Source organism: Podarcis filfolensis, assembly GCF_964270895.1.
Source record: "Podarcis filfolensis genome assembly, chromosome: 6".
NCBI lineage: Eukaryota > Metazoa > Chordata > Lepidosauria > Squamata > Lacertidae > Podarcis > Podarcis filfolensis.
This window is the reverse complement of record NC_139609.1, coordinates 62,335,872-62,459,266: the sequence shown is the minus strand read 5'-3', so window position 1 is coordinate 62,459,266 and position 123,395 is coordinate 62,335,872. Positions and strand designations below refer to the sequence as shown.

The window sequence follows — 123,395 nt, the reverse complement described above, 5'->3', positions numbered from 1 at the left end:
TTTACACCTGCCTTTAATTTGACTAAAACAGAACTGAAATGGCTGGTGTTTGCGACATTTCCATTACCTACAGAGCTTTGGTTTTTGTTGTTTTTTACATTGGATGCTGGCCCATCTATTTTCTCCTATCTAGTGCACAGGAGACAACCATGATCCTAATTGGGCCATTAGGAGAGGTGTTGAAATGTTGCTAATTGTCAAAGGCAATTAAGTGTAGCAACATGTCACAGGTAAATTAACGAGACTCCAGGTGTTATGAGCAAGTTGCATTCATTTTGGTAGAAAACAAACACTGTCTCATCTGCATATTGCCCATCATTTTCTTTCTGTCCATTTCACAGAAAATTGCACAGCAGGCCTAGAAATGCAGGCTTTCCTTTTTTAAAGCAACATGGCCTTAACGTATGTTATTTGGGGTTTTCCATTAAAGGACAAATGTCCCCGTATTACATTCATTTCAGAAGTTAGCTTCATGAGTGGTGTCATGGTTTGACATTCCTCAGATGGTCTGTCTGCATCAAGAACACCCGTGATCTTTCAGTTTAGTTTGATCAAAATCTGGTGATAGCCTAAGGACAGTCCTGAGAAATCTTGCATGTCCATGGGGAAATGTTTGGACTTTTTGAAATTCCTTAGATACTATGTTTTTAAAACTTCCCTTGGAACTCTATATTGGAGAGTGGTATAGAAATTCCTCAAATAATTTTGTAAGATAAGAATATTTTACCCAAGGAGGAATCTCCACAGCCAACTAACTAACATCCAGGTCTACCCAGCTTCTGGATAACACTGCAAGTAGAGACTCAGCATTGACATTTTCAGCTTTAAAGACATTCCCTTGTTATTCCCATACTACATGCTAGCCTTTCAACAAGTATCTCCTGCTTCAATCTTTAAACATCCACTGAAAACATTTCAATGCCACCAGGCTTACGTAGGCAATGAAGAAAATATATTTCCTTAATGGTTAGTAGATGGTCTTTGATTTTAAATTTTAACATAATTTTTAAAGTTTGTTTTTATATTTTATTATATATTATATAGGCATTGTTGTAAACCCCTTTGATATTTTTATGATATAGCAGTATATAAATACGTTTTTATAAATAAATAATCAGGTAGAAGGATGAGTATGCACTTGTGAGCAAGGTATGAACCTGTCAAGTTCAGACCCTATGCTTACAAATCAAGTAAGAAGATGCATATATTCACAAACTGCCTGAGATCTATGCCCTTTCAATATGTGCCTCTTTTGGAAAAAGAACATGGTGGATACAATTGAAAATGGTTATCAATGTTTCCCTGTGTGGGCTACCAAATACCCATCAAATCAGGGCATCAAATCAGTTTGGGGCGCTGTGCTCTCTCTCACATTTTGGGGGCTCTGTGATACCAAAAACCGTACATTTTGAGGCTCCACAATGTCACATGGGTCACGTGACTCATGAAGGAGTGGGGCCATGTCCCCGATTCTAAGGTAAAAATGTTGGAGGGTATGCTACCAGAGTGTCTGAGAGGAGAAGGAGAGACCAGATCTTTTTCTTTCCTTCCATCATGCAGTTTCTGCTACCCTGGTAGGCAAGTTTTATAAAGGGAAAGGGGGTGGAAATTGGAAGGGCAAATATGTGTAAGGGAGAGCAGGTTTGAGGACTGGGCAGACCAGATTTTCTTTGAAATAAGCATTAGGGTCAACTAAAGCTGTATGTGAGTCCAGCAAGCACTGCTGACATCTCTATAAATAATTAGTCTACAAAAGGAGATCCAATTTCACTGGGGCCTTACCTTGTTACTTAACATAATTATTACTCTAGTCTAGGGATCAACAACTGGAAGCTCTATGGTCCCGTAGGAAAACCTGGTATCAATCCGAGATGCCAGGCTACAGATAAAAGGGTGTTGTGAATGTTAGCTATAGGTCTTGTCAACAGCCCACTTTGAAACGGGGAATGGAAGCTGGCGATCTACAGCTTTATCAGCATCCCACAAAGTGGCTACCAGAAATCTAAGTTGTTGACCAGGCCTCTCCCCCATGTTTGTCATGAATAGAATCTTGATCTGTTAGGGTCCAGCCTAAGAATTAATTCAACAGAGCTTATAGTCAATAAACATTTGCTTTTGGAGTCGTACCGAGTAGCTGCTTATCATCAGAGGAGTAAATGAATATGTCACCATTTTGGCTGTGTTGCATAAACACTGAGAGAGATTTATATCAGCCAGGTTCTCTGGCAGCAATAAAAGAACTTACTCTTTGAAACTGCCTGGATTTAATGCAAAGTATAGTCTGCTATCCAGTAGGACACATACTTTAGAGAGCTGGTCTTTAGATCTTTGGGTTATTTCTTATAATGCCTTTTAAATAAATAGGTGCATGTTCCTCATCTATGCTGACATCAGAAGACACATGAAAAAGTAGACCATAAATCACTATATACATCTTTGCAAGCGTGGAGTGACATCTGCTTCTATGCACTCACTTCCATACTGCTCCAGGAATGCTGGCATTGGAAGTAATGCCTCCCCGAGTCAAGTAATACTGAAGTAGCCTTGAAACTAGCTGTGTAATAATGGCCTTCTCTTCCTTATTTGTGGGCAGAAAAAATGAGAAGGCCACTTAAGCTGTTCTGCTCAGGACCTGCTTGGGGGCTTCCCATAGACATTCAGGTTTCCACAGCATGCCTGACTAGATAGGCCTTTGACCTGATCCAACAGGCTCTTCTATTTTTTATATACAGTGGTACCTCGGTTTACAAACTTTACCCATTCTGGAAGTCTGTTCTTAAACCGAAACCATTCTTAAACCGAGGCACACTTTCCCTAATGAGGCCTTCCGATACCAGTGCCCTTCCACCGTTTGGATTCCGTTCTTAGACTGAGGTAAAGTTCGCAAACCGGGACACTGCTTCCGGTTTTGCGGAGTTTGTAAACCAAATTGTTCGTAAACAGGACTGTTCTTAAACCGAGATACCACTGTATTGTTTCATACCTTTATTTATTGACATTGTGATTACTGTAGCTGTTCTTAGTTGGGGTGTTTGTTTTTTAAAAAAAACACCAAACCCAACATGTTTATATGTATTGTTGTTTGCTTGATATGTTGTGAGCCACTTTGAGCAGAATTCTGTGGAAAAGTAGTATAGCAATAAACAAATGGTGATGTGTAATTCCATGCTTCCATTCCCAGACAATTCAGGATGAAAGTCTATCTATCTATCTATCTATATCTATCTATCTATCTATCTATCTATCTATCTATTTACAAAGTGGCCTAGGATTAGGAAATTACAGTGGCAGGTCACATGTTCTGCATGCCAGCATTTCCAACTTCAATCCTTTGTATCTGTTGCCAGTTAAATAGGATCTTGACTAGGGTGTTCTGAGGTACACTCTGCCTGAGACTCCATTCAGAGTAGAGAATAGTGGGTCTGGTATAGGGTATGGCAATTTCTTATGCCCATATTTCTAACTAATGTTTGAGCTAAGGAGGACGAGAGAAGCCGCACAAGAATTATGTATGTTTGTTCTTTCTTGGAGCACAACCCAAGGCAAAGGGCATCTGAGAGATGCATCAGAGTCTTTGAAGCAGTGCTCACCATTCAGAGACATTCCCAGATAGAATAATATAGCTCCAGTTCTATTTTGAGGCAGGCAGGCAGGCAAGCAGGCAGTCATTCATTTGTATGGGCCTTTCTCCCCCTGCTCTCTCTTTCACAAGGCTCTTAATGAGACAGGCAAACAGCTGCTCCAAGTCTCTGTGAGTGTGAAGAGACAGGAAGCTACATCATAAACACCACTGCAATTTCTGTGTTGTGTTTTGTTAATGGCACTTTTCATCTTGTTTCCCCCTCCAATCTCATCCTATTTTCTATCATTCGCTTTTCCTTTGATCATGGTGTTTTATATTGGAGGGCTAGAAGGCAACATTTCCCCTCTTCATCCTGTATAACTCGAAGCATAGCAGCCTTTGTCTGCAGTACTGGGTCACAAGCCCCCCTCTTGTGAAGTGTGTACCATTAAAGCTGCATTTCTGACCCAGCAGCTCGCTGCCATGGAGCAGCTATGTTCATTCTGGAGTGAATGAAGCTCACTTGCAGTGATAGGGTGGGCACATTTGTCACTATTCATGAAGGCTTTGTAAGGAAAGAACTGAAGCAATCTGCAGTTCTCTCTGTCTCTCTGGCATCCCATAGCAGGGATGAGGCCAAAAAGTGTTTGTCGTGGAAATATAAACATGTGTCCTGCATTGGACTGCAAAATTGATCCAGTCCTCAAGCTCTGAACCTGGCTAAGAAACAGTTGCTAGCGGAAGCAGAGTTGGCTCACTTATATTTGCTGCCTGAGGTGAAAGACAAGATGGCGTCCACATTCCACTTACAGAACCTGACTGGACTGCAGTATAATCTTCGGTCACAACCACACCATACATTTTAAACACTATTAGACCACTTTAAGTGCTTTAAATGCATGACCTGGATGCGACCTTAGTTCAGCACCAGTGATAGGACAGCATATTTCATTGTACCTGAAGGAAAGCTAGCTACGAAGGTGCAAGGCAGGCCATTTCACACACACATCTTTGTCTTCTAGCACCTTGCTATTGCTTTCTGCCCTCAGTACCTGTTGCCTGAGGCAGCTGCCTCATTTTGCCTTATAGTAGGGCTGGTCCTGTCACTAAGAGGCAGTTCCATATTGTTGCAAGTGGAAATGGTATGCATATGGAAGTGTATGATTTGCACAGAAGACATTCTGATGCACCCCACATGGATCAGATCAGTTCCACTCATACGTTTGCATAATTGCATCTTTGTGGTAACCCCTCCGCCCATAGCTGTCAACGTTTTCCCTTATTTAAGGGAAATTCCCTTAATCCGAATAGGATTCCTCGCAAGAAAAGGGAAAAGTTGACAGCTATGCCTCTGCCCATGCCAGTTAAACTCAAAATATTCTTCAAACATAGCATTCCAGAGAAAGTTTGTTGTACAGGCTGGCCAACAACAGTCATTTATCTAGCAACTACTTTGCTACATCTTGTATCAGCCTTGGTTGTTTCTTTCTCCTCTTCCAGTCTAAATTACTTAAGAATCATCCAGAGAAAAGCCTCATCACATGGAGCTATAATTAGCACCCTTTGTGTTTTCTCTGTTCTTGATGTGATAGATCCTGTCCCTGCAAAGAGAGTGGAGATTGTGCATATTTGGGGGATGGCAACGGTGAACTCTAATTGTATATTATTAAAATAATATGATTTCCCCCTTTTATATAAGCTGCAGGCAATGCACTGTGTTTCCTCGAAATTTGGCACAGCTGGCCTTGATGGGAGCTGCAAAGGGTCTCCTGCAGGTGCTGCCACATAATCTTTTGACACATAGTGTCAGTAATTAAGTGTATAATTAAGAGAATGTCTGCAATTAATTCAATCAGTCTGTCAATCAAACCCACATTTCTAAGGGGCCTTTCATCCTAGCTTGCTTGGGAGCACTGCATAAAGCGAAATGCCAAGCATAATGTAACATTTTATTTAAGTTTTTAAATCAAAGGAGCTCTAATCAGTTCATCGTGGGCAAATGAATGTGATCTGAGCATTTGTAGGAGTAACACAGAACAGATCTGAGAAGAGTTTTAGGAATTATAATTTAGAAGAAGGCGAACTGTATCACTGACATTAAAGCCTGATGTTGTTCCCTTGAGACTGTCTGGGGTTGACCTCTCTATACAATTGTTCACTTTCTTCCATTAATTATTCTATGACACACATCACTTGCCATAAGTACTGCATATCATTTGTATATCTGTTTCTAGTGAAAGGACTCAAAACTGCTCAGAAGATCAGCATCAACAAAGTGTCATTTGAAAGTACATGGCATTTGGGAATACATATGTGGATTAATTTAATGATAATTACTCATGGACCTTGAAATTCTATTCTTCATGTCTTCCCAGCTTACCTTACCATTGGTGTTGAAATAGAATGCCTTCTCTCCTTCATGAGTAGCAAATTTGAGGGCCAAAAGAGCTTTTGCATATGATTTAAATAAATTGGAAGTCTCAACATTGGAGAAAATTGTCTGTCAGATACAGAATGAAGGGAGCTGCCATATAACAAGTCAGACTATTGCTCCATTTAACGCAATGCTGTTTACAGTGACTGGATGCAGCACCCCAGAGTTTCAGGCAGGAGTCTCTTCCAGCTCTTCCTGGAGATGCCAGGGATTGAACTTTGAAACTTTTGCATGCAAGGCAGATGCTTTACAACAGAACTGGTAAAGGGGAGAGGGTGGCGCTGTGGTCTAAACCACTGAGCCTCTTGGGCTGGCTGATCAGAAGGTTGGCAGTTCAAATCCGTTCGATGGGGTGAGATATTGTTGCTCTGTCCCAGCTCTTGCCAACCTAGCAGTTTGAAAGCATGCCAATGCAAGTAGATAAATAGGTACCGCTGTGGTAGGAAGGTAAATTGCGTTTCCGTGTGCTCTGGCACCCATCATGGTGTCCTGTTGCACCAGAAGCAGTTTAGTCATGCTGGCCACATGACTCAAAATACTGTTTGTGGACAAACGCAGGCTCCCTCGGCCTGAAGTGAAATGAGCACCGCACCCCATAGTCGCATTTGACTGGACTTAGCCATTCAGTGGTCCTTTACCTTTACCTTTTTTACCACTGAGCTACAACCCCTCCCATCGAAACCTAGTTGTGTAAAGTTCAGCTATGGCTTTGTAGGTCATAATTAGCACTTTGAATTGGGCCCAGATAGAAATAGGGAGCCAATGCAGTTGTTTCAGCAATGGGGTGATATGCTTCTGATACCTTTTCTGGGCCATCAGAAAACCATTGGATCCATTATTCTCTTGGGGCAGAACATTCAAATTCTGGAGGTTGAAGAATCAGGTGAGCAGCCTGTGGCCCTGATCTCATTTCATTTGGTCCCTGATGCCTCCTAAAGTTGCCCCCATTCTTCGGTTCTTGCCTAGGATTAGGCATTCTAATCTGAGGTCACCATAGCAACTGTGGGTTTCATTTTCAAAGTAGTCATGGGATGAATATTTTATTAGTATATTGAGGGCAGATTTTCTTTCTTTCTTTCTTTAACTGATTTGGCGTTCAGTAGCAGAATGTTCAAACCCTGGGACTTGTCACTAGTGTAATCAAGGGCCCATTGGTTGAGAGATGATCAAGAAGGCAAGGTGACCCAGACATGGTTAGAAATGACCTGACCATTGTCCACCACATCTCCCACTGCACACTGCTCTTTCAATCTACTCTCTTTTGTGTGCTGCATTGTAATATTATATGTCAGCAATGTGTCAAGTCACTTATAATGAATGCTTGCCACACTGTTAGAAGTTTGTTGACAGGCATTGATGCTGTGATGGTGAAGCAGCACCAATTAGGGTTTCTCTGCTCATTTCAATGAAGAGAATATCAGCATATGCTAAAGCAGAGGTAGTCAACATGATGCCTTCCAGATATGGACTACAACTCCCATCAGCCCCAATCATCATTGGTTAGGAATGATGGAGCTATAGTCCACAACACCTAGAGACTACCCCTGCACAAAATGAAGTATGACTAGATCAGATCCATTCCTTGACATTAACTTGGCTTGCACAAGTGGTCTACACATGCACATACACAGGATCTAATGGCTGAAGAACAATGCTGCATTGTAATCTTTATCATAATCATCCTTATCAGCAATTATAACTGCGGAAGGAAGAGTAGTAGTTAGTAAGAGCTCAACTATAATGATTCTCTGTTCTGATAAATCAAAAGCACTTAAAATAGATGAAAGGGCAACATGAATAAAGTCACAATTTCTTGTGTAATCCCTAATCCTGACACTGTGTGACCTTCTGTGAAAGGATTCTGTCTTTTCAAAAGTCTGTCATGCTTCTGTTTGTATGGGTAATGCTCACTCTGTGAAGTTAGATCTAAGAATGCTAGCAGTTGTCAAGCTTTCAAAAAAAGACACGTGAGCTCCGCCAGTTACTAGTATCAAGTCCCCCTTATGCTGTAGTGACAAATTTTGTTTAGCACTGGAGACTTCTGAATAGCACTAAACAACAGCAGTTAGGACTGGTGTCAGATTTCAGTTTCTGTAATTCTAATGTTTGCTATTGCCTTAATGAAAACAAATGAAGTATCACTGGTTAAGCTGCAATTGCCAGTGTGTGCATTCCTTACCAAAGGAGGGACCTCACCACCACCTTGTCTCATTCCCTCCCTGTTCTGGATGGAAATACCAATATGCATAAATAGCTCAAAGGCAAACGACTGAATTCAAATGTCTGAAATTCCTCATCTTCCTTCTGAATCACAGTGAAACATACATGTTTTGCTCTCAATTTCATTGGGTCTAACCCTCCCTAGGCTGCCCATGTCACCTTCCTGAAAGTAGCTTATTAGTGTGAATTATTCTACAGAAACATATATGATCTCCCAGGAATAATCTGCATATTTTCTTAGGGGCCAAATTTGATAAGACCCTTCAGTCTTAATCTGAATCTGACCCCTTGCATCTGCTATTTGCCTTGGAAGAATGGACATGAGCAGATCTTCCAATGCAAATAGCAGGCACAGGGGCTGGATCTGGATTCCATCTCCCCCCTGCCCAGTGTCTTCTACTGACATTTTAAAGGCTATTCATGTAATTGTTACTTGTGTGGATGGTGTCTCATCTAGTCTGGCTCTAAATCAGAGATGGCTAACCTGCGGAAAACCTCCAGATGTTGTTGGACTACATCTTTGACCTTCAGGTAGGTAGCCGTGTTGGTCTGGCGCAGTATCTGAAGAAGTGTGCATGCACACAAAAGCTTATACCCAGAACAAACTTAGTTGGTCTCTACAGTGATGCTGGACAATTTTTAATTTTTTAAATTTATTACATCTTTGACCGTTGGCCATTTTGTCTGGGGCTGATGGGAGCTGAAGTTCAGTAACATCTGGTGGACCGGAGGTTAGTCACCTGTGACCTAAGCAATATCTACACAGAGGTTAAGAAAATAACTCCATCCAAGAAAGAGCTCTCCTATTTTCTGAATAGCAGATACCTTAAGACTCCATGGGGCAGTAGATAAAGTGACTGCAATCCTACTCCTTCCCTTTGAGCCCCAGAGAAGGTACTGTGGAGCCATCTTTGTGGAGGTGAGGGGAGGCAGGGCACATGTGTGTGTGTGTGTTTGTGACTGTGCATATATGCAACCAATAAGAAGTGAGAATTTGGATGGTCTGTTTAAGGGCATCTATGCTGGCCCACTTGAAGCATGCAAACAGATACAGTGGTACCTCAGGTTAAGTACTTAATTCGTTCCGGAGGTCCGTACTTAACCTGAAACTGTTCAGGTTAAACCTGAAGCACCACTTTAGCTAATGGGGCCTCCTGCTGCTGCCGCGCTGCCGGAGCACTATTTCTGTTCCCATCCTGAAGCAAAGTTCTTAACCTGAAGCACTATTTCTGGGTTAGCAGAGTCTGTAACCTGAAGTGTATGTAACCTGAAGCGTATGTAACCTGAGGTACCACTGTAAACAGAACAGCAAAGGGACTACTGGGTTTGTGATCTACTTAGGCCTGTGGGATGCCATGGTAGTAGCTGGGTGTAAGGAATAGGACTGTTTGGGCAAAGGTGAGCAGTAATGCAGCTCAGTCCCAGCCATACAGAGTAACAATACGGAAGTCAGGATCTCTTCGCTAAGAATGGAAGGACCTGTCAGCTTCGACTCATGCTGTTCCTTGTTTTTCCAACCTTAAAAACCAGTTCTTCATATTTCTGCAGCAATTTGTGTGTTTAAAAAGAACATGTTCACATGATAATTCCTCAGTATTGCAGTGTGCATTTCTCCTAATAAACGCAACTGTACATAATACCATGCACTTTTCTATGCTATTTTCAGTAGTATATTCGTTTTTAGGCACACTTTCCCCTAATGTATTTGTTTTGGAGAACTGTATAGCAAACTAAGATAGTTGCAAATTTTGAAGGATGGCTGTGTTTCAGTTCTCATATTGTTTCAGAAAGTGCAACTTTGATACATTCACCCTTGAATGTGAACAGAATTGAGTGTCCCTCCCACCCCCCTCCTGCTGGTGGACACGCGCATGCAGCAATAGCAGGCCTTTGGTTTTTTTACCATGTTTTACAATGTTAGTGGCTAAGAGTGCATCTTTTCTGATGATAATAACCTGGTTTGAGGAATTTCCTTTTAATTGTGGTTAATATTTATATTCCACCCAACTCTTTTTAGATACTGCTTGGGCACTTTCTGGGAAGAACGGAGCTCTGACATTAGGATTACTAGAGAGTAATTATATACAAATTATTATGCTATCCATAGTCATGTACGTGCTTATCTCTGGTTCTCAGATCTTGCTTCACTAAAAGGTGGATCAAAAGTCAAAGTGTTGCTTTGATTAAACCCATAATTAATCCTCGCTAGAAATCAGTTCGAAGGGCAACCTTGTAAGACCCTAAGTAGCCTGTTTGTGATGCCTTATAGCAAAAAAAAAAAAAAAAAAGTGTCATGGAGATAATGCATATGTGAAATGCTACCTTTGTTAAAATGATGAAAATCCACAGGGCATAAAGGGTACTGCTGATTTTAGAAAGGACTAAAACAGAAAGTGAGTGATTTTTTAAAAAGTATTATATATATATGAGATTTTTAAAAACCGGAAAACATGTAGGTATATTACTCTTCAACACAAATCAAAATATCAATTTATCATTTTGAACAGACAAATATTTTCTCTTCAAGTTTTATTTTTTAATGCTTGTAATAATTCAAGGCAAATTCTCTCTGTGTGTGTTTGGATTCTAATGGCAAAAAATATACCTTCAATGGAGTTGCATATGCATGAATATGAATATTCATATGAATATCCTTTGCCTGGCTGTGTGGCATGAAGGCCGCTCCTTGCAAGTCCCTTTCCACCTGGCCTAGGGAGCGGGACACACACAACAGTCCTACTGAAGAGGCTCCTCTTGAGGCTAGAGGAACACCCCTCTGCTGTGGGGCATGAAGGCCGGTTACTTGCAAGGCCCTTTACACCTGGCCTAGGGGGCGAGGCCCAGACTCACCCAGCCCTACTGAATAGGCTCCTCATGAGGCCGGAGGAACATTGCCCAGCTATTGCTTTATTGCTTTAATATGCTGTAAACCACTTTGAGATTTTTATTTTTATTAAAAATATTAAGCGGTATAGAAATTTAAAAATAAACAAATAAATGCTTAAAATTTCCGCACAGTGTAAGGCACAGTGAAGTGTGTTGTGGTGACTGACTTGAGTATGGTGGCTTAATTGTTTGTGGATTGTAATCTATGACAAGGGTGATAGATTACATTATTCTCAGGATACTTCTATTCTCAAACATTATGCCATCCACTCTTGAGTATCTAGAAGTAAAGTCTTCAAAGGTATAAAGCACTTGAGCTTAGATGATACCAAATCATCAGTGGCAGGGGAGGTTGCTGAGGGATGTATGGGCTTCAAGAAGATCTCTTCTGAAAGCAGATTGTCAGTGATTTTTACCTTTCCAGAATACAAATGGTAAATATGTGAAACACAGAGACAAATCAATTTCTTCTTCTTTTCAAGTGAAATTTCAAGCATTTTAAAACCACCCATTGATTACAATTAGGGCCAGATGTTGCTTTATGGACTCAAAGAGATCAATACATAAATATTGCTTCATGATGTGAGGTGACATTGCAGTTCATGTCAGATCATTCAGATGAGTACTGAGCTGTATATGCCCTAACCTGAAACACATTACTCAGAAGTTAGCCCCACTGATTTCACTGTAGTAAGTTTAATATGGTGGTCTATGTCAAACACATTGTGGAAATGTTATCTCTATGAACGCACACAAATAGGAACACACACATATACCTGCAACTGAGAATTGTGTCTCTGTAATCAGGACTCAGTATACCTGCTTTGCCACTGGAAGTTCAGGAGCAGCTTCCCTCTGCAAACCATTTAATGTGTGTGGAACTGTACTCCATTGAAATTCATCGTAGAATCAAATACACCACAGACTATAGTTCCTTTTCCCCACCTAGATGGGTGAGAACCAGCTTGACTTTAGAGTAGGCAAATTTGGCTTTCAGGGATCCGATGTACATACTGAGCATCTGTGTCCAAGTCCTGTGTATCTCTAGCCTAATTCTATTTAGCAGTTGAGAACTTTGACTATTTAATTTTGAGCTTTCGTATCATTGGGCAGGCAGGGTCGGGGTCCTGCAGAGGTACTGCCTTTGAGGGATGTTCAGGATTGGTAATTCTGCTTAGTTGTCACAAATATATGTGAGGCTGGACTGCTGCAATGTGACAATGGGTTCAATAAAACAGTGCCAACATCTTCACATTAAACTGAAAGTGGGCGTCTGCAATGACAGAATTCTTGCTGAGGTCTGGGTTTCTAAGGAATATCACAAAGCTGCAGCCTTTTGAGTTTTTTCAAAATTGCTCTAAAATTAAGACTAGGAAGGAAGTGGGAGAAAAGAATACAGGCCTATACATTTTTGGAACTGAGCACTAAATCTTTCAGGGCAAATAATGGATGCTGACAGTGCAAAGGCATTATTTGGTGCTGTTTGAAATTTGCCTGTCCTTGTTTTCCCACTCTGTGTCTCAGGGAGTTGAAAGCTATGAAAAGGCAATTACATTTGCTGAATGATTAGTGGGAGATGTGACATTTGTGTATGTCGAAAATGTTTAACTGCATTAACCTTTGCAAAATTTACACTGACACCTTAAAAATTATACATCTTGTGCGCCACTTGAAAAATCTGAAATGCCCTCCAATGTAAAGCTTATTTATATTTGCTTTTTTACAAAATAAATGGCCCTCATATTTGAAGAGAGTTTTGCCAGAAAGTTGAGAGTGCTGAAGCAAGGAAAGTCAAGTGTATGAAGGTGCTTGGTTGCCTCCCAATTGGAAAAGTGAAGTTGAAAAGCAAACAAAACCCTCACAGAATGCAAATTGCAAGAAGAAGACAAGTTCAAATACAAAATGCATAAGGTATTTAAGTCTCAAGGAAGCAGCTTGCAAACTTTTATAGACCTCTACTTTAAAAAATAATAATACACAGGATGTCAGTAGATTTTCAAAATGTTTTCCCCAAATATATTCAAAGCGCAAACAGGCAATTAAAATGCTCTATGCCACTCTTCTTTTCATTGCCACGTCCCCCAGCATGCTCAGTTTCTGCTGGGACTGCTCACCTAACCAGGTTTCTTTCTTCTCTAAAGAGTCTTCCTCACTGGCGTCAATGTGAATGCTCAGCTGATTCAACTCCATGCCTCTTGTGCTTCACTCCACTGAAATCTGATTTGTTATGAGACAGACTCCGGTGGAATGAAGGACAACAGAATCCATGGAACTTTCTTTGTGTACCTTGGTGACTGGGGCAAACAAACATGTCATGAGAAAAACAGTCAGTAGCAGACACAGGTTGAGTGAAAATTAACACTGGAAACAACATTAAAGGCAGTATTTGTACAGCTCTCCCCCCTCAACCTGATACCCTAGATGTTTTAGATGGAAACTCCCATCAGCTTGGCCAATGATCATGGATGATGCACATTTCTGCCCAAGGCTTCTGAAGGGCAGCAAGTTGGGGAAGATTTGTATCATCCATGATCTTATTGTTTACTTAATATACTTTATGCTTGGATACTCCCCCCCCCCCCATTTCAAACTATTCCTCCAGTACATCATCTTTTTGTTTAGCACACAGGGACATTGAAGAGGATTTGTTTTGCTCTGTATCCTCATCCTCTTTAGATTTATCCTTTTGTCATGAACTCTATCAACAGGCAAGAAATTCTGAAGCACTTAAAGGATTATCCGTATGCTATCTTTGCAGCAGAGATCATTACAATATCTCTGGGAAAGCTTGCGGTTATTATTCATTTGTTGGACTTGTCTAGTTTTGAGGATCAGATGCTTCACATCTGTGCATTTGTCCTCACATTTATAATAATTCAGAAATACCGACTTTTGAAATGGATGAACATCTGTAGGCAAATAGTTAGATAACACTTAGTATAAACAAGCCCCCAGCAAAACCTAATGGTTTATTTCTAATCTTGCCTAGAATCTTTTCTCTCTTAGGGTAAATTCAGGTGGCTGATGTTTTCACACTACTGTATCTCATTTTCAGTCACAATAGGTAGTGTCCACATGGACATCAGTTGCCTAAAGGGTCTAGCATGTAATGGATCCTGTTACTTCTATACTTTCAACAAGCTACCAAAATGTCACACAAGAATTCAGTGTACAATGTAATAGACATGTGACACAATGCAATAGAAAGGGCAGGCCACAGTCTTATGCAAACAGAGTGATATGGACAGAAGTACTGGGATAGTTATGGACTGAAAGCAACACCTACTTTATTGTTTTCACAATCTGCTATTGTGGTAGATAATTTGTTACACCTAGGACAGGGGTTGGTTTTGTTTTGTGGGTGTGCCTGAGGAACCCACTGGAGATAAAACTGCTGTTTTATTACACCCTGTGGAAATACAGAAGAAAATGTGGGTATGACCCCACATTTACAGGGAAAAGTAATCAAAGGAAGAAAATTCATGAACAAGGGAACATTCAAAGTTTTCGCAGACATAGAAGGGTAATTCATACAGTGAAGTTTAAAATGGCGCTATTCAAATGAATTTCAAAGAGAGCAAATCATCATTTTCATCCTTTGTGGGAAGACGAGCTTGCTTTATTTCACAGCTTGTTGACTTAATTGTGGAAACTTTTATTTAACATTCACTCTCGGATGTTGAATAGCAGCTTCCATTTAAAGGTGCATCTTTATTGATTTTCCAAATAATACAAATAAAAGAATAGAAAAGCACAAGAAAGGGTGGGACCAAAAAAGTGCATGAAAAAATGAGTTAAAATAAATGTCAGAAAAATCACCACGAGAAAAGAAATAATCATTTCCACTTTACATAGGAGGAAAGAAAACCTTATATCTAAGAATACCTTAACTAACATTTTATAATTCCCAATCATTGATTTAGCAGTCCAGTCCAGTCCTCTATATTTATTTGTTTAATTTCATAAAAATGATAGCCCATTTGATTGTAAAAAACAACAAACCTCAAAGTGGTTCTCTAAGAGGTGAGCCTCACTGAATTTAATGGGACTTGCTCCTAAGTAAGTGTACATAGGAGCATAGGACAGAGTTCATTTTTCCTAAATCTCAAGAAATTGCATCAATATCATCTTTCTTTCACATCCTATACACATTTACTTCCAAGTACATGTGTATAGGATTGGGTTCTTTTTAAATGTTTCCAAATAATGTTCCTTGTAGTGTCTAATAAATGGGTCCAAGATCTATGAAGCCAATTTAAGCCCTATACTGACAGAGTTCCTTCCTAAATTTTTAAATCATTAAGAAATAAATGTTTGGCATTTACTTAGAAATACATCCCTAGTGAGGCATAATTCTGAGTATAGGTGGATAGGATTGAGTTGCAAAAATGTTTAGAAAAGTAGCTTTGGTATAAACGGATTGTGTTGTGAATATTCCCCTGCAGAGATAATGAGATCTTGTGATAGCGAGCAAAGATTCTAAATCCTGAGTTACTAAACCACAGAAGTGCTGATACAGGTCTTCAAAATGCTTGAAGGCTTTTCTTTTAATGTACAGACCTGCTTTTGCAAGTCCTCTCCCTTGGGTATGTTAAGACTTGTTTAGAGGTTTTTGGGAACTTCATAAGAACAAAAGGAACCTGTCTGCTGAAATTCCTCCCTGCAAACCTGACTTCTTTGTAATGCATTTTCATTAGGCATGTTTCTACGGGTCTTGGGTGAGATCAGCCCCCAAACTCTCAGCTTCCTTCCCAAAGTGTTAACCCTTTCCAAGGCCAAGCCTGTAGGGTGCATGAAACTTGAATAGAATGGAAACCAAGCTGAGGACATTAGTAATGCTCCCAGCCAATAACTACCTAATAAGCAAACTGCAGGTTACCAAAGTGATAATGGCTGCAAGAATACGATAGGTGTTGTGGCGATGTGATGAAGCACATTCCACAGAAGGAGCTGACATCCAAAATTCCTTTTTGCAGGATCATTAAACAAGTGTACTAAACCATACCTGTTTGATAGAGCTTAATCAGAGCTGTTTTAGACAATCTTGCATTAGTTTCCAAGAGAGTTTTGAAAAGAGATGGTAAAGAACTATTACTATATACATTTGCATCCAAATTTCAAATCAAATTCTATCGGAAAGGTCTGAGTGAACTTAAAAACTGTCCTCTGAATGATCTTCAATGTTTCCTGGGCACATTAATGCAAGCTATATCCTAATTTATTAGGCAGAGCTACCATATGCTCAAAGAAAGGAAGACAGCTTTCTTCCCAAAAGCTGTCTTCTGTGCTCAGAGAGGACAATATTTCATGTGCTGAACTTTCAGTTGTTTCCATGTGTCTGAAATCAGTGCTACAGATACATATTCTCCTGATGAGAGGCCTCTCCAGTGTCATCCCCTAAAATGAGCCCCACAAGGTTGTCCATTTCCTTGTAGAAATGAATGTATGGAGGGGTGAAGCCGTGTTTGCTACCTGACCCCAATCTCTGCTATGTGTTCAAGGCACCATTTGCACAAGAGCATATGCTCCTATCAGAGATGTTTGACATTGGTGGACTCTCCTTCACTGGAGGATTTTAAGCCATCTGTCTTGGATGCTTTAGTTGAGATTCCTGCATTGCACTGGGTTGGACTAGAAGACCTGTGGGCTCCCTTCCAACTCTACAGTTCTATGATTCATATACCCAAACATGTGTAGGCATTCTACTTGTAAACTATACGCTCCATTTTTGCAGCTGATGCATCATGCATAGAAAATGAACATATGCTTAGGTGTATGTGTGTCTAGAAAACCAATGCATGTTTAGGTTCCTATGAACATGGGCATCTTGGGAATATCAGAGGTGGGCTAGCAGTCCACAACCTCAACCTACAACCTGCAATCTCAACCTCCCTCCATTCATTTATATAATGGAATGAATGTTTGAAAGGGTCCATGCATTATACATCAAGCCAAGTCATTGGAATGCCAAGCTTTTTCATTTGAAAATCTTTCTACCTTTTTATGTTTGCGGTGCTTGCTGCACAAATTGGACTGCCTTCCTTGGAGATTTCTAAGCAGAGGTTGGATGGCCACCTGCCATGTATTATTTAGTTGAGATTCCTGCACCCCAGGGGGTTGGACTAGATGACCCTCAGGGGTCCTTTCCAACTCTACAACTCGATGATTCTTTGATTCTAACCTGATTCATGTGGCTGGCTTTGAAGAGCCCAGAGTGGTTATTCAAACCATTCTTGAATGAACTGGCTGGTTTTAGGCAGCTTTCTGAAAGATCAATTCCCCAAAACTTTAAAGCTGTTTTGAGGAGGTCTTTCTCCTTTCCTTTTCATTATATGATGCTGTGGGAATAGCATATGAGCACTTGGGGGGAAGAGAGCGGGGGGTGGGGGTGAGAATCTCCCCATACTGATCAAGACATTCTGCCAGTTATTTTTTCTGCTTACCTTTCAACATCAATGAAAACAGCAATTTATCCCTGTTTAAATTCAAGGTACTTTATAATCCTAGACAAATAAATATGGATTTAAGACCTTGGGTCTTTTTAAGGAGAGAATATTAACAAGACTGGTGATCAGTTGATACTGCTGTAGTTCATATTGCTTTGACTTTCTCACAGCCATTATCTCTTCAGAGAATCTTGGGCATTTTAGGGGGGGGGGGGGAATTCCCTGCCTCCCGCCACCATCCCAGCTACAGATGGAATGTGTTGAAAATCTTTCTTAAGGGTGAAATCCTGGGTCATTCAGGCCAAGTCTCTTTACAGTAAAGGTTTTGTGAGTGTACCCAAAATGAAAATTAAGGAGAAAATGGACACATGCACAGATGCTTGACACAATACATTGCCTTCAATGAAATTTGGAATTTGGCTGTTGGGGTACATCTAGATGAGCACCATAAAGCAATGTGTATATACAAATAAATAAGCATGTTCTTCTCTGCTAATTAAAATGGGACTGCACAGATTCCTAAAGGTAAAATGCAACAGTTTTGACATTCTGCATTCCATATTCTTTTTCTTCCTGCACCTCATTTCCTGTTATACTTTCTGCAGCTTCAACATGTTTACTTGAAAATACATCTCTCCTTTTTACTTACTTTCAATTAAGTATATACAGGCTTTGAGACATAGTATATCCTTTCCAGTCCTGTCTCTGCAGTAACATAACTCCCTATTCTGTCCTTTCCTTAACTATCAGCAAATGTTTACATTAAAGGATAACAGCAGCAACAACAAACAAATATAACCATACTGTATAGTAACTCACCTGTATTTTGATCAGTTTTGAATAGTTCCAGGCCTGGGGCATCTCGGCTTTTACTTTAAGCCATTACAAAAACAAACAAACAAACAAACAAAAAAATCCGAATCAAGAGAAAGAAAAAGGAAGAGAAAATATAATATAAATTACCCTTTGCTTTAAAAAAAAAGTTGCTCTAAAAAAAGTAAAATAAAAATAGAATAGAATAGATTTCAATCAAGGTTATATTGTTCATACAGATAGGCAGGGAAAATAGAAGAGAAATCAGTTGAGCACTGAAAAAGAAAAGAAAAAGAAAGCAATAAACTCTTGTTAAAAGTATTTTAAAAACAATACAACAAGCAGCACAGATATAGGACTAAATGTCTGCCCATTCAAGGTGGTGTCCATCAGTGTGAGTCTTTATTTGTCTTATGCATCAGGAGGGTTCCAGTTACCTAAATAACTTAACCAATAGGGAATGGAATCTCTCTACCTGGTTCCACCCACCCAGAACCTCACCCTCCAGGGATAAGTGCACCTTTGCATATCTGTTAGCAAACCTCACTTTTCCTCTGCACTCCATACCTTTTTTAAGTAAAGCCAAACCCGCAGAAAAGTGGCTCTTGAAGGGGATCCTTTTGAGAGCCTGCAAATGCAAGCTGACTGTCTCCAGTGAAGCGGGGGGTCTTTTTTCAGTCTGAGATTTTGCTATTAGAGAGGAAATTGCGGTGTTAGTGAGGATTTCTCTCGCATTTATCTGCAACACGTTTACTCCTTCTTTTGTGACAGGATTTCTTGGACCCATGAACACAAAGGTGGTGCCTTTCAGATGCTGTAGGACTATTATTATTTTTATTTAACACATTTATATACCACCTTCTTTTCCAAGGAGCTCAAGGTGGTATACGTGGTCTCTCCCTCCCCCACCCCGCATTTTTATACTCACAACAATGCTGTGAGGTAGGTTAGACTGAGGCAGTGACTGGCACCCAGTCACCCAGTGAGCTTCTTGGCCATGTGGTGATTTGAAACCTGGTGTCTGAGGTCCTAGTCTGACACTCTTAACCACTGCACCACAATGGAGTACAATTCTGACCATTTTTGACCAACCATTGGTCATGGTGGCTGAGGCCTATGGAATTTGGAGTTCAAGAGCATCTCAAGGCCACATGTTGGCTCTGCTGGTTTACATTACTATCATATAAACCTACAAAGGAGTCTAAATATAACATTACATGAAGACAAAATGAGACAAGTGATTAACTTACAGAGCAGTGCTTGAATAACAGAGTGGCAGAGTGGGCTCAGCCACTCTACCTTTTATCATGGCTCCCTTAGCTGCTGTTTTTAAAAGGATAATGGGCAGGGGCATGATTTAGCTAAAACTGGAAGGAATCATTGGTTGGTCTTATGAATTAAGGGTCCCTCTACTTCCTCCGCCCCCAAAACCTATACTGTTGTAGAGAGACATTGGGAGCGGGGAACCCCTCAATTGTAATGAATCCCTAGCTTATGTCTATGTAATGGGTGGGCCTCATTGAAATCAATGGGGTTTAACACTGAAAAGACACGTATTGGATTGGACTGTAGACATTTTTGTCCTGCTAATCCCACATTCCAGAACTGAGTACAAAATTGTTTTCTTGGCCAAATTCTTAGAGTCCCATAGAAATGACTGCTACATTGAATTAGAGATTAACAGAAACAGAAGCGGAAATTTCTGCAATTCTCATGGTCATCTGAGGTCAGGAATGGAAATCATGCAAGTGAATGAGCAGTATTTGCTTTCATAGTTTGTTTTTTTTAGTCTGCAAACATTATGAAAATAATTGCATTTTTCCTGTATTAATTTTGACATTTCCATTCCATAGAAATGCATTGAAATTGATTATGTAATTAAAGGCATTATTACGCATGTAAGCTTTGGCCATAGTGCATAGCGGGACAAACAATGTAGGCTTTAGCTGAAGCTGAACTGTGGTGGAATGGAAACAGTGCTGATTGCAATGAAATGCCTTCTTACATCCTAAATTGCAATAAACCCAAAATATATGTTAATCTACCTATTGGCTTCGGTTGGACTTCTCAACCATCTAGCTCAAGATAAAGGTCAAATATTAGATGTTCAGTCTATACTTATTAGTATTACAACAGCCAACACAGATGAAATACAGGGGATGTAGATAGCAAAGCCATCCTGCTAAAAACTGAACCTCAAGCTCACTGAAGCTGTGAAGAATTAAATTACCCAGATGTCATTAAATTATTATTGCACAGTATACGATACTTGCTTATAGAAGGATGTCAATCAAGAAATGTTCTTACTGATCCATCTCTCCCAAGCACATTTCACAGTTCACCTTTGGGGAAAATATGCTTGTGTGGTCCTGAAGCTTTGTTGGTTTTGACCTCTACATTTGTCCAATAAATGAAATCAAGTTATTTACTTTGGCTGCTGGTTTGCAGGATCACACGCAATATAGGAAAGCTCAGGGCCACAACATCTCTTGGAATTGTCCACTGTAAATCCAGACAACAAACAGCTGGAGAGTAATTGTATGAAGGCTTTTCATCCCCCAAACCAGGCCTTGAATTTATTCATGACAGGTGAAAAACTGTCTTCTGAAGGAGCTGCCTATTCAGGAGTGAGGAAGTATCCGGTTCCATTCCATTGCCATTGTAATCTTACTTCTAGCAAAAGAATATATATGTTACTTGGGTGGCTGCCGCAGGTTTTCAGTGCCACACAATTATTAAAATATAACTGTGACACTTTGCTACTTCCCTACAGCAAGGAATGTATCATATTCATACAAGAAAAAGAATCCTATCCAAAAGGATCAAGCTCTGAAATCTACATTTAGCCACAGACTGCCCATTTTCATTGTACTATATGTTGATTTATATGCATGTTGCATTTTTGCTGTTGATTCTAGACAGAATAATGCTATTTATTAGGAATGTGCTCTGTGGGTTTGTGTCATCCTAAAGCAGTTTCTAGAAACATGCACAAAGTGGGGTGGATGTGGTTTGAAAATAGATTCACTGTGTTTCAAGCCACAGTGCACAGAATATGTGTTTAATTTAAGGCTGAACAAAACATCTGCATTTTGGATTGCTAAAAATACATTTCCAAGGATTGGTTCAAATTAGCTGATTTTTCTAAAAGGGTGAAATTTGCCAAAAGTATTGCAGAAACTCAACACTGTCCCCCAATGTTCTGCATTCTATAGATTATAACTTGTGACGTGTGTGCTAAATTAATTTGCCTGGGTCACATAAAAGCAAATTGCCTCAAAAACTTGTGAATTACATATCCCTGAAAAGTGCTGTGAATAATCTAATCCCACCACTGGAAGCTAAATGGCAAGTTGAAGCTTGCATCTTTTATACCACCTGCCTCTGTGCATGACGTGGACTTATTTCAACACAGCCCTCTGGGTTAGTAAAAGCATACTGGTGGTGGTGACACATCATAGGATCAGTTTATAGCTCACCAATGCTGATAGAAAGGCCAATTGTGGAAGAATCTACCAGGTTGCCTGAAAGGCCCCAAGAGACATGCAGTTTATTACTTGCTGAAAGTTGGAAAATTTGAAACATTGCTCTCCATTCTGCTGACTGCCAAGTCCGGTTGTTAGGGGTTGCAAACAGAGCTTGTGATTCATCGAATTCTAGCCATTTGCTTTAAGAGCAGCAATTAGAGGTTCCCTTTGATTAGCATCCTTTTTCAATAATCGTAGGCGAGGTGGGATTTTTTGGTTCTCATCTGCATAGAATCAACCACAAGCCAATTTTCTGAGGTTTGCGCCTCATAAAAAAACAGAGCAACTGAACAGCAATATAGATTTCATTCAGAAAGACAGTGCCGGCTGCTTTAATTGTTAAACTAAATGTACCAGGCAGTCCCCAAACACCTCCAGGGTAATAGAGCCTATAGAGCTAGTAGTTGTGGTGACTGTGTTAAGGGTCTCAGAAGGGATTCTCCGAAGGAAGGAAGATAAATAATTTTCAAGTGAAACAATTAAGGATGGGTTGTAATATAATTGTAGAACAATATCCTAGGGCCCTAAAGGTGCTTGGATTTTACTTCTTCATTAATTAAAGATAAGCCAGGATGGTCATGTTTAATTATTTAAAGATTCTTACCAACATTTCTGGTCCTCATACACAGAGGAAGATTTTAGCTTATTTTTACTATGAGTCCCCCCCCCCCCTCCCATACACACAGATAGAGATGCACTACCATGAAGAGAAGACTCCCTGGAAAAGACCCTGATGCTGGGAAAGATTGAGGGCACGAGGAGAAGGGGACGACAGAGGACGAGATGGTGGGACAGTGTTCTCGAAGCTACTAACATGATTTTAACCAAACTGCAGGAGGCAGTGGAAGACAGGAGTGCCTGGCGAGCTCTGGTCCATGGGGTCACAAAGAGTTGGACACAACTAAACGACTAAACAACAACAACAACCATGAAGCTACAACTGCATTTTAAGAGTAGATCTCCTTACATGCAGAGTGAAATGATAATAATGCAATGCAAAAGATCCACATTGCATGGAGGAAACACACATGCAGAGGCAGAAAGGGGGTTATAATCGTAGGCTCCAATAATTAGAGTCTAATTGATTTAGTTTGGTGGGAAGTTTGTACACAGCTCAATTTGAGACAAAGCTTTATTGGTAGCTTAGCCCTGGAACTTCTTTCTAGTGTCAATTTGCAACAAGAAGGGCCTGTTCAGATACATTTGTTGGCCTCCTTACCAAGATTTGACCTGAACCGAGACTGATATGTACTGATATGTCTGACAATATATGTTGGCATGTTTAACTTATCCCACCACTTCTGAAGGAGGAACTGCCTAACCAGAGGTGCCAACTTGAACAAAACATTGGGGGTGGGGGGGAGGTAAGCCCTGACCTGAATAATTGACCATATTATGTTGTACGTGCACACCATTTAAATGGCAACGCCCATCAACTGAGGGGACATTATTTATTATTTTATTTTAGGGGGGAGCAAAAACCCCTTGGCTCCTAGGAGTTGGCTCCTATGCGCCTAACTGAAATTCTAACTGAATGTTTCTCTGTGTTTCCACTGCTAAGAGAGGCCTGTATGAAATGACATGGGTGAGAGTGACTGCATCAGTACAGTGGAACATTTTGCCCCATGAAGCCTAGATGGCCTATTAGCTGGCTGCCTTTTGCTGCTTGTGGTGTGTCTCTGTGTGTGTATAATTCCAGCAGGTTTTTGCTGTGAAGGTTATGTTTCCTCTTTGACTTTTGTTTTATTTTTAAGGCATATTTTATACAATAAAATAAATAAATTCAAAAGATGCATGATTTCAGGTTTCTCAAATGGGATTTTAAGGACATGATTATAAAAACACTGCTGCATCCTTTCTTTACCCACCCATGCTGTCTATCTCCTAGAAAAGATAGTCGAATCACAGAAATCCTCAGGCATACCTAGAAATTCAGATGCCACATTGCTTAGATGCCATGCAGCAGCCACCTGAGTGATTGCAACTACTCTCGGAGCTATAATCATGTAATCATTTAGACTATTACTTTCAAGATTTTCCCCAAAGTTGGCAGTTTTTTTTCTTGTTGCCAACAAAATCGTGTTCCATCCTGTAATGAGCAACAAATGAAATAATCTAACATTCAATCTCACCATTTAAAAAATTAAACACAAGGATAGAACCCTACAGACCAAGGAACTGTAAACTTCCCAACCAAACAGCACACGACTCAACAGGATTATGTGGTGTTGACTTTACTATTTTAGAAACTTCTAAGCCTAATATCAAACCTTGCCGCTTGTATATATGGAAGGACGTGATTTACTTTCAGATCTTACCCCTCCCATCCACAGTTCCTGTGATTCACCCACTTAAAATTTTGCACAGTGGCCCAGATCCAGAAATCTTAATCTCCATGAGGAAATGGGTTCCTACAAGCTATTTGGTATGCCAGGTGTGCAAAAGGTATGGTCTTGTGTGGGGAGTGAGGAGCCTAGATTGCCAAGCAGTGAGACAAGGCATGTCAGTATCTAACACCTTACCCCATCACCATTCTCATTCTTTCAATTTTAAATCCTGTTTCTGCTTTTGGGCTTTGCATAGGCAGTGAGAATAGGACACTGGACTTTTAAGGCCATTCGCCTGATCCAGCAGACCTCTTAAATTCTTTTCTTTACTTTTTTGCATGTCCAGTATGCAGTAGATTCCAGTGGGGGTGGGGAAGCTGGAGTGCTCATTCCCAGCTACTGAATATGTCAGAGTCCCCCAGAATAGCTTTTATTGAATGAGGGAATAGCAATTACCCGAGTACCTTTTAAATTGGAGAAAGAAGTACAACAATCCAGACAGTAATCTGAGAGTTCCTTTCTCTGCCACAGATATTCCATGACAATCACAGAGCAGTTGATTGCTAATGCTAGAATATATACCACACAAAAATATTATGTGTTATTAGGGCAATACCTTTCTTAGGCCAGTCAAACTATCACCAAACAGTGTGCAAATGTTTCTGTTCTCTTGAGCAGGCTAGATGACAAACTAAACTGGTTCTCTGGATCTTTGGCCCATAATAGACCCTAAATTGATAACTAACAGAAGGTCTCTAAAAATCTGAGAAAGTGGAAAGGGTGGTATCACTGTTGTACTGGAAGCTGGGGCTCCAGAAACCTCAGTTCATTTCCAATCCTTGTTGAAGCAAGTTGCTCACTGTCAATGATCCTTGATGCTGCCACAGCTCACCTGCTTTGGGACCAGAACTGGATACACACCAATAACGTGACAGAAGGAGGCTCTTTTTGTGTAGCCATTCCATAACTATCTTGATATCCCCTCCAAGACGAGGCCAAAAACCAGGCTGTGTTTCTTCTGGCCTGTGCTCCTGGGCAAAATCAAAGTGTAAGATTATGGCATCCACAATGGCCACTGTACGCTTGTGTGAGAAAATGGGAGGTTCCAGCTTTCCTGGGGCAGTTGAGGGGTATGTCATGATCTATAACTGCACAGGCACCTGAACAACAAATATCTGCATCTCAGTTACAAATCTGCAAACTAAGTAACCTGCATTGTCATCTCTTATGAGAAAATCATTGTGAAAGAGCTGTGGAGTATGAAGTAATCTAGAAGGCCTGGGAAAGGACAGAATCGATTAGCGTTTGAATATCTTTAGGATAAAAAAGACGCTTGCTAGATGAATCATCCACCCTAACAACTGAAATAGCCTTGAGGGTGAACACAGAAGGACAGAATAATTCCTATGTTTCTTCCAAGGCCTAAAAATAAAGCTTTAGTCTGCAGGCCTTGCCCTGCCCATGTGGCACTGTGATGGATGTGGGACTCTGTAATGGTGACATAAGGTGATTATTCAGCTGTTAGGAAACGAAGTCTAACTGTATTCTGGCTATTGCTTCTTTGAAATCCTGCACATTTCATCATGGGAAACAACAGGTTCCTTGAGAACCTATTGTCTCCCATGATGAAATGTGCAGGATTTCATCAGCATAACACACCTTTCTCCACTACTTGGAAACTAGCACTTTCCAAGGCACACTTTTCAAACTACAATGGGAATTTGGCACCTTTTGCAAAAGTGTGTTCTGGATGACAATACCACTAGACTGTGGGAAAGGAAAGAAGCATCCCTTTGTAATAATAATAATAATAACAATAATTTATTACTTATACTCCGCCCATCTGGCCAGGCCTCCCCAGCCACTCCTGGCGGCTTCCAACAGAATATTAAAACACAATAAAACATTTCTACTGAGAATAAGCCAAATGATTTATTTACTGTATATCACATGTTTCATCCCTGAGTTGAGATAGTTAGGAATCTAAATTAGGTAAAATGTATAATACAAGAAACAAGGAATGTTGGAAATGTAAAGAAAAGGAGGGAAATTTCTATCACAAATGGCGGAATTGTAGTAAGGTAAAAGCTTATTGGGAAATGATATATAATGAGTGAAAGATAATGTACAAAAATACCTTTGTTAAAAAAACACAGAAGCATTTTTGTTGGGTATAGTAGATGAAGAGATTCCGAAGAGAGACCAAAAACTGTTTATGTATGCAACAACGGCAGCAAGAACTCTTTTAGCTCCCAAATGGAAGCAACAAGAAAAACCAGTGATAGATGAGTGGCAGATGAAAATGATGGATTATGCAGAACTGGTAAAACTCACCGGGAAAATCTGAAACCAGTGTGATCAAGCTGTTCAAAAAGACTGGAGTAAATTTGTACATTACCTACCTGAAGGACAATTGTATGCAATTAACAACACTAGCAGGGTTGCTGTAAGAAGACTTGTAATGTTAATGATTATTACCTTTTTATATTTATTAAAAAAATTGTGATAATTGGAAGGAGTAAAACACAAATTGGAAGATGCACAAATGCTATGATGTAAAAATGAATTATGAAAACCATGAGGTGGGAGGGAGGGAAGTCGATAAGCTCGTATGAGCAAATACGTAAAGAGTACAACAAGGATGTATTTAAATCTTATAAAATAGAAATTTAATAAAAAATATTATAAAAAAGGAATGACATAGTAAAAATGAGGACATCATGGTGTTAGAGGGCAAATGACTGAAGGAAAATGTAGCTGTTCTGTTGCCATCATTCCAAAACAGGGAAAATTGGGCAGATAATGATAGAATTGGGCAGATAATGATATAATCATAGAATTGTAGAGTTGGAAGGGATCCTGAGGGTCAGCTAAAGCACCCAAGACAGATGACCATCCAACCTCTGCTTAAAAACCTCCAAGGGAAGAGAGTCCACAATCTCCCGCAGGAGTTTGTTCCACTGTGGAACAGCTCTTGCCATCAGAAAGTTACTCCTGATGTTTAGTCAGAATCTCCTTTTTTGTAATTTGAAGCCATTGGTTTGGGTCCCAACTTGCTCCATCTTCCATGTGACAGCCCTTTAGATATCATATCTCCTCTCAGTCTCCTTCCCCCCCTCCCACTCCCTCAACTGTTCCTCATAAGCATGGCTAGGCAAACTAAGGCCTGGGGGCCAGATCTGGCCCAATCGCCTTCTCAATCTGGCCTGCGGATGGTCCAGGAATCAGTGTGTTTTTACATGAGTAGAATGTGCCCTTTTATTTAAAATGCATCTCTGGGTTATTTGTGGGGCATAGGATTTCGTTCATTTCCCCCCAAAAAATATAGTCCAGCCCCCCACAAGGTCTGAGGGACAGTGGACCAGCCCCCTGCTGAAAAAGTTTGCTGCCCCCTGCTCATAAGGCTTGTTTTCCAGACCCTTTCTTAGAGGTGGAGCTCACCATTAGCAGTGGCAGTAGCGCAGCTTTCTTTCAGAGCAAGATTTTGCTGCTGCTGCTGCTGTGTGTGTTGGCAGCCTGACCACCATTTTGCAATGCCGTGGAATTAGCGTCACTCTGGGATATTTAGGATGACTTACACACACGCACACATATTCAGAGAAAATTCTGCGAAGTGGCCTTCTTTTTCTAAGAAATCTTTCTCTGCAGACAGGTTTCAGGTTAGTTGTAGATTGCATGGCAAAACTTGTTTTGTGTGACTAGTTGGGGCAGCTCTGCGTATTTGTATGCACATCCAATGGAAATAAGTGTTGTGTGGAATGATACCATTCACATCTGAATGTCAATCCGATTTCACATTCTGCCCCAGGTCAACTATGTGCGGTTTGAGGAGAATGAGGGAGCATTGGCTTGTTTGCCTCAGCAATAGAGACATTTTCTTTCCCTTGGCACTTCCCCCCTTGAAAACTCTTTAGCACCCTTTAAAGAAGGGGTGTAAGAAGTTGCCATATGGGGTGGTGATGGAATATCATATCAGGCTAATGCTAATCACAGCAAACACACAGAGAGAGGGTGGGGAAAGAGCGCATTTATAGCTGACACATACAAAAGCACTGATAGTAACTGATTTTGAAAAAGTAACAGTAACTTGCAGCAGACCTCACTGGCCAGGTTTGTTTGGTTCTCCTTTCAATGCCTTTAATATCTTGCCAGCAGATTCAACATGTAAAACCCATCTCTATGCATCACACATAGTAATTGAATCATGGTAGAATACACCTCCTTATCACCCGAGGCACTCAAGAAATTGCAAAGTTTGCTCGTCTTGTAAACCACTAGAATTTGCCCCATAGCAAAATAACAAACTAATGCAGAGCAAGTTTTCCCTCAGATTAATCATGATAAACATTTTAAGCATTGAGAAGAGAAAGCTTAGTGAAATTAGCTATCTCTAAATTTATGGCATGTGAAGTTCCTAGCCACGTAGAAATCTGCTTAGATGTTATTTTTGGAATATTAACATGATTTTGGACTATTTAGGTGGAGTGGTGGGATAGCAATCTTTTAAATACATAAATGCATTTGCCTCATTGTGAGCGGATTTGACGAAAAACAATGAGAATTAAACAAACTGTTTGCTTTTTGGACAAACCATAATCTGAAAGTGCTTGGTTGGTTTCTGTAGAAATCATAATCTTAAAGAAATATGAGTGTAATACCAGTTGTGCAACATTGCATATATTTCAGCCATCCTTTGCCATCTTTACAATATATGCAAAAACTTGCACAACAAATGTTTATTATGTATGAAGGTAAAACAAAAGTATCTTGCACTGAGGCAGCAATGCTATTTATTATTATTTCTTTGCTACTTTGACTAAAAGAATACTAAAAAATTAAGCTGATTTCCACCACAGGTGCCTGATGTCCCTAGCTAGTGCAGGGAGGATGAAAAAAATGAACACAGGAGATTGGCATTGGGTTGAATTAGTCATTGGGCATGCATTGGGCATGCATCCAGCACCAGGCAGCCCACATGCTGCCTGACAGGAACCCAATGGGGTCGACCTTGTCCTGAGGAGTCACGCCCAACATGAACCGGGTGCCACGACCCAGCATAGGCTGCCATTGGGAGAGGTGTATTGGCCCATTGGTATATGTGGGCTCCCAGACAGAATCACCCCTCCTGGACCCCTTTAACAGTGAATCCCCATGACTAAGTATCCAGCCAAATGCCTTATCCACCAAAGTTGTGACAGTTGCTATGAGATAGGTCAGGTCAGACATGCCCAACCTTCAAGAGATTGAGATCTACTCTCCTCAAATCAAAGTTGTTGAAGCTTTTTGGGGGGGTTGGGGTTGGGGGGATTCCACGATCTACCATGGACACCCCATGATCTACCAGTGGATCACGATCTGCCTGTTGGACATCCCTGAGATAGGTGAAAACCTGCAAGCTGCCTAATTTGCTTGCAGGAGAAAATTCATCCGTAGTCCCAAATACAGTGAGTGAGTAAACTACTTCAAGGTTCATGGGCGCATTCCCCCACTGAGTGGGCTCCAAACACACTGGGTGGGTGGGTGGAAAATCCCTCAACAGTCAGTAAATATGGCATGGGTGCTCCTGCCCCTGCCCCAATTGGCCTTGCAGGTCAGGCCTGCAAAGAAAGGAGGGTCTAGCATGGCTAGAGGTGGGTAGCACCAGGTGAGCTTCCCTCCTCCAGTTGTGCCAGAAGTTGGCAGTCCCCCAGGATCAGTCACATCCATGCCACATGGCAAATGCTGCTCCTCTGGCGCCCCAGCTGAATGGATATTCTAGGACCCTAAGTGGCATTATATTCAAGCCCCCTGCCATCACATCACTTCCTGCTTGGAATATTTACTCTTTCTTCATTCTGCATAAAACCTGATACCAGCAGTTCACTCACTTGATTTCCTGTCCTTTCATCCACGCAAATCTTTCTGTATATTTGTGCCCTATAATATGTTCTGCTGCGGCTTTACACTTGGCTGTCTACCTGCAATTTGGAACACAACTGTGAATAAACCAAGCCCTTTCCTTTCTGAGGACATGAAGACACATGCTGACTTATCCAATGCCAGTTAAAGGCATGCCTTTGGGAATGCTCTGCTTTGAGCGTCATTCAGCTCTGGATTGCCCCGACTTGTTTGGTAAAGCTGCCTTGAACAACAGCACATATCTGAGCAAAGAGCAGCTATATTTATTCATGGCAAAGTAACACAGCTGCAAATGAAGAATGAACCCAAATTGGTAAGGAATTTCAAACTACAGTGGTACCTCGGGTTACATATGCTTCAGGTTACATATGCCTCAGGTTACAGACTCCACTAACCTAGAAATAGTACCTCGGGTTAAGAACTTTGCTTCAGGATGAGAACAGAAATCGTGGTCCGGTGGCCCGGCGGTAGCAGAAGGCCCCATTAGCTAAAGTGGTGCTTTAGGTTAAGAACAGTTTCAGGTTAAGGACAGACCTCCGGAACAAATTAAGTACTTAACCCAAGGTACCACTGTACTTGTGTTGCAGCCCTCTGCTCTCGAAGTGAAACACTAACAGTCCAATCCTATATACATTTACTTAATTCACATTTTGTTCAAAGAGATTACATATAGAACTATATGATACAAAACAAAACAGAGATTCCAAAATAAATGTTTCTCTTTAAATCCTCTTGTGAGTAGGAGAAGTGGATCTTTAGGAAAGATGGGCAGGGATGTTCTAACCAGCCAACAAATTAACTTACCGGTACTTTGCTCTCTATGGTGAACACTGGTGTCCCCTCTGGGGGTATCTCCAAAGCTCAGCTTGATAGGGAGAATGATTAACCTCTTGCCCTCCTTCTGAGTTTTGAAGGGAGGAGAATTCAGGTCAGACATGCTGGACTTCAGACACACTTCCAAAGCCAGGAGCTGGGTTTTGGGGCTGCTCTAATTTCTCTCAGGAAGAGGAAGGTAGTGCTCATCCTTGACCTCATGCTGGGCTTCAGAAGCCACCTGCAGTCCCACAATTTTAACCACCAAGGATAACTCAAATTTGTGGATTCTTGTGCTTACCTCTTCCCCTGCTTGCCAATTTCACCCAACAAACCTTTTCGTAAGTTATTTTAGCATAGATTCTCCCTGACCTGCCCCAGATATGGTCTAGCAGTGCTTTGCTTCTGAGTAGATCTGCACAGGACTGGGAATTCTAATTTAAGGTGGAAATCCAAACAGCGTGATCTTTATTCCAGATCAATTAAACCAGAGGACTTTTCTCTGACTCTGCCCTCTGATAGTTTACCCTGAGGGAATCCTCAGTGGCAGGGGAAGATAGCTGACCCCTGATCTTGATAGTGTTACTTCTTTTTTATATAAATATTTTTGAATTAATTTTTACATAGTACATTTCAATTTAAACATATCATTCACCTTCACATTTGAGATTTTCTGAATCCCTTGACTTCCCCCATTGTATTTTGAACTTTACAAGTACAGTGGTACCTCGGGTTAAGTACTTAATTCGTTCCGGAGGTCCGTACTTAACCTGAAACTGTTCTTAACCTGAAGCACCACTTTAGCTAATGGGGCCTCCTGCTGCTGCTGCCGCCGCGCCACTGGAGCACGATTTTGGTTCTCATCCTGAAGCAAAGTTCTTAACCTGAAGCACTATTTCTGGGTTAGCGGAGTCTGTAACCTGAAGCGTATGTAACCTGAAATGTATGTAACCTGAGGTACCACTGTATTATTCTAATCCTGCCAAAGTTTTAAGTTGTTTACAGTGTTACTTCTTATACAGCTGCAATCGTGAGGGAACAGAATAGACAGGAAAACAATGAAGCACTGGAGTAAGTTCTACTTAGGTGTTGAGAGTGAATTCTGAAACTGAATAATGGAGAATTGAAATATACCATGTCTGACAGGTTGGGCACAATTTAGCCAAGGAAAGGCAAAAGCCCGATGCTAAATCAAATAGAGTTTGCAGCTGTAGTACCTAAAGGAAAGAAGAAGCTTGATCTACAAAAATTGCAGGAGCAGCCAATTATCTAACAATGTTTATTCCAAACATCGCAACAGTAACTATGCCATTATGATGTTGCTCTTTCCTGGATAGCAGTCCATAAGGCAATTTTTGAAAAGTTAAAGCAGCTACGTTTAATTATTACAATGGGAAAGAGGCAGCTACCAATTTTGCAGGATTAGCTGTGTTGCCATTGTAGAGAGACTCGCTTGTTACCCTTGTTTGGAAGCAGTAATGCTTGTGGATACCAGTTGCTGGAAACCACAGGCAGGGAGAGTAAACTTGTGCTCAGGTTCTGCTTGACGTTTTCCCACAGGGACGTGGTTGGCCACTGTGAGAACAGGATGCTGAATAAGATAGGCATATAGAAACACACACAAAGGCCCATGTTACATTGACAATTCCCGCCCCCAAAACACTGCTCTTTTTTTCTTCTTTTTTGAAAAATGTTTAGATGTGCAGGGGTATGCATGGAACAACTAAGAGGAATAGACTTCAAGAAAACACCTCTTGGTAGTTTATTTACTAATTTTGCAGATCCAAAACTGAATAAATTTAAAATTGTTTCTGCTAATGATAGGAGCATTGCAAATCCTGAAATATACAATTTTGCAGAGATAGTCCAATTGTCTCCAGGATATCAGGCAGGGTTCTCTCCCAACCCTGGGGTTCAACTTGGGGTCTTCTGCATGCAAAGCAGTTGCTCTACCACTGAATTATGACCGCTTTCCATAAAATGAATTTGTGAGGCTGCATGTGACTCTGAGGCTGCAGGTTATCCACCTGTGCTCAAATGGTGATTTTGTAAATCTGTTTCTGCCAGCTGAATTGGCTAAATCCACTGCTGGCATTGAGGGTTGTACAGAATTCTGCTCATAGTAACTTACTGTGATTTCTTTTACTTTAGGCAATTGAAAATGCTTCCTCAGCAGTGCTTTGTTTGTGTCCTTTGGTTCTAAATATATTCTGATCTGGTCTTTGCTAGGCTTTTACACAACTATTGTATTGAATAATTGTTATGTTTTGACCATTGCATCAAGGAAGCAAGACTTCTTAGCTGTGGTTCCCTGTCTGTGGAAAATGTTCCCCACTGAGGTCTGCTTGGTGCCTTTGCTGACATCTTTTTACCACCAGGCAAAAATTTACCTTTCCACCACACTTTGAAGGATTGTGATTATTTTATTTTGCTTTTAGTGTTCTACTATATGCTTTCTACTGCTGTTAAGGTGGGGGAATTGCTTTGTGTAATATTTAAATTAATTGCATGTGGGGGGGTTGTGTGTGAATGTGCTTATAATATAATACAGTTTTACTTACACTTATAAATTTGTTGTAAGTTGCAAGGAGACCTTTCATGTGACAAGTGATTAGCAAGTTTAAAATAATAAATGATAATGCAAATCAGTTTATTCAGAACATTACTCCTCAGCATCACCACAACTTTCTGTGGTGCATAAACTACAGGCAGTACCTGCATATATATTGCAGACTTGTACAATCCAACAGGCCTATAGGAGAATACAAGCAACTGTATTCTGTAAATAAGCTGCAAAGTTTTTTTAAAAAATGTATAAGCAAGGATATACACCACTTGGCCACCTTTTAATTATTTCATGATAAGAAAGGCAAATGCCCCTCACTCCCTCAAAAGGGATTATGGAGGAGAATGAATCCCTTTTCCTCCCATTCTACCCTACCATCAAAACAAGACAGTCCCAGGAGCTATTTGTGTAGAAGGGTTCCTGTGCCTGTAAATTTTATCCACTTTGACCAAAAGGGGTAAAATTAAAGCCATCTTTCAAATGGGGGAACAAAAAGCTTTGTTATCAAGAGTGGCTCAGGAGCCAAATTACAGATCAAAGTGGAGAGTTTACAGAATAATTCTGAAACAGATAGGATTTTAAAAAATAAATGAATGTATAGATGCAAGGTGAATATTGGAGCCTGTGCACGCTCCTAATATATATATATATATATATATATATATATATATATATATATATATATATATATAGGCTGCAATCCTAAACACAGTAGAGAGCAAATCATGTTGCTCAAGAAGGCTTACTTGTACTTAAGACTATACTACAAGAGCATTTTTGACTGCTTTGTGGTGAGGAAACATCTGTTGTGAGGAAACATCTGAACTGTGTCAGAAAGGTTCTCTTAGTAAATAACAGCATTGTACTTTTAGTAGTGATTAACTAAACACAGGCAAATTATATTTGGGGTTAATCATATCAAGAGTGGTAGTAGCTGTAATGAGATAAAATATGAAATGAGATGCTAATTTGAAGGCCTTTAAAAAAATTTCAACATATGATTCATTGCACAATTCTCTATTCTATGAAATTCCACTTTACATTCTACCCGTCTGCAAAACCATCCCACTTCCATAGCCTTTGTTCTTATTTGCACATCCCCTTTGCTGATGCTCTATTAATGATACTGAATTGGGGTCTGTTTCCTTCCTGATAGATTTAATTTCCCTGAAAAGTAATTAATTTTATTTAGATGTAAGGGACTGAAATTAAATATCAATATAGACATTACTTCAATTAGTTCAATTCTCCTGTCTAGTAAGACTGCTAAGGATTGTCGCCTGAGGCTTCGAATCTATGTCCAATTACTTCAGAGTAAGACCCATTGAACTTAGTGGTTTCTTCTTCTGAGTAAACAAGCATAGGATAAGTCTGCCTGGGATGCAAATCGACTTAGATCCTTTCATGTCTAATTAAGAAAAGACAAATGGCTGTTTTCATCTCCCCTTCAAAATTCGGCCTCCCATTCTTCAGTCCCATCACCCTGCTCTGAATCTGCCCAGTTGAAAGATGTTCGTGTTTTGCAGCAACAGCCCATCCCTAAATCTCCAGAAAGAAAAGAAAGCCACCTTTTGAATTTAAATTCCCTTCTTTGTCTAAGTAGCGAACATGAATTGACATGCTTTGCAGAAGCTTTGCTGTAGAGGAGGCACCAAGCAGAGCCTGGGGTAGCTGACATCACTCACTGTCTCCAAGGTATATTTCATTTCACCATCTCACGCAAACTCTTCTGTGTCTGGACTTGCACAATCAGGCAGGGTCACAGGATTTGCAAAGCTTGCAATCCCTCCTACAATAGCTCTAAAGTGCTCCATAGCAGACTTCATCCAAAAGTTATTTATCTAAGATAAACGCACCTTTGTGATAGTAAGCTATGGGACTGTGAATTGTAGGCAAGACGCAGTGAGATTTACAAGATGCATGTCAGACGCATATCTAACCATTCTGACATTAACCGCCCCCCCCCAATAGCATATCATTAGAATATTCTGGTTGCTTCCTTCCAGCATCACTGTCTTTCTTTCTTCTCTCACAGTGGCCAACCAGATTCACTCAGTAGCAGGACAAAGCAGTGACATTCATATTCTTTGTTCCAAGCAGTTCAGGAGTAGAAGCATGGATGGCCCTATAAAAAACACAGTATAGGAGAACATGGGCAAATGTCTTAACTGAGTCGAGTTAGCAAGGGCAAACTCTCAACCATCAAGTATCCTTTCCTTATCTAGCTGTCTGTAAAGTAAGTGTCACATGAACCAGCATGCTGGAAGTCCAAACAGCAGTCTCTGACCATGTCTTGGGGACAGCTCAGTTGGTAGAGCATGAGACTCTTAATCTCAGAGTCATAGGTTTGAACCCCACGTTGGGCAAAAAGATTCCTGTATTGCAGGGGGTTGGACAATGACTTTCGCAGTCCCTTCCAACTCTACAAGTCTATGATTCGATGACTCCCTACTGAGGAATATCTCTTGCAGCAGTGTACACTCACTTTTTCTTATGAGAAAGGTGGGTTAATGTTGTTGGCTTAGGGAAACAGGGGCAGCCCAATACATTTTAGTGCCTGGGGTAAAGGACAAGATGCCGCCTCTCCCATGACATGTAACAAATCTGACCAGACAGGCAGTTGAATCTAGCTTTGATGGTGGCAATGGGACAGCTCCACTGCACTTAAAGGCACCAGGTTTAGCTGAGGGAGTGCAGTGCAGGCTATGTGATACAGACAGTTTTGTCACTCCCTTCCTCTTGACATTTGCTGGCTGAGGTGGCTGCCTTATTTTAACTTGTGGTAGGGCCGACTCTCTAGGAAAGCAATTACAGTTTACTTTGCTTCTCCAACACAAGTGTTATGTGTAACACAAGGAACTACAGGATTGTAGCCCGTGCTAGTCCTACTAAAAGTAGATCCATTGTAATGAATGACCCTAAGTTAGACACATTCATTAACTTTAATGGGTTTACTCTGAGTAGGAGTAACATTGGAAGGGAGACTGAATTCTTCTTCTTCTTCTTCGTTAAGAGAGGGAGGAGTGGGGGTTGGGCTGTCTCTCAACCCAAGTTTCTGACCCTCTTTGTTATTGCTTAAGAGGAGAATGGAGGGCTTAGCGTCTTTTAGTAACTGAGGACATTTCTCCCACAGTGCATGTGAACTCCCACTGTGAATATTGCAGGGTTTCCACACAGTTAATTCCCAGCAGTTTCCCTTTTCACTTACACAGCACGCTGTGAGCCAATATTTCCAATAAGCTTTTGATTCTGGGCCAGGTGTCATGCTTGCTCGCTTTCCTTTTCCTTTCTTTAAAAAATACTGTTAATAGCCTCCATCGTGGTCTGAAGGAAAACTGTCCCCAATGGCAAGCTTCCGTAGGTTCATAGAGAAGATTGCCTTCTGAGATGCTAATTTATGGCATGGAGACAATTTCAATTGGGATTGTGGCAAGGGAGGAAAGGGTTAGGACCCTTCTCAAATGGCAGATTCCAAGCAACCCACCGTACCAGCATTTAAAGTAAAACAACCATTATCTGGATCCATTTTGCCCCAGCTTCACGACACTGAAACTGCCCTGGACACCCCAGTTGATGACATTTGTGGGAGAACAACCATGCTCATTCTTCTTGACCCCTCAGCAGCTATCAATATTTTTGACTAGGGTGTTATTCCATCCCCACAGAGATGCATCTAGCATCTTCATTATATAGATTCCACTCCTTTACCCTGGCTTTGCATATTCAGGTATTTTGTGTGTGTGTGTGTGTGTGGTGTACTTCTTCTGTCTAATTTAATCAATATGACGTGGCTTTTGTTTTAAATAGTTTTACTTATTTGTTATTATTATTATTTATAAACTGATTTACCTCTTTTATTTGTTTTTACCGTTATTGCTGTGACCTGCCCTTTGAACATCTGATAAATGAATACCCTTGACTTCTAGTGACACATTTAGCATCATGAACTCTTTTGTCTATAACTTCACCATGTCTCTATATACAATAGAGGCCTGGATCAGGGAATGGATCTATCATAAACCTTTTTCTCAAAAGCTTTTCAAAAGCTTTCCAAATTGTGAAATATTTCTGCCCTGAGTATCCCTTTCCCTCCTTGACAGTCATCATCTCTAACAATGATGACCTTTCTACAAAGATACTAATAATACACAAGTGAGAAGATTTTGCAGAATGACTTTTCATGCTCATATGAAGGATAGCTCATTTTAAAAGTGCAAAAGCTTTTCAGTGTCAAAAGCTTCGTACGCCTACATTTCTTACACAGATTGCTCACCTGCTGTCATTGAAGACACTTCCCCATCCAATCCTGTATCACTTAAAAACTCAAGTGTACAAGTGCTTAAGTATGGAAGAGCAAAAGTAAGTTCTCCGGAATTCCAAATCACCCAAACCCCCTTCAAAACAACCCTGAGTTATACCAGCTGAGGTTCCAACCCCTTTGTATGAAAAAAGGAAGCAGGTGTTTGCAGATTCTGTAGTTTGCACTCCAGAAATGTATGCCTGGAGGGAGCAACACTTTTTGTCTAGAAGAGCAAAGGAAAAAGATTAAGCTTTGTATATTCATCTGAGTGCTTCATTGCTCTTGACTTGAGCCTCTTTTCTAGCCAAAGGCTGCTCTGACAAAAATTAAAAACCACTGCCCTCCCTCTTTTTAATAATAATAAAAACACTCTGCTCTACTGTTTTCAGAGAAAATATGTCTAGAAATATTTTGAGTAACATTCAGATTATTTTTTTGTTTGGATTTGTGCAGACACATTTGGAAAAAAGTTGGGATGGACCTCTGAATGAACACCTGTGAAAGTGAGAGAGCCTGAAAATAGTTGTGGTCATCCATCTCTGTGGCAATTCATCCTTACCACAATTCAGTAAAATACGCCAGAATTATTATCACCATGTTAACCGAGAAGAGCCCAGTGACTGATAAGCAGTGATTTGCCTAAGGTACTGGTCTTCAGCTGATGGGTTGGCATGCACTAGTGAGTTGAGGCTTGATCCAAGGTGGGTCTCAACAGGACCACTAACACCATGCAAATACATGGCAGAAGATTAAGAAAGATTTTATCCTAAAGTATCTCCTACTATGTTTCGTTAACTGTGTTGTGCTCTGATCCATGTATATGATGCACTTTCTCTATGCCAATAAAGTACAGTAGATTGATTAACCTGATTAAGAAATGGGTCCCCGAGTGCATGTTTGGGTTAAAAGTGAGTCCTGGATCCGAAAAAGTTTACTAAATCTGGCCTAAGGCTACCTAGTGAGCTTGTGGGTGAGCTGAGCCAGAACATGTAAAGTGGCCTTCCCTAATCTGGTGCCTTCCAATTGTTGCTACAGTGTGGTGTAGTGGTTAAGAGCGGTAGACTCCTAATCTGGTGAACTGGGTTTGCGTCCCCGCTCCTCCACATGCATCTTAACTTTGTATAACTTTGGATCAAGGAAGGCTGATGCAAAGAGTGGTATTCAGCTAATTTTGCGGGAAGCCCTAGAACAGATTTGGGAGTGCACTGACAAGAGTGTTCATGTAGCACTAATACAACCCGAACTGTTTAGAGTTTTGCCACTTGCCAAAGAAAGAGAAGATGACATTGATGACAAAAGAAGGTAAGGGGTGTATGTGAAAATAATGGACAGTATCATATTGGATGGGACAAATATTAATTGAATGCATCGTGTGTGATGTTACTATTGACAGAATCAGGTTGTTATCTCTGTTACTGATACCCAGTGTGAGTAGAGGAAAAGCAGCAAACTAATTAAAAGAAGCAATATAACTTCCCTTTTACCTCTTCATCATATTTCTGAGTAAGGTTTGTGGTTTTTTATGGGCATTTACAGTGTTGTTTTAGGGGGGAGTATTTAAAAGAACCCTAGAGAGACAGTTAGTCCTGGGGCTGAATAGTAACACCCTTTATGCTGCAGTTAATATATTGGATTGACTGTTAAAACCTCCTATGCTATTATAGGCTGGTTTATCTGGAGAAACTTGCTTAAGGCTATAGACAGGCAGGAAGAGCTAGAAAGAAAGTGAGAACATTTCTTCTTAAAAGAGGGAGAAAATGCAATGGAATGAGGTTAGTATTGGCTGATTTCTCTTATAGGCCCACAGACTTAAAATGGATAATAGTGAACAAAGCATTCAGTAAACCTTACTAAGTAAAGGATATAGCATCTCCATGCCTTTAATAATATGTTCAGAGAGGGGACATTGGCACTTTTACTTTTTTTGCCTTCCACAGTGGAGCAGTTACAGTTGTCTGGAATTCTCTCCTCAAAAGAAAAGAAAAGAAAAAGTCACATAAGTTTTCCCTTTAAAAAAGAAACAAGACTTTTACTGATATAGTTATTGCCCTATAAGAAATATTGTATCTATCTATATAAAGTTAAGGAGTAATCCAGTAGCAGGTGTGGGAGCTTGGTTCCTCCATTGCATCTGACCATCATACACTGGGAAAGTAGCACCTAAGGGCTAGAGCACATGCCGTCCCCATTGGAATGCAAGGCATCCTGTGTTCTTGAAGATTCAAAGTATCTATGCTTGAAAGCAACTGCTGTGTGTGGTTTCCATTTCAATGAGAACTGCATGCACATGGCTACATGGATTTATATTAAAATAGGAAACTATATGTATTCTGGTCCGTAGGGTTTGCTATCCACAAAATATAGAAATTTAGGAGACACAATTGCAAATAATCTTGTACGAATGGAAGACCATCTCTAGATTTGGGTCACTTTTCTCACACAGCACTCTTCTGCTAAGTCAGAAAAGGCCTGAGTTGAAGAGATTACCTGTTTGTAGAAAAGCACCCTTGGATTTAAGCTCAAAGCCTGAATAATCCAAATTGAACATTTCTTGTGACTATTAACCATTGTTATTCAGTATCCAAATCAAAACCAAGCTTAGGCAGCATGATAGAATGTGTACTGAAGTCACAAATCAAACCCCAGACATTTCTTTTTGTGTTCATCTTACTTTATATCTTGCATTTTTATGGTGGTGGGGGAGAGAGTTTGAGGCCTCGACAGCTCTTTTATTCTCCTCTACAGGACTTTGACAGGTAGTGAGGAGGGAGGAGGGAGTGTACTGTCTTCTTAAATTACTTACTAAACTAACTCCTGCACTTATTGGATTTAACGTGCATTCCAAAGTTAAGCTAGTCTGGCCTCAGGCAAGATAAAATCTGCCTCCGTGCTGGGGAGTCTTGGAATCCTTTGCTAGTTTACCTATTCAATAGAGCCAGAATGATGGATTTTTCATAATGAAGAGAGTTGTGACAAGAGGGGTAACCTGAGCTCCACACTCCAGCATACATTATCTTTTTTCCATGAACTCATTACTGCATGTACTTAGATGTCTGGCCCTTTCACTAGCACTTTTCAGGAGAAGCCTACAAATGAGTTGAAATGTACCAATCAGGAAATCAAGTCAATCCTGGGAAATTGCACACTGTCTCCTTGAATCCTCTCTCTCCTCTGCAACCCCTGCCTCACATGCTGACCTAAACTGATACGAACACTTGGGAGGCTTCAAGTTTTCAGTGGTGCCCCTCATTATCCATTTGTTAAAGGCCAGTAATACAACACTGCTGTCAAACTCAGGTGTGAGATACTGTTGCTAGGGTGACAACTGTAATATGCAACTTGGCTCCTGTGCCTTTCAGTACTGGCTACAAGAGAGCATTCTAATAGGCACTAGGATATATGAAGGGTGAGAGAAGTTAAGGGGTCAGAAGGTGTAGCAACCACTTGAAGAATTGGACTATTTCTTCAATCCATCTTCCTCTCTCTTCCACCTCCCACTTATTCTTCTTTTTCTTCCTTCCCTAACACTTGGCTGGCCACTTCATTCATTGTCAGTTTCCGCTTATTCCTTCTTTTCCCCTATGTCCTTTCTTTCTGACCCATATATCTATATAATGAAACAGAAGGGATTTAATTGTTCCACTTAAAAATAACACATCTTTGGTCTCATCCACACTTACCATTTGTCCCACTCTTTCCAGGCACAAGTTTACATTTTAATGCTCCATGTCTGAGCACTTCCCCGCTTTTGTTTTTGCTTCACAGCTTTCCCTGAGAAAACCCACTCTCTAAAGCTGAATTGGAGCAAATGCAAAGTTGTGTTTTCCACAGAAAGGGAAAGCTTTCCACAGAAAGGGAACAAAAAAAGAAAGAAAAGGGCATTCAGACACAGAGCTATTACCAGTAAGTGTGGACAGTACCTGGAAAGCACAGGGAGGAGATGGAAGTAAGTGTGGATAAGCCCTTTGTTTAGACTGAATAAAAGGTAAAGGACAAAACCTGGGTTGGTTCATTTTCCTCCCTAGCATGCAAGCTGAAGCATATAGATAATTACTCAGCTTAACTCTGCGGTTGGTCTTATCTTGTTAACCTATTTGAATAGCTCTTGTAAAAATATTCCAGCTGATTGTCTTGCGTTTTCTGTTTTGTAAATTGTAATCCCAAACAAAAATATGAATTACAAAATTCAAATTGGAACACCCACATGGGCATTAGGCTTTGAAATATCTTAACTGCACCACTTCTGCTAACATTCATCTGACCTTCCTAACAAGCAGCCGCTGGATCCCTCTATAGGAAATCTTTGACATCTTTGGGCTTTGTCTGATGAAAGCTGCTCCTTTGCTCTTCAAGGCTTTGGTTCAGGAATTGCTTGAACATTCTCAGACGAAGATTCAGTTTTTGACTCTACCTCTGGAATCCCAAAGGAGCATTGAAGGGAGAGACCTTGCTTCTAATTAAACACTAGATCCTTTTGAACATGCAGAATTCTATGGGGAGTTCTTTTCTCCTGTTTTTGTGTCAAGAAAAACATTAATGGACAGAATTTAGCTGGGGCTAAGAAGATCTTGAGGGGCTATACTCCCCACTGTCACAAACACACAACGTAGGCCAACTTTCATATCTCCAGTGTTCTTTGAAACATATGGAAGTATGAGGGCAGCGTATTATATTTTTATTCATTAAATTTGTATACCACCCTTCATCTGAAGATTACAGAGTGCTTTACAACATAAAAATATAACATGAAGAAACAAAATACATAACAATGCAAAAGTAAAACAAACCAGTAACTCCCCCTCCCACAGACACATTTAAAAGCCATAGAAGGTTAATCAGTCAAACACCTGGTTGAAGAGAAATGTTTTCACCTGGCATCTAAAGATATGTAACAAAGGTGTCATGCAAACCTCGTTGGGGAGAGCATTTCACCAATGGAGCCACAGCAGAAAGTCCCCATTCCTGTGTCACCACTCTATGGACCCCTCATGAGGGAGGTACCTGAAGAAGGGCCTAAGATAGGTTCATTAATATAGAGAAAGGCAGTCCTTGATGTATTGTGGTGTTTAAGGCTTTATAGGTCAAAACCAGCACTTTGAATTGGGCCTGGAAACTACACAGTAGCCAGTGCAGTATGTTCAAACCGCCTTGTTCCAGTGAGCAACCTGGCCTCTAAATTCTGCATGAGCTGGAGTTTCCAAACCGTCTTCAGATGCAGTCCTACGTATATCACGTTGCTTATTATTCCAGTCCATCGCTGAGCTAAATTCAATGTGTTACTGTTATAGCACAATTCAAATCCAAGATCCAGCTGGACATAAGAGTTTAGAGTTGGTAGATTTAGACTTCCCTGGCTGAGCTATGCTATCCCACACCCTGGCTGAGCCAGAGATACATCAGCAGAAGTCCCTCAGCAGAAGTATGGTCATAGTCATGGTCCTTGAAGATCTTGCTTGTCTTAATATGAAATGAAAACAACAACCGATGGGTGAGGATGGTTGTATTCCAGCTGCATGCATCATCAGATGTTTTCTTGTATGGTGATGTCGGTGCCTGCCTTTGCACAGGCTCTGCCTGTGGCAGGTAGGAGTGGGGGTGAATACCAGTGGAAAGAGGACCAAAAAAAAAGAGAGAGAGACTTTACCACCTGCTATCTAATGATCACTTCCCCTGATAATTCTGTCTTAAGGTGCATACCAGACATGAAGGGCTTGCCCAGACACAGCAAATAGCAGAGGGGAATTTAAAGAAAGCTCAGAGACATAGTAGAAGGAAAGAAAGGAAGCAAATAAATAAATAAATTCTAAGCCAGATCTTTCTTAGAGATCAGATTTTGGAGAAAAATAACCCTACTTGACAGTTTGCTCTGAAGGGTTAAATTAACACCATCTAAGGCAAATCAGATATTGCAAGGGAGATACTGCCAGGCTTTCTTTTCATGATAGGGCATTGTAACCGGACCGTATTGTGAAACTAATTGCACATTTGTAGTCTGGGAACAGGCATAGGTTTCAACAGACCTCCCCACTCCACTACCTTGTGACTGAGAACCAGGGGAGAATTAGACTTCAGATACCACTTAACAACACTTTGGTAAGCACAGTGGCTGGCTAGTGTTTAAGAATATGGTGGGCATTCCCTGAGTTTGGTGTAGTTTTTTCTGCTTGGTTCCAGGAAGAAGAATATAAAATGCCGGTATTAAAGTTGTCATCCTAGTTAGATTAAAAAAGAAGTATGAGTCAGTTGAACTTTCAGCCTTTTTCAGATCCTGCAAAAGGTTTCAGAGTGTGAGATACATGATAACAGCAACCATTTATCCGATTAAGTACTATTCCTGGGGCAGGTAGGTATTTTCCTCCTTAACAAGACCACTGTATGGAGAAGACCAGGCCGGCCAACCTTCCCTGCCCATCCAGAACACTGGCCCTGCCTCTGTCAGCCTTGGTCATTCACATGGTGAAGACATGTCCAAATATGGCCTACACACATGAAATACAATGTGTACAGGCAACAATCATGCAATTGCCCCCCTTTTTTCCTGGGGGGATTTACTATGGACATTTTGTCTATGTACATTGGACAGGATACATGTGCAGGCAGTATTCAGGCATCCCGTTTGCCCATTGACAGCTGAGGCCAATCGAGGTAGGGCTGGTGTTTGGGTTGGTAGGAGGAGCAGATGTGCTCAAACAGATTGGGAGGGGGGTCAAATATAATCTGATTCTGCCCACAACCCCATCTCATTAACCACTACCCACAACACATCTTCCCAGTATTTACTCTTGTTGCCTCTATATTACACCATGTCCCAGCTCCTGCCAACCTAGCAGTTCAAAAGAACACCAGTGAAAGTAGATAAATAGGTACTGCTACTGCGGGAAGGTTTCCATCACGATGTCCCATTGTGCCAGAAGCGGTTTAGTCATGCTGGCCACATGACCCAGAAAGCTGTCTGTGGACAAACGCCGGCTCCCTTGGCCTGAAAGCGAGATGAGTGCCACAACTCCATTGTCGCCTTGACTGGACTTAACCATCCAGGGGTCCTTTACCTTCTTTTTTTAAAAAAAAAACCTTTTTACACTATGGTACTATTACCTACACATCTTTCTACATGGGGCTATCTATTAAGCATGAGGTGATTGATTTAAAAATCCACAGGAAGATCCGAAGCATTCCAGCCTTGCAGAACTTAATGCAGTCAGTAATGATTTAAAGTTCCTAAAGGGAAAATATATTGGGAGCTTTTCCAAGGAAGATGTTGGGAAAGGCCAGATTTGTAGTCAGATATTCACTATCCCACTCTGTGATCCCCTTGATAAAATGAAATATTCGTAAACCTGAACTCAAGGAATTATAAATTTCAAATTGTTTCTTGAACCTCTTGCAACATGTTTAAATCCTTCTTTCTTGCTCTCTGTCACATGCACACATCCATGCGCAAAACACATAGCAGAACCTGTTGCCTACACTGTAGTTGTTTAAAACTCCTAGTTATTTCAGTTCACTGCAAGTTGCATATTTCCTCCTACTTAATATAATTATTATTCCCTGTTGAACTGGATGTGTAGTTGTATAAATAGCTGCAGCAAATGGTTATCTTTCTTCTTCTTCTTCTTCTTCTTCTTCTTCTTCTTCTTCTTCTTCTTCTTCTTCTATCAATATAAAAACAGGATTGCATTTTTGAGGTTGTGGTGCTGAATAATTATTTTATAAATTAATAAGTTCAGGGCTCCCTCCTCAACGTTTTCAAATAACTTCCATCCTCCATTTGCTCTCAAATTATTTGTTCAACGTTTCTGCGACTTTCACATTTGAGCTCACCATCCACTCTACGTTTTGAACTAACCATTTACACCAGTCTTCCCCAAACTGCTGCCTGCTAGGTGTTTGGGGTTACAACTCTCTTCAGCCCCAATCAGAACAACCATGGGAATCTGATGGGAGTTGTAGATTAAAGCTTCTAAGTTGGCAAAGCCTGATTTGGACATAGAGGCTTCAGAACATCTCCATTTAAGTTGAGTGTAATATTTTGCACCTATTAATATTACTGTTTCAGAGAACTTTTGAAATCCAAAAATCCAGAACTATGAATTGTTAATCAATCAGATATCTCCCTCCATCCTTCTGTCACTCTTTTCACCATAATCAAATCCACACTATAATTTAAAGCACGTTTACACCATGTTAACAGTTACAACTTCCCTCAGAACTATAGTTTACAGCTACAATTCCCAACAGCCTTTCCTAGGATACTCTGAAGGGAAGCCATGGCTGTTAAATAGTGTAGATCTGTGCAAACTGTGCAAATTACACATATGATCTAAATGTGTTACACAGATCTATTGATCTTAGATTGAGTTATTCAAGTTGTAAAAATCCAGGCCCTCTATGGCATTCGACTGACAGCGAGTCACCCTGTGATATGCAAGAGACTGAACCTGAATGATCTGAACAATCCATTTTGGATTTAAGGTCTATGAATCATCAGGGGTGAGAATGATTGTTCTGACTTTCTTTCATAATAGCACTGATGGCACAGTAAAATTTCCTTCACTAGGGTACAAAGTACACTTCTCTTTTTGACAGCTGCAATATAAAATGGCTAATTCAGTTGGATTTGTCCCAGTGAAATAGAAAGGCAGAACAAAGTATGATTGTAAGGACAAAAAAAAAAATGTTGCTGTGATAAAAATCAAATCAGCCAGTAAAAATGTTGTAAAGCTCCTAAATTTCAGTTTCTGCTTGTCATGCAATCTCCAAGCAAATGCGCTCCCTTCGAGGTTATAAAAATTAAGCGGCAGGCAGGCAAGCACTTTCTCATATGAAAGTCAGAATGTATTGCTAGAGGACTGAATGTTAGCTTGAATCTGAGCAGTTTTTCCTCGCAAAAGACAGCTAATTTCAATAAGCAATTTGCCAGAGATCTGTGCTTTAATCTTTGCCTCCCAAATCTTTCCAAGAAGAATATTGCTGAGAGTGTTAATACATTCAAAAATAACAACTTGTAAACTCATGCAGCGTGCCTATCTGAATGAGAGAACCAAACGAGAGAAATGAATTTTGAGGGAGGCTTAAACCTCTTTTCTCCTAGATTGTCTGCAGTTACTGCTCTGTTTAATTAATAAAAGTTTCTAATTTATTTGTAATCAAAGAACTATTTTGTTCCTAAGGATATAGTTAAAGTCTGACTGAATTTTGAGAAGTATGATGGGCTGTAATTAAACAAAAATGAGCAGTTTAACATAAATATGCATAGCAGTTAGTAGAAGTTGGCTTTTGTGGGATTATAGTCTGGGGGTTTTTGTCACACAGTTATTCACCACAGAATCAATTGTAGGCATTAGTAGAATTTAAATAAATGTAAGGCTCTCAGTAAAAGCTCTTACAAACTACAAATGGTCCCCCCTCCCACTTTGTCTGCATCAATTATTTTTCATATTACAAGATCTGGAACATATCATAAAGTACAGATGCCATCTCACTCTCGGAGCTGTCCAAGGCCAGCCCAATACATTTTGCTGCCTGAGGCAAATAACAAGATGGCATCTCCTCCCCATTCTATGTACAGAAGCCAACCAGACTGGAAGCTGAATCTAGTGACAGGATAGTGTTTTTCAAGGTGCAACAGGCTAGTTTAGGGGGAGCAGGACAGGTTGCATGGCATGCACAGCTATGTCCGCTAATTCCTTGCAATCTCTTTCTGTTCCCCAGCAGGTGGCTACCTTTCTCTGCTTAATAGTAGAGCCTGCCCTGGTCCTATCTCTAATAAAGGGTTCCATTACTAAGTTTTGTCCTGATAAACTTGATGTTTCATTTGGTATACTGCTAGTTTATAACAATAAAAATGCAACAGTTATAGCATGTCAAATGTAATCCATGCCATCTCTTACGCAATCAATTGATAAATGTGAACAGAAATCCCATCCAACATGCAGACACCTTTTGGAAATAATTTGGTCATACCCCTAGCATTTTCCCTGGATAACTAGTAGCTGTGGTGGCTGGTGCCCATGGAGACTGCTAGGGAAGAAGACAATAAGACAAATAGTAGTGGGAACCAAAGCCAATGGCAGGCAGAGATATCCCCTATTTGTTGTAAGTAAGGATGCAGGCAGGTAAGGGCTGGCTGAAGGCAGACCGAGATTGGTGTGACCCTGATAGACTGCTTGCCCTAATAAACCACAGACTAGCAGACCTTTATCTAGAGCTGTCACCCATTCATAACATGCACAAATTGCTAATATTTCACAGGCTGTATCCATAATACGTAGAAAACTTATTAGGAACCAAAGCTGTATTATTTTTAAAATGAAAACCAGGTTTAGGGGACAACAAAAGATCAATAGTACACTTGCCACAACTCAAAATGGGTACGTGTGAAAAAGCATAATGCAGTTGGTGTTGCCATGTGGGAAAATAAATACCAATTATGTTTATGAGGCTTCATCAGTTTTTTATCCACTGCTACATTTAATAATTAAAATGCTTAAAATGATGCAACAAGATTTGCCATGATTACACTGTGACCACGTTCCACATTGTACTTATTCAGTGGTGGACTTTGGGCTTTAAAGGTTTGGGGGCCCGCCTCTCCTTCCCTTGTTCATCGCTGTTGCTGTGCCCCCTGCAGTGCTCTCTCTGCTCAGTGCTCAGTGCAGGCGAACAGATTATGCTTCCCCAAAGCCACCTCTGACTTATTCTACTCACTTGGCACAGCTGGTGGCATGCGGATAGGCAGAATTTCCTCAGCGCAATTGATGTGCCAACAAGAAAGGACTATAAGTAGCTATTCTGAGGCCCTGAGCCAAGGCAGTTTGTTGCAAAATTTGAGACATAAGCATAGTTCCAGTGCCTCAGATTTATGAGATCTCACACTATTTTGTTTAGCTCACCTAGCAGTTGCCACCTGCATGCAGATCCTTTAACTGTATTTAATAAAACTTTGTTACTATTTCAAACCCCAAACCACATCTCCTTTTTACCAGGGTGTGGCAAAACTTTTTGGCACCCTACCTGGTTTGACCAGTAATGCAGTGTAAGCTGGGACTTCCAAATTCCTCTCCCTCTGATTTTCCCCTCTAATTTAACCATACCTTGGATTGGATGTTGGAGCAACATGGGGAGTTTGCTTTCAACTATTTTGGAATCTGTAAAGACCATGAAATATGCACAGTTGCCATGGTAAGTCATGCATAGTAGCCCACCTTCATCAAAACACTAAAAAGTTCTCAGTGGTTAAATTCAAAGCTCTATTACCATTGAATTCTTGTGTGAAAATTGTGTATGTGGGAAGCAAGAATTCTGAAATCTTATTGTCAAGGTTTCGTCACAATCTCATCAACCAACTCAGTCCTTCCTGCCAACAATTTAAAAGCCACTCTAGTGTCTCTATCCCCTTCTTTTAAGCTCAGGAAAAAAAGCCACAGCACTACTAAAATTAACACCGTACTACCACCCCCAGCCAATTGTTCCTGTATAGTGTATTTTCTTTGGGTGAGTTCCTCAGACTCATTAATGCTTCGGCTGGTTTTACGTGTCGTTTTTCCCTACATTGTTATCCATCATATCAGTCTGCTCTTAACTAGCGCTCCTGACATCCACTATGGCAAAGCTGTCACCTGACCACCTTTTACCTCCTTCACTATTGTTGTTGCTGCTCCCTAGTGGTAGAAGTCAAAAGGAGATGCATTGGCTGAGAGTTTATCAATTTCACATTTTGCTACATATAATCATGACATGCGAATTTAGGAGGCTCCATTTTTATTTACTGGAGGTAGCTTTTACCATCCTGCCATTTTGTGGTTTGGTACGCCACTGGTATCTGCCTTGTGATGATGCCTTTAGGATGTTCTCAAACTTCCAGATGCCCCCTGTCATAAGCCATTTGAGCTGAAGCAACTGCAAACTGTGCAGACTCCAATTCCATAATTAATTGTAGAATTTATTCCCGAAAACCTAAAGAATAACTGGAATGGAGTGAGGGGAAGGCAAGTAATCATTCCACTACTACATAATAATACATCATGTTAAAAGTGCAACCCTGCCTCTATCATTTCATAATTCGCTTGCTAGCAAAAGTAGCCAAGACTGAGATCTACAAACTAGTTCAATCAATGGAAATTCCTGTAAGATTAAACTGGCTCAATTCCCAAACACCCTGGCTTCACTAGTTTGTCAATCGGCCTGTAAGTTATCTAGCAATAATAATTGGGAGGCCCAGAGATGCTAGTGCTAATGTTGCATTGCGACATAAATATTCAATGAGGAAAGTAATGAAATTGCAGGATTTGCAAAGAATTAAAATCTCTGTCACCATCTTTCCTCCTGGCACTTCACCTTCAATAATAGATGATCTCCCCTTCCAAATAACTTACTTTAAAATTAAATCCTTGCGAGTTTCCTTCTGCCCCCGAGTGAAAGAACTTTATTTCTGAAGCTGGCTATAAAGTGAACCAAAATATCCATCATCCTCAATAGCAGGTTTAAATACGTTTAAGTACATAATTCAGGTCAAGCTCTCTCCTATGTAAATGGCCCAATATAATGCAAATGCCCATGGGGGTGTGTGGAACCAGTCTCTTTTTAAAACTCTGGTTCCTACAGCACTGTGCCACAAGCTGTTGCAAAATCCCATTGCCTGCAATTGAGTAATTGTTTGAGATGGAAAGAGGGGAAATTAAATGATTGTTTCGTGCTCTACGCTTCCTTGAGCGACAGGAAGATTCAGAGCATCCTTTTGAAAAGGCAGTTTCCTTCTGAGAAGAAATGGGCTTATAATGTGTGTCTTTCCAATTTCAAATACAGACTTGACAGGGAATGAGAGGAGTATATATGCACCCAGAGCTCTTTCCTAATCAACATCAATACAGCACCCCAATATTCTATCAAGTTTGTCCTTATCTTTTTGCCTCTTGGGGAACAATCCAAACCCCAGATCTGATGGGATGAGTGAGTTAGGATCCAGCATATATCCAACTCAACTGGCTGATTCCCAGTGCAGTTGGGCTACACTGGCATAAGACCCACATATACCGGTAATACCTGCTACACATTTCTAAGATATTTCTCTATCAGTGTCACAGCATCTACTTTTTGGAACCCTTTGCTTATTGATATCAGGCAGGTGCCTTCACTATACTCATTTCAGTGTCTGGGGGATCCCAGCTGGATGGGCAAGATATAAATAATAACGTTGTTGTTTAGACAAGTCCAGGACTCGTCCTATAATGAGGCAGAGTGAGGCAGTAGCCTCAGGTGGCAGCTGCTGAGGGGCGGGGAAGGGGTAGAACTGTGATTGGCATGTGACTTGCCTTGTACCCGCTATGCTAGTTGGCTGCCCTCAAGTGCAGTGGAGTGGAAGATATTTTCCTTTTACTGGTACTGAAGATTCAACTGACAATCCAACTGGCTTCTGTATGTGCTTTGGGCAGGGGAGCCATCTTTTCCTTTGCCTCAGGCAGCAAAATGTCTTGAACTGGCCCTAGACAAGACTACCCTGTCATCTAGAATGTTCATACGTGTTTCAATCTGCTTCCAGTTTACTGCTGATTTTAATTTTTGGATATTTTGAACTGTTGTTTTTAATTTCTTTTGCTAATAATTTTATTGTTTAATTCTTTTGATCAACCACTTTGAGGTTTGTTTGGTTGTTTTGCATTCAAACAGTGTATAAATTTAATGAAATAAATCTACAAACAAATAAACACAACATTCTCTTTTCAGCTCCTGCTGAAGACCTGCCTCTTTCAATAAACCTTCTAAAATCTTTATCCTTTTAAAATCTTGCTGAGAACTGATCGTATATGCTGTTGTTGTTTTTTAAAAAAATTACACACACACACACACACATATATATATATTTAAAATAATTGTTTTATATCTGCAATAGTTTTAACTGTTTTCATAATACATTATCTTTTTATATATGTTATTATATTATAAATCACTTTGGGATGCATCATGGGAAGTGATTCATAAATTAAGTAAAACAAAAAACAAAAACCTGTCTGAGATCCTCTCCATGGCAGCCTCTAAAGACAACTTTATGCTTTGAAAACCTGTACTACTTTGATTTTTTTTTTAAAGCGAGCCCCAAACTGTCCATCTCACTCCCATCTTTTCCTGATATCTTTCATGGGATTTAGCCCAACAATGAATGTTTGAATCTCATTACCACCAAATGTGAAATTCAAATGAGGACAAAACAGAAAAAGTGTGTCTATAAATATTTGAGTGAGGGGTGGCTCTCTCTCCCCCCCCCCCCCTTCACCTTTTTAGGTACACAGGAGTTTATACTACTCACAAGGAAAGTTGATTTACAAAGAGGTCAGCATTTTAGAGATGACAGTTTAAAACATAATCTTTAAAGCATATATATTCAAATAAATTCAAAAGAGACTGCAAGCCTGATAAAGGCCAGGCAATCTCTTTTAAGCCATTCTCCTAATTCTGCTTTTTCTTATCTCAATGCATTGTATTGCTTTCTGCCCATTGAGTCAATTTCAATTCAACTCTTGGATGCATCCTGATAATTACCTGGCCTAGTCTAATTCCCTGAGGTCTCAAAATGCAAAGCAATTCTTTGCAAGACAGAGATTGCTTTTTACTCTGAGCTGTAACAAAAATAAGGAAAGGCACTGCCGTGATGCAATCGGACAGAACTTCCGTGCAGGTCCATTCTATACCAGAATTATTTATTTCACATATGAATATGCACCAAGTAGCAGCAGTTGAAGGGCTAGGCTTTTCTTGAGGTGAACACTGGGTTATATCTTCATTCCATCCATATTTTATTCTGAGGGTCTTTTTGTTTTCCCCATCCCACCCTAGTTGTGGAACATCCTCCTCAGAGAGGCTCACCTGGTACTTATGTTGTATTTATTTATTTTTAACATCTTTTGTTAAAAACATCATGCAGCATTTGAAATGATTATATTACAGCAAAGAAAAGCTAATAAGTTAATAGAGAATAGACTCTGCATATATCTGCCCACTTTTACAGACCAGTATAACAAAAACTTCCAGGAAGAATAAGAAAATTGATAATCTACTCTCTTCCAAGTAGTCCTTGGGCAGAGCACACACATGACTGAAACACTATCGAACGAATCTAAAATATACAGCAACTTAAAATGTGTAAAACAGTAATAGGAAAAATTAAAATACCATTCTACTGGAGAAGGGTATTGCTATCAAGCAATTCATATGCATACCAGTTTTTATAGTTTTCTTTAGTCCCAGGTGAAGACCATTTTATTCTTCCAAGTCTTTTAATTTTAATTATAAGTTTTAGTGCATATAGTTTTGGGCACAGATAGTTTTTTGTGGTTTAAAGGAGTGGGTTTTATATGACCTTTTTTTGCTGGTTTTGGTATTTTATGTTTGCTTGCTTTTGCTGAGTTTTTATATTATTTGTATTTGTGTATTTTATTAATTCTTATCAACTGCCCAGAGGATTTTGATTTGTGGATTGAAGTCAAATAAAAGTGCTGAATAAAATGCACTGAAACAGAAATTCTGATTGGCTGATGTGGTCTGGTCATGGAATCTGACTCCTGAACAGCACACTTTTCAAAGGATTCAGAGGTGAGTATATTATTTGCAGTACAAGAAAATGGTTTTTGGCTCAGCTCTACTCAGAGGCCGTGAGAGACTCAATAAATGAAATCCTCTCACATATTTGCCTTCTAAATCTCTCTGTCCTGGACTGGTCCCCCCCCCCCCAATAGATTCAGCTCCTTGAAAATGCACCATAGCGCTGCCTCACCCATGCAGTTAAAAAAGGAGAAAGGGCTTCAGTCCAATGCTTTAAGTTGCTTGGCTGCTGTGAGTCTTCATTTATCTTTGCTGAAAGAAATTTCAATATTTTATGAAAAAGCATTTGAATACAGGGAAAGACTTCTGGCAAACACCGGCATAATTTAGCCATGATTTAACAGCTCCTTTCACTGACTTGTTAAATTACACCACTCCATCATTTACCCTATGGGCCTTCCCTCATCCCATCATGCTCATCCCATTACTTATTAACTCCCACACAATGTGTGGAAGAGGCAGAAATGCACAATACAAATCTTTCTGAGGGCTGATTTAATAACCCCTCAATGCCTGAAGCAACCTAGGATGGCATTCAGGCATTCTGTATTTCCATTGTGTGTCTGCATGTGTGTGTGTGTGTGTTTCTTTTGTCCAGAATGCGAAGCAGGGCACCTGATTTTCAAACTGGATTGTTCTTGACCCAATATTCCTTGCATAGTAACTCATTGTTGTAATTCATGGATACATGCCCATGAATTTCACTGAACAACAAATATGGTATCTCTGCAAGGCCCCCTCCAAATATATTTTTATTGCGAAGTCATGATTATTTGTGCTCACGATGGTATCAGGGTAGTGATACATAATATCACCGCTTTGTGCCTGCAACAGTTTTGGAGCAGACATACTGCATTTTCAGTTGGGGCATGTCCTGTATTTCCTGCTAAAACCCTCTCACTTTTAAAACCACAACTGTTCCATGTTTGTTTGTTTTTCTCCTGCTTTTGTTGCACTACAGCACAGGAGTGCCTCTCCGGATGGCAATAATGTGATATCATTCAGGAAACATTGCAGAAAAACTAATAAAGCAAAAGCTGTGCAGACAGTCTAGTATAAACCCATTAGTAATGCACTATTATTCCATCAGGGACATGTTGCAGAATATACCTGCAAACAAACAAACAAACAAACAAACAAACAAACAAACAAAAGACTAGTCTGAAGAGGCCCCAAGTGTGTGTGTGTGTGTGTGTGTGTGTGTGTGTGTGTGTGTGTATACGGTATATATATATATATATGTGAGTTAAAGTTTAAACATATACCCGTGGCAAGGGAAGGCTAGTACTTTATTGCATTTTTTCCTCAGGCAGAAACAAAAGTGACTACTTAGGGATGAGCCTCTTTTTATTTCCTAAAATCTGTATTGGATGTTTTAGCCATCCCACCACATATTTATCTTTAAACTTATGAGAGTTAGGAAGTTAGCACCACATAAAATGGATGGCCTTATTGGCTCTAACTAGACCCTCAGGGGAGCCTGCAATAAAGGTCCTCAGGAGCACCCACAACATGGGAATGGCTACATCAGATGAGACAATCATATAGCTCTCTTGTGTGAATAGTGTCAACACGTAAGGCTATTTACATGCTACAGCTGAAATGAGTGTGTGGGGAAAAGTAACGAAGGCTGAAATCCTACATACACACATGTGGGAGTCAGTCTTCTTGAAGTCAACATTCATTCTAGTTCCTCACCCCTTTTGTGAAGATAGAAGTGCTTAGGACATGCCTAGATAGACAGCTAGCTGAGGGCTGGCACTGACAGCAGAAAGCTTTACTGGTGAAAGGTATAAGTGTTCTATTCTTTGACTAATGCATGTGAGCCTGTCAGAATAGGTAGACCAGCTCTAGAGGTATAAGGTTTTGTCTCCAGTGCCAATCAAGTAGGCATCCATTATGAACACTTTGTGCAATCTCATGAATCTAACCCCAGTCTCTGCTTACAGTTACCTTGGGAGATGCAGTTATTAGAGGGTGTGGAATGAGGTTTCCCTGAACAACAAAGGAATGCATAGTTTGCTATATAAGTAGCAACCCATTAGTCACACCTTCAAAGTATTGCTTTGATTCATATCTTTAAGGACAGGGGTGGACCATCCTCCTGGAAGAAAAATTAGGACACCTCCTGTTTTGAAGTTCTGCCCATTTTTCTTTAAAAACAAACAAAACAGAAACCTTTTCATGTTTCTGATATGTTTCATTTTTCCACTGCAGGGTGAACTGAAGCTATTTCACCTGAAGTATCTCATAACTTTGGGCAGGGTGGAGATGGGCAGGGGGTGAAACAACCACTGGCTTTAAATTGCCAAAATAGGATGAAAACAGATGACTAGTCGTAACATCATGCTTTTCCACCCATCCTTCCATGGCTTTGAGGGGGCTGTTTAATTAATGTCAGCTTTCATTGGTTCTCATTATAATCTTACAGGAATGTTGAAAAGTAAAATTTTAAAGTTTTTAAAGCAATTTAAAACATATGCAAACTGGTCTACATGTTACATTCACTGCGGGGATCACCATCAGTGTGGGAAAAGCTCCATTCCTTGATCCAGTGTGTACTTCCAATCCTCAAGCTTGTCACATGCACCGACTCTACCAGGAAGGCATAGTGTCACTTAAAGCTCTAACCTTTAGGCATTTTTGCCACCAACTTTACATAGAATGTCCCTGGTTGATGAGGTCAGGGAGGCCACATAGCCTTTGGAGAGATCAACCTGGAAACAGGTAAACTGCCCTGTTGATTTCTCAGACAACACATGGAAAGCCACACATGTCTTACACAGGCCTTCCCTGTGACCTACTGTAAGATGGCCAGCACCCCCCTATGGGATTTATACTGCCTTCAGCACCTTTTTCTGCATTTCTCTATAGCTCTCCAAAGAGCTGGAGTGCAATTAGCAGTACTAATTAGCTAGGGGGCAAGGGGGGATGCAGGATGGGATCACTGAGATCCCAGCATTCACCTTTCCACCATCCAATTGATTGGGACATCAAGAGCTAGTTTGCATGTCAAGATACCCCCTGTATTCAATTGTAGGTGTAAGACTCATGCTGGATCTGACCAAGTACACTACAGGCAATTTGCCACTGAAAAATTACACCTGCTGAGTAGAAAATGTACCACGGGTGTGCTGTTTTCAGTTACATGTAATGGAGCTCTCAGGCTCCAACAATGGAGCATGTGAGCCTACGGAGCAGCAAGAGGAGGACTTATATTAATGGTCCATGAACCCTGGAATGTATGCTGATTGAAGCTGATGTCCAACTGTGTTTATATTTTGTAAACTGCTCCATGTGGAGTGGCCTGAGGCACCGTAGAGACATCTGACATGGCATGTCCATACCTACAACCAATTCCTATCACAATTAATACATGCAATCACGGTGATACATTTTCGCCTTGTTACTCATGCATATTCTTGTCAGGACACGGCATTAGTATCTATAGATCAGAGTTAGTCAACATGGTGTTCTTCAGGTGTTATCAAATCACAACTTCCAATTGGCCAGCATAGCCAATGGTCAGGGATGATGGGCATTGTAGCCCAATAACATTTGGGTGGGACAATGTTGGCTGCCTCAGCTTTAGGTAATGTGAGCCAAACATTATTTTCTCCACAGGGCATGACTGCAAATTCTCCATGTAGAGCAATTTGCAAATATCTGAACCATCTGTATGTCTCTGTTAAGTACAAGTTGTTTGAGACCTGGGATAGAAATCAGAATGATGGCTAGTTAGAAGGGATGGCAACAGACCATTGTATCAGTATTTGGTCTGTCACATCTAGTTTTAGTCTTCAATAGCCTTTTGGATGGTTGTATGTTATCCTCAGGTAGGGTTTTATTCATTCCTCTTTTTCCTCAACGAAAGAACACTGGGAAATGCTTTGTTTTCTTTTATTTTGAAAATAAGTCACACTGCTGAGAGATTTTACATTTTTGTTCTAGCACTGAAGCCTCTGGGCTCTCCCCAAACTGCTAGCAGTATTGGGATTTAACTGTTTTATGTCTGTTGTTTGATCTTATCTGTCATACTTACAACATATTTTACTATCATCATATATTAACATTTGCAAATACTCGTTCCCCTCCTTCCTTGTTGATTTACACAGCATGCTCCCATAGGCTTAGGAGGCGTTTAAAGTGAGCCAGCTCTTACTCATGCCTATAGCCCTGAATCAAGCAGTTGGACACAACTGTGGAAGCAGGATTATTCACACAACTAGGAGTGTTAAAAAAGTGAGCCTCAACTTGTTTCCCCCTTTAGGATTTGGCTTCAGTTCTCAAAGATCTAAATCGTACTAATCCCCAAAGGGTAAAGTTTTGGCCTGCTTGTTACAGGCTTCCTTCTGAAAGGCTCTTTCCTTGAAAAAGAAAAGAGTCTCTAGGGTGATTGACATTGCAGGAAAAAAAATACTAATCTTGACAAAATCCTCTCTAATGTACCAGTTTAACATTAGGCCTGCAAGCTGCAAAGATTCTTCCCAACCACAACCTCTCCATTCACACGGTGGAGTCTATAAAGGTCACTCTCAACACAGTTTTCAGTTTCCATTTTGTAAGTTTGGGGAAGGGGTGGGAAAGCAGGCTGATTGCCCACAGGTCATATTTCATTGCTCTATGTGAGTGGAGGAATGGTGTGATCATTCTATGGGTTGGTCACCATGAGGTAGTATCACTTATGGTTGCAGTTCAGAATGAAGTGGAATTTGCTCTTGCTTGGTATTTTCTGTTGGCATGTTAAGCCAACATAGTACTATGTATCACTAGCTAATGAAACTTTGGGGGTCAATCACATTTTTTCACTGTTGTCTCAATAAGCTATATTCTTCTAAATGTTTCAGTACTATATGCCTCATTCCATGCCCAATAAGCATGGGATGCCTTTGCCAGGTGGTGCTGTAGCCCATAAATTACAGCAAAGTACTGAGCAATTTGCCCAATATCCTGTCTGCATGGGCTCATGGGAAAAAGCTGTCCCATGAGCCCTTGCACAGGGGGAGGAGAGGAAAGCCTATATAAGGCTGCTTCCCCTGGGGGTTTGGGCCATTTTGCCTCAAGAGCTTCCTGCCCACCCACCCTCAGGTTAGAGCCTTCACTGAGCAATTTTGGGTTGCTGGCTGACAGGGCCGGAAATGATTTTTTCCCCTCTCAACCTGATTGGCACGGTGGTTTTTTTAACCTTTTCCTTAGTGAAATTATTGCATTCCTTTGTTAGGCAAAAGAACATTGCATGGGGGTGTAAATGGCATTGGGCAGGATCAACATAGCATGGGGGGGCATTCACCACAACACCCCCAAGCTCGGGTAAGGGTGTCTGCCTGGTTGGAATCTGCACCCTAGTTGCTCAGTGAGACATTGCTTGCCTGGCTTGCATCACGGCATCACCTGCCTGGGCAACCAAGGCTTTAAGATATTATTCAACCCTTTCACCTATCACTGTGTTCTGGGGTTCCCTTGCAGAATCAGATCCACTACCTCTTGCCAGATATCAGAAAGTGATGTGGTACCAAACACAAGCCTTTCGTACTGATTCAGGCCTTTGGAGATGTTGAATGTGAGGTATGCCTTAGTATCTTCTTCCACTTCCATTTGCAGAGTGGTCTGTGACTAATAAATCTTGTTGAACTGTTTGCCACCTGTTGTTAATGTGGCAAATACATCATGCTGCTGTAAAGGATCGTTTTCGACCTTCAGGACTAGGTTTATGGTAACACTAATCTCCACACAGCTTTATGGTCCCACTTATTGATGGGACAATCAAAGATGTTCACTTAGCCTCTTTTTGAGAATGAGCCAGATTTTCCAAATGGTGCAGTTGGCAATCTACCTCTGGGCAAAGACAACAAGGAACAGGTCTGACACTGTTAAATTTGAGCAGTGCTTTTCACACCATGTTACTTTGGTTTCTAGAAGTTTTATGGCTCCTGCCCCTGCATTTAAAGCTTCTGAAATCTGTTTCAATATAGTTTAAACAAGTTCCCCCCCTCTCTTTTAACAGGATACTGCTGGTGTTATTGCAGCATCTCTATAGATTTCCAGTTGAAGGAAGGTCTATTTACTCAGTCACATCCTCATACGTGCTAATCCCCTTTCTAATGATATACCACCCTTCTGAAGCTCTGCTCATTTTTCTTTAAAAACAAAACTCAGTACATCATCAGAATCTGGGCTCATGGTCTAGCTTTCCTGGTCATGATTCATCTGGAGAGAGCTAAACCATGAGCCCAGGTTCAGATGATGCACTAAGCAAACCCATGGTTTAGCTCAGCACAGCAGCAGAATAACCAGGAGGAACAAATACACTCTTCCGCAAACTCATGTGTTCACACTAAGCCATGGCTTGGCTATCCTACTCATACAGTCTTGAGTTAATACTATCTGTGCAAAGAAATAGGTACTCCATTTTTTTCTTGCTGGTGCTATGAATTTGACCATTCTGTGTTCCTGAGTTTTGAATATTGCCCATTTTATTTCACTTCTGGCTTCATGTATGTTTAAACCTGCACTCAGCAGGAACTTGTGATCTCTTTCCACAGTGATAATAAAGGACCATGTCCCAGATGGATTGCCTCTTCTATTCTTTTGTAATTTTTCTTTTTTAAAAATAATAATAATACTATTTTGCTCCTTTAGTACTGCTTGGGAATTTTACAGTAATCCCTTGCCACAGTTCTGATTGCTACAGCATTTTCAACAGCAAGACTGTGTAAGTGTTTTCCTCAGCTAAAAAATATCTTTTGTATACTCTCATTTGTAAAGTCCACATGCCAATTTGTCTCACAGTGCATCATTAGGCCCCATCCATAAAGTCACAATGTCCTAAAAATCTTTTTAATCCTGCTGCAAGGAACAGATTCATCTTGAAACTGATTCTACTTGTGGAAGCTGAACATTTCTCTGCTATAATCGGAGGCTTTGATGATAAATGCTGCTGAACAATTTTCCCTATCCTTTAAAAAGACTCGCTTGCAGGTTTCTCTTGAGCAATTACATTTGATACAAGACTATAAGTGTTTCCTCCCATAATACTCAATAGTGTTGTTGGGTTTTCTTCCCTCTAGAGGGAATCTATTGGAAGTCAAAACACAGCTCCAACTTTTCTATAAAAGTCAAGGCTGGACACCCTGAGGTCCTAATGCCATGTGTGTGGCAAGGAGGATGAAACAAGGTGTCAGAAATAGAGCAGGAAGTTGTTTAAGAGGAGTGGCAGAAAAAGAAAGAAAGGGGGCTGGTCCCACCCACTTTTGATTCCAGTCCTGCTACTTTGCCTCTATCCCACCTATTGCTGGTTTGTGCCGGCCCCACCCCCACCAAAGAGAGAGCATGTGTCTGATATAGGGAGATATGGGAAAGTGGATAGGAACATGGGGAAATGGTAACAGAGCGATATCTGAAGTTGAAAGTAAGTATGGGCCATAACTCCCAGCCAGATGAGATCAGATTGTCCCATTATATGCATCCAGTTGGCAACTCAAGACCTATTTGTTTCAACACGGCTTTGAAGCATGAGTGACACCATTGGTATTTGTATAATTTAATGCTGACTTGTCAGCTATACTTTGTACTGTGCTTTTATGTTGTTTTTAATGGTCTAGCTTTGCTGTTAGCTGCTCTCGGCTCTCATAACAGAAAGGGTGGGAGAGAAGAAATAATATTATCCCTTGAAAATTCCTGCACCTGATCCCAAATGCCAACCATATATTAAGCCTTGTTAAAGGGGTTCATCTCTCCATTTTGTTTTGCTGCTCTGAGTGGTGGAATTGGATGCTTAAATTAGGAGTAGGAAACCAAGTGTCCTTTAGATGTTATTGGAACTGCAACTCCAATCATCCCTGACCAGTGGCCAAGCCTTCCACCCAGAAGTTTAGAGTTGCCTTCTATCCACTTATGTCCTCATGAAGAAAAAGGACCTGAGTGGAGTATGTACTCATGGATACTCTATGCTGGGGCTCAGGCTGGTCAGTTCAGTCTCCTCCCCATCTGCCTTTGTTTTCTAAATGACACTCCATTTGCTGTGGGTTCTAGAGGTCAATGAGAAGGTTATGTCCCATTCTGCGTGTGTTTGTTCCCTTTTGTTTAAAACAAACAAATGTTTGTTTTACTTTGGGGTTTGCATACTTTGCATACTTTGGGGCTCACCTGAGCATGTGGGTATCTCCCATTTGTGTTGCAATGCCTCCATATTGATTCCAATACTGTAAGCACACAACCAACCTGAGTTTGCTATTAGAGAGAATGTTGTAAATTATTGTTTAGAGGATGTTAAGACCCTTTTGCAGTAATCATTTAAGAACAGTTCTGGTGAACAGTTGTTGACATCCATCTGTCTTGAGAGACAATGGAGTGAACCTCTGAGGGTAAGGTCAAACCACTGGGTTGGCATTACACCAAAGTGGCCTCCCTGAGACACAAGCCTGGGCAGTGTGTATGGAGGTGAGACCCCCTTCTCAGCCTTGCTGATGTGATCCAAAGGAAAGCAGAGCAATGCCTTTGGCATCAGCTTGGCTGCAGGATTTGCCAGAAGGAGGCATACAAAGCACCAGCCACCCTTCTTAGGGACTCCACTCTGGATTTGTGTAGGGTTTACTCCTTAGCCTTTACTTCTCTCGAAGATATCCTGCAAGGCAGCAGAGTGGTGAATAGTAGCAGTGGACTAAAAAAGAAAAGAAAGAAAACATTAGAAATTCCTGGTATGAAGTTCCTGCTTCTTTGAGGCAATAATCAGCTCTACCTGTAACTGAAGCCTTACTGTGACTTCATAGTTTTTCATGTTTTTATTACATGAGAATCCCATTTTGCCAATCATAATTTCCCCAAAGAACTGGAGATCTTCCAGTGCTCCTGTAATACCTAAAAGCTTCTTAAGGGTCTAATGTAATTGCAGCAGGAAAGGTCTGTGGCCATATATAAGATTCTTTAAAAGAAGAAAAGAAGTAAAGCCCACAATAATCACAGACAAGATTTGCAGAAGGGTGGAATTTTCCAGCAGTTGCATAGGCTTGTTCCGACCACAGGAATGCTAGCAAGATGCTACATGCTTCCTTTTGCTATTGTCTGGCTTCTTTCACCCCCCAGGCTGAGGCAGCTGCTGCTGCTGCTACAGCAGCAGCTCTGAAATTTTAATGTGACATTTTCCCCATTATTATTACTTCTTTCCATCCAGCCTCTCTCCTTGCTACTTTTCACCTCCTACCTCTCCTTTCCACTTTTCTATGACTGACTGCCTACACAACATAGGAATAAACTGCTTTTCTCCCTTAAAATAGAGAGAGAGAGATGTTTGTCAAGACAAAAGAATAATGGTAAGCTAAAACAACTGTGAGGCTGACCTTCCTTATTCCTTCTTTTCATACATCAGGAGCTTGAAAGGTTTTGGGGTTTTGGGGAGGGGGGGTGAGAAGTGTGTTTTTCCAATTTAGTTTAATATTAGAAATGTCAGGCTAGATTCTCCCCTTACTTACATTAATTGGATATGAGGGTGAACTTGGCTGATCTCTGTGGTGTTACATTCATTGTGACCAGCATAATAAGGCACCAAATCATGGATAATGAGCACTATTTTGGAAAACCAATGATCTTTGATACACACCCCCCCCACAGCACTAACCTTGCAGCTGTTCATACGACAAGCAAGGTTAAAGAGAGGAGCTAGAATTTTGTTTTGAGCTCTGAAGATAGAGAACATAAAACAGTGTACACAAACTGATCATGTAAATGCTGAAAATAAATGCTGGAATAATTACTCTTTGGTAACAGATGAGCATGACTATGTATGTTTTCAGCTACAGAAAGAAACAGCCATCTCATTGGCTGCAGTTCCTTCCCAACACCTTTATTTCATCAGTAAGAGCTGCAAATAGTAGATTAGACGTTTTTGCTTTCTGCTTCGACTAACTTCAGTTTCTTGTTTCTCCAAACCTGAAGAAAAAAACTGTCATTAGTCCTAACCATGATTTAATGAAGCAAACCCTCTTCAAACCTTGGTTTATGAAGTTGACTCATACTAGGGAGACCTGGATTCAACCCTCTGCTAAGTCAAAGGAGTCTTGGGAAAGTCGCAGGCTGAACTAGTCTCAAACGATTGTTGTGAGGATAAAGTGGGATAAATAGAAGCACATTTACTGCCCTGAGAAACATATGCACTGCCTTAAGGTGGAATATATATATGTGTGTGTGTGTGTGTGCTCTCAACTTGACACACATACAGCCACTGATCAGAATTCAAAACAATATTTCCACCCAGCTTTGAAGATGCAACCTCCCCACAAAACACACACATAACACCAAGTGTGAGTGTATCTTATCTGTATAACTGTGAAATGTTTAACATTGTTCTAGCTGTTCATATTTGAAATGGAATGCACATAAATTCAGCACATCTCCATGGCTCATCACAAGCCCTGGGCTTACTCCTGTTCTGACATGTCTTTCCTCCTACCCAGATTCTTTGCCTCTTGCTGGGCCTATTCTTGCCTGTCTGTAGCTTCCACCAGGAAGCTCTCAGCAATTTTTGAGCAGCACTCGCTTCCAAATCCTGCTGCAACAAAAGTGCCACCTGGGTTGCTTTTTGACAATGCCGACTCCTCTGCTGCTGGCACATTTTTGTGTCTTCTCTGTAGGTGTGAAACTGATCCTTTGTTGTTTTCAATGTTATGTGGTTTAGAAAGTGCATTAATATTCCAAGTTGTTCTGGGTGTTGCCAGCTGATGTGTGCTCTATTGATCCCACACAGCAAAATCTTTCTGTATCATGTGGAGCTACATTGTCATGCCCCCCCCAGTTTCTGTATCTTCTTTCATATTTAAAAGTGAACAGGATCTCATTGATTTGAATCGCTTTGCTCAGTTACAAAGCACTGAAGGGGTTCCAGTCAGGGTTGGCCCAAGACAGTTTGCTGCCTCAGGCAGAGCAGCAAATGGTGTTCCACACCTCCTATCAGGGTGCTATACACACCTCTCATTCCCCAACACTCAAAGGTTCTCCCCACTGCTTTAAGCCCAGCAGTATCCATTGTCCTGTCCCAGCTCCTTAATATTATCTCTTTCTCTGACTCTCTGCACACACCTATCATCATTCCCCTCTGCTACACACAGTTTGTTAACACATTTGGAAAGGCATAGAGCTTGACACATCATCTCATGCTTCCTCTTGATGCTTCTGTATTCTCTGTAGTCTCTACTGTTTTATATTTCTCTGCCAGTGTCCTCTCAATGCCTAACAACAACTCACTGTCTCCCTCCCTCCCTCCTTCCGAACTCAGCCACCATTAGCTTCCTACATCTGTTGCTGTGTCTGTCAGTGGTCTTTCTCACAATAGGAGATAGACCAAATGTCTCCCTCCAAATGTCCCTTTTTTCCAGGGACGTCCCTGATTTAGAGAAGCCATCTCAGTTTCTGATTTGATCCTGGAATGTCCCGCTTTTCCTTAGGATGTCCCTATTTTCACTGGAGAAATGTTGGAGGGTATGGAGTTATTCGACCTCCAAGTCATCTGAAGGCAATCCTGTACAGGAAAGTTTTTTTTTAATGTTTAATGTTTTCTTATTTTTTTTATATATGTTGGAAGCTGTCCAGAGTGGCTGGGAGAACCCAGTAAGATGTGGTGGCATATAAATAGTAAAATAATCATGGAATGGGACGTTTCATTGGAGAAATGTTGGAGGGTATAGTGTTATAGCCTGACTGCTGAATTCTGCACAGGTTTCTGAACCATCTTCAAAGACATCCAGTGGTGGATTTATGGTCTTTGGGGTACAGTTGGGCGGCCTTATTTGTTCACCTTAATAAACATGTCTATGTTAAAGTTAGGAATATATGGATATATTTTAAGAGTTTCTGCCTTTAACTGTGCTCCCCTATTCTCAGCTTGGGAAGAATCCCTGCTATGAGCATGAAAGAGATAATAATAGAAATGCCTCTGAAATGGATTTCTCCCCCCCCCCCAAAAAAAAGAACCCCTTGGCAGCAATAAGGAAAAACTTGATAATAATGATGATGATGATAATGATGATGACAATGCCTCTGTACTTCCCCACTCCCAAATAACTTGGGAGCAATCTGGGAAAAGGTGGTAATGATGATAAATCTGCACTGGGCTCCCTTCTTCCAAAAAACTTAGGTACCATCATGGTAAATGTGATCATGATAATAATGATCGTCATGCTTTTCTGAGTTAACATGGTTGCAAATGGATTTTTTATCTGGAAACAGTTCACATGGAAACGATCAACTAAATTTCTGCTGGGTTCCTCTAGATTTTTAGTAAGTCGGGTCCTCCATCATGGAGGGCATGTGTTGCAGTGAGATCACCAGAAACTGCCTGCCTGTTGTGGGGCGGGACCGTTTGGATGGCCACAACACCCCATTGGTTGCCCCTCTGTTGCTGGGGCAGAAATTTGGTCAGTTGGATTGGCTATTGGCTGCTGAGGGGCTTCTTAAGCTGCTGCACATTGCAGAGAGTTTCACTTTCTTGCAACGTGCAGCGGATCACCCGCCCTCCTCTCCCTATATTTAGGGTTGTTCTTATGGCCTTGCTATACCTGTCTAGGGCTCATCTGTTTTGGAGCAGGCGCCCGGTAGGAATTTTGCCATTTGGCTGCTTGGCTGGTGCCACTTGGCTGGTTTTTGCCTACCGTGTAGCAAATCGTCACAACTTTGTAAGGTTGGTGGTTAGGCATTTGGTTCAGTGTTTTGGGGAGGGTATGTGGTTGGCTGTGCCTACCCCTCCATCGCTGTTGCTAGGGAATTCTGTTAAAGGAATCCAGGGGCTCGCCTTGCTTTTGTCTGAACCCTGTCAAGGGGTTAGGGCCACGCCAGAGCCCCTGGGAGCATCTGGGGTGAGCTGTGAGATCGAAGGAGTTCTGGCTCCCCCAGGATGCTTTCCCTTACTTACATATGGTGGTGCCCAATGTCAGTCCTGTTCCTTCCACCGTGCAGGTTCGGGTAGTCTGGAACCAATGCCTAAGCAACCACTCACATGCTGTAATCAATAAAGTTGTGGCCAAAATTTAATGCCCAAAACCTTAAACTAAAATCTGTGCCTATTGTGTCTTCATTTGGGGGTGGTTTTGGGGGTCTTCACACGCAATAACTTTTATGTTGTGTGAAAGATCACATAAAACACAAGAACTAACAAGTAAGGAAACATCGGGAAGGCAGAATAAATTATTCCTCGATCCTGACTAGTGGTTCCTTGCTCAGCCCCGGCACTACTTCGATTGCATATCCTGCCTAATAAAAAAATGCTTTCACAGTTTTAGAAATAATAAGCATTCGTCACAAAGGCCAGTGACTAGCCAAACTCTAAAGCTACCTTGCACAGTCGAATGAGACTTGAGTACAGACAAAAGCTTCACTGTTTTCTGTTTTTTATTTATTCATTCACATTCATTTCCTTAAATTTATGAATTGGTTGCTATAAAACATATCTAAGTGACTTAAGCATAAAACATGTATTAAACCATTTCATACAGACAACTCCCCATTTATGCTTGTTCGAGGCAAGTGTGACCATGCACCTTTGCGTTGCTGCAAACCCAGAAGTGGCACAAATAGGGGCAAAAATGGCCCTCAAAGAGCACGGAAATGGCAAAAGATAGCAGTTAGCAATCCCACAAACCTTTGCAAGTGAAACCCGGGAGCCCTTGCACCAACCTTTGAGGCCTATGGAGAGTTGGAGTTGGAGCAAGGTGGTGTGGAGGGAGAAATTGTGGTGGAATTTGGTGGAGTTTCTGTTTTTTTAACAGGTCTTTCAATGGTTTCCAGAGGTTTAAAGGGTGTTTGCAGACTTTTTCAACCATGTTCCAAATACAGGCCATTTCACTTAAACAAGCAGTGCCTCAGAAAGTAACCCCTGCATAAATGGCAAGTTGCCTGTGTATAAAAACAGATTCAAATCCTATACAAAATATGGGATAAAAATATCCACTGAAAAGGCTTGCTGGAAAAAGGAGGCCTTTGACAGGTACCAAAAAGACAATAGATATGGCACCTGTCTGATATGTAATGGGTGGGTGTGTATACACACACACACACACACACACACACACACATTTTTATAAAATTTTCTCATTTTCATTTCAAAATATTCATTTTAAACAACCTTAAATCAATGACTTCCCTCCTTTTTCTGTGGTTCATTCTGCATAACATACATCCCTGCAAATTTTACATGAACTAAACCATTCAGCAATCCATTATTACATCCATCAAAATTAATTACACTGTGGAATTTATCTTAATGCTACTAGCGTTTTAAAATGAACACAATTTTCATCCATATATTCAGTAAACATTTTCCGGTCTTCTTTAAACGTACATTTCTTCTTGTTTTCTTATTCTATATGTTAAATCTGCAAGCATGTACAGTGGTACCTCAGCTTACATACGCTTCAGGTTACAGACTCTGCTAACCCAGAAATAGTGCTTCAGGTTAAGAACTTTGCTTCAGAATGAGAACAGAAATTGTGCTCCGGCGGCGCAGCGGCAGCAGGAGGCCCCATTAGCTAAAGTGGTGCTTCAGCTTAAGAACAGTTACAGGTTAAGAACAGACCTCCGGAACGAATTAAGTACTTAACCCGAGGTACCACAATAGGGTTGGTGCCCATCATCCTAAGTACCCAGTTCCTATATTGTATAGAATGGCCCTCTCCTGCAGAGCTCAGTGACTGATTGAATATATAATGGGTGATCTTTTAGATTTCCTTCTCCTTAGCTGCATATGGTTTTACACACCAGTACCACCACCTTGAGGGACGTGGGTGGTGCAGAGGTCTAATTCCCAGAGCCTAGGGCTTGCCGATCAGATGGTCGGCGGTTTGAATCCCCGCAACGGGGTGAGCTCCCGTTGCTTGGTCCCAGCTCCTGCCAACCTAGCAGTTTGAAAGCATGTCAAAGTGCAAGTAGATAAATAGGTACCGCTCCGGTGGGAAGGTAAACAGCGTTTCCGTGCACTGCTCTGGTTTTGCCAGAAGCGGCTTAGTCATGCTGGCCACATGATCCGGAAAAACTGTCTGTGGACAAACGTCGGCTCCCTCGGCCAGTAAAGCAAGATGAGTGCCGCAACCCCAGAGTCATCTGCAACTGGACTTAACTGTCAGGGGTCCTTTTCCTTTTCCTTTACCTTTACCACCACCTTGATCTTAGCACAGTAGCTATCAGATAGTACTTCATAAAATGAAGGTCTTTCTTCACCCTATAGGAGGGCTTCTGCACATGAGAGGTCTGTGCACATGTATGCTTTCTCACTTGTGCTCAAAAGCCACTGGATTCTGTTGGCTGCTTATACAACACAGCATTTCTGACACAGAATGAAATACAATGGATGTGTTCTGTACAGGAAGGGCCGATGTATTCTTTTTATGTAATATATTATCATCCATTCTCCAACACAAAGCAATGGAATAAACTTGCATCCTTTATCCAAACTCCTTGTTTCTAACTATAATGTTAAAATGTTCTTTGGATTCAATTATTTGCAATTAGATTGTTTTTAAAAAGGCAACCTATAATTAGAATGGAACCTTTTGTGAAGCATAAATCTAGTAATTAAGTTGTTTCTGAAGTTTTAATTCCACTGGGCAATTAAAAAGAAAAATGCCAGGTGCTAAGGAAGAGAACAATGCCATAGAGTGTTGAGAGTCTTAAGTTATCAATGGAACCTTTAGCCAAAAGATTTTCCCATTGATTCTCATGGTTTTAAGTGGTAATCCTTTTAGCCAACAATCGTTACCAGTAGTTAATGACTTCTCTCATAAGCTAGGATCAATAGTAACAACTGACCAGAGGGCTCTAGTGAGACCTGCCAGTTTGGAAGAAAAGAGACTTATTAATGTCTCTGGATAGTAGAACGCCGTCCAATAAGCCCCCAATGTCCCCTGATATTCCAGGGACAGTCCCTATTTTTTGATACAGGTCTCTGGTAAATCACCAACCCCATTTTGCCTCTCAAGGAGTTTTCAGAGGTGGCTTTTTGGCAGTGGTTTTTTTGCACGACACATTTAGGAGGGGCTATACTTGTATGTTTCCCCCCTTGAGATTCTTTTCCTGGCGCTCATGCCCAGACACATACCTAGGGGTTGGTGAAACCAGGCCCTGCTAGGGGCACAGACCAGGGGTGGAGGCAAAAATCGCCTCTCAGAATACAGAGTGTAGGATGTAAATGTGTGTGGCAACGCACCACCACTGTCACGGTGAAATCAAACACAGAAGCTTCCCATCCTTCTCGCACAGCAGCACAAAGGTGTGAGAAGTTTTTTCACCCTCCTTCCTCACTCAGGATGCTTCGAGTACTTCAGTTGCATAAAATGGGCTGGCGCTGTGCTGTTTTTATTGTAATTATTGTTATGGTTTTAATAGATTTCATATGTCTATAGTTTTAATTCTATCAGTGTTTCATTGCTTTTTAATGATACCCCCTTTGTTTTCAGCGGCTCTTATTTTTACCTGTAAGCCACGTTGAGTCCTGTCATGGAAAAAGGCAGGGTATAAATAAATATTACAAAAACAGCAGCAGCAGCAGCGTTACGCATTTCTGGTAAGCCTGGTGGATGCCCTTGTGAATAGGTATGCTTTAACCACCCTGCCAGTAACAGCTGATATGGGGTGCAGCCTGGCACCAGTGTTTCTGCAGCTTACCTGGATAGGGTAAGGGAAAGCTTTGCTTCCCCCACCAATATTTTTTCTTTTTTCTTTTCAGGCCCACAAACTGCAAGAAGGCTTACAGGGTACCTCAGTCTTTCTATGAGCTATTTCACCCCATTCCCAAGTCCAAAAGCATACCGTTTGTGAGTCATGTGCAAGAAGCTCCTTAAAATATGTTGAAATCTCCTTCACACCCTGGTAACCCAAAAGGCGAGGAACTAAATGACCTAGAAAATGCAGCCAAGCTAACTCTCTTTTGAAATGAACCACATAGGCTATATTTATTTCAAATGATTAGGGAAAATATTTGGTTATCGTTGCATCATGTGCATCTAAGCAATTTACAAATCGTAATGAAGTCAGAGCACATTTTATGAACTCAATTAAGGTAGCTCACCATGAAGCGTGTTTGATGTTATTTAGTATCACACTATAAACACAGTTTAGTGGTTGGATCACTTGGTTAAATCAAGTGCATTAATAAAGCCTTATTATTAAACAAAACAGGTATAAAACAAGATTCGCTCTAACAATCTGATTTTTTCTTTTGCCGTATCATTGATTTTCGGAGCAACATATGGAATTTAAATGAAGTGGTTTGCACAGTATTGGGAAATCATTTTCCATCTTTCTCTTTTGGTCTGCGGACAAATCTTCAGAAAAAAGAAGATAAGAAAAGTTTTGACTTATCATGTGGGCAATTTGGTTATGGTTGAAGGGAATCTACTGCACCTTATTAAACCACAATAACAATGATGGGAAGATGGGAAAAACCAGTCCACATGATTGAAATGACCCACCCCACTTTGAATGTTATGTCACCATTATAACACTTTTTAAAATAATGTCTTTGATGAACTGCTCTAATCACAGTCCTCTCCTTAAGAGCTGATTGGTAGAGGCAACTTCTGCAGAAAGCCAGCAATACATCTCAATTCAGAGAGCTTCTTTTCTGTTTTTTAAGCCTTCAGTAGTAGGATGCCACAGCCATTGTACAGCCTCAAAGGCAACTCAAGTTGTACCAGCCACCTGAACATATCACAGAGGAGGAGTGAACTCTGGCATCCATGGCTAGATTAAGAAAACTCCTTTTGATCCACACCTACCATTGGGACTGGTTGGGCAGAAGGTGGAAGGGCCAACAGCAGACAGACCCAAAGTCAATTACCAGCAGAGTAAACTAATTCTGCTCCCATCTTCTACTCCCATCCTTCTCCCTGGTGAGTTTTACAAGGCCTACACTGCCATGGTGGACCTTGGATTTTCAAATTTTAGCTGTGCCCTGTACAACAGCAAAATTCAGTGCCCTCCCACCTCTCAGGCTCCATTCTCAATCATAGTTGTGGCACCCCCTGCAGTGCCCCGGAGGCCCAGTGTGACCGAAATAGTCGTGCTTTCCAAATCCACCTCTGAACAATGAGATTAAGGAGGAGGAAGTTGACAGGCAGTGCCATCCCCTAGACTGGTTGTAAGCCTGAAGGCAAATAATTGGCTGGGGGCAGACTGAGGTTGACAGGACAGTGCTCCACTCACCCTAATATACCAGCATCCAGTGCTCCTGTGGTAAGAAGGTGCAGGCAACAGAACTGTTAGGGAGGTGAAGTGACGACATGAGCACATTCTGAATTAACCTGGTTGCGCACAGTTGTGAAACTTCCTTCCTTTTGAGGTTCAACAAAAGCTATGTTACTGCCCAAAATACCATAAAACCTTTTACTTTGGCCCAAAAATGATGAGAAGAGCAGGAGCAGAAGTCAATTTTAACATGTCTGCCCAAATCTCTCACACTAATCTTATATGATTGTATTCATTGCATTATAATCAATAATTAAACTATTCTTCTCATCACAGAGCTACAATCCCAGAGTTCAGTGGGCAGGGGGATTAACTGTTGAGGTGCTATGAAAATTTTAGCTCTGTGAGAGGAAAAGTGACTTCCTAACAGCTTGCAGTGCTTCACAAACTACAGTTTCCAGGATTCGTTGGGATAAGCCACGATTGCTTCAAGGGCTTTAAATGTATAGGGAAGATGAGGCTCTGAGGAAGCTCTATGATAATGTAGCTGTTTTGACTGGTCTCCCTGAGCTTGCTTTATGTCCCTCTGAGAAGAGGTGACTGCACAGAGTAACCAGAGTTTGAATACCCAGAGCTTTATGATCTGAAACAGTAATTAAATTTGCATACCTTTATTGCAACTGTAATCTGAAAATGGTTGAGGCCTTGAGTATTTATTATATCAGTATGTAATTGTTTGTGTTATAGTCCCACATTAAAAAAAAATCCCTTTTATACAACAGAGATAAGCACAGTATTTTACAGACTTCCAACTGGTTATAATCTTACTTTCTTTCATCTGTAGCACAACCACTCCCTTCTTTATCAGTAATCTGCTGACAGGATACTGTTTATCACACATCAGGTTTATGGTTAAATTGTCTCGGTGCTCACCAGCTGGGAGTTACATCCCTACCAACCCTTTCATATGAAAGGGTTTGCCACATAAATAAAAACTTCTGCCCAGCTAAGCTACTTTTCTAAGCCAGCTTCATGGTGTTTGCTACAGTTTGTAACTTGGTTTACAGACTGGCTTGGAGGGCTCAGTCAAATCTTTCAAGATGATGTAAGATTTTGTAAATATACAGTAATAATAGTCATGAAACATAACAAAATTATCATGCAATTAAAACCACATTACACCTTACTAATAGAACAGTCCCAGTTAATATCACTAGAAATTAATGTTTGTTTTTTAAAAAGCTTCCAAAGATGAAGTGACTCATATGTCATGGGGAAGAGAATTTGACATGTGTGGGGCCACCACTGGTAACCATCAACTTCTTACTGACAAACCAGAGAGCAGAGAGCAGCTGACTATAAAATCCAGGCAACAGAAAAGTTTCACAATGGTGCAGCTGACTGTTCCACTGGACGTGTGATCATGTGACCTCTGGTCAATGCAGAAGTAACTTCATTTACAGTGGTACCTCGGGTTACATACGCTTCGGGTTACATACGCTTCGGGTTACATACACTTCAGGTTACAGACTTCGCTAACCCAGAAATAGTACCTTGAGTTAAGAACTTTGCTTCAGGATGAGAACAGAAATTGTGCTCCGGCAGCGCAGTGGCAGCAGGAGGCCCCATTAGCTAAAGTGGTGCTTCAGGTTAAGAACAGTTTCATGTTAAGAATGGACCTCCGGAACGAATTAAGTACTTAACCCGAGGTACCACTGTATATGCTGGGTTTGGAAAGAACTGTCCAAACATTCTGCATCTGATAACTACATGAGTTTTCTGGGCTGCCTTAGCATGTCTGAGAGCACCTATAGTTTATTTAAGTGAATGTTATGCTGTTTCACGATAGCTTTGCACTTAGCTCCTAATCATTCATTCATTAATTCGCTCAGTCAACACAGTGACTTGAGTGGAGAAAAAGCACTTGAGAACAACTGCACACCGGGCAGTCTGCTATTGAGACTACCTGGGGTAGAGAGAATTCACAGCCTCATCGAGCTGTAGCCTTTCTATTGCTGAAAAGGCAGATCTGGTATACTTCTAGGCTTCAGTTGGTACCTCATTTGCAGTCAGGCAGTCACCTGACTAACTACTCTTGTAGACCAGCTGACAAAGGTCTTGTCCTTCTCTAAACCTAACTCACACTGTTTCCTGAATCTGCCCATAGTCTGCCCCGCATAGGGGATTAAGTGACCTGATAATTTCTACAGATGCATTGCTAGGCTGGATGAGACTAAAGTTTACATTAAACTAACACAGCTTGATTTTCTCTTATCCCATCCTGAAACATCACCTGCTGTGAGTGTCCATAAGACAGGAGAGCTCTAGCAATGTCAAATTTCAGTGAATCTTGCTTGGACAGGAGCAGTACCTAATATATTGAGCCTGAGGAAGTTACACATATTTGCTTAGTTTGGTGTTGTTGTTTTTTATTTTTTAAGTACAGGTTCAGAAAATCATAATTCTTTCAAGGGCCCATCTTTTGCTGTCATTATGAGAACGGGTGATGCACCAATTATCTTGATTTTAACCAGAAGTTGTAGTCTAAGAATGTTTGATTTATTGGCTTTATAAAATGCAATGGTCTTTAATGTTAGGTGCCGGGAGCTGTGCTGTAATTTTTGCTCCTTTTATTACAGCTGTTAACCAATGTATGAATTATCTTCAAAGGCTTAGAACTGCTTTTATCAACTTTTTCCCCTAGTACAACTGTCGAGCAAAAGGAAGTTGAGGATGTATGTGTTAGAGCCTGGGGCGAGAGGCTGCTAAGAGATATGGCAATAGAATTCCACTCACCACTTGGCGATAGAGAATCAGCCTTCAAGGAAGAGCCCTGAGTCTATGCTACTGTTGGGTCAGGGGAGAAAAATAAAACTGAAAAATCAAGGCTAGGGAAGCTAAGGGGACACTATTATGGACTGGGATGGCTAAAGGCAGAGTGGAGGCAGAAATGCAGGGACAGGTCCAAATAGTACTAAAAATGAGTTACTTGACATCCTAAATTTAGGTATCTTTTGTACCTTGAGTGAGGTAACTGTGGTTAGGGGTGGACAGTTAGGGCTTGGTTCAGTCTATGCAGATTTCGCACATGACTAGGAATAGAAGGATCTGTCCATTTTGATTCTCTCCATTTCTCATTTTTTCCCATCTGAAAGTCTGTTCTCCACATTTCAGCAGTGATAAATTTCGACAGTGATTTGTGGATTTTTAAAAGGGAACAACCCTCATGAAAATTCCTGAGATATGCAGCTTTGACTACTGTACACATTTTTGCATTTCATCCCTAATATATATATTTGTAAGTTATTTTCATTAACATACTCATTTTTGTGCACACTCCCCCCTGAAATATGCATTGCTGTAAGCATTGTGGGTTAGATAATTGCATTGCAAAATTCAGATAAGTGCAAATACTGAAGGATATCTGTGTTTCAGTTTGCGCATTGTTGTGGAAAGTGGAAGCTCAATAGATTTGCCTTTAAATGTGTACTGAATCAGATTTCTGCACATGACCAATATAATAAGTGGCAGATTTTGGTATAGTCATCAGAATTTCCTGTCCATGCTTTGGAAATATGCTGGGTCCACAATATTTGATCAGAATTCAGATGTGAATTTTCACAGAAAATCTACGTAATTCAAAAGCCAGCAGCCTCCAAATCCACAAATGCTGAGCCACAGACAGCTTCTCAAAATGGACCAGAAATTAGGAACCTGCACCCTTGCACCAATGCTCATACCATGTAATATTTTATAATGTGATTGAAAAGAGACTGCAAGAGATATTAGATTTATTCCTAACTATTGAAAAGATGTTTCACTTCCCAACTAATGTATACTGTGCTCAGAAATCTTCCCAGTTCCCCCTTCTGTATTATTTATTGCTATATAAGTGTAGCTTCCTTGAATTTAAAAATGGACACTTCAGCATTACATTATTATTATTCATTATTATTTTTCCATATGCATTTGAGCTAGTGTCTGATGTGGCTTCTGTTTTTAATGCTGCTACTACTTCTGCTACTAATAGTTAATATCATCATCATCATCATCATCATCACATGTATAATTACATCACAGTGTGAATGCAAGTACTACTAGCTCTCAGATTTACCATTATACTCCATGTTCAGTTTTCCATCAGTTCCAGACAGCCTCACATGTGAATCTTACTATTGCAGTTGTACTGCACAATGGGCTCTGCCATAAGTTTTAGACTAGAAACCCAACAATGCAGCTAGGATGTCTTGAATCAAAGCACCAATAGTAGTCCCAAGCTGTGGCAGAATAAATACAGCACAGTGTCTCCTGGTACTTTAGCACATTTATTAATGGCATAAGGATAGTTAGTCTTTGTTGCTCCTGTTGCAACAGATCACCACTGATGCAGAAAGAAACTTAGGATCATTTCTAACATTCACCAAGCTGGCGTTGGTGGCAGTCCAGAATCCATTGCTGAAAGCTTACGGGAATACATATGTGAATGTTGTTGATTTTACATTTTCTCAAGATCCAGCTTGTCAAAAGCATTTGACGGAGTGACTAGATTATGGAACGAGTGGCTAGTAGCTGCATGACTGGAGCAGCTGCCAAATATCTGTTGAAACTTTATTTGACTTGAGGCAAAACTCAAATTTGGTGGCGGTGAGAGAGGTTTCTGTGGACCCCTCCTGCAGTTACCGAAGAGCGGCAGACGGGCTCTGCCACCATTTCACTGCAACACTTTCTAAATGTGAGTGTTTGCTTCCTCTTGCTGCTTAATGCACTGAAATATAATAGAGAAAGCCTCTGGCAAGCTGCCTTCTTAAACCATTATGGCATTTTAAAATCAAGAGCTTTACTGTCATCTGCAAACAAAAAGTTCAACAATAATTGCTACCTCAGTAATAATGGTACTTAACATTTATTTTGCATTTCTTGAGTACATAGGGAGCTTCACATGGATACTGCTACAAAAGCAATTTGGTCTGTCTGCTGTGCTGCTACTGGCTACTGCTTAGTTCTCTTTTTTTGTCTTTTAAAGGTTATTCTGAATGGTTTGATTTTGTTGTACTTAAACTATTGTGAGCCACCTTGAGGGTCTATTTTTTAAAGGCTGGGATAAAAATAGGCAACCCTTATATTTCAAATGCTGGGGTGGGGGTAAGGCTAGGAGATGTAAATAGTGGGTTGTTTTATAATGACGGTTTGTCGATTGACTCACCCTATGCTGATTTCTTCCTTTCTTCTATTCCCGCTTTTGTGTCTTTTGTTCTTCTTTCTCAATTCCTGCTTCATGTGCCATTCCCCTCCCTAAATCTTGTGCCATGCTGATCCCTATGACAGATGTAATTGTGATTTCTCTCTCTGTCAAGGGAAGTCCATGCCCTCTTCTCAGCTGTATCCACATTCATTGTGGATATATTTCCATAGCCAATATTATCTTCATATATTCTGATTATATGAAACTGCCCTACATACTGAATCAAGGCATTGGTCCATCCAGCCTACTATATGGTGTATTCGGGCTGGCAGGAGCTCTCTAGAGCCTAAGTACTTCTGGGCCCTGGTACTTCAAGTCTTCTGAACTGGGGAACTAGGGCCGCCTGCACACAAAGTATGTGATGACCTTAAAGTAGGGGTGGCTGACGTGTGCGCCTCCAGATGTGGTTTCACTCCAGCCTCTCATCTGCCCTAGCCAGCAAGGCCAATAGTCAAGGAAGATGGGAGCTTTAGCCCAGAGGTTGGTCAGCCATGCCCTAAAGTATGCTGCATTTCCTCCTGCTACATGGTCTTTCCTTGGTTCCTACACTAATAACATCTCCAAGAAGGGAACTATGTGTTCCAACTCTTACAGAAGAATCCATGTTGCCTTTTCTCCACTTGCTCCTTATCAGTGTAGTTGTGGACACTGTTATGCTGTCTTCGCAACCATTTTTTGAGCAAGAAGACAATTGGAGATGACCCATACATACCTGCTAGTATGCAAACTTACAAAGTGGATCCAGCCTTTCTAAGAGAACACTTCATAGTCTTCATCACTTGGATGATTGATGATGGAATATCAGTAGCAGAACAGGAACTTATGCAGCGATCCTATAACTGAGAGTAAACCCCAATGAACACAATGGAACTTCTGAATAGATATGCTTAGCATTGTGTTGCTATATATTTAGTTTTGGAATCCAAGATGCTTTCAACCAGGGGTGGGAAACCTGTGCTCCTTCAGATGGTATGGGAAGCTCATCTTCCACCATTCCCAGCCAGCATTCTCAGTAGTCATGGAGTTGTAGTCCAGGTTCTCCACCCCTGTCTTAAGTCCTCACCTTCAGTTTCAAAGTGATTCATTTTAATGTAGGTGTGTTTAGAGCTGCTGCCTTAATTATCTGTTTCATATTATATAGACCTAAGGTTACAATATCTGAATCGGAATAAAAAAAATGAATCTAATATTATACCTACTCTTATTGTGTGTGTTGAAACTCATATTGATGCACACTGAATTTCGGCTCCCAACCTTGGTAGTTCTGAAGCACTAATACTACTGCAATCTTTTTAGGAAACAAAACCCAAAATGCCTCCAGTGTTTTAATTAAAAGTAATGAAAGACATCAAATAAAAAAAATAGCTTCCAAGAACAACTTGCAAGCCACCTTGACAACAACCCCCAATATAAAGCACTTGAGCAATTTTGAATTAAACAGCATCCAGCAAGGCAAGTTTCTGCCTGCATAGTACAGTATATAGTGTAAAAGAAACCCATACTACTGTAACAGAACTGGAAGTGTCTAGTTAGACTTCTTTTTCTTTGCTTCCAAGGAAGAATATGAAAAAGTAGTTTCATCTAATGAACTTCAGTTTGCTTCGCTTGTGCAATGAATCTCCAAGCCTTGCCAAATGGAATTGGGAACATTGGTTGACAAACTGTGATTGCCAGTATGACTGTGTGTATCAAACACACCCACATACACATTCCAGACTTGTCCAGACACATTTAAACTGTGCATATTATGGTCTACAGAGCAGGGGCTGGATCCTGCCCTCATGGCTAGACACTGCCTGATGATCCTCACTAGCTTGCAAAGACCTGTGTAACAAGCATCTATTCTCTAGAAATACAGGTCCAATAATGCAATGCAACTGTGAATCAAACATCAATATATGGTAGCATGCAGTCACAATGCAGGCTGTGATCTCTGTGGCACAAGGTGGCCTCTCCTCACCATCACCTCTGCTAAGTCAGCAGCATTGGTAGCAAGAGCTAATACTGCTCAAGGTCAAAGCCTCTAGGTACTGGTGGATGACAGCTGTGTTAGTCATTTGCCTATATTGATATCTAGACACTACTGTGCAAGCATTGCAGAGGAAAGAAGTGAATGCACCAGATCTATGGCACATTCTTACTTACAACTCTACGGTGAGACCGTGCTTGGAATACTAATATACCATTCTGATGACCTTGCCTCAAAAAGGATATTGTAGAGCTGGGGAAAAATTCAGAAAAAGGGGAACCCAAATAGTAGAAGTGATAATTGCAATACCTCAAGGACTGCCTCTCCCCATATGAGCTGACCCTGACCCTGTGATTATCATCTGAGGCCATTTGTGTGCCTCCTCCGTGAGAGGTCTGGAGGGCAGCAACACGAGAACGGACCTTTTCTGTGGTGGCTCCCTGTTTGTGGAATGCTTTTTGCAGGGAAGCTCACCTGTCGCCTTCATTACATATATTTAGATGACAGGTAAAAACATTCCTCTTCTCCTAGACCTTTGGGTAATTAAACATTCTATGGCATTTTAAACTGACGGAGGGGTATTGTTTTTGTTTGTTACTATGTTATGTATTTTTGTGTGTTTTTATATTGTAAATGGCCCTCTGGTCTTCAGTTCAAGGGTGGTATATAAATTTAATAAATAATAAATAAATAAAATGGAGGAACTCCCAGGTGAGGTAAGGTTAGCATTGGGGCAGGGGCTTCATTTAGAGATAAAGTAAGGTGGTGTATAAAATCATGCAGGAAAGCAAACTCTTAATGCTGATATTTATCTAGATCTTACATTTCATTCCATTCTAATTTGCCTCTTTTTCTTTATCTCTTCTTTGGCTTTATCTTGGGCAGACGAAGGTCAAAATGTGTGTGTGTGTGTGTGTGTGTGTGTGTGTGTGTGTGTGTGTATTCCTTACTGGAAGTCTGAAATGATCTTAATCTAAAGGTTGTCACCGAAAACAATTTGCTCAAACTAACAGCTTTGTTGGCACTTCAGACACAAAGCTAGAACTGCTGGCGGGGGGTGGGGGTGGAAACTCCACAGAAGAAGGAAGCTGGCTAAAAAATATAATACGATAAAGACACAAATGCTTAGTTAACAGTAAGCACTTGGAATTGCATCAGTGGCTCATTTAACCAATAACTGCAAACTGCTGCCCATTCTGTGCATTCCTAAGATTTCCATCCCCTGCAAGGTCTCTCATTACCCTTATCTGCTAGTGAATTGTTTGCTGCATTTATTCCATTGAACCCAGCAGAGCTAATGGAATGTAGCAAAATTCTTCACTCCATATACCCATTGCAGGTTTCGATATAACTGTATGGTAAGTTTCAAAAATTAATTGAGAAGTGATTTATGCTTCAATCCTAAACATATTTACCAAAGGGTATACCCTATGTGTGCGTAAAGGTGAATTTAAGCAGCTTCAGGGTGAGTTTTCAATTTTATAACAACACATTGCCGTGAAATTATTCCAGCCCCTTTTTTCTCTTGTGGTGCAGCTTGTAATTATGTCCCTCCATGTTCAGGCCTAATTTAAGCTCATGCTGGAAATGATCACTGATCATTGTTCAGTATTATTATTTACTAACAGGTACTTAAACAACACCTTTAAGTTTAAGATAAAATACAACAAATATACATGGGTACAATAAAACCATCAGGTACAGAACATAAATACATCAATCAAACAAAGCAGGGAAATACACACATGACCTTGAATTGTGGGGGAAGCAGAGGACCTTCATATAGAGTCAATTAAGCCGACATCAAGTTACACCAGATCCAAACCTTGTTTGCCAGTGGGGCTGCTGCTTCTCTGCCTAAACATGGTTGAGGGAAAACAAGCTGTTAAAATAGTGTCTTAAACTGGGTTGCCAAGTCATGTGACCAAGCTGAATGTGTTTAGGATCCAGCCTAAGTCCCCTCTCTTTGGTCCCACTTCCGGAATGTCCCTTTTGGGGACTTAGACCAGCCTTGGCTCATCCAGCTTTAGCTGAGGCAGCTGAGCCAGGATGAGCAAGTTACACTGGTGTATCTTTGGCTGAGCTGGGGTTGGGGACTTAACACTGGCTGAACTGCTGCATCCTAAGCTACTCATCCTAGCGGATCTTGCCATAGGTTTGCCCCTCTAGTGTTTATTTCACCTAATATAGCTATTTTGGCAAATAAAGTCCCCTAAGATAATGCATTGTGTCAGTTATTTTCACAACTGTATGCATTTTTGTGTATCTTCCCCTAATATAGACATTTATTGCACTACAAAATTCAGAGAAGAGCATTTCAAAGAGTGGCTGTATTTCAGTTCAGTGTATGGTTTCAGAGAGTGTGAATTAGGTAGGTTCAGCTTTAAATGTGCAATGGATCAAATTTCTCCCCCATTATTGGTGATGGGTCATTCACACATGCAAGCAACCACTTGATATTGTAGTCATCAAGTACTGAACAGGGCTAAGGTGCTGACAAGGCAGCCAGTTACTATAATTATTGTGAAATTTAAAAGATGGGAAGTCACCAGATCTCTTCATTCACTGACAGACAAAGTAGAAATGAGGTCCTGATGTGGTTATGGTGTGCCACATCACAGGCTACTGAGTTACCCTTTTGAATCAAGGATCTAGCATGAGTGCAATACACAGTAGAAGACTGCTGGCTCCTCTTTAAGTCTGGCATTGAGGTCTGATATGTAACATGAATTAAAGAAAATGCTTTAAAAAAACAAACAAACCACCTGTGTGGTATCTTTCCCCACTTTGAGACCAAAAGGGAGGCAATTTGGCCAGTGAGTAATTGAGGGGGGAAAATGGATTAAATTTGTGGGGAACAGAGACGAAGCTGCTACTGACCTCACTATATAAAATCTTGCCCTGTGCCAAGGCTCTCACATCTTGATCCCCAGCTTCTGAAGGGTTGACAGTGAAAAACACTGCATTATAAAATTTGCAGAGAATGTCTGTGTGGTGGCAGATCCTTTGAACAGTCATTTTTCAATCTGTAACAAGACTTCTATGCCATTTGAAAAATTGGATAACAACATCTACCTCCCCAGGATGCTGAGAAGATTAATGAAGTAATTATTGCTAGAATGAGTTGGTCCCAAACCAGAATATTGGTGGCTGGTTCTCATTTACACCAAAGGGAACACGTTAGTTGCATGTTCATCGTCCAAGCCATAACTGAATGTGTTAGCTATCCCCAGTGTGCAGGAATATTGAAGGAGTTCTGTTTCTGAAGTTATGCTAACCAAACCCACAACTAGAAACTAGCTTCTTCTATTACTACAAAAAAAAGAGACTTAGATATGGCCGGTGCTATTTTTGTAGAAAAAGAGGCGCTGGAACTCACCCTGAACACCCACCTTGTTCTTTTATAATGGCAATGGTGCCCACCTGAGAGGTGCTGGAACTGAGTTCCAGTGAGTTCCAGCTGAAAATAAGCCCTGGATATGGCAGAAGTTCTGCCCATCAATAGCTCCTCAGACTTATTTTAGACAGCCTGTGTATGCAAAGGAGACCCCTCCACCTTACCAAATGACTGCTAAGCACACCTCTTCTCCTTTCATTGACCCTAAGGGAGGAGAAAACCCTTCTCTCTGGTAGTGGGTGCAGCAAGATAGGTTATGGGATGCCTCTTGATCATCTTTCTTTTGAAACAAAAGCAAGCATGACTACTGGTAAAGCAGGAAGGAGGCAGTGTTATAGGCTCACAAAGAAGTGTGTTTAAATTGCTGTCTCAATTAGTTGTTGGAAGCTGCCTTTGGCAACTCTAATTGAGGCAAAATGGTGGGACATAAACATTTTTAATGACAATAAACCATACTTCTATCTGAAAAATTAGATGTATTAAAACATTTACAATGCGGGCATTTAGTTCCCAGGTTCAAAAATTGGAGCATTTGCTTGTTCTAAATGGGGCTGCACTCACCCTGAAGAAACAGGTACAGTGGTACCTCGGGTTACAAACACCTCAGGTTACAAACACTTTGGGTTACAGACTCCGCTAACCTAGAAGTAGTACCTTGGGTTAAGAACTTTACCTCAGGATGAGAACAGAATTCGCACGCTGGTGGCGTGGCGGCAGTGGGAGGCCCCATTAGCTAAAGTAGTACCTCAGGTTAAGAGCAGTTTCCGGATAAGAACGGACCTCTGGAATGAATTAAGTTTGTAATCAGAGGTACCACTGTACACAGTTTGGGAATGTTCTTGGATCCATCTTTGTCCATGGAGACCCAGTTAGTCTCTGTGGTGAAGAGTGCTTATCATCAGCTTTGGCTGGTGGGTGAACTGTGCTGTGTTTTGGACAGGGGTAATTTGGCTACAATAACACATGTTTAAGATCATTGCAATGTGCTCTAAGTTGGGCTTCCCTGACAGCCGATCCAGAGGCTGCAGCTGGTGCAAAATGCTGTGGCCTAGGTGCTGTGGCCTAGGTGGTGAGTGGTGTTTCGTACTGGGCACATATCACTCTAGCTAAGGGATCTGTCCTGGCTGTCTATTAACCATTGAACTGGCTTTAAGTCCCTGTTACAAAGCTTTAAACAACTCTGGTTACCAAAAAAGTCATCTTTCCCTCCTTTGTCAGGTAAGGACATTAAGAGGTCTAGTTTTGCCACAGCCTGGTGAATAACAACATGTAATAGCATGGAGCTAGGCTTTCTCACTGGTGACACAAGTATGGTGGAATGCTCTCCCTGCTGAAATGCAATGGGTCCCATCAATATTGGCATTCCTTTTGCTCTTGAAAACATACCTGTTTAGACAAGCATTCCCACGGTGTTCTAACTTGAACCTCCTGTTTAATTGTTTTAACTTTTATTCTGTTTTAATTACCTTGTTTACGGGTGTTACATTGTTTTGATGAAATTGTTGTACTATGTAGCTTTCTTTTTACAATTGGTTTCATCCTTGTCATTTTGCTTTGGGCTTTTTTTGTTTGTGAAACACCTTGGCATTTGTTCTCAAAATGAAAGGCAGTATATAATGTATTTTAATGCTGCTGCTGCTGCTGGTGGTAGTAGTATGTGAGAGATTCACAACACTTTCTTTAGTTTAGAAATGTGCCCATGGACCCAAATGGTTGGCAAACCCTACCTAACTTTACCATGCCTGAGATATTTTCTCCTTCTGCAGCCATTCATCCTGTGCCCTTCTCCAGATACAAAAGTTCTGCCACAATTCATCTTCTTTCAAAGAAGGGTGAGACCTAGAATTCAGGGAGGCAGAATGGAGAAAACAGATTCCTGAGTAATGTCCTCTCTAGAATTATATTTCCTTTCTTTTTAAGTGATTCATGCAAATAACAATTGCTTTTTGTTGCTGCCGGTAGGGTATTGTGTGTGTGTGTGTGTGTGTGTGTGTGTGTGTGTGTGCGGGGGAGACATAAAAAGCCCCAGGTTCCATTGCTTTCATTGTGTTAAGTTCAATCGCAAAGAAAATTTATGACAGTCAAAAACATTCAGAATGTACACACATCTCTATTCCCAGTGTTGCTCCATACCAAGATTTTAGGATCTTCTCCAGATAGAATATGGGTAAACAAAGTCCACAAATGTCCCTGAAATTCAGTAGTGAGAGAATTATGGTAAATGTTCCCAGAGCCAAACCAGGGCTGCCTGGAGAAAATATCAAGCAGTGGACCCTTATTAACCTTCTCCAGCCCCTCCTTCACCTGGCATAATACTTGAACTGCCCTGGGCCTATGGAGGCTGCCACTGAAGTGATGTGGGGCATACAGAAAAGGGGGAGCCTGAAGTAGCTGAAAAGAACTTACTTTAAGACTTAGGATTCACCTCTAGTTGTTAAAGGCACAAGGGCACTTAGCAGTTAGTCTGGACTACTAAAGTCCTGGCTTATAAAGTTGTGTCAAGCAGGATTGACCCTTAGCATAGATGTAGGGCTTCCCCCCAGGCAGCTTCTGGGGAAGGGGTTTCTGCAGTCCTCCTCTTCTTCTTTCTCCCCCTCCCTCCCTTTTGATCACTTGTGTTCCCATTCATTTTCATTCATTTGTTGGTTGGTTGGTTCATTCATTTCATTATGGTCCCAGGGTTGCAGCTGGTCCCTGCCCTGTCCACTGGACTAACAAAGCAGAAGGCCTTGTATGTGAGACTTCCTACCAACCTGCTTCCCAGCCCTGGCTCCTGGTTGGGTAGATCATAAAAGGGCAGGTGTGTTGGACTTCACAGCAGGCTAGGAAAGCCCTGGCAGCTCTTTACACTCTCATTCATGAGGGGTGGTTTTTTTGTTTGTTTTGCCTTACCTTTGCTGCTGTCTGTGAGGGAGGGTGTAGAGATCCACAGCTCTTTCCACCTGGTAGCCACCATATTATTTATCTACCATACCCCCAGACATAGCAATTCCATGCTCTGCACAATAGTAGGAAGAAATGTCAGACGCAACAAAACGTAACCTCCTCCAGCATCTGCTACTTTTTATTGGGATGAGGAAACTGTGGTTTTCCCTCCACAATCTTCCCAGATGACACTGAGGAATAGAGGTGGGGTGGCAACTGCCAGCCGGCTGTTCTACTGTCACCACTGCAGTAGGATAAGCCCCACTACTCTGAAGGACAAGCATGGAAGTCCCATTTATATCTCTGTAGATTCACCTTGGAACAGTTGACCACCTACCATGAACAGCTTCATCTTTTCTGGATTTACTTTCAGTTTGTTCACCCTCACCCAGTCATTTTCCAACATCAGGCAGTCATTCAAGGATGATCCAGCATGGTCACAATTACAAATCCAGGCAGAATTAAAATTCCAAGCTCAGCACAGTGTTATCCCAGTTGCCATAGCAATTGCAGGAAATATATTTTTTGGCCAATGGTTATTTCTTTGTGCTAATGAAATGACCATTTTTCTTCAGTGAATTGAATCACAACTAATTGAGTAGTAATCAGTGCAAGCCCCCGAAGTTCAGATAAATATTGTCTTCCTAATGCTTTGTAGAAATGCAGAATCCATTAACTATCTTCAAATGAGGTTTTTTTTAATTAGTTGAATCTTAGCAAACTATTACAGGCAGCATTAACACTATCTTGCCAAACTTTTCCATTTGTTTAGTGCTGGGTGAGGAAAATTTATTTTCAATTAATGGAAGGGCTGATAGTGTTTGCAGTTTGTTTTCCACTCTAAAAATAAATATACAGTACTAATGATGAGCGAACATCCTCGTCTCTTTTTTTAGAAGCGCAATTAATAATTTTCTTCCCCAGATGTTTTGGGGGAGGCAATGGATGACTTCACAGATGTCAGCTGCACATCCCTCTCCTTCTTCTTCTCTCTCTCCCTCTCCCTCCCACTTGCCATGTATTTCTATTCCACAAAAATCTCTGTAATCTTTCAAGGGAACGTCCTTCCTTCTGCCTGCAAATGGAACAAATGTACACATAGTTCTTGCATTTCATCCATTCTCCCAGTCCTCCACAGTCAGTTTAGCATTAGTAGCATCCAGGTCATGAAACTGATATTGATCACCAGCTCCTCCTGCTGTGCATGACTGCAATAACAGAAGCATTAGACGATGCTTGCATATCACTATTATCCATTGATTTTTTTTGTTATATTTATATTCTGACTTTCCTCCAGTGAGCTCAATGCAATGCATATGGTGTCCCCACTTTGCCCTCACGACAACCTGATAAGGTAGGCTAGGTCAAGAGATAATGGCACTCCCAAGATCACACAGCAAACTTAAAGTGGCTAGGTGGGGATTTGTCACCACCCAGACTCGATCTGGCATTTTAAGCGCCATCCTATGTTGGGCCTCACTGCATCTAATTTAATTCCAGAACTGAGATATCTATTGTAGAAAACTCACTTTTGTCCTTCTTGTGAAAGCAAATAAATGACAGAAGCTTTCTGTTTTCAAAAGCCCACGCCTTCTGAGAGGTAAATAGTACATCTGTTCAGACCCAAGAAAGACCATGCAGATCACAATTGCCTCATTATCTTGTCATTGCAAATATACTTCTGCTGTTACTCCCATTTGTGTAGTTTGTGTTGCTTTTCCTTTGCTGCTGGGAGAGCAAGGCATAAATCCAACCATGGACATATATATATATGGACAAGAGAGGCATTTCAGATTGTTTGTGTGGGGGTGGGGCAGGGGGGAGGATTGTCAAACAATCTCTTCATAGAACCAGTGTGTGGGTTTGAGATGTAGGCGGTCTCTTGGAGCAATTGGTGGGTGGAGTACAATTGCTAAATAAAAGGGCGGCCTTAACTGGAAGGGGTGGGATGGCACAGGAGGCAACTGCCAGTACCATCTCTATAGTCCTCCAGATTTGAGGCATGAAACTTTGTGGTGCTCCAGTGAGCAATTCTAATGTAGACAATCTATTAGGGATCATCTCCTCCCTCCCTCCCTCCCACTTCTATGCCAGTTTATTGCGCACATATATTTTCAGCACAGGGGACTATTCAAAAAAATTTCCCTCCAGCTGGTCGTCCAAAGCGATGCATTTCAGAATTCTCCTCCTCAGTCTGATATCTCCTTCTGGGTATGGATGCAGTCTGGACCTTTGCATAGTAGTAGAATATAATTTTGACATCACAAGCAATCAAGTACTCACTGAACTTAGCATGTGCAGACTGCCTCAGCTCCTTTGCCTACTTTAATGGCTAGGATGCTACTGCAAGAGATCCACTTGTTTGGAACCCAATCTTGTTGCCAGATCAGAGCCCATTCCTAGTCCTGAAAAAAATTAGGAGAATGGCAGATACATGAATGAAAGATACAGGAAGAAGGACAGTGTAGTGTTGGAGCAAACAGCACCTGGCTGGAGAGGGGGTGGAAGCCAGGAGTGGTTGCATAAGCTCCAGCACAGGCTCCAGCCTGCTACTTTTCCTTATTTCAGTTTGCATTTAACTTATTTGACTTTTTTTAACCTGACCTATCCCAGAATGCCCAGAAAAGGAAATAACACTTACAAGCAATTTATTCAAATATTGTATAAGGTATGAAAAAATAATGATACCCAGCCCAGAGATTTGCTAGTTCAACAGAAAGTTGCATGTATTACGTGCATTGGCAGGCAGAGTGGAGAAGACAAAGGGATATATGAAACCCTCACTGTCTCCATTTCCCCTCCCAGTAGCAATCAGTTGCAATGCAGGACACAATGAAGGCTCTAGAACAGGTAGGAGGAGTCTCAGGTCCAGGGGCTGAATGTGCCCCTCCAGATTTCTTTATCTGATAGTCCCCAAGCCACACCTCACTGGCTCTGCTCTATAATAATAAGAATAATTTTATTATTTATACCCCTCCCATCTGGCTGGGTTTCCCCTGCCACTCTGGGCAGCTTACAACATATATAAAAACATAGTAAAACATCAAACATTACCTTCCTCAAGTGCATTTGCCTAGCTAGACTGTATCCTTGCACTGTGATAATGCCTCTTGCTGGGCTGGATAATGGATGGGGAAATGTGTGCATACACCCCTCTGACTTTTGTAGGGCTAGAATGTAGCCTGCTGTACAAAGGTTGGAGTCATATTTATTGCTGTGCTCACTTTTGGCTCTGGGCTTATCTACCACTGGAATACAGCCCCCAGAAAATTCCTCACAAGGGAATGCAACCCTTAGGCTGAAACCCTTAGGCCCCACCCCAGAGTTATAATTATTCCTTTGACATTGCCCTTCTCTTCTCCTCAATTAATCAACACACAGAAAGGCTTTTCCTAAGGTTGTCATAGCTTCAATCTACTACTCCATCTACGAAAGTTGTGCCTACTTATGCAAGCAAGCCCCATTGCCTTCCATGGGATTTAGTCTCATATAGGCATGTGCAGTCTAGCACCCAGTATACCTAGGTGCTGCTGTGGCAGAAAGGTAAACATTGTTTCCATGCGCTCTGGCATTCGCTGAGGCAGAATCAGTTTAGTCATGCTGGCCACATGACTCGGAAGGCTGTCTGTGGACAAATGCCGGCTCCCTCAGCCTAAAGTTAGGTGAGTGCCACACCCCATAGTTGCCTTTGACTGGACGTAATCGTCCAGGGGGTCATTTATACCTGATCATTGTACAAAGCACTGTCCTACAAGTGGATTTCAGTCTTTGGGATGGGGTTTGTTGTTGTTGTTTAGTCGTTTAGTCATGTCCGACTCTTCGTGACCCCATGGACCAGAGCACCCCAGGCACTCCTGTCTTCCACTGCCTCCCACAGTTTGGTCAAACTCATGCTGGTAGCTTCGAGAAAACTATCCAACCATCTCGTCCTCTGTCGTCCCCTTCTCCTTGTGCCCTCCATCTTTCCCAACATCAGGGTCTTTTCCAGGGAGTCTTCTCTTCTCATGAGGTGGCCAAAGTATTGGAGTCTCAGCTTCAGGATCTGTCCTTCCAGTGAGCACTCAGGGCTGATTTCCTTCAGAATGGATAGGTTTGATCTTCTTGCAGTTCATGGGACTCTCAAGAGTCTCCTCCAGCACCATAATTCAAAAGCATCAATTGTTCGGCGATCAGCCTTCTTTATGGTCTAGCTCTCACTTCCATACATCACTACTGGGAAAACCATAGCTTTTACTATACGGACCTTTGTTGGCAAGGTGATGTCTCTGCTTTTTAAGATGCTGTCTAGGGATGGGGTTTAGAATTATGCAAAGAACGATAGCAGCCTTAGCTGATTCTGATCAACACTACCACCAGTTGTAATGGACTGCAGGGTTCCTGTTTCATCTTGTAGGCATTCCACTGAACGTTGTCCCCATTTTAAAATTAATTAAGAAACATTTTTAAGTCAATGAGGACAGAAGTGGTACCAGAACCAATCCAGCTGCCCCCTTGCAGGCGTCACACTGAATGTTCATTGAGGGGGTGGGGCCAGTGGCACATGAAACATCGGAAGCAAGGCTAGGGGTAGGGTGGTCACATGCCCTAATAAGCAGGGGACTGTCTTCCGTTTGAAGGGCTGTTGGTCTTCTATTTGAATGAGCCTTCTATTTGAAGGGAAGTCCTCTTTAAGTCCAGCTGAACAATAAAGAACCATCAGAAGGGAGAGCAGGGCTCTTGAGGATGTCCATCAACACTCTGGATAGCAGACTGAGCAGGCAAACAAATAATAATAATAATAATAATAATAATAATAATAATAATAATAGGTTTCCCCAGTCACTCTGGGCGGCTCCCAACAGAATATTAAAAACACGATAAAACACCAAACAACAAAAACTTCTCCAAACAGGGTTGCCTTCAAATGTCTCCTAAAAGTCAGATAGTTGTTTATTTCCTTGACATCTGATGGGAGGGCGTTCCACAGGACATGTGCCGCTACCGAGAAGGCCCTCTGCCTGGTTCCCTGTAACCTCACTACTTGCAGCGAGGGAACCGCCAGGAGGCCCTCAGAGCTGGCTGAATGGTGGGGGTGGAGATGCTTCTTCAGGTATACTGGGCTGAGGCCATCTAGGGCTTTAAAGGTCAGCACCAATACTTTGAAATATACTGGGAGCCAACGCAGGTTTTTCAGGACTGGTGTTATATGGTCTTGATGGCCACTCCCAGTCACTGGTCTAGCTACCGCATTCTGGATTAATTGTAGTTTCTGGGTCACCTTCAAAGGTAGCCCCACATAGAGCACATTGCAGTAGTCCAAGCGGGAGAAAACTAGAGCATGCACTACTCTGGCAATACAGTCTGTGGGCGGGTAGGGTCTCAGCCTGGTAGGGTGATCAGCTGGTCACAGGATTTCCCACTTATTTCTAAATTAGCATTTTAGTGCAATGCAAGTCTGTGTCCACTTTTGCCATCTGGAGTACCTGTGGGATTTGGATGTACACATACCCTTGATGTATACATCCCCTTCATGTATACATCCCCTTCATGGATCACTGCCTTGCCGTGGCGAAGGGGCTTGAAGAACTCAGAGAAGCTATGAACTATGCTGAGCAGGGCACCCAAGATGAACAGGTCATAGTGGAGAGTTTTGACCAAACGTGATCCACCTGGAGGAGGAACCGGCAAGCCACTCCAGTATCCCTCCCAAGAAAACTCCATGGACAAAGACAACAGGCATATAAAAGTTATGACGCTGGAAGATGAGCCCCTCAGGTCGGAAGGCGTCCAACATGCTACTGGGGAAGAGCGGAGGACAAGTACAAGTAGATCCAGAGCTGATGAAGCGGCTGGGCTAAAGCCGAAAGGACGTTCAGTTGCGGATATGCCTGGAAGCGAAAGGAAAGTCTAATGCAGTAAAGAAAAATATTGCAAAGGAACCTGGAATGTAAGAACCATGAACCTGGGTAAGTTGGATGTGGTCAAAAATGAGATGGCAAGAATAAATATTGACATCCTGGGCATCAGTGAACTAAAATGGACGGGAATGGGCGAATTCAGTTCGGATGACCATCATATCTACTACTGTGGGCAAGAAACCCGCAAAAGAAATGGAGTGGCCCTCATAGTCAACAAAAGAGTGGCGAAAGCAGTACTGGGATGCAATCTCAAAAATGATAGAATGATCTCGATACGAATCCAAGGCAGACCTTTTAACATCACAGTAATCCAAGTTTATGCACCAACTACTGGTGATGAAGAAACTGAAATTGACCAATTCTATGAAGACTTACAACACCTTATAGAAGTGACACTAAAGAAGGATGTTCTTCTCATTATAGGGGATTGGAATGCTAAAGTAGGGAATCAAGCGATAAAAGGAACAACTGGCAAGTTTGGCCTTGGAGAGCAAAATGAAGCAGGGCAAAGGCTAATAGAGTTCTGTCAAGCTGGTCATCACAAACACGCTTTTCCAACAACACAAGAGACGACTCTACACGTGGACATCACCAGATGGGCAGCATCGAAATCAGATTGATTATATTCTCTGCAGCCAAAGATGGAGAAGCTCAATACAGTCAGCAAAAACAAGACCTGGAGCTGACTGTGGCTCAGATCATCAGCTTCTTATAGCAAAATTCAAGCTTAAACTGAAGAAAGTGGGAAAAACCACTGGGCCGGTAAGATACAATCTAAATCAAATCCCTTATGAATACACAGCTAGACAGAGTGCCTGAAGAACTATGGATGGAGGCTCGCAACATTATACAGGAGGCAGCAACGAAAACCATCCCAATGAAAAGGAAATGCAAGAAAGCAAAGTGGCTGTCCAATGAGGCCTTACAAATAGCGGGGGAGAGAAGGCAAGCATAATGCGAGGGAGATAGAGAAAGATACAGGAAATTGAATGCAGATTTCCAAAAAATAGCAAGGAGGGATAAGAAGGCCTTCTTAAACGAGCAATGCAAAGAAATAGAGGAAAACAACAGAATGGGAAGAACCAGAGATCTGTTCAAGAAAATTGGAGATATGAAAGGAAAATTTCGTTCAAAGATTGCCATAATAAAGGACAAAAGTGGTAAGGACCTAACAGAAGCAGAAGACATCAAGAAGAGGTGGCAAGAATACACAGAGGAATTATACCAGAAAGATATGGATGTCTCGTACACCCCAGGTAGTGGGGTTGCTGACCTTGAGCCAGACATCCTGGAGAGTGTAGTCAAATGGGCCTTAGAAAGCACTGCAAATAACAAGGCCAGTGGAAGTGATGGTATTCCAGCTGAACTATTTAAAATTTTAAAAGATGATGCTGTTAAGGTGCTACACTCAATATGCCAGCAAGTTTGGAAAACTCAGCAGTGGCCAGAGGATTGGAGAAGATCAGTCTACATCCCAATCCCAAAGAAGGGCAGTGCTAAAGAATGCTCCAACTACCACACAATTGCACTCATTTCACACGCTAGCAAGGTTATGCTTAAAATTCTACAAGGAAGGCTCAAGCAGTATGTGGACCGAGAACTCCCAGAAGTGCAAGCTGGATTTCAAAGGGGCAGAGGAACCAGAGACCAAATTGCAAACATGCGCTGGATTATGGAGAAAGCTAGAGAGTTCCAGAAAGACATCTACTTCTGCTTCATTGACTATGCAAAAGCCTTTGACTGTGTCGACCACAGCAAACTATGGCAAGTTCTTAAAGAAATGGGAGTGCCTGATCACCTCATCTGTCTCCTGAGAAATCTCTATGTGGGACAAGAAGCTACAATTAGAACTGGATATGGAACAACTGATTGGTTCAAAATTGGGAAAGGAGTACGACAAGGCTGTATATTGTCTCCCTGGTTATTTAACTTATATGCAGAATTCATCATGCAAACGGCTGGGCTGGATGAATCCCTAGCCAGAATTAAGATTGCTGGAAGAAATATCAACAACCTCAGATATGCAGATGACACAACCTTGATGGCAGAAAGTGAGGAGGAATTAAAGAACCTTTTATTGAGGGTGAAAGAGGAGAGCACAAAATATGGTCTGAAGCTCAACATCAAAAAAACGAAGATCATGGCCACTGGTCCCATCACCTCCTGGCAAATAGAGGGAGAAGAAATGTAGGCAGTGAGAGATTTTACTTTCTTGGGCTCCATGATCACTGCAGATGGTGACAGCAGCCACGAAATTAAGAGACGCCTGCTTCTTAGGAGGAAAGCAATGACCAACCTAGACAGCATCTTAAAAAGTAGAGACATCACCTTGCCAACAAAGGTCCGTATAGTAAAAGCTATGGTTTTCCCAGTAGTGATGTATGGAAGTGAGAGCTGGACCATAAAGAAGGCTGATCGCCGAAGAATTGATGCTTTTGAATTATGGTGCTGGAGGAGACTCTTGAGAGTGCCATGGACTGCAAGAAGATCAAACCTATCCATTCTGAAGGAAATCAGCCCTGAGTGCTCACTGGAAGGACAGATCCTGAAGCTGAGGCTCCAATACTTTGGCCACCTCATGAGAAGAGAAGACTCCCTGGAAAAGACCCTGATGTTGGGAAAGATGGAGAAGGGGACGACAGAGGACGAGATGGTTGGATAGTGTCTTCGAAGCTACAAACATGAGTCTGACCAAACTGCGGGAGGCAGTGGAAGACAGAAGTGCCTGGCGTGCTCTGGTCCATGGGGTCACGAAGAGTCGGACACGACTAAACGACTAAACAACAACAAATACCCTTGATGTACCCAGGTATCCCAAATTCAGTAGTCAATGCCTTTTCTTCTTTTTGGGAATGCAGCAGATCAGTCTCATTTCTTCCTCCTTCCTACCTACCTTGATAGACTGTTATAGACCATTGCTTATGGTCCCAGCTGCTAAAGAACCCTGTACAAACTCCATAATAACAAAGCCACTGATTATTTAGGAAATTTGGTTCCAAAATGACTCTGTTTTAACATTTGTTTGCTCCAGTCTGCCTGTATGCAGCTGCTCCTGTATCATTCTATCCAAGGACACAATCATAACACAGGAACACATCATAGGTAGCAGCTTTCCGTGTGTGGTGGTAGATGGGGGATTTTTCTTGTGGCTTCTGACAGCCTACGTGCCTTGTAAATTAATGGAAGAGTTGAGCCCCAGGGCACCCAATCTGGTACCATTCAGCAGCACTAAATTCACTTTGAAGGGGAGGGGGGGAACCTCTCTTCATAATTCTTCAGCTTTCCAACCTCTATGATTCACATTAGCATTTCCTTAAGGTAACATTAAATTGCAGGGCCTTAGAATGTCTGCCAACAAAGGAGTTGGTTGCCCTGCCTTCCTTGACAGGCATTTAGGGTTTTCCATCCAATCAGATTTCAGCATCAGGGCTGCCAAAAGAGACACTTGAAATCATCTCCATGGCAACTTCAGAGAGTGCAAAGGAGTAGCTAAATATTAAGGGGCGGGGGCAGGCGTCTCAGAGTTTGAAATAAACAAACTAATGTAGTGATATATTCTAGGAGAATGGATTTATGGCTTATGACATTCCTAAAATATCTTTATTTAATAATGAAAACTTCATTATCCAGCCCTGTGCTCAAGTGTTGCTATGGGTCTTCGGTAAATCCCCTGGAAGATCTTTCATCTTGACAGAAGTTCTAAATTACAGCATTAGTACTCAAACTGAGAAGAAGTTACAGCCTATTTTGCTTGTCCAGGGAAATGAGACGCACGTAGCTACCGAGTTAGTTATTGAAATCTAATGACTAGGAATATTAAAAAAGGAGAATTAAAAAAAAAAATCCCTCACTGGAAGTGCTGGGGGATAAATTAAGCGATAAACCTTGAATGTTTACTGGAGTTTCATTATTTTATGAAAAAGTAATTCGTCTTTATTACAGTTGAGGCTATTATGTTGCACATCATTAAGGAAGCAAAGAAGGGTGCCCCTAAAGCTAATTTTCAAACCAACTATCAGAACAAATTATGTGTTTTTTTATATATATATATATATATATATATATATATATATATATATATATATATGGTATAACTTTATCCTTCCTTCCTCATTTTAGTTGTAGATTCCCTCTAAGCATATTTATTAAAGCATCTTGTTCCACTGTGAGATAAGTAGAAGCCAGCTCTTACTGATGAACCAACCGATTAATCAGTCTTGGCTGATGGTCATGACTCAGCCTTAAGCTCTATTTATATTTTTATGATGTCAGGTGATTGACTGGTGAACAGGTTTGCCCACCTGTAAAAAAAGAGTGTCCTGTGGAGGGTGGATCAATTTTGCTGTGTTTGTTGAAGGCTATTATAATGCAGTAGCTAAGAATTTGAAATGTGATTTGCAAATTCCACAGCAGCCTTGAATTCATAAGATGATCTCAAGTAAGCAACTATACCCTCTGCCTAAGCCAGGCTTCCTCAAACTTGGCCCTCCAGATGTTTTGAGACTACAGTTCCCAGCATCCCTGACCACTGGTCCTGCTAGCTGGGGATCATGGGAGTTGTAGGCCAAAAACATCTGGAGGGCCAAGGTTCAGGAAGCCTGGCCTAAGCTCCTTGCGTGAATTTAGCGCTCTACCTTACAGGAATGTTGTAATGAGACAATGAATATGGAATACTTTGAGCATTATATAAACACTATTACCATCATAAGCCGTATAAATCATTTAAAATGCTTCAGTTATAGAATTTCTAGGATGTGGGGGATGAAGAGAGGAGCAATTGGGAGAAACCTCAACCAGAAAGGTCTACCTGTTCACCCGGGTCAGTTAGAATGTGTGTTTTGTATCTCAGAAAAACTCCAGTGGCTCTGAGGCAGAAGATAATTTAATCAAGGTCATTAATTAGTTTCAGCTCATTTGAAGAAAGGGATGACATTATCCTAGAGCTGGAAAAAATACCTCAGCTAGTGGTGTGTGACAATTGGATTTTAAAACAATTTTCTCCTGCTGTGTGATTCTTCCTGCCGAGTTCATTTTTTACCAGGTATTCTTCTGGCCAGGTGAGAACATCTAGTGAGAAAGTAGCAGCAGACAAGTTTCTTGATACCATTTTCCAGGGTCAGCAGGGCTTTTCTACAGCAGGAACTGGCTGGAACTCAGTTCCGGCACCTCTCAGGTGGGTGCCATTACCATTATAAGAGAACAAGGGAGGCATTCGTAGGCAATTCTGGCACCTCTTTTTCTAGAAAAATAGTGTCAGGACTATCATTTATTGCAATAAAAATAATGGGAACCAATGAGCACGTGCAGAGGTTTTTTATACTTGATCTTTTGGTATGGCAGCACCTACACTTTCAAGCTCCCTGTTTGTTGGCACATTTGCTGTACAGTGGTACCTCAGGTTACAGACACTTCAGGTTACAGACTCCGCTAATCCAGAAATACTACCTCGGGTTAAGAACTTTGCTTCAGGATGAGAACAGAAATTGTGCGGCGGCGGAGCGACGGCAGCAGGAGGCTGAGCAGGTACCTCAGGTTAAGAACAGTTTCAGGTTAAGAACGGACCTTCAGAATTAATTAAGTTCTTAACCCGAGATACCACTGTACTCTTTTTGGTGCTTGCTTGAAACATTTTTGTTTAGGCAAGCCTATCCAGCGGGTGGTGCTGGGATGCGGGTGGCGCTGTAGGTTAAACCACAGAGCCTAGGGCTTGTCGATCAGAAGGTCAGCGGTTCAAATCTCCGCAACGGGGTGAGCTCCCATTGCTCGGTCCCAGCTCCTGCCAACCTAGCAGTTCAAAAGCACGTCAAAATGCAAGTAGATAAATAGGTACCACTCCGGCGGGAAGGTAAACAGCATTTCCGTGTGCTGCTTTGGTTCACCAGAAGCGGCTTAGTCATGCTGGCCACAGGAACCGGAAGCTGTATGCCGGCTCCCTCGGCCAGTAAAGTGAGATGAGCGCTGCAACCCCAGAGTCATCCACGACTGAACCTAACAGTCAGCGGTCCCTTTACCTTTACCTTTATCCAGAGATGTAGGTATCGATGCATTTCAATATTTTAAAGTTAAATTAATTCCAGGGAGTGGGGCCTTACCTCACTCCAAGTCTGAGGGCACCCTACCAATGCAGTTGTCACCACTTCCACACCACAGGAACCAGCAGCTGCAAAATCAAGCATAGGCCTTTTAAGAAACAGGCATCTTCTCAAAAGGAACAGGGTTTACCCCAGGTCCAGATTAGCTTGCCTTCAGAAGGCTACAGACACAGCTATCCTTTTCATGAATGTGAGCCAGAACCTGCCACAGTGACCTGTCCAGGGTCCTGAAAGGACATGGCTCAATTGGCCAAATAGACATGGCTCTATTGGACATGACCCTGCTCTTCCAGTAAGTGCCAGTGCTTCAACCCAGCCTTCCCCGGGAACTTTGAGTCAAGCTAGGTCAGGACAATTAGTATAGATGGACAAAGTTATTTCCCCCTCAGATGATCCATTTGCTATGGTGTTTGTCAGTCTCTGGACCATGGCAGATCTCAAAGGAAATTGTTGCTGCATCAGCCCAATGTTAGTCCCACATAGGGTGTGGCTTCCCTACCTGAGTTGCCACTGTTGAAGTATCTTGTTTTCTGGTTGCAGATACACAAGGAACTGGGAAAGCAAATATGTTTATAAACCACCTCTACCCCTCAGGGATTAGACACTGATCAGCTAAACAATTCAAGTTTTATAATACTTGCTCTGAAAGGCAAATTCTAAGCAAATGATTGAAACGACTACATATTTTGGAAAGTTTAGTTTGCTCTCTGTGCATATACCTCTTATGATGCCATAACCAAATTTTGCATGATGGTTCCTGAGGTCAAGGACTAGACATTTTGAATCAAGATGGTAGTCTGAAGACTGCATTGATTTCAGAAACTGCACTGATATTTTAGTTTCTTGGAACTCCCAAGCAATGCTGGGTACAAGACTACTGGTATATCAGTAAAAAAAATTTTTTGTGGTTTTGATGGACTCACACCAGTCATGTACCCTGACATTTCCAACTTGCTCTCCTTTTCAGAACATATATTCAAATGTGCTTCATGAATGCCTCGGACTAGAGAACATTTCCCCAGTATATAGTTTTGTTAGGTGTTCTTAATTTTGTCTTAGATTTGGGCAGAATGGAATGGAGGACAGAAACCATGGAGGACTTCTGCAGCAGTAGCTTGGGGTTACCACCGTGCTACACTTGCCTTTATGCTGGTCTTTGGGAGCAACAATATCTGGGTTGTGCTTGACTGGACTGTAGCCTTCATTTCCTTCCACTGGCTGTGTGCTGATTTGCCAAATAATATTGGAGGGTATGTTCATTCAGATTATAAATAAAAATGCCTAACCCATGACCTCTCCTTAATTACCTTGCTCATGTGAACAAAAGGGTGGCTGAAACAAGAAAAGGCTGATAAGCTTGCTTTCCACCAGCAGAGGCTATGTTGGAAAAAGGTTGGCAAGGTGTAGTCCTTGAAGAGAGACAACCCAGTGCCGAGTGTATCATTTCTACCCAGCCAGACAATCTTATTGCTCTTGCATCATAAATAATTCACTTCAGTCAACAGGTCATTTGCAATTAACACCATTTTTCCAGTCCAAAACCAAAGGTGGGAAACAGGCTAACTAGTTGACTGGTTCTCAAAAGAATGCCATAATTAAAATAGAATGTGGCTATCTTCTCAAATTTAATGCTTGTTTTATAAACCCACAGTGAGTAATGTCTGAAATAGCTGATAATCTTCCTTTCCAGTAGCATTGGCTACATTGAATAAATATTTTTAATTAGCTCTCTTACATTTTAATGGAGTTTGTGCCCCTGTTACGACTTTTATCAATGTACAACAAGTTCTGATAAATTGCATACTTCCCCAGTTATGATGCTTGCCTAAAGAGCTTGGGCCACGCTAATTTCCTAACACCATTGTTAGTTAGAAAGAAGGAAAGAACACACACACAAAATCCATGGTGTTATTTAGTTATTTAAACATATGACACGAGTGATGAGTGAGCTCTCCTAGGTTAATATTGGATTGACTTGGATTAAGCTATTACTGCCCCCCTTTGTGAAAGAGAATGGCACTTAGAAAACATCAAATGGAAGTTACAAAATTTGTGATATTCTCATGGGTGGGGTTTTTTGCACTTAATTTGCTTTCAAGGTGGCCACAGGGTGTTTGTGAGTATCCCTCTTTCATTCTACAAATCATCTCTCCATTGGTCTGCATTCTGCAGCCTCCCTGGCTGCCCTCGTTTCCTGATGTCCTATGATGTCCTCAGTTGGGATTTCCAGCAAGTACAGGAAAGTGAGGAAGCTGTCTACTGTGTGCCTAACAACTGTTTATGTTCTTTTTAATGAATAAGTATTTTTAACTTTAAAGAAATCCATGTGAAAAGTTGTTTTGTTTTTTAAAAAAAGCATTAAAAGACACAACTTGACTTTAACAAACCAAACAACCAATCAACCAACCAACCAGCAAGTGCACTGATATCAGGTGCTTGGTAGGCAGCCTCCCTGGCTTCCTGTGTTTTATTCAAAACTCAGGGGAAGAGGTCAGGAGTTAACTCTGACCCTACTCCCCATGGGGCTTTTTCAGATATGGATGCATATGCAGCCAAGGAGGCTGCAGAGCACTGGAGAACTATTGAAAGCAGGGGGACCCAAACTTTTTTCAAAGAGGGCCAAATTTGATGAAGTGAACATCCGTGAGGGCCACCAAAGTTGTTGACCTTTTGTTAGGATTGAAGTTGTTGAGCTTTTGAAGTTGTTTTGAAGTTGATTGAAGTTGTTTTTAGGATTTTCCCCCAGGATATAGACTGCTGCAGGGGCCAGATTAAACTGACCAGCAGGCCGGATTAGGCCCCCGAAACAGATTTTGGACATGCCTGGTTTAAAGGAAAGGCAAAAAATGTACCCTTCACACACAACCACTTTACAGCTATAAGGTTAGCTAAATTTTGCACCCATAGAAATTATAATTGTAAAGAAATTCTCATGTACCCTAAGAAAGGGGCATAAAATTAAGTCTCTTTTGCATGAGAGAGTGAGAGAGAGAAATTCACACCATACTGAGTATATCAGAACCAACTCAGACACTAATAGACCACCAATCTGGGATACAACAGGGCCTGATCGCTACTCTGCCCACACCTCAACCCACCCATGTGATTTTCAAACTCCTTCCTATCTGAAATTCTTATTTTAAGTCATGCTTTGTCTGAATGAATGTACTCTGTGTCTTTCTTGCTACAAAGGTCTGACCATTTAGGAAGGTTTTAATTTGTGCAGCAAAATGTTCTTATGGAACCAATACACCCAATTAACAGAGAATTTGGTCATCATTACCAATGTTAACATTTGTGGGGGTTTTTGTCTATTGTAGTGCTGTTATGAGTGCACAAGGGACAAGTCTATGCCACAGACAACCTTCCTCTGTGGAAATATCCCAGATGTAATTCAACTTTCTCAAAAGCCAATGTGAGTGTTTCTATTGATTTTCTTGCAGATAGAATTTCCATCCCCGTGCTTCTGTACTGTTGTTTAATGTTGCTTGGTACATAGTAAAGGAAACATGAAAACGGCTTAATGAAATTAGCTAAAGAAAAATGTATTCCCAGAGAACATGAGCATATATTTTAAGGTTATTACTATGAGGCCCCATGAAACATCTATAGGGGGATCAATTGCAGAATTAACAAGACACACGTAAGGAACAACAGCGAAGAAGAAACAGGCATAGCCAGGCGCTTGCAACTGAATTGATAATGGTGCCTCTACAATAAACCCAAAATGCAATAAAGAGACTATACTATTCCTGGCATCTGGCTAATCAATGGCTTGTGAAGAGATGAAGGTCATAAAGTGCCTAGGCAGCATTAATTTTATGAGATATGTTTATAGTATAAGATCATTTTAAAATAATTTTAACTGAACTGCTCTAAATGAATAGCAGTTCTATGCCCATTTAGTTTCAACAAATGAACTAAAGGGGTTGGGAAATGCAGGAACATATCAATACTATATATATATATAGAGTATATATATATGAATGAATGAAATAATCTCATTGATTTGAGTATTGAATGCTGAATAATGTGGTTATTAGTTAATAGATGTTTTCACCTACACACCTACAGCACTTTCCTTGGTGCTGGTCTGGGACCATTTATATGTACCAATGAAGAGTGGATTTGCAAGACGCGCTTTAAAGATGTGGTTTAAAGAATTAGCCAAAAGAGAAGGGAGAAGCCATGTCTTGGTCGTGAGTCCTGGAAATTTAATTAATCATCTACTACTACTACTACTACTACTACTACTACTATTCTGGGTACTATGATTTAAGAAGGCTATTGACAAACTGGAACATGTGCAGAGATGGGCAACCAAGATGGTGTGGAAACCATGTTGTATGAGGAATGGTTGAGGGAGCTGGGTAATGTTTAGCCTGGAAAAGAGAAGACTGAGAGGAGATATGATAGCCATCTTCAAACATTTAAAAGGCTGTCACATGGAAGATGACAGCCTTTTAAATGTTTTCTCCTGCTTCGGAGGGTAAGATTCAAACCAATGGATTAAAGTTACAAGAAAGGAGATTCCGACTAAACATCAGGAAGGACTTTCTTACATTAAGAGCTGTTTGATGGTGGAATGGACTCCCTTGGGAGGTTGTGGTCTCTCCTTCATTGGAGGTTTTTAAGCAGAGGTGGGGTGGTCATCTGTCATGGATGCTTTAGTTGGATTCCTGCATTGCAAGGGGTAGGACTAGATGACCCTCAGGATCCCTTCTAACTCTACAATTCTATGATTCTATTTAATAAGCTAATTTCATCACTTTTGAACCCCAAATATGTCCAACCTTAACTTGGTTTCTGATCATCGAATCAGCATCCAATGTACATCCACTTTTGAATCATTTTGCTAAAAATCTTACCAGTCTCTTTTTTAATAATCATTTTCATTGAAAGTTTTCAGCACAAAATGCAATAAATGTCAAAGTAATCTAAAGAGAGATAAGAAAGAGACCAGAAAGAGGAGAAGACACATGAAGCTGTTTATCACAATTATATCTTAACCCTTATTCCACACACAGAAGAGTGAACCCCCTTCATCTCATTTGGGAGCTTCCCCCTCTTCCCCCAGCCTCCCACCCTGAGGGATCCTTTCTATCCTGCTTCTCATCCAGGAACCTTTGTCTTCCATCCATCACCTTCCTGCAGGTATCTGCATGTATTAATCAAAGATAGTAGGCTTCAAAAAACAAAACATACATATAGATAGAATTAACAGAAAACGAGCAATAATTAAAAGTCACAAGATAAAAAGAGAGGTGAAATAAAATAAAAAGAGGGTCTTCCAACTTTCTGTCTGCCAAGTATTTATTTAACAGTTGTTCACAATATGCAAAGTGTGCACTCCAGAATAACTTCTAGCTGTATTAATGTCCAGAATTTTCTTGTTTGCTAGATGGTATTTTCCTCAATCTTCCCTCTCAGGCATCTCATATTCTCCTTTTTCCCACTCAAAAAGTTCAAAATAGCTCTTCAGTTATTGTTGTCATTAGGTCTCCAAAACAGTCTTTCTCTGGTTTATTATGACGAATTTCTCCTCAAGGGTTCCAACAAATCTTAATGATATGATAGTCCATACCAGTCTCAATGAGGCTTTGCTATTACCACATACTTAGAGTTCAGCCTTTGAAGTTGCAAGGCTACCACACACATAAAAAGGTAAAGGTAAAGGACTCCTGACTGTTAAGTCCAGTCGCAGACGACTCTGGGGTTGCGATGCTCATCTTGCTTTACAGGCTGAAGGAGCCGGCGTTTGTCCTCAGACAGTGTTTCCAGGTCATGTGGCCAGCAAGACTAAGCCGCTTCTGATGCAATAGAACAACGAAACCAGAGCAACGCACGGAAACACTGTTTACCTTCCCACCAGAGCAGTACCTATTTATCTACATGCACTTTTTGGCATGCTTTCGAACTGCTACGTTGGCAGGAGCTGGGACTGAGCAACGTGAGCTCACCCTGCTGTGGGGATTTGAACCGCCGACCTTCTGATCAGCAGGCCCAAGAGGTTCAGTGATTTAGACCACAGTGCCACCTGTGTCCCTATTACGCACATAGCTGGGAGTAAGTCCCACTGAGCAGCAGGATTTACTGTACCTCTGAGAAAACATGCCTCAGATTGTGCTATAAGTGTTTTTTTAAAAAAATAATCTTATGTTTCCTCTCCCTTAAATCATTACTGCCATATTATTTTCACAGTAATAAAATCAGTGACCATCATGAGGCTGTTTGCTTCTGCTTTTGAGCTATGTGACAATCTGGGAATCTCTTCTCTTCTGTTCATTTTTCCAGCCATGTGCTCCCCTGACAATTATGCTCTATTTTCTCTGCATCCATCCAGTGCTTTGTTATTATTGTCTTCCTGTTTTCATTTACAGCATAATAGCAGGTGGCAGTTGACTGCCTTCAGACCAGATTTGCCAGGTTCCTTTCCTGTCTGTTTCTTGTATTGTTCCTTCCCAAATCATTAAACATCACTGTTGACATTTTCCTCTCTTTGTCAGGCAGAGAAAAACACCAACCAGATATTTAGCTAGGCTAATGTCTTGCCAAAATGTTCAAAAAGCCATTCCCAAATTGCCCTTTCACCCTCTCGAGCCAATCCCTATAGAGATATTATGAAATTCAGATATCTGCACATCCAGTCACCATAATTGCAACCTCTCCATGATGTATAGGTTGGCTTTTGCAGCTGCCTGGTTGATGGATGGATATTCAAATAGTAATTTTATGACTTCTCCAAATAATGGCTTAACATCATTTGTGTGCGTGTGTGTGCTGCGCGTGTGTGTGACTACATCAGTCAGGCATGCCTCCTCAACAATGGTTGCTACTACACTTTCCAGAATGCATGTCAAATTATTCAGCTCTGTCTGGCAAGCATCTTGGCATTGAACTGTACCGAATGTTTCTGGCTTAATATAACCTTTACATCACATATCAGTATGGTGTGTCTTCATACTGCTTTGTGTCACTAGAGCAGGGTTAGCCAATGTGGTGGCCTCCAGATGTTTTAGACAGGCTTTCTCAACCTTGGCCCTCCAGATGTTTTTGGCCTACAACTCCATGATCCCTAGCTAGCAGGACTAGTGGTCAGGGATGCTGGGAATTGTAGTCTCAAAACATCTGGAGGGCCGAGGTTGAGGAAGCCTGTTTTTTAGACCAAAGAGCCCATTAGTCTTGATCACTGAGGTGAGTCATGATGGATGTTAGGTGCTGTAGTTCACCACATTGGGAGGGGACCAAGTTGGCTACCACTGCACTAGAATATCACACCTTCTTGATCCAATTCTGTCACTAAAAGAAAATGTCACTAATCTTCTCACTAAGGTTGTGCCAACTATTCCACATATCCCATTTTCAGGCACAAAATAGTACTGTTGTTGTTGTTGTTGTTGTTGTTGTTGTTGTTGTTGTTGTGTGAATGAAAGAAAGAAAGAGAAAGAGGGAGAGAGGTGGAGAGAGATCAGAATACATTTTTTTTACCCCATCTTCTTTTATGATTATATTCAGTGCCATTGATTTTTCCAGCTGCTTATTATAATTATTGTCATTGCCATTTATATCCCCCCTTTACTCTAAGGCAGTGTTCCCCAACCTTGGGCCTCCAGCTGTTTTTGGACTACAGTTCCCATCATCCCTGACCACTGGTCTTGCTAGCTAGGGATGATGGGAGTTGTAGTCCAAAATCAGCTGGAGGCCCAAGGTTGGGGAACACTGCTCTAAGGAGCTCAAAGTGATGTCTATTCCCCGCTCCCCATTTCATTTTCTTAACAATCCTGTGTGTTAGATTAAGCTGATAAATCGTGACGGGCCCAAGAGCACTCAGTGAGCTTCATAGCTGAATAAGGATCTGAATGTTGGCATCTTGGGAGATAGTCCAACATTCTAGCCGCTACATCTCACTGGTTCTCAATCAGCCAATCACGTATCACATGGTGATTTGGATTACATTACAATTTACATAGCCAATTAGATTTAGGGCAAACTAGGTGAACTATTCAGAACTTTGGTCCATTGTGAAAATTGGTGTGTTGCGATGAAGAGCAATGACAAGTTCTGTTCTTGATCTGATGCTTGGAGACGGGATGGGATCACCCTAACAAAAATGTGTATGATGATATCTACTAGCTATCACTTGGGGAAGCAAGTATATTTACAGTGAGTGACAGTGAAGCTGGCAGTTAAACAGTTAAGCACAATGCCAGTGAAAACAAACTGTGGCCCATAAACCCTGTCACCCATTGTATCTTGCATCTTCCTTGTGGTGTCTGGGGGCACTGTGGGATTCTTGTTTCATAGATTCTAGCTTCAGCCAACCTTTGTCCTGCTTTCTCCAGAAAAAGTAGTATAAATGATGCCATTTACATTTGCCACAGCACCTTCCTCATACCAGCCAAGATGGTAGAAAAGTTCATTGTTCTCAATTACAACTTGATTAACTGTGGAATCAGCTTAAAAGAAACTTCTCCTGTTTTCCAAACTGCCCTGTTCATCATTTCTAAGAAAAACTGGCTCATTGATAAAGTAGCCAGAATATAATCCTTCAGTCCTGTGACTGGCCATGCATTTTATAGTTATCTTACCCTCTCAGTTCTATCACAGCTTTGATTAATATTGAGTCTCTTCTTTAATATGGACTCCATGCAGAAAAGCTACTTTGTACTTCTGCTGCTTTTCAGCTGACATGCAGAAATTCAATGAAATTAGGCAGGTAGGAAGCAAGATGATTGCAGTGAGAGAGAGGATAAGTATTCGATGTGACATCAAATATTAATGCTAATGGGGAAACTGAATGGTTGTGATTTATCTTTGTATTAGAATACATTATTATATTTAAAAGCTCAATATTTTAAAATAATCTTCTTGTTTAATTTGAAAATGTATGGTTCTCTACTATTGCCTACTGCGGCAAGATATAATTCCCGGTGGGCATTTCCACTCCTTTGTTGGCAGTGGGAGCACCATGCGCAGTTGACTTGTGGAGTGCAGTTTGTCTCTGCACAGAGAAAGAGAGAATACGAAGTAACTAAGACTAAAACTAAACATGTCCCCCAGCGTGTTTGGGGGAACTTCAATCCAAGGTGATCCTGGGATCATGAAGCACAATAAGGTATGCTAAGTACATAGCAATTTCCTTTTTACTGAGTCAAACTATTGATCAGTCCTAAACTGATTGGCTCCCCTGGGTTTTTGACCAGGGACATTTCCACCCCATTTCAGTGGCAACTGAATCTGGGAGCTTTGCATGCAAGGTGCATAGTTAAACTATGGACCTTGCTCTCCTTGGAGGCAGTGATGGCCACCAAAGATGGTGTGGCGATCACACAGGGTCCCCGGACGTTTGACGGTCTATTGATCCCTGTGCCACCACTGTGATTGCTTTCCCGCTGCCACCAACCCATTTCTCTTGGGTACATGCGGAGTCCAGACAGTTGTTAACATTAACAAATAATCAAGTTTATTTTATAGGCATGAACAACTTTATGGTTTCAGTATATTTTCTTGGCAGTTTCTTAATCTTAGTTTCTTTACTGACCTATACATTCCTAACAACTTTAAACTGATTATCCCAACTATCTATCTGACTCCACCTAACAGTTCCTCTCACTCTCTCACCAACTCGACCAACCCACAGACTTATCCTCCCTCTTCCTTCTCCAACTCCCAACTGACTTCCAAACAACTCCAGCTCTAACTCTAACTCCTCCCCTTGGGTTCCCACTGGCCAAACACTTCACACTCATTTAACCCTTTCCTTATTACCCACCTAGGAGGCAAACGCCACAGATGGCTTTAAAAAATGATTAGAAAAATGGTTGAAGGAGAAGGCTATCTGCCTCCACAGCTGGAAGCAGCAATGCTGGAAACCTCAGAAGTGGGGAGTGCTCTTGTGTTTGAGTCCTACTTGTGAGGTTCCTTCAAGCAACCGGTTGGCTACTGTGAGAACAGGATGCTGGGCTAAATGGGCCATTTCCCTGATCCAGGAGGCTCTTCTTATATTATGATGTTCTTAAGGCCCTACCACTGAGCCACTGCCCTTCCAAATGGGTGTGAAGAATTATAGTATAATATACAAACTATAGGGGAATGGGATACAACATGGGCACTGTTGGCATGCAACCAAGGAAACGGGGGCAATTGGCAGGCCCCCAGCTGGCTCCAGCCCACCGGCCGGTGTGCCGGGTGATCTCCAGTCCTTGGTGCAGCATCTGCGACCTGAGCTTCAGAAGCTGGGGCACGCTACTCAGCAGAGTAAACGCTACACAACCAAAGTGGCAGGAGAAGTTGTATGAGCATATTGACAAGCAGTTTATTCGGCATACATCAGGACAAAAGGAAACATGTCTGATCTCCTTCGTGTCCAAAGCGAGACAGCATAAGCAAAAGCTATACACAAACGGAGGTTCCCAGCAAGCTGTGCTGGAGTGTAAACAGACATGTGACATACAACAATTCCACATGTCTGTTCTTAAGGTGGAACAGAATATTCCAACAGGCACAACTATGGGGAGCTCAAATGTGTTCCACTGTAAAGGCAATCACCAATGCTCCATTGTGCATCTCATGATTTCCAGATGTCTTGGACACACTACACAGAGAGAGAAATGTTGAAGGCTGCCTATACCACTAAGCCTGAATGAGACATTCTCCACACACACACAAACACCATCTCTGGTAAGTATTATGAAATGTGGGAATGGAACAGATTGTCATCTCAAGGGCAAAGACTTCTGAAAGGCAGTGTGCTCCTATGAAATTGTTGGGAGTATGCTGGGGGCTGAAATCTACTGAGATTATAACAACAGCAACAATCCCATGTAGATGTATAAGCATGTGCTTTTACTTCACTTGGGAGCATTTTTAGATGACCATGGGCACATGTGAATCCAAAGATGATTGTGACTGGAAATGCAATTGGGCAGATCTGCATACAGTGGTACCTCAGGTTGCATACGCTTCAGGTTACATACACTTCAGGTTACAGACTCCACTAACCCAGAAATAGTGCTTCAGGTTAAGAACTTTGCTTCAGGATGAGAACAGAAATTGTGCTCAGGCGGTGCAGCAGCAGCAGGAGGCCCCATTAGCTAAAGTGGTGCTTCAGGTTAAGAAAAGTTTCAGGTTAAGTATGGACCTCCGGAACGAATTAAGTACTTAACCCGAGGTACCCCTGTATGTGTATGATCCAGACCACATGCATATGTAATATATAGTACTGGTACATACTGCCATTGCTACAACCGAGATTTAGATGTTGACAGTCAGGTGCTCAGCCCTATCTTTATATATACCATTGCACTCTCCCAGATTCTGCAGGAAATACCATTAATTCAATATAAGCTGCACCTTTAAAATTGGGGGGGGGGGAGGAAAGGAACATACCTGAATATAAGCCGCTCTCTTCCTCGCTGCTCCTGGCTGCATACTGGGGGGGGGGGGGAGCCATGCTGTGTTGCCAGCAGCCTTTCCCCTTCCTCGCTCTCTCCTTTCCCAGCCTTGGGGGAGAGGAAGTGGCACTATGCGTGGGGCGGGCACTGCTTTGCCACACTCCTGGCTGCATACCATAACGGCAGGAATATAAGCCGCACTTTAACTTTTCACGGTCAGAATTTGGGGGGGAAAGTGAGGCTTATATTCAGGCTAATACGGTATGTTAGTGGTGCGTGTGTGTGTGTGTGTATGTGTACTGGTGTTTAGGTCTGAGATCCGATGCCTTTAACAGAATCACCTTTTTATAGTCCTATACTTGCAACCTCAATTTTGTACCTTCGTGTAAACTAAGGAAAACATGGAATAACCAGCAGCACTTCACAAAATAAAGCATAGGTCAAAATCGCCATTAGGAAGCACTGAATACATCAGTTTTCTCTTGAATTTTCTACAGAAAACCAGGTGGCTGGCCTCTGTTGAAATGAGAGGAAGTCCTATAGAAAAATAAACACAGGCAGGTATGAGTGAAATTCCCATTAGGGACAGATAGAGCAGCCATGCCAAAGAAATGGCTCCAGAAACAAAACTTGACACTAGTGATAATACAATAGCAAAATAAAGCTAAGAGATCACTCCAGCCTGCTGGATTTGAAATGCTTAATCAAAAGTGACTTCTGCTATTGCAGCTGAAAAAGCAATGTTTTCAGCCTTCTATTAATTTCCATATAAAAACCATCTAATGGGGAGCTGCTAGGGAGAGGACGGAGATCAATCTGCCATAATGACACGCTGGAGACCGGAGGGGGAAATGCAAACTTGGAGCAATTTCATGGCAGGTGCAACCTTGGAAAGAATGGCCATTTTTCGGAGTTAATTTGTTCCCTTGACATGTTTGAAATCCATATTTGTACTTTAAAGGTCTAAAATGCAAGCTGATTAAAAACATAGCCAAATATTTCTAAGCATTTCAACCACATCCAATGATAAATTAGTAACAACTCCCCAGTGATAGGACAGCTGGTTATCTTTTATCTCGCACTGCCAAAAGACAAAACAGGACAGCTCATCCCCTCTTTTGGTTTCACACTCATTTCTCCAGACTTAAAGTTATTTGAACTGATCACAAGTAACAAGGGGCAGAGTAATGAAATAAAAACGATGATGATAATAGTCGGGCTTTTCAGGGAAACGCAAAGGATTTTGTTGTTGAATTGCCAGTACATTTAAGTCTAAGACCTCTCTCTCTCTCCCCCCTCGCCCTCTCTCTTGCACACACACACACACACACACACACACACACACTGCAGTGACACTGATATTTCAAGTCTCAAAATATTCCTTACTTTTGAAAACATTTTGCATTGTCCAGTAGCAGTAAATATTTAACTGCTGGGGAAATGAATAGAGCACAAGCAGGCTTAAAACTTCTTCTCTGCAAGATAATTTTTTGAATTCTATCTCAGTTTATGCATCTGCCAGATGAGCACAATTATAACTTCCCTTTTTATAGCATGAAATTGTAAAAGGGAGAGAACAACACCCGCACACACCCCTTGTTGAGTTACCCTTTAGTGGTTATTACCCAGGGTCGCCTGTAAAGGCTCAAGAGAGTTCCACATTCATATTGAATGGCTCTCGTGCATATTCCTTCAACATCAGGACTTTCAAATATTTCCTAACAACCTGCCCTTCCATCTCATAAGCTTCATATACTATTAGGGCATATTGAATCCTATGAGCTAGTTTAGGATGGTCACTAAGCACCCCGGGGACATTTACTCACTTCATCTCTATGTCATCAACACCTGCCCCATCTATCAACTGGAAGCAGCGGGGGGGGGGGGAACCAGGGCCATCCTCCATTTATCATCCTGTCCCAGCTATGGCTACTGCAAAATATCAAGTGCCATTTGCAGAGCGAGGAGTCCAGGGCAGATGGCCATATGTCATCCCTACTGCTTGCACAGAGAGCATCAGTTGAAGCATCAGAGGGAGGGACCAACAGAACCCTTCCATCTGGCATCTCCTGGTGCAGTCAATGAAGAATGTCAACAATTAGAAGGAAAGGGCATCTTTCAGTTTGCTGTTGAATTATGATAACTGTTTTCATCAAAATAAGGGCAGGATATTAATGACCAACCAATCACTAGCAGGACACTCACAAGGTTGGGACAACAGGTTGAAACTCCAGTAATCAGCTGCCAAGTCCCACTGGTGAGAGATGAGCTGAAGGCAGATGTTACCTGTCAGAGGTGAGCCAGGAGCCAGGAAGAATCAGGAATTGAGCCAGGAAATCTGGTTGGAGGACAAAGCTAGAAACCTGAGGCAAGAATACATAAGAGCCAGGAGGTATTTGTTGTTAAAATAAGGCCTCACTCTGAATAGGGAGTTTTTCATACACTTTATGTCCAGGAGGGCTCAATGGCTAACTTGGATGGGTGGGGTCTGTTCAGAGGTGAGAATACTTAATTTCCGATAAGATTTCCAGTAAAATATACCACACTGAGCAGCAATGCAGAAAACAGAAGTATATCAGTTCTAGCTCTGTTAGCTCCTGATACTTTGCCACACAAGTTGCTCACTTCTCTTTTTGCATTTGAGAAACTCGGGGGCTGAGACTTAGTGAAAGGTCAGCCAGTAGCTGACCCCTGACATATGCTTCTTCAATAATTCTTGCAACAGTACGAGAAGGTTCTCCTACCCTGCTGCATTAGAGACCCAACTCTGGAGAACTGCTCTCTGCAGCATCTGGTGCCGATAGGCTTGCCAGATGAAAATTCACAACTAAAGGAAATGTTGATACCTGAAATTGAGATAACCACCATATTTTATGGAAGTAAGTGTGGAAACAAGGATTACCATTTTAGCGCTACTTATTTCTGATCATCTGCAGTAGTTGGTAGTAACCTTTGTTGTAGCTCCTACGGTTGGTTTCCTTTCTGTGACTAGGAGAGATGCCCTTTCTTGTTTCTTTCATCCCATCCACAGATTGAAGAGACAAAAGGTGGATGGGTTTTAGACTGTAGTTCTGTAGCTGCTTACTATAGTTCTAAGGAGAACACAAGCTTATGCGCCTTCCTGATTTCTGCCTAATAATTGAGGATTCTTTGGGCAGGCTCAGTCTTCATAATATTGTTATAGGACAGAAAAACTGAGGATCCTAGTTCTTTTCAGATCTGGAAGGACACTTCCAACCCAACCCAACCCAACCCTCACTCCTTTTAATTGAAAGCACATTGTAGTCAGCACATTGGAACTTCTTTCCCTGAGGAATAATTCCATGGGCCTTTAGGTGAGACTCACACTGTTAGTCACAATTCCTTTTCATCTCCATGCTCCTTCAGGGCAGGCAGTAATTTTCTGTTGCCTTATGAAAAGCATTGCATGATGAGGCTCTTGGTGCCAGCTTACCTCTGCTAAGCAACAAGTAAGGAGCTGGAGCTGACGGTGTTGTGCCAATTCCTTGCCTCTTCCTGCCCATTCCTATCACTATGGATTCCTACCACCAATTGTCTCTTGCTTTATATTTGGATGGCAAACTTGTTTGGGCAGAGTTGTCTTTTTGCTATGTTTCCTCCCCAATGGCGAGATCAGACGTGCTGCTGTGATTCAGATAATAATAAGCATAATAAGTGCACAGTGATCCCTGTTCTTCTTCTGGGCTTGTCCCCACTGGAGTTTAATCTGTACTTGTTTGTATTCCCCTTTCATTGCCATGGTTCATATGACACACACACATCTCTATCCAAGGGGCAGCCCACAGTTTTTGAGCAGTAAAATACGATTTTCCTAATCTGAGGAAGTCCAGATAAGAGAAGTATATCCAGACAAAACCTCATGTTCCTTGGCTGTGAAACTGCTTGAGCACCATGTGTGTATGTGGGGGGGGGGGTTTTCTGGTAACATCTGTGTGATAGTACCACACCCTATGCCTGCTTTGTTTCTGACCAGAGGAAGGATGTAGGTTTGCCTCTTTTATTTTAACCACACACCCCCCTGCTACTGATCTGAACTAATTCAAAATAGCTGTAATAAAAAGAATTACCTTGCAGGCTGGCTCTGCTTTGTTTTAACCAGGCTGATGTACTTGACTGAGCAGCAGTCGTGCCTCTTCTCTCACCCTCTTGGTAAGCTGTAACTTTGCCCCTGGTGGGCTCTCTTCTTTGATGAGCTGCATGGGGTGGGGGCAACAGGAAGTGAGGCTAAGGTTGGTCTGGAGAGAGAAGCATGTGAACAGGTCTGGCTGGTGTGAGCATCACACACCCTGCTTTCCAGTAAATGTTAACCAAATGAGGTTTATGTATGTATCTGGGTGTACATCTTTTTCCTTGCTGCTTCTCAAATTTGCAGCTATGTCACCTCAGTGAGAAACACCGGAGGCTTTAAGAACATTATCCCATTTGGAAGGTGAGTGGGGACAGGAGAGTGCAGGGCTTTTCCTCTTGTCCTAAGGGTCTCTGGATTCCTCCCCCAGCTCCCAGTTATTTTGTGCAACCTGTTCTTCCCTTCCTGTGTGTTCCCACCACACATTGAGGAATTCCCCTCTTTTGCTGCTGTGATGTTTCCATCTCCACCTCTGCTGAGTTCCTTCTTGGCTGGGAACAAATGGGACTGGTTTCAATGGGTGGAGCTGATTGGACAGACTAGTGATATCGGAGTCCCACCAAGCACGGCCCACTAGTATGGATGGGGAAACACCTCTATATTTGAGGTGCATTGCCATTAAAAATGCTGCTGTATGGACCACAGACTGCAAACTAACACACCAAAAAAAGGGAGCCATGTTTATATTTCTGCCCTGTTTCTGACAAGTTCCCATCAGTCCTAGGATGAAGGCATTGGAAGGATTCCCAATGGTTCCAAGACTAGACTAGTCTTAAATTAGTGTTTGAGCCGAGCCGAAAGAAAGAAGAGGCAATAGCAATTTAAAATTCATAGTGATAACAAAATTCCCAAATTAAATAGCATCGATTTAATTCTGAATGATACTTTGCAATTCACCAATACAAATAAGAACTACGAAATAACTGATAGGATAAAGATTTAAATTAAAATACATGCTTTTTTCTTCTTTTTGCTGGCTATTAATCAACCACCATATAATACTCATTATGCTCTAATGATACTATTAATAATGTGACTTTACAACCATTTTGTACAATTATTGTCTTTCATCAATGCAATTAGCACATCATTTATGTGCATTTGCTATTTCTAATGATTAACTCTTTTATTTTACATCATTCTGCATTTACAGCATTGTTATCTGATCCAGGATTTTTTTTTATAATTGTGATTTTTTAAAATTGTTGTTTGTCTCTTCCCCTGCTTCTTCAACCCCACCCCTTTTTTGCCCAGTTATTTAAGATCAAAGGAAAATGTACAATATGTGCTGAAAGGAATTTATTAACAACCTGAGTACCACCCACTGCCATGGCTCGCGGCTGTTTTCCATATGCACATTCATAAATTTGCCCTGTCCTGTTTCTGCATTAATTTGATTTTTTTATTTTTTAAAAATCTACATGAACGTTCATATTTGCGCATGCATTTTTGGAAATATCTTCTCTTGCAATATGGATTTCTAAACTTATTTTATCCTAAAATGTGCATTTTTTATTGCACACATTTTCATATTTTTTTGAGCTGACAACCACACTGCAAAATCCAAAGGGTAACTGGTCTTTCTGGTGTGGATCAGTTTGGTTGTTCTGGAATTCACAAAGACCAAGTTTGTCAAGCATTCCTCAAGCAGATCCTAAAAGTTAACCGCATTCAGCTGAATTCATGGTGCGTTTTCTGCTGCTATTGCTCTAGCCATCTCTCTTCATTTGTTCCCAGTTCCTTGGTTAACCATGAAGCTTCCTGAGCTCTTCTAAGTAGGAGAATACATGCTATCTTCCCATTCCAAAGGATTGGTCTGAACTTCAACAGGAACACCAAGTAGAGAAGCCATCCATCTAGATTCCTCAGTCTCTGCGGGTGGATCTTTCATCCTTGCAGAAGTGATCTGTCCAAGACAATGGAGCTACATTAAGGTTCCCTCAATCTCCTCCTACTTCAGATCAAAACACTAGAACTACATAGGTGGTGCCAGGTTTCAATGGGAAAAGGCTATGGTTGCCATGGCAGCAGTTAACTTTCATTTTTGTTGGCCAACCAGTGCTATGACTCCTGACCTTGATCAGAGGAAGCCTGCCCAGACAATAGCAGGCATATTTGTCTTTGCTTAATGATACTTCAGTGGCAGCTGAGGCGGAATCCAAAGCCCCATCTCCTGAAATCCAAGCTTGAGTTTTAATTTTCACTGTATTCTGCTCTTTTTAATTGCTCGGCTTTGAAGTTCTTTCCGTAATTCTGAAACTGGGGCTTAGCGTTGCCTTTTATTTCACCTTCATCCTGAAGTTTCTGCTTAATGTCTTTGACCGGAATGGTTGCCCAGTCTCCTGGCATGGCAATTTATTTGTTGCTTTTTAAAGATTTCTGGTCTTCTGGAATAAACTTACATGCTTTCTTTAATATAAATAGTAACACTCGGATTTCTATCCTTGATAAAGTAGGCTTTCAGTTAAGCAAATGTATACATGCTAGCCTGTCAGCATTATTAATACTGTCAAAGTGCTGATCAATGACTGTACCTTCTCTTTCAGTCTCTGGCTGGCATTCACTAGCTTTCTGTTCAGGGGGAAAATCAGTCTTCTACTAATGTTGCCACCTCTTCCACTGCAGTCATAAAACTTTAAAGACACTTGAAAGAGGTTGTCCCAGCCTCCCCCCCCAAAAAAACTGAAGGTGTTGCTGCCCCATCATCTTTCTAAATCGAGGGTTGCCTTAAAGCATTATAGATGAGATAGTTATATTTGCATTTCTAAATCCAGGGCTGGATCTAGATACATCAAAGAAGTGTTTCAGTTAAACACGTTGTAAACTTTCTTTGAGAAATCGGGTTGGCAAAGACAGAACTCCACAGCACCACCTGGTGTCACAGTGTTATAATGCATATACAACACATATAAAGTGCTTTTTCTTTGCTGAGTCCCAGGTGTGACATTCATATCTAGTAGCTTCCTTCCTGATGTGGTGCTCTATTAAGAAACCAAATTTCGCAAATAGAGGATTGCCTGATTTAATGACGTTTGAACCCATTTCATCACATAGCCAAATATAACCTGTTATGAATAGTTTTATTGCTCTTTTTCCTGGAGGATGACAAAATGTCATATTGTCCACCTAAAGAAAAACCTTTAGGAGGGAATCAATTTTGCAGGCTATAAAGTTACATGCCTGCTTCTTCCTGTTCTTTGTTTTTTGTTTATTATGTTGAAAGGGAAAGTGTTTAAATTTAAGCTTGCAATCTATATTATCTCATATAGGAAGAATTCCATTTTATATAGGGTATACATTCTAGAGGAAAGCTTATTTCTTTGTTTTGCAGATGGAAGAAACATCACATGGCACACAAATTTTCCCAAGCAGATGGCATCTGTCTGCTTTCCATCTGACCCTTACATAAAAGTTAGCAGTGGTTGCTTGCAGCAAAATGATACAATAAAGCAAAAGATTTAATACTGTACCAGTTCCTTTCCTATCTGAGCTTACATTGCTGCAAATTCATATGGTACCATGGACTGTCCACAGTGGCAACTCGAAAAGATGCTTGTTAGTCAGGGCTTAGATCTAGAAATATGCATGCATCGGGGTCAGTTCACACACTCACCTGGCTGAGAAGGGCAAGGCAGCTGCCCCTACCAGAATGGTACAACAAAAGTGGATAAGCCATCTTCATACCAATGGACTGTGCATGGGTATCTGTGCCACTAATTACACTTCCCTATGCCAAACACTGCAGTGGGGAAGGCCCATGTCTCAGTAGCAGAACATCTGTTTTGCTTGCAGAAGGTCACAGGTCCAGTTCTTGGAGTCTCCAGGTAGACTTGGGGCAGACTCCTGTCTGAATCCTTGGAGAACTATCCCAGGCATGTCCAAAGTCTGTTTCAGGGGCCTAATCTGGCCTACCGGTTGGTTTAATCCAGCCCCTGTGGCAGTTTATTTCCTGAGGTAAAATCCTTAAAAACCTTAATAACTTAAATCCTAAAAAAAGATTAACAACTTTGGTCGGCCGTCACGGTCCTTCACTTCATCAAATCTGGCCCTCTTTGGAAAAAGTTTGGACATCACTAACAGTCCTGAGTTAGGTGGACCAATGGTCTGATCAGGGTAAGGCAGTTTCCTTATCATCCTATTACAATGTATGTGCCGTGGGGTGACATCCCTCCACCACATAGAATCGTATCTGTGCTTTAGAAACAAAATTCTGTCCATTTTTATATGCATAGTCTGATCGGGTATTGCAGTCCAAAGCTCTGCTTTCAGTCAATGGCGCATAATCACCCCCTCCAGGCTTTTGAATTATCACTCTTTTACTTCAGAATGCCCTTGCAGGGACTTTCCTCACCCATCCTTCTCCCTTTCAGTCATTAACTGAGTCTGATCAAGAATAGGATTTTTATCCTCATGGGGCCCAAAAACAACAACACGGTGAGGGCTTTTTAGCTATGGGTCTCTTCATGGAATCCATGTAACTAACCTTTGTGAAATTTGCATGCGCGAATTCATGACATTTCCTTTTCAGCTCTCCATTACCTCAGCCACTTCATCATGTGGCACAAGTTAACCAGTCTTCCATAAAGAGTTTCCAAAGAACTGTTAAAAAAAGAGAATTTGCATACACCCCCAATACAGCATTTTTTAAAATGAAAAGGCAGCACTTCGTCAAATATTCACCCCCCAAAAATAGAAACTTGGTTTGAATATGCCTCGGATCAAAGTATCTGGCTTTTGACAAATCTGAGGTAATCTGAGTCTTGATTGTAAAAGAACCCAAAGCTTTATTCTGAGCAATACAAGAGGTGCCTTTGACTGATACTGATAGCAAATGGGAAAACTACTTTAATAGATTTACCTCAAGTGAATGAAGAAAGGGTTTTGCCTTTTATCAGTGTGGCAGAAGAGAAATTACACTGAGCAGTTTTGAGAACAAACAGTGGTTGCTATTTTCGGGCCTTCTATCATGGCACTGTCAGCTCACCTATCAAGTATAAAAAGAAAACACCTTGATTTATCCAACCGCCATCTGTTTGTTCAACGTGCTCACTTGATCTATGCAGTAGATATAGCCCTAACAACCATCCTGGGTGCACTATATCAGAGACACTTAGGACATAATGAGCTAAAGTGGATATATGGCCAAGCCTGGAAGTAGAGTCAGGACAGGAGGGAAACTTCATAGACTTTCCAGCTCGGCTTGGTGCTGCAGCTTCAACAATGGCAGCCACTGCACATTTAGGCCACTATAAAATAGACACTGATGAGCTAGGAAATTTATTCTGCCATGTGTGTTCTTGTTACAGCCCTGTAAAACAACCATCCCTTCCCCAGAGGGAATACTTCTGGGAATGGGAACCAGCAAAACAAGTAAGCACAGCAGGATTCAAGTTTGGGTGATAGAACGAAAAAATACAACAAAATGTATTAATAACTTGCTATTGGGTTCCACAGGTTAGGCTCCCTTCAAAGAAGGGTGGTTAGACTGTGAGCAACCTCATCTCCAAAACAATAGCAACTGAACTGTCCACAAATTTCTGGGGAAATGCAATTTCCAAAAATACAGCTTTGAGAGAAGATTTGGGGCATGCGTGAAAAGCAGGAGGAACCCCCTTCTGCACTGCTCACTGATGATCTGGAAAACCTAGATTTGTACTGTTCAGATGTAGGAGCTGGTCACTGGTCATGCTTGCTGGGGATGATGGGGGTTGTAGTTCAGCTACATCTGGAGGGCCAAAGGTTCTCTACAATTGATTCTACCCAAAGGAAAGGGGAGGGAGAGATGCTAAGTCAAAGGTGTGGGACAGGGGAGAATCAGAGGTCCGCCAAGAAGGCAAGGTTGAAGAAGTTGACCTGAAGAGGTTAATTGTCCATGTCTACTTCGCAAGTCAGCCCTCTGAACATGAAACTGTACGACCTTTACAGACATTATTTTTAAACCTTCCTCAAATACTTGTGTTTTTTAAATTCGAAGCAGCTTATCATTTGCATTGCCCAGGTGCTGTGAACTCACCACTCTGACATGAGACTGAAAGATCACACAAGACAACATTCTTTGGTTCAAATTAGGCCACAACTTTTTTGATTACAGATGTAAGGGACTTTGGCCTAGGCACTGGGGATATCCTGTATCAACCAATCTGCTTGCTGGATGTTTTACCATGGGGTCAAATCTGAAGCGAGGGGGTCCTATGACATACATCAAATAGGTGCAACCTTGCCAGGATTGTCCATGTCTAGTGCATGTCAGCCTCTACAGAGATGACTTTTAAACATGCCTCAAATACTTGTTTTAAAAATTCTAAAAAGTTTGTCATTTAGCTTTTCTTCTGCTAGCTTTCTATTGTCATTTTTGCTGTCTGCCTCTACATTTTAGACTGCTGATATTGTTTTTAATCTCCTACTGTAATGTTATTTTTAGTTGCTTTATGTTTTAGATTATATTTTTGCCGTTTTATTGTTAGTAATGTTGTTATAGATTGTGTTTCAACTTGTTAGAAGCTGATTTGAGAGGGACAAACCTGAAAGACAACCAATCATCATCATCATCATCATCATCATCAATCTGAACTAAATAAAAAAGGGGACTTTTAAGACACCGTTCCCCTTTAGTGTGTGTGTATGTACCGGTATTCTTCCTAGTGTAATTTTGTACACTGTAGTGCCAGCTTTAATCCACCAGGTGGCAGAAGCAATTAAAACATGCCGAATATGAATGAACATATGGTGCACACCTTTCTCACTGCAATGATTTGCAACAGGTTGGAGTTCTGGAAGGGTGAATCTTGTTAGGCCTCCCATTCACTTCAAATATTGAAGATGGCAGCATGGTCCAAGTCCCTCATTGGCTCCTTTATGCTATGTTTCATTGCTTGACCTTCACTCTAAGAAAAAGAAATGTTTTAAAAGTGAACCAGCTTCAGGAGATGCAGAATAAAAAATAATTAGAAATCCATTCACTGCAAGGAGGCTGAGAGTTCATGAGCTAGCAGTTAGGCTGTTTGTCCTCCCAAAATGTTAACCTATTTATAAACTGTGTACCTGTTACACTTTAAGGCTACACTACGGTTCTATACCCACTTACCTGGGAGCAAGCACCACTGAACTCAATGATTGCCCATGACCTCTCCTTCTGTTTTCTTGTCATTTTCCTTGGTGTCTCAGTAGGCCAGGTTTAGGCTAGTTAGACAGTGAAATATCCAGCTCTCCTTGCCTTCTCTACATTTAAACAATTTAATTTCTTTGTTCAAGATGCTTCCAGAGCCACTTCGCAGCTGGTGAGACTTCCAAAAATCAAAACCATTAATTACACCAGGGGGGCCCAATCTTCTTGGACACAGGAGCACATATGGAGAACAAAGAGACTGTCATGAACACCACATACACACAAAAAGAAATTGGAGGGGGGGGATTGGCACTAGTCAGATTGTATGGATTGTATGCAAACCCCCACCCTCCCAAAAAAACCCTGACAAAACATCTACACACAGAAACAAATTGGAGGCAAAGAGCAGGCAACACCCATGTAACATCCTCACCAAATAACAAAAAAGGAAAAGCTGCTCCCCAACTTTTTTAAAAAAATATGTTCAGGGCCAAGAAGCTTTGTTGGGCTCTAATGGGTTTGTGTGTGAGAGAGGATGCCATGCTGCCTGCCTACAGGGCATCACTTTGTGGACTCCAGAATTGCGCCACACAGTAAAGACATCAGTATAAAAACAGGAGAGCAATAGAGCAGATAAAATGATTCTGGCTGTGCCAGTATCTTGATACATCAGATGTCAGATAGGCCACACATCAGTACCAACAGTACATGGCCAGCTTCTGCAAACAACCGGCTGCAAACGGAGGAGAATTTCATTTGGTGCATATTTTTAAGTTGAGTGTATTTGCACCTCTTGGATTAATAATACATGGATTGGAACATACTAATTATCCTCTGGATTTCTCACTTCTCCAAATTTAGTGATACGGTTCTCAGCTCAAAACAAACACTGCAAAACAAAACTTCATTAAAATGATTTTTTCAGGATATAGTAAATTAAAAATGCACAAAACACATTAAAACGCACAAACAGACATAAAAGAGTATATCAATGCATATTTTGTGATAAGATGGATATTTAAACATGAATTTTGTTCATTTAAAAAAATAAAAAAAAGACTAATGCAGAATGAGGGTGCAATGGACTTGTGAATGAAATTGTAATGGAAAAAGACTGATCTGTATATCCCTTCCCCTGGGCTATTTGTCTCGTCTCACAGGGAGCATATTGGGAAATCCTGTTTTCCAGAAAAGGTGCTTCATAAATCGCAACACAATAAAACAGATAGTTTCAATGCAAGGCATTCTCATTTATTTTACTGGAAGCTACTTCTTCCCGGAATATGTCTGCGGAGTCCTTTCCTCTCATTCGTGATCTTCCTTCCATGTGCAGAGAAATGTGGCAGGACACTCTGGATTGACATAGTGTGACTTAAAGGAGATACAGATGATGCTAATGTGTGAGACAGGGTCTCCTCAGCTGTCATCAGTATCACAGAGTCCTGCAGAAGCCTAGAGGCAGCTGGTATGACAAGTTGACATGGAGAGCAGGCTACCTACAAGCATAGAAATCACCTTCTTTTTCTTTGACAGGATTACGCACCAAGTTAGAGTTTTATGCCTTGGTTATGGGAATGTACCTAAATTCTGGAACAAGAGCTTGCTTATTTCTCCCCTATTATTTACTCCTATAAGGAGTAAATGCCTTCCTGAAACCTATAGCCTGAAAATAGCAGGGGATTTTGTCCACCAAGAGTGCATTATAGCAGCTCTTGGGGCACTGATGGAAATAGATGCAGGTGGGATTGCACTTCCAATCCCCCTTTCCTATCCCTCAGCAACAGGTTTCCATGAAAAATGTCTTTGCCTTTTCCAACTTTGTACTCCTACAATGAACATGTTAACTACCATCCAATACAATATTAAGTGGCATCAACCCATCGATATTGTTACACATCTCTGAGTGGGTTCCTGATGCACAGGGTTCCAGGGTCCGTGTTTCCTTTTGGAAATGAGGCACAGCGGAGACTCTGGTGTCTTTAGGATACAGTGGTACCTCGGGTTACATACGCTTCAGATTACAGACTCTGCTAACCCAGAAATAGTGCCTCGGGTTAAGAACTTTGCTTCAGGATGAGAACAGAAATCATGCAGTGGCGGCACAGCAGCAGCGGGAGGCCCCATTAGCTAAAGTGGTGTTTCAGGTTAAGAACAGTTTCAAGTTAAGAACAGACCTCCAGAACGAATTAAGTTCTTAACCCGAGGTGCCACTGTATATGGTTTATGTAGGGAGTGGGTGGTGCTGTGGTCTAAAGCACTGAGCCTCTTGGGCTTGCTAATCAGAAGGTCAGCAGTTCAAATCCCCACAACAGGGTGAGCTCCCATTGCTCTGTCCCAGCTTCTGCCAACCTAGCTGTTTGAAAGCATGCCAGTGCACGTAGATAAATACGTAACGCTGCGGTGAGAAGGCAAACAGCATTTCTGTGGCTCATTTTTGAGGCTGCCTCCATGCACATTTGGATTTCAATAAAGGCCTAACTTTTCACTTGGAGCCTGCATAATTTTCTGAGAGGGTACTCTAGGAACTCCTCTTTTTTAAAATTTCTCCAGGAATAATAGGGTTGCCATACATCTGCATATATCCGAAAAAGCTCAACAGCTTTTCTGTCTGGATTTTCACTGTTTGAAATATGGCAACCCTAGTTTCAAACATTTGGTTTGAACTTGAAGCAAGTTCAGACAGGTTCATCCTGGTCAGTTGCATGGCTGGAAAAGAGAGCAAGGAACAGGAAGAGAAGCAGCTTCACTTTGTCTCTCATGAAGGTAAAGAGGTGAGTGACTTAGCTGAGTCTAGGAACAGACATTTCTGGTTTTAACCCCTTCATGCACTGCAAAACTAGCACCCATGCATAGCTATATTTGACTGTAATTTCCCACAGTTTGAACTTCAAGGACACTTGTGAAAATCTTTCTTGGAATCTTCTGCTCTACATTCCTGGAATCCTCTTTACTGAAGGTTTGGCAGAGGCTTCATCTGAGAACATAAATCAGAAGTGGCATAAAAATTTTTAGTGTGGGCAGATGCTTAATGGTATTGGATAAGCAAGTAAAGAGGTTGTTTAAAAAACATATTATCCACCTTAACCCTCTTGAATAGAGTGGGATATATGCTTACATTAATAAATAAGTGATGCGGGGAACAATTTTTGTAAATGATCCTGCAGGATACTAGGGAGAGGGAGACAATGTTGGATTATATTAAGGCAGGCTTTCATTTTCTAACACAAAGACATTCATTGACAATGCCAACGTTTGTAATTCCTTGTTTCAGAATACAAAACTCAGCAAGTTTTATTTAATATACTTCTTTATTGTGTAAACCTATGATACTGCTCATAGGTTTGCCAGTGCAGTTGCTTTCCACCTCCTGGGCAGCTGTTGTGCCTTTTAGATAAATACTACATAGGTAAGTCATCCACAGCCTCAATTGTGCCCTTTCCTATGTTTATGTGATGTCTTTATGCACACCTCATGATGAAGTTAGCAAATTCAAGCCATATTGGCTACCTTGGCATATTGTTTTGACTTTCACCGCTAACTAAAGTAAAGGTAAAGGGACCCCTGTCCATTAGTTCCAGTCGTGACCGATTCTGGGGTTGCGGCACTCATCTCGCTTTATTGGCTGAGGGAGCCGGTGTACAGCTTCCGGGTCATGTGGCCAGCATGACTAAGCAGCTTCT

General features: G+C 41.3%; 5 long non-coding RNA genes across 5 annotated transcripts; 1 reads left to right on the top strand and 4 right to left on the bottom strand.

Moving 5' to 3' along the window:
• Positions 1-11,150: 11,150 nt before the first annotated feature.
• LOC310765237 lies at positions 11,151-18,759 on the bottom strand. Its single transcript, XR_014549506.1, has 2 exons — positions 18,368-18,759; positions 11,151-12,047 (listed from the first exon to the last, which is right to left on the bottom strand). It is a non-coding gene; the product is annotated as an uncharacterized lncRNA (long non-coding RNA).
• A 20,888-nt stretch (positions 18,760-39,647) lies between these two features.
• Positions 39,648-50,267, bottom strand: LOC310764213. Its single transcript, XR_014549073.1, has 2 exons — positions 50,163-50,267; positions 39,648-39,757 (listed from the first exon to the last, which is right to left on the bottom strand). It is a non-coding gene; the product is annotated as an uncharacterized lncRNA (long non-coding RNA).
• An 11,449-nt stretch (positions 50,268-61,716) lies between these two features.
• LOC310764205 lies at positions 61,717-81,410 on the bottom strand. Its single transcript, XR_014549063.1, has 3 exons — positions 77,178-81,410; positions 76,752-77,123; positions 61,717-62,045 (listed from the first exon to the last, which is right to left on the bottom strand). It is a non-coding gene; the product is annotated as an uncharacterized lncRNA (long non-coding RNA).
• Positions 75,534-120,034, top strand: LOC310764202. Its single transcript, XR_014549059.1, has 3 exons — positions 75,534-76,280; positions 99,243-99,313; positions 114,348-120,034. It is a non-coding gene; the product is annotated as an uncharacterized lncRNA (long non-coding RNA).
• Positions 84,150-113,650, bottom strand: LOC310764204. Its single transcript, XR_014549062.1, has 7 exons — positions 112,552-113,650; positions 111,918-112,108; positions 110,669-110,826; positions 97,570-97,622; positions 97,071-97,138; positions 87,365-87,486; positions 84,150-86,156 (listed from the first exon to the last, which is right to left on the bottom strand). It is a non-coding gene; the product is annotated as an uncharacterized lncRNA (long non-coding RNA).
• Positions 120,035-123,395: the final 3,361 nt, after the last annotated feature.